A 125335-nucleotide genomic window follows, 5' to 3' on the forward strand; every position below is an offset into this window, starting at 1 on the left:
AAAAGGAAAATAAAGGAAAGTAAGGACAAAAATGGTTTTGGTTTGGTTTGGTTTAATTAGGATAGGATAGGATAGGATAGGATAGGATAGGATAGGATAGGATAGGATAGGATAGGAAGAAAATGGAAGGTTTGGAAGAGAAGAAGAAAAGTAGGGACAAAAATGGTTTGGTTTGGTTTGGTTTGGTTGGGAAGGGAAGGGAAGGGAAAAAACAGACCATTTCTGAGGGTAAAGTAAACCAGTGTATCAGACTAAATGCTATATTCTAATGAATTAAAATATCTCTTGATACATTGTCATCTGAGAAAACAAATGTAATCCACTTCACTCCGGTGAACTCTATCCCATTATGACTGAGACAGTGGTACTAAAACAGACTGACGGGCCGCGTTAAGGGTGTATCCAGAGCGGGATGTGTTTTATTTATTTCCTGAACTCAGGGGCAGGTGAGGGAGGGTGTTTGTCAGGTGAATGAGAAGAGAGGTATTGAAGTGTATGAAATATTCAGCAAAACAGTAATGATTCCCCTGGACAAAGCAAAGGAATGTGGAGGAGCAAAAACAGAGGCTGGAAAAAAGAGAGGGGAAATACAAAGAGATCCTTTTCTCTCTCTCTCTCTCTCTCTCTCTCTCTCTCTCTCTCCCTTTCTTAAGGAAAAGACTGACAAAAGAGCTGAAGTACCATACATATTCCTTTTAAATCCATCTATGGCTTTCTGCAGTGGAATCAAAGTACACCGCTGCTCATGATTCAGGACTGTTTGAAAGCGCTCAACAGAGGGTAATAAAAATGAGAAGATGGTATTGTAAAAATCATCTCTCAGGGACGGTCAGAAATGTGTCAAAGAAGCATGGCCATCTCCAGCCACATTCATATTTATGAATATTATTATTATTATTATAAAAAACAAATGGAGTTTGGCAGACTGTAAAGATTGCACAAATAACTGGTTCACAAGAGAGCAAGTGTCACTTGGAACTTCTTTAAATAAAGTCTATCTATCCCATCATGCACTTCTTAAAGCAACAACAAATCTTTATTAATTTGAAAACCCTTATTCATAGTCCTAGGAAATAGTTTAATCAAATATCAATAAATAAAAAGGTCTCCCATGTCACAGTGGGACCAGATGTTATTTGTACCTCATGTTTAATTGACTGTATGATATTAGCCTACTGTTTGGATCTGACAGTTAAAAAGCACTGACTGATTTCTTTTATTGTGGCCCCTACAACAATATCAACTACTGATGTATTAATATTTACATTTGATTATTATTACATTTTAAATAGGGTAACCTGTAATCTAACCTATTACATTTCCAAAGTAACCTTCCCAATGCTGAATATTATCAGTCTTTACCCTTTGTTTTATTACGACATCCACATTTACTGTAAAGCTATAATATAAAATATATCATTTTATATTTATAAAGTGACATAAAAAAAGAAAAATATATTTATGAAAAAAAGATGCTTAACTGTTTTATACTTTTATAAAATTGCACAGAAAGTGAGTACTGTTTGAATTTGAAGAAGGAGAAAAAAGATATACAGTATATACATAAAAAGTGGAAAATCATCCCAGTACAAATGATCTGTTTTCATTAATGGCCTAGTCAGACCAATATCAAGAAATATAAGATACAAAATACCTATTATATCTGCTTTCTCTATCAGCCTAAGCAGATAGATGACGATAATCTTACCAATATTGCTTAAAATAATGGCATAATCAAATAGATACCAATAATCATTCATATTTGCTGATAGTTCAGTTTTGCAGTGTTATTATTACTATCGGTATCATCCATTTATCCATTTATGTATGTTTTTGTTTGAACAGTAACAAAGCATCTAAGCTTACAAGTTACTAGTTAGTTATTCTGACATTTGGAAAGGCATTGAAAGTCACTGATTTTCCATCAAACTGAAGCAAACATATGCCTGAACAGGTAGAGTCATGGGTAATCTTTGAGACAAGCAAAAATGTGCCATGACTATTAAACGCCAACCTTGCTGAGTGTCTGCCCGCTCGAAAATATTGACAGCTGAAATAACTGAGAACTCACTGAACCTTTAAAACCAGGTAGTGGACCATTGACTTTTACAACAAGCCAAATCACACTAAACTACAGCTTTGTCAGGCGAAAGCAGTGGGAATGTCTCTGGATCTTAGCCTGGCTGAATTCTGACCTGACATGGCTTCAGTCACCTGCCAATAAGACAGACCGCTGGAGTTCAGATTACAGGCGCTGATGTGTGGACACATTAATCTGTTTTTAACAGACATAAGACTGAACATACCCTGAGGCACACTGCCAGAGGAAGAGAGGGTGATGAACCGAATCAAGAAGGGTCAACAAAGTCTGAGCCATTACCCACTGAGCGGACACAAATGTGTTGAGGTTGTAGATGCGTGATCTGGAGATGAAATTCCACAAAATCTTTAGAAACAAACATGTTAGTGAATATATAGTGAACTACAAATAAGTTGACAAGTATGAATAGCAGAAGGTATATAATACATAAAAGATAAATTACTGCAATATAAACTATAAATAAATTACTATGTTACTGTAATGAATTAAATAATATGCACTTTTGTCATGATTCTTTTTATTGCAGTCTTTGAATTTATTTATAATATATATATATATATATATATATATATATATATATATATATATATATATATATATATATATATATATATATTGTTTGTTTGTTTGTTTGTTTTTTACATTATGGAAGCTAAAGTATATCAAATGTTGGTTGTATGGTTTATAAAGACAGAATGATTTATTGCATCCACTTAATATGCATATACTCAACACTTTGAGAACATAGTTTTTTACCATGGCAGCAAAGATCTAAAACCCATCTGTGTGTCCCACTAGCTGACCTAAGCCGAATGTGGCACAGACGACAAGGAAGGGAACTCACAGGACACAAAAGAAAGCGACAGGAAATCATTACAGATGTTGGTGGTGTGAATATTTGATGAGACGGGATTTGACACGCTCAGAGTGGATGAATGAGCAGAAACAACCACACATATTAGGAGAAAATATGGTCTTAAAAGACCTTGTCCAACCACTGTGGGGTCTCTGACTGCACATCAATAACAACAGCAAAGCACCTACACTGTTTTAAAACTGATAGAACTTTTAGATACGCTGTTTAAGAAAACATTCAAATTTAATCAAATAAGTAATGACTTCAGCCATTTTACAATAAAGCACTTAAAGTTAAACTAAACAACAATGAGAAATTGGCAACTATAGCTGAAATAAAATCAAAGTTTTTGTATTTTATAAAATTTATAAAAATTGTGTGTGTGTGTGTGTGTGTGTGTATATATATATATATATATATATATATATATATATATATATATATATATATATATATATATATATATTGTTTTAAGTAACACATTATTATTATTTATTGTACGTTTTTATTTTATTTTTCATTTTACTTAACAATAATAGCCAAAGTTCGCCAAAATTTGAGCAAACATTTTTTTTTAAATACTACATGAAAATGTACACGAGCTAGTACACTTTATGCATGAATACCAATAAATATTAACGAGACTGATATGCACTGAATATTAACATTGTAACAATACAGTATATTGAGATTTTGTGTCTTTTATCTCAAATGTCGACCAATCAGAATCAAGGACCGAAACTATCCTTTGTATCTTTTGTGAAACTATTGTTAGAACATGTTTATGCGTGTGTCAGATTGATTGTCTGAATATAGGTAGTATAATTCTCCATTTATCATTTGCTTATTAGAACTCAGTGTGTAATATTGCATTTGCTGAGGCCTCAACAGTCTGTCCTGAAGCCGGTTCCTCTGACATCCTCTAATAGGACAACAACAGCCCGAGAGCTCGCAGCTCCTTAATGACTTCAAAACTCTGCGAAGACAAAAACATCTTAAACAGAGGAGAAAAATATGACAGCACAAGACAGGACGCAGCGCCTGGCAGTCATCTCCGGGTCTGCCGGTGAGTGATGCTCTGTCACTCACACAAACGACTGCCATCATCGCCCAAGTCCCAGTGAGCCGCATTTCCTTCTTTATCTAATAGAAAGTAATGACACGTACAGCCTGCCAGGCCTCTTTGGCAGCCGCCGGGCCCTCTGGGGAGACATTTTGCATCTCTCGTCGCAATAAGAATAAACGCATAGGGGAGTCTATTTGGCTGAGCGTGATGGCTAGCTCTTCACTTATCGCGGCTCAATAAATCTCCATGCCACAGCCAAGAGATGCGAGGGGTTATCGCATCACGGCAGGGCCAACGCCACGCTAGCCCACATGACTGACGGCTCCGCGCATCGCCGCAAATTATTTACCAGCGTGGAAGGAGGGGAGGGGTGATGTGATTTAGCCAGACAAGAAATAAAGGAAATCGAAAAATAAAAGAATTACGGATATGGGGAAATGAAAGGCGGGAGAACAGGGCAAAGCAAATGAACATCGATGAAGTCTTTCGACTGGCATAAGACCCAGAAAATAAGAAGGACAAATTAAAACTTGTCGAGTTCAGATAAGCCTTTGAGTAGCACAGTTGGTGCTTTCTGTAAACATAACTTTCAGAGACTAAAATGAGGTTAATATCATTACATTTCTTCGCTAAAAATCAGTAGAATGACTTATATAATGGTTATACAGGAACCGTGGCATTTAGGCTAATTGGCAGAAGAAGTAATTTCAACTGCATTTCCAAGCTCTGCCAACAGCCCTGGTTATGGAAAATGAATAGCCTATTTCTTTTCATTTCTTATTAAATATTTTGTAAAATGTGACAAATGTCTGTTCAAATTCAGCATTTCTTTTATTATTATTTTATAATAGATTAATCTAACTGTAGATTATGATCTGTAAACAGCACACAGTTAGGCTAATGAACTATATTTCTTGCTGGAAATAATGTTTATTAACTTTAACAGATACATCTAAATCTATATGTATCTGTATCTACATCTATCTTTGTATTTATTTATTTAGATAGTTCTGGCGGTAAATTGTGAGCTGTACATAGCCCACAGTTAGGCTAATTAACTATATTTCCTGGTGGAAATATTCTTTATTCTTTAAGATTTTTGCAGACTGTGATGGGGAATTCCCCGAATCATTAAAAAGTCTATCTAAAAATGTTAGCAAATTTGATGGAAATTTTGAGTTCTTTATCTCTTCTGACCAATCAATCAACTCAATATATTTTTTCCTCTTTTGGAAAGTCATAGAAATGCTACTGTGATGGGAACACAATAATTGTTTTGTAGTTTCCATTCACCAATATAGAAGTTCCCCCAGTTAAGATGACTTCAGCCTCTGAGGACCATGGAAATATAGAATGGGTCCATTGATGACTTTTGTCACACTGATATTGCTGCTCTTTTATGAAACCAATTAACCACAGGAGGCTGTGATTTTACTTTAGTGGACTCAACCTTTACCCTTGCAAGCTAGTTAGTTGATGTTAATTAAATTAAATTTTGTTACCTGTAGAGAGTTTTCTTCTATAGACATTCTTCTGGTTTCAACGTTTCTTTTGGAATATGTCATCATTTGAGGCAATCACACTACAAATACGTACTTAACAAACCCACACGAAGCTAGGCTCTCTCATTACGCTAGCACTGCTGTCACCTCATGAACCAACACCTCAACACCAGCGCTAGCAGGACCGCAGCGCGACTATATTTAGGGAAGAGCAGTGTAAATATAATCAGCACTGTCATACACCTTACTTCATTCCAGCTCTTCAAGACGCATTGAACATTATCCCCCGTCAAATACGGCGCGCCGCTTAACGTTAGCACAGAGAAAGATAATAAGGCTAACAAAGATGAATAATTGATGTATTTGCTGTAACACGCATGGCGCAAGTTGCTTTCTTATCATTACTGTTGACTCTTAAGAAGTGAGCCTGATAGTACTCCAAAAACAAAAACACTGGATTGGTTCATTATATGCATAGTGGGCTTCAGTCTGAGCTCCTAGGAAGTAAGAAGCTGTCACTTTGCGCTAATGAAATTTTTCCGTTTGTTTGTTTTTCTCTGACGACACGCCTCAAATGTCATGTCCACCCAAGCAGCAGTCCTTCATTAAGAGTGGTAATTAACTCAACAGCTGACAGGACCACCGATGCTAACCGAACTTAAGCTAGCGGCACGGCGCTAGGAGATTCTAATAAATCAACGTCTGACAGACACAAAGGGAAACGGATGAAAAAAAGGAACAAGAGATGTGAAATGCAGTTATCTGTGAATATGGTAGGGGGCAGGGGGAAATGATACGGAGATCTCATCTTAATGCACTCTTATTGGCTGAGATGAGCGGGCGTTTCGCGTGCCGTGTGTCCACGGTTTGAGCGAGAGAGAGAAGAGGGAGAGGAAATTACCTGGTACCATGACCTTTTTCTAGTTCCCAATCTAATGATGAATACTAGACTGGTGCATCATGGCAGATTATCCCAGTGGGGGCCCGTAAGCCTTTGGCTTGATTTATGACATATTCATCCTCCTCTATCTAAGGGATGTGTCAGTCCGATGGAGAGGAAGGGGGCTGTCGTGCACAACTGACAGGAGGAGAATTATGTGGCCATAATTGTCAATCATCACTGAATATGAGCCACGACCCCTTCCGCTTTCATAAAGTTGTCGTAGAAACGATGTGGGCTTCTAATGCCACTCAGAGAGGAATAATATTCACATCATTCTTTCTAGGGCGGGAAAAGCCCAGAGGCGACATAAGGCCTGGAACGCTGACATTAGGACTTTGTATATACCTGCAAATGTCTCATTTCTCATACTTTTAAACGAGCTGATGAGATTAGATCGGTCATCATTTGTGCTGGTGGTCTGAAAGCTAATAAAAGCATTAGTCAGTCTGCTTGCTTCTGCTGGCCCACAGGAGGTACAGTAAAAACAGAATCAGTCCTGGATGGGTCAGGAAAAGTACAGTGTGCTGTATTGAGACAGATGCAAAATATGCAACCTTCACACATGACCTTAGAAATCATGTTATAAGCACTTACATTTTGTTTATCCACTTGAGCTTAATCATTATGACAGAACAGAATTAAAGGGCCAATCACATACTGTATAAAGATGTCCAGGATGATGAAAATATTAAATATGTTAAGTGGAACTGTATTCTTTATATTAACATAGGTTTAATGTGTTGTTAAAAAACACTTATGTAGATAGAACAATAGACATAATGACAGAACAACAGAAGGATGGACAGACATAGATATAGATGGACAGATGGACACATAAATATATATAAACGGATAGATGGCTTCAACATTAGAGGACAAGAGAGTGTTAAGCAATGCCATTTCCCTAGATGACCACGACTTTCCCGCAATTAACGCCTTTTATCTGGGAATGTCTGCTGAATACAGTTGGGGACTGACAAAGGTTAAGCTTCCTACTCGAATTCGCAATGACCAATCTGTGCCCAGACCTGGTTCTCTGGTCAAACATGTGCCTTCATTGTGGAGCACACAGTCTCTTGGGAGGATGGTATCGAGAAGGCTTATGAAAGAAAGACGCTGATTTGGCAGATGATGCAGGAAATCAAGAGTGGAAGGTGAAGGTGCGTCCAGTGGAGGTGGGATGCAGGGGCTTTGTAGCCAATTCCACAATAAGGCTGCTTAAGAATTGGGTACCAGAGGTTAGGCCCAGCGGAAAACAACTGAGGAACTTACAAGCAACAACAAATCAATCCACCTAAGATTTCTGCAACATAGTCAAGGCTAGTGCTGTGCTGAATTGTTATGGATTGAAGCAGATAGTCCTATCAAGTATATATTTAAAACAAAACTGCTTTACTACTTTTGAGATATATTTCATCCAGCTCTTTAATGGATTTGGAATGGATTATCTTATCATAAACATCTGTTACCAGGCTATAAATATAAAAATACATCTAATACAGAAATATAAAACATGTCTGCCAGAGTAACGATTATTCTACTTACTGTCTCTACGAATTACATTTTTAATTAAATTAATAGATCAGAGGGAAAGTATGACCAAATGTATGGTTGATTGATGCCGAATTTTACTATTTGGTAGTTAAGTACTGTTTGATAGAGATGACATTGATTGTGTGACGTATGTTTGAAATGTTCGATCCTATCAACTGAAGAGAGTAAAAGACAGTGAGTGGATTCCTCATCTCTCAGAGCTCTCAAGCAGAAAACTCATTAAACTATAAAATCTCCTTAATCAAATCAATATGAAAAAAAAAATGATAGTCCTTATCAAAATAGGCCTAAAGTATCAATGTTTATTTAAAAAATGGGGGCTTTTCAACTTCTTGCAGATGTTCCCTTAATGATTCAAACAAAGACCAGGAGAAAGAAATCAAAAGTAAATTTGGAAGTAATAAATTCATACTGTGAATTTGCTTTATGCACATTTAAGTGGTCTAATTTATAAGATTTGAAGTATGCTGCTAGTGCACTTCTTTTTTTCACATTGTAATCCATCTTGTCTGTATGATTTCTTTCACCCATTTTACCATCTGTCTGACAAAATTGTAATAAAGACAACTTAGAAATGTAATGGCACTCCTCTCCACAACAAGCTGCTTCATATCCAAGCACAAATGGTGCAGCATGAGTGACATGCCATGTTTTAATACTAAAGGTCAGAGGTTTGAGCAATATCTATACTTGCTTTACCACTAATTAAGTATCTGAGGTGTGTGTTTGTTGTGTGTTGGAGGGGTTTAAACTGACACATGGTGCTAAAACACAAAAAAAAAAACAGATGACTAGCGCCTCCAAGAGCCTCACTACCACACATCTCCATTTTTTACATATCACACAGCCCTTCAGTGTCAGTTGGAAGAGACAGAGAGAGAAAGCTGTGTGTGCTTTCCCTTAATTGAAGAGAGATTACATGGTCTTTCAACCATGTAGTTGGTCATCACAACCCATTAACCATTTATATTAGATGCTGCTCTATGGTGTCAACAGTCGTTTAGCATACAGCTGAGGTTCAAGAAGAAAAAAAATTACAACATGGATGATTCAGAGAATTTTTTACCATAATGTTTTTATTCAAGTTGCCCTTAGGCAACATGCAAAATAATAGAGGTCAAATCACAATGTCTAATTATTTCAAGATACGGTCAACTATGTTTTTGTCATTTGCTGGGAAAGGGGTTTAATATTCTGGATATTTGATTGAAGTGAAATGATTTCGCAATGCTGACACACTTTATCCCAAAGCCACCATTTTATATTTTTTCAACTCATATGTTTCTAAAAATATGGTCATATGACAATCATTGTGTGCAGTTTATTATATTTAGGAAGTGAGACAGCTTACCCAATGGCACATCTCTCCTCAATTTCAGAGCTCAAACTGAATTCTAAAACCTATAACAAGACGTGAGGTTTAACAACTATGCTAACCTTAATGTTTACAAAACATTTACCTTCAGGAAAAAATCAGCTATATTTTAAAGTACCTAGTGTAGATTCAGCAGTAGACGTACTTGACTAGAGTCTATAACACTCAATTGAAATACCTAAAGAATCTAATCGAATCCTTTACCCAAGTCATTAATAATATTACCTGTCATCATCTCCAAGCACAGTAATTTAGACTGCACTTTCATATAATTTAAACACATCAAGTGTGTGGTGCCATACGGCTCATGAAACATGCGCAACAAGAATCAATGTAAATCAGTCGCCCCAAGTCATTATTAATACTATCAGTAAGTGCTTTTTAAGTTACTCTACTCTAATGCTAAAAACCAAGAGGCCAAAGTACTGTAATCATGTTTCAGGCAAAGCAGTGTTCACCTCTCCATGGCTTATTTTCTCAGTCTGAGTTAATCGATTAGAGATGTTAGCTAAATTCAAGATGGGCAGCTTCTTCGTTTCCCAAACACAGTGATCCTGAGTCAGTTTGCTAATGAGCTCATATTACAGAGTGATCAATGCCATTGGATTCTCATTGGGGAAGAATCAAACCTCATTCAATAACGGTGAGTGTCTGACTTCAGTTGAATGGATGTAATAGCCATCATTTCAATAAAAGAGTAAAGGCTTATGCTTTGTAAACTCCTGACATGTGTGATATCAAAAGGTCTAAAGACTTATCCAGTTAAAGTGGAATATAGAGAATTCTGACAGTAACATAGCGCACCAATATCGTTGCTGAAGTAAAAAGTTAGTTTAGTTTCTCCTGTGAGAAATTTATTTTTAGCTATAAACTATAAACCTACCGTGAGTTCCCAGACTGACGTGATGATATATGCTTCTGTGTGTCAGTGTCATGTTTATTATACTACTGTATGTCATTCATAATATTTCATGATGTAAGTCATCTTATGTTCTGATTGGTTTGATTCATGAGTTATTTTGAATATAAAAAAACTGAGCACATCAACCATTGTCATAAGGCTGAAATGACAGATGGAAGTGACTATCATCTACATGAATAAGAGAAAGCATATGCCTATTGGGCCCAGTGAAGTTGGGTTTATTAGGAAAAGGAAGGGGCCAAGCACCAAACCCTGAGGCACGCCAGTGATTAGTGGATGTCTTAGATACTTTTCTCCTCCAAAAAACTTTGAATGCTATGAAAAGTAAACCAAAAATAACATTAGTCAGAGTTTTGGCCTAGTGGTTAATGCTCTGACACACTAATCCATAATAATTTGCTCATTATGCTACTGAAATGACTTTGCTGTTTGTTTGTCCTGTTGGTGTACAACAGAATTTAGAGTTTCTTGGGTTTAGGTTCATTTCATTAAAATGTTTCATTAGCAGAACTGCCTTATTTCATGATTCAGATCATATATGCTTACTGTGCTGTTGCTAGATTTAATTACACTGTGCAGATGTGTATGAAGGCTCAAAATCATCAGGTAATGTAATGGGGATCCATTTTATTTCTCTATTAAGTCCCTCTCCAGTGGGGATCCTTAACGTTTGCTAATTAACTCACTAACTTCACTATAATTACAGTGTTTTTAGCCCCAGCTGCACTTCTGTATTAACACATTAAGCAATGTTAGAAAAGCTGCTTTGTCATATCTTTGTTTCTTTTATTCCAATTTTATTCCAATAAGTCTTACCGCAGGAGTGTTATGTATGATTTTGTGTTCCACAGAACAGGTTTGGAACTATATTAGGGTGACTAAATAATGACAAAATATTAAATTCTTGGTTAACCATTCTAACCAATCAACTACAAAGAAAAAAAAATCAAAAGGTATCAAAATCACTATATGGAGCATTTAACAGCAAAATGTATATACATTTTTTTGACAACCCAACTTTTTCTTTGAATGTCTCAGATATAAGAGGATTCAGAGAGTTTAAATGCCTCCATCATGAAATCTCTCACTGTTAACACCCTTTAATATCTGCCTTCATTTTATCCAGGGAAACAGCTGTCACATTATCTTTAAACATGAAGATGGGGCAGATGTATGACAGCAGTTCAGGCACATCAGTTTGAGTGTTTCATATCAAACGTGGGACATAGAGAAATGTAAATGGCGATAAGTTGGCTTCTGTGACATGAAAGACTCACATGAAGAATGAAATCTGTCAAGACCGATTAAAGAAATTAACTTTGTATGACAATACAGTCTGATCTATATTTAGTGCAGTGATTTTCTGCGTTAATGACTGTGATGTCTATTGTGTTAGAAAGAAGCATGGCATAATGTGACTTTGTCATTTTTTTTACATGTAGTCAAGCACCATGACAAAATATTTTTGTAAAACCCTTTAAAAACATAAATGTAAAAAGACAAATTGCTGATTTTTATGGCTTATTTTTCTGCCACACTAAATATGATGAATTAATCTTTCATCTGTTTACATGAGAAATGTTCTGAAGATGGGAGATCTTTAACTTGATATGCATAAAAGCATCTGTGATTGTCAATGGTAGGAGAACTTACATCCCTGTAAATTATATTTTCACCACCAAAAGATTACCCAATACACTGCAATTGTTAAACTGCTTTGTATTGCTTTTGACTCTAAGCCAGCTCTATTATGGAAGCAATGTAACTGCATTAATGGTAAACTATGAGTTTGTTATGCCCATGACAAATAGAACAGCCATGGCTATTTTAACAGTAATGTTAGGGCTATATTCTACTTGAATTAAACTCAATTATAATTATCTGTGACCAACATTATTTAAATCTGATTCACAACAATTAGGATCCAGAAGTGAATTCTGAGCTATGCTGAAATATTTTCATTTAGAACTCACTTAAAAATCAAATGTACAGTTGTATTAAGCTACTTTATTATTAATATTACTGAATAATTTATTAATAGTATATTTATTTATTTATTTCAGCTAAGATTGTTGGTTAACCAAGATTTAACCGACTGATAACTACCAACATTTTACCATGATCATATATATATATATATATATATATATATATATATATATATATGAGCATGTGTGAATAAGTCTTGTGAATCACTTGTGATTGAAGAAATGTAGTGTGTTATAATTGCCCCCAAACTGTGCCTCCAAACATTAGATATTCATGCTATGCAAACATGCCATATTTCCCTAAAATCATATGCTCATTTGGAACTGTTAAAGTGTGTGTTAATGACTTTGGCATGCGTGTGCGGGCAGATTAAGGAAGCTCACAGGAAGTGTCTTTGACCCTGTATTTAAAATTTGTTGCAGCACTGTGTCCCGACAGCATCAAAACGCACCGAGCCCAGCGAGAGGACAGTCTGTTCACTGACTCCTAATTACAGTCCATCTGACACCCTTCTCCTCTGCCAATGCAAACACAACCAGCGCTGTGCTGCAATACACACATTTCATTCACATTTATATGACTCTTAATAGAGAACAACTGGAAGCTTCTTGTAGGTAAAACACCTTTGATTAGTAAATAAAAGACTTGTATAATGCTAGCAAGGAAATCAGCATTAGCAAGACAAATGAGGCTGTGATTTCCATTGAATAGAACGTCAACACAAGTTGTAGACAAGATCAGAAAAAAGACAAAATCGAGAGAATTCTCCAGTGATCTATTCATATTTACAGCAAGTAGACAAACAAAGCAAGTGAATGTGTGATTTTCTTCGTCTACAGGACCAAAAGCAGCCATTAGTTAAACACCCCAGTTCACACAGCTCCTTAATCGCATTATTGTTTCCGATCCAAATTGAATTCCGCCAACACTTGTAGTCTAAAGCTCTGGATAAAATCTGCCTGCGAGGGGCTACGATTACACGGCTGTGAAACTCCACACTGAACCATCATTCTGTGTCAAATCCTGGTTGATTAAAAGCCGTTAGCGGAGACTGTTCACAGCTAAGACCTCAGTAATTAAAGAATAACAGCGTGCTGCATTCTGTGACAGCTAATGAGATCATGTGCTGGGCAGGTCAGTGGCCCGAGCAAAAACCATTTAAACATTTGATGCTGACCGACTCAAGAGCTCATTACACCGGCGGAGATGCTTTACTGTAATCTGGCAAAGCAGACTGAAGATGAATACTACAACTGCACCACAACACCAGCTTAAGTCCATTTAAATAAGGTTGTTCCGTCATGTATATTTAGGCCTGCATTATTACATTTCAACAGCTGACTATTCAGTTTGTGATGTACAGTGCTCCCCCCAAAATATATTTGTACTCTTTAGTCACTATGAATATATGTATATATAATTTATATCTGTCTATCTATTCGTTACTACAGGTGAAGTTCAATTCATCAACTATTTGTTAATGAAGTTCCCAATACTTGATTTTGAACAATATCAATTGTTTCATCATTTAAAACCTAAACTCTTTTTGTGAACTAAATGTGACCCACTTAAAAGCACATCTTTACATGTCATTTCAGAGTTTTGTTTTCTTTGAAATACAGTTAAAGTGCTACTTCCAAATGTATGACAAGCATTTATAGAAATAAACAAGCTACAGGTCGTCCAAAATGCAGCAGCTAGAGTCCTTACGAGGTCAAGAAAATATGATCATATTACTCCAATTTTACAGTCTCTGCACTGGCTACCTATTAAGTTCCGTATCAGTTACAAATTATCATTACTTACCTAAAAGGCCCTAAATGGTTTAGCTCCTGCGTACCTAACTATTCCTCTACCACGCTACAACCCATCACGCACCCTAAGGTCACAAAACGCTGGACTTTTGGTAGTTCCTAGGATAGCAAAGTCCACTAAAGAAGGTAGAGCTTTTTCACATTTGGCTCCCAAACTCTGGAATAGCCTTCCTGATAATGTTCGGGGTTCAGACACACTCTCTCTGTTTAAATCTAGATTAAAAACACATCTCTTTTGCCAAGCATTTTAATATGCATCTCATAATATGTGACTGCATTTGTATCTGATCAAATGTGCATTCTTACTCTTTAGCTTGGGTTAAACTAATTAATTTTACTTTGTTGGAACAGCAGCTATGCTAATGATGTCTCTATTTGTTTCTCTGTTTTGCCACGGGATGTAACTAGGATTTACACAAGCTCCAGTCTGGATCCAGAACACCTGAGAAGAGATGATGCTGACCCTCAGAGGACCTCAGATGATGCTAACCTTGAATCAACAACAGAACTAACAAATATTGCTACTTACTATGCAATCACATTATAATTGCTGTTAATAGTGTTCATCGCCTGGTTGACTATGTCTTGTATAAATATTTCTGAAAATTCCTGTCATTTGCACATAAACTGATCACCACTTATAAGCTTCTACTAAATATTGTAGAAACTTAATTTTCTGTAAAGTTGCTTTGCAATGATTTGTATCATAAAAAGCCTTATACAAATAAACTTAAATTGAATTGAAAATATACTGTAATTTCTATTGAAACTTGTATGTCAAATATAATTGTAAATGCACATTTATAATGACAGGTTGCCATTTAGTACATTCAAAATATATTAACTTTAAAAGTAATGCTGCATAACACGCTAATGTTAAAATTAAGATCAAGTACAGTACTTTCCATGTGCCTCAGCATGTTAGAATAGAAATGTACTTTAAAATTCACTTTAATATTACATCTTTTAATTTGATATTAGTGTACTCTAAATACAGAGAAGTTGTGTATTTCTTCATTAATATGATATTATTTGTATTTTAATACTTGTAAAATTTGAAGTACACTACAAGTGGACATTCGGTAAAATAAAATAAAACAATTATTTTTAACAAGGGCATAGTTATAAAAGTTGAAAAAAATTAATTATATATATATATATATATATATTTTTTTTTTTTTTTGCCAGGTATAAAATGGATTTTTTTATACTAAATAAATCCAATTGGCTCAAAATTCTGAGAGACATCACTTGTGACACATGGTGTTTTTCCCCACTGAATGATTGTTTGTCCAGATGAAGGTTGAAGGTCTTCATTTTCCAATGTATAATGACGTCTTGAAGATTAGAGACACTGTTTGGAATCTATTTGAACTTAACCCTGATTTCAAAACGCAATAGTTTTTCAATATTTTCAAAATGACTTGCAAATTTGAGCAGTGGCCTTAGAGGAAAGAAAAACGCAAAGAGGAACATCGCCACAGAGAACAGTTTGACTGATTATAATCATGAAACGCTGGGTAATTACTTCACCGTGTCTGATCCCACCCTGAATTGAAGAGCCCTCAGAGAGCCAGCATTCATCTCCAGATGACATGTATTGGTGTAAAATTAACGATGTTCGAAGCAGTGTCCTGGCAGGAGTGAAAGTGCTGCCACAATTAGCCTTAACGCTAGGATAACAGCGCGCCAAATGGTGCCGTCAGCCCGCCGTTTAATTGCCTTGGCACTGCTGCCACATATAGTCACCTGTCATTACTAACAGAGACTGCATCTGTTTCTGCGTCTGTCCGAGGTGCCAAAACGTGCCAGTCTTTTGGAGGAGACGGCTTTCGCTAAGACCCAGACGGAGCCCCGAACACAGAAGGTCATTCGCCAAATCTCACATCACACATGCGTATCTTATAGACAGCTTTTACTGAGACACACTTCAACATCTTAGAGAATGACAAACAGGAAGTGTGAAATGAGAGAGCAGGTTACGTACTATTCACTACCCTAAACATGTTTTATTCTAAAACCTTCAAGAACTTTCAAAAAAATCCCTCACAAAAGAGGAAGACAAGTAAAAAATAGCCTTGTCAGCTCTGTTCCGCCCCGTTCTCTTGTGTGACGGGCCGTTCTGCCCACTATCAAAGGCCCACACTCCCTCTCCTCTGATCTGCAGCCGCACTAATTGACAGATTGAAGGATGGAAGACGGTGTTCACACCTGACGAGACGAGCCGCTCGCACACCTCAGTGTCCGTCTGTGACTGCGGCGAGAGGACGAGCACGAGTGCTGATGTATGACTGCGGATGGGTGCCACAGATGTTGGCAGGGAGGGGGGCAGAGGGGGGAGAAAGAAAGAAAGAAAGAAAGAAAGAAAGAAAGCTAACACATGAAAGTAAGAATGCACAAACAAACAGAAGATAGAATGATCGAAAAAACTAAAGAATAAAATAATGAATGAATAAAAGAACAAATGAAAGGAAAAATTTAAAAACAAACAAAAGAAAAAAGAACAAACATGCAAGAAAGAAATAACAAATTTAAGATAAACAAAAATACAAACAAATGAAACAACAAACAAATTAGGAAAGAAATAATGCACTTTAACACTTTACAATAAGGATAACATTATTGAGTAAAAAAAAATTGTTACAGTATTTATTAATGATAGTAAATGTTCTCTCAAGTCCATTAAGTAATATTATTATATGCAATTTTGATTTAAAATGTTTTAGCAAATATTGAAATTAGGATTAATATTAAAATCTAAGATAAAGAAATGGGTAACACTTTACAATAAGGTTCATTAGTTAAAGGGTTAGTTCACCCAAAAATTTAAATTAGACTGTGTTTTACTCACCATCAAGGCATCCTAGGTGTATACGACTTTCTGCTTTCAGATAAATCCAGTCGGAGTTATATTAAAAATTGTCCCGGCTATTTAAAACTTTATCATTTCAGTCAGTGGGTGTTTGCAGTTGAACAGTCCAAAAAGTCGTCAAATAAAGTGCGTGCATCCAAAATAAAACATACCACACATGACTTCAGGGGTGAATAACGGCCCCCTGTAGCGAATTTGTTTTGTAATGTTTTCGTAAGAAAACTATTCATAATTCAAATGTAATAAACACCTTTCTCTCACTTCTGCTATCTGTCATATGCGTAAGCCGTTCAGACGCAGCACATTTGCACAGCGCGCGCACCTCTGAGATATGCTAGTCTCGCGAGTTTGTTTATAGAGGCAAAGGAAACACACTTTGCTTACGATAGCAAAGGAAAACCAGTCTCCTCTTGGTTTATATCAAAATCCTCCAACAATTTTCTTTGCAAATACTTAGTTTGTACTTCCAATTCATGATTGGCGTTTTTTTCTCTCTCTGCATCACTTAATCACTTAGCCTCGGAATCTATGGCAGCTTTCATTGGCCAACACCCACCCATGAGGCCATTTGACCGACATGTCAAACAACCAATCACAGTTAGTTTCATTCATCATGACGTTCCGAGGTGTGGAAATGTTGCCACAAGAACAGACATAAAAGTAAAACTCTCTGACATATTTTAAAGATTCTATGCCGCAAACTTAAAATATTTCACATACTTTTGAAAATCCCGCGTTTAGTTGATCCTGATAAGTGCTTGTCGTCACAGTTGTTAACACTACGGCTTTCTTCTTTCGTGAGGGGGTTTGGTGCCAAAGTATCTGTGTTGACCTTTAAAGAACGCGACACACACGTCTCCCAGAAATCCTGTAGAATTCAACCTATCCGATGATGACTTCGACACTTCTGAAGTGTTTCCACATTTGTGTCCCATATGCATCAGACATTTAGCCAGCGGTTCGTGGGCGTGAGACTACTTATCACCCAACTCCGACATCTTATGTCATCCGGTATACAATGTCAGCAGAACTGAGAGAAAAGTGTTCATTAAGTTTGAAACATGGATATTTTTCTTACAAAAATGCATGGATTCACTACAGGAGGCATTTATTCAGTGTAGTTTTCATGTGGGCAATGCAAGTTTGAGCCTGGCTTGCAACTTTCCTCAATCCTATACTCCATGTTTTCCTTTTTTTTACCATCATTAAAAAGTGTCAAAAAGCAATATGATGTCCAGCTGACATTAGCTCGTCGTAGTGTCTATCGCAGTTTGTTAGCTGATCTCAGAGCAGTCAGGAGATTTATTTATTTAAAGATCTCCTACACACACACACACACACACACACACACGTTCACTCAAGCTGATGAAAGGAATAGGTCCCGACCACAGAGCACACTTTAAGTAAATTAATAGAGTGAGACAGGCTGAAGATTGCCCGTGTGGCTCTCTGCCCAGTGCTACAATAATAGCCAGTGTGTGAGTTCGCTCTGTGACAGAGAGCAGTAGCAGGATGTGACAGGCCCCCCTCGGCCCTCGTCGATCCCCAGCTTTGACCCTCCGCCCAGCACTGCTCCTCCACAATGTGGCCGCTGACAGGACCAGCTGTGGTGTGCGGACGAGATTGATGAAATTTTCATAACTGTTTCCCTCGAGCTCTCCTTCACCTTCAGGATAATTTATGACCCGCTCACCAGCCTCCAAGAGACAATATGCTTGCCTTGAAATTAACTGTAACAGTCTTGTAGGTTGTAATTAACAGCGGTTCATGGAGCGAAGACGCCAGCCGTAGCGCCAACTGCATCAGCATGAATAATTGATGGCGTTTCCAGGGGAAATTAAGAGCTGCTAACATCACTGTTTCCACACACATGTCCACTTTGGTTAAAGTCAAATCATGCTCACTGAAACCGATAAAATTCCATCTGCAGTCCCATGACATAGTGTGCCTGGTTATGACACTCGGCTTGCTGATGTGGCTCACACATGTTGCACATGGGATGTGGGATTGGCTGAACACGAACTGTGCGGGACGTCGGTCCAGAGTAGATGGATCATCATGATGGGTCATTTTTTTCTGTTTAGACATATTTAGATTCATTTTTCTACTTTTTTCAAGCTATTACTATGAACATATTTGCAGACAGGTTTGCTGGATGTGTGGCATAGTGGCAAGCATGTAACAGCTGTGGCACTCAAAGCCTATGACAAGTCCTGGTTCCATTTTTTTTTTTTTTGGCCAAAGAATCCTAAAGTTGATACTTAATTAAAGTCTGTGCGAACCAGAAGTTGCTGCCTGATGTATTTCCAACTGTAATTGAATATGGAAAAGTGGGCGGGTTTTATTTTAGCTCTCCTCTTCCCCATCTCTCGCTTGCAGCAAACTATTGGCTGGGGTGGTGTGGTTAAAGATATTCGGTCCAAGCCGTCAAACTGACATCATCAGAGAAGGAATGCCATTCCACAGCGAAGCAAATAATTTTGATTATTGTACTTTTTTCAGTACATTACATTTTTTTTCTTTTTTCTTTTTCTTTTTTCTTTTTTCTACTCTTTTCACTACAAGACTAGCAATGTACACAAAGCAAATAGTGTACATTTAGATTTAATGTAGAATTTAAAATTTGTAAAATTGCATAAAAGAATTGGTTGCATCAGTATTTTTAATCATGAAAACTCTCAAAAACTGTCAGATCAAGACAGGTGGTGCTGGGGAGGAGGAGGGCTCAGACAATTGTCATTGTATGCAGTGCTGAGGTTTACCAGATGAGATGGATGTAAATAAGATAAGAGACAGGAAAGAGTTTTCAACCTGTCTTTTTGAGGCTATAACTGTTTAAAAAATACTGTACCACAACGTTTATTTAAATATATTATTTTGCACCTCTAGTGATGTTTCTAGAAAATTTATAGAACATATATATATAATTTGATTAAATAAATTATATATAATATAGCACTTTTACGATAAAATTGACCTGCACCTAAAATTACTGATATGTTGTCATATATATATCTAGAGAGAGAGAGAGAGAGAGAGAGAGAGAGATGGTGCAGGAAATATAAAAAGCAAATGTGCAAAGCGTGATGCACTAGAGAAGGAGGAGCAGATGGGTGTTGATTCCCCCTTCATTTATCAAATGTGGCCCACCAGTAACTCTCTGCCTCAGCTCTCATCATCCTGCCCCCTGCTTGCCCTAAAGCCCCTCATCGTTTAGTTCAAATTCCCATTATCATGTAATAGCCTATCTTAAATAAGCCCACGTAGCCCCCTGCTGCTGGCTCCTCCAGATCGCTCGTCCGCCCGGGCAGATGACGACCACCTTTAACTCGGGTAATTCAGAGCTTTATGCTGGCGGGTCAGTGTAAGGTCATTTCCTGGGTGGGTGTGGAGGTGTCAACCAGGGTCAGGGGTCACAGGTCACACACACACACACAGGACTCCATGGTGCGAGTGGGCCATAGTGAAAGGTGCTGTCACTAGACCAAACAAAGACACAAAGTCAAAGGTCTGTCGCAAGGGACGAGATCTGTATCTCAGATTTCCGCCACTTTCATGTGTAAAAGATAAATCGGATGCTGATGTGATTTTCAATAGTAAGTTATAGAACTTATAATTGCACACTTGAACAAACAGAAGTTCTTTAAATTTCATATAATAACAATATATGATTGATAAGATACAATTTATTATTGCAAACTAAAGGGGGGAAAACAATAGAAGTGATACATTTTAAACTTGATAAACCTGTTTAAAGGAGGATTTGTCAAAAGGTGTTTTAAACCTCAGCTTTTAATGTTTTGTAGTGGTATGTGACCCTTCTTTGAACCACACGTCCCATCCAAGCATGTTTGAACCATCGCAATAAGGCCGTTGACAGGCTTTGAGTAACGCATGCTCATGCTCACACAAAACAGACACTGAATTGGTCTTAAGATATCCTCTGTCAGCACCAGCCTCTTTAGACACTGTGTTTATGGACAGATGACAATACCTGTCTTCTAGTGTAGACAGAAATGCAACTTTGTGACTCAGGATTAGGTTCAGGGAACGGCCATTCAAATAAACCATGTCTTTATGGAAACACTATTTTACCTTGAATATTTGTGAACATAAATCTACAATGTATGTATTTGCAAAATCCCATTTGCAGAATGCAATTAAATAAAATTATTTTATAGTTTGAATTTATATCAAATGCACCTATCTGAAATTTAGAGTGCTTTTATATTTACATAGTTTATATTCAATTTCATAATATACTATCATTGTCATGGAATATGGTTAAAGTATACTGCCAAATGTAATAAAAATTATTTATGTTAAACTATGTAATTACATGTTAATTATGAAGGTGCAATTTAGTTACAATCACATGTGCATGTGATATGTTAGTGAACACATCAAATTAAGTGTACTTCTTTAAAGCATGAGAAAAGATTATTAAAACAATGATCAAAACTGGACGTTCAGTGGGGGGGGGGGGGGTTAATTTGACCTTATAATGCGCTTTTAAAAAAGTGTACCACAGTGCAAGTGTATTAAGAAACAAGAATCTATAGCAATATACTTTTTAAGATTTGAAGTACACTACAAGTGCCGATTCAGTGCAATTAAGCACACTTTTTTTATAAATCACATGGGTGAACTTGAAAGAACAACTTTAATGTATTTTCTAAATTAACATTAACCAAGATTAAAAAAATAAATAAATAACTCATTTCATAATACACTTTGACTAATGTTAACAAATGTGAACCTTATCAAATGTTACCTGACTAAACCTTAAGAAATTAACAGGCCTAATCAACAATACATATTTATAAAAAAAAAAAAAAAAAAAAGCATGCAAATAAATTCCCACACAATGTATGCCTGCTTACTAGTTAGTCAAAAGGAAATCAAAATTGATCTGTAATTCTTAATATACAACATATTGTGCAAAATTGTAAATTCAAATTACTCCAAAGTTCCAAAATCTCTATGTGTTCGTCAGCTTCAACCTGTAATTCAAATGTTATGATTCGCTTTCGTGTTGTGACTTTAATAGTAAAGAGGTAACAGCAGACGCTGTAAACTCAGCAGCGCTCCATCAGTGTCCAAGTGTGCCGGACACATTCAAAGCATTATATGAGGTGTAAAACATTTAGAAACATGCTTCTGAATGCTGAAAGAGGCACAGACAAAAGTGTCTCTCAGTGGTCGATCATCAACAGACTGGCGCAGTTAAACATCTTGTTCCTGCCCCCTGTTTGAGATGCCAGTGAGCAGTGGACTTCTCTTTGTCCACTTCTGTAGATCTTTACTGAACCAACTGTTGGCCTCACGCTTTGCCATATGCTGCCTAAAGAAGAGCTCTCTTCTTCTCCTTTTGTGCTTAGGAAAGAAAACCTGTTCAGGTTTCAGTCCAACAAGCGTTATTGATGTTGAGTGAATGAGCCTTTTCTGAAGAATCACAAAGAAGGACAATGTGAGATTCCAGGTTTGTTGTCATTAGACACGGAAACCAATAGTAACCTCTAAAAGCAACTAGATATGGTCTATCAATAACAAATATGAATTTATATGACATATTCTGACTTGGTGTGAGCTCCATCCCAAAAAATAAAAAATACAAAAACTGTTTAATGTAGTACTGTAGTGTGATTATGCTGTGAATAAATTATAATTTTACAACAAATAACAAAAAACATCATGTCCATGTCCAAACATGTCCATAAATAATTTCTTGAATATGTAGGCAACGTACAGTAATGCTGTTTTACTTTAAATATTTGTGAATATAGTATATATGAACTGTCAATAACAAATATGTATTTATGAGCTGTGTCCAAACAAAAAAGAAAGAAAAAGAAAACACTATGAGATGCTGATAGACATACACCTTGATTGTTTAATGTGTTAATGCGGTGCAATTGAAAATAATCGATTAAATATAGTGCAATTAAGGTATAATTTTAATTATAATTTAAATTAATTATAACAACTCAGTTCATCTACAGTACATTCCGCACTTCCAGGATTTACTTTATATCTTGATTGAATAGATACACTTAAATTGTTAATGTAAGCCTATTGGTATTTTTTATTATCTTTAATTTTAATAACCTAAACAATACACTCATTTTTGAATACTATATAGCAAAGATTTTTACTACAATAATGTATAAATGTGCCTAAGGACAGTCCTTAACCATGGAAAAATCACTGTAATGCTTCATTTGCGTCTCCACAATGCAAATGACATGTAGACTGCTATTCAGGAAACCATTAACAAAACACGAGTCACAGAATATCAATCTCCATCAGCGACAAAAGCCTGTTAAACACATTCGATTAAACTAGTTGTGCTGATAACTCGATACGTAGAGTTTTTAAGCAGAGGACCAGGCATCAACGATACAATGGACATCACTGATGCTTACTTTAGACAGATCTCTGAGACATCTAGAAAATACTGACATTTAGGGCAACGTGAAAGTTAACCGGAAACTGATATCCCGACTTCGTCTTCCATAATGCTGTGCTTATGCCATGTTGTGATGTCGTAATTATGAGATGACTTCCTTTGGCGTTCAGCTCAGAGTTGAATGAATCTGAATCTAAAGTCCTGTGGTGCAAAGCCGGAGCGCTCAGAAAATTCATAGTTTACAAGTTTGACAAATTCTATGAATATGTGTAACAATTTATGAATTTGAATTTTGTATTCTAGGTAATTTCGAACAAAGTGTGAACACAGCTCTACAGCACAGCGCCCCCTATCTAGGGTAATTCTACAGGGTTGTTTCAAACAGGCTCTCAGATAAACTTTTATTGTGCTGGGCATATCTAATTCTCTCTCTCTCTCTGCTGAGGCATCAGTCCATTATAAACAGCCTTATTATTGTTGACAACTCAAATTGACTATACTTGTTTCTCTGCACACACCAATTAAAAAGAATATCATCACATGAGCTTGTTTGTATTTGTGGAGTGCCAATCATGTCGCAATATTAGTTTGAAATCCTTGGCATCAACATCTCGGCAGGAGAACTGTCAAAACTGTCAAAGTGACGAGACAAGCTGGCGCAGGGACACCGCATCAATCCCTGCGACGTGCACTTCCAGCGGATGAGAGACCGGGGTCGTCTGAAACAAACGCTCACTCTCAATTAACACATGTGCCTGTCAGACAACTGGCTGAAACAAATGAACAAAAACCAACAAATCTGACTTTGCACACAAATGGAGCTCAAAACAGATCTGCATAGTCTGAAGAGTAAGAATGTATTTCGTTTCTGTCTATTCACAAAACTGTCCACATTTCCAGGCTTGTGTAAAAAAAACATAGCCCTTTCTACAAGTTTGCAAAATTCAATGTACCTACACATAAAATTCACTGCAGTTCCCAGCTAGCATGAACATCAGCGGTCGTAAAAGCAACAACAAAATGTACAACCCGAATTCCGGAAAAGTTGGGACGTTTTTTAAATTTTAATAAAATGAAAACTAAAGGAATTTCAAATCACATGAGCCAATATTTTATTCACAATAGAACATAGGTAACGTAGCAAATGTTTAAACTGAGAAATTTTACACTTTTATCCACTTAATTAGCTCATTTAAAATTTAATGCCTGCTACAGGTCTCAAAAAAGTTGGCACGGGGGCAACAAATGGCTAAAAAAGCAAGCAGTTTTGAAAAGATTCAGCTGGGAGAACATCTAGTGATTAATTAAGTTAATTGATATCAGGTCTGTAACATGATTAGCTATAAAAGCTTTGTCTTAGAGAAGCAGAGTCTCTCAGAAGTAAAGATGGGCAAAGGCTCTCCAATCTGTGAAAGACTGCATAAAAAAATTGTGGAAAACTTTAAAAACAATGTTCCTCAACGTCAAATTGCAAAGGCTTTGCAAATCTCATCATCTACAGTGCATAACATCATCAAAAGATTCAGAGAAACTGGAGAAATCTCTGTGCGTAAGGGACAAGGCCGGAGACCTTTATTGGATGCCCGTGGTCTTCGGTCTCTCAGACGACACTGCATCACTCATCGGCATGATTGTGTCAATGACATTACTAAATGGGCCCAGGAATACTTTCAGAAACCACTGTCGGTAAACACAATCCGCCGTGCCATCAGCAGATGCCAACTAAAGCTCTATCATGCAAAAAGGAAGCCATATGTGAACATGGTCCAGAAGCACCGTCGTGTCCTGTGGGCCAAGGCTCATTTAAAATGGACTATTTCAAAGTGGAATAGTGTTTTATGGTCAGACGAGTCCAAATTTGACATTCTTGTTGGAAATCACGGACGCCGTGTCCTCCGGGCTAAAGAGGAGGGAGACCTTCCAGCATGTTATCAGCGTTCAGTTCAAAAGCCAGCATCTCTGATGGTATGGGGGTGCATAAGTGCATACGGTATGGGCAGCTTGCATGTTTTGGAAGGCTCTGTGAATGCTGAAAGGTATATAAAGGTTTTAGAGCAACATATGCTTCCCTCCAAACAACGTCTATTTCAGGGAAGGCCTTGTTTATTTCAGCAGGACAATGCAAAACCACATACTGCAGCTATAACAACAGCATGGCTTCGTCGTAGAAGAGTCCGGGTGCTAACCTGGCCAGCCTGCAGTCCAGATCTTTCACCTATAGAGAACATTTGGCGCATCATTAAACGAAAAATACGTCAAAGACGACCACGAACTCTTCAGCAGCTGGAAATCTATATAAGGCAAGAATGGGACCAAATTCCAACAGCAAAACTCCAGCAACTCATAGCCTCAATGCCCAGACGTCTTCAAACTGTTTTGAAAAGAAAAGGAGATGCTACACCATGGTAAACATGCCCCGTCCCAACTATTTTGAGACCTGTAGCAGAAATCAAAATTGAAATGAGCTCATTTTGTGCATAAAATTGTAAACTTTCTCAGTTTAAACATTTGCTATGTTATCTATGTTCTATTGTGAATAAAATATTGGCTCATGTGATTTGAAAGTCTTTTAGTTTTCATTTTATTAAAATTTAAAAAACGTCCCAACTTTTCCGGAATTCGGGTTGTACTCCTTTTCACAAAAATTACAATTACAGAGGCAGATTACTGATTAATAATAACGTACTTTCACAAGCTTTCTCGCACAATACTATGTTATGACCTCAGAACACTTGGACCATAGTGTTTGTTTTGTTAAAATAATACTGTCTACGTTTGCATCACATAACCAGTTCCATATGTATGGCCTCCCTGATGTGGTAAACTTGCTCGGTAGCGCACCTGGTACAGTTTAACACTCGCGATGAGGAGCATTCGAGTACGAGTCTGTGAAACACAAAACAAAACAAACAAACAAACAAAAAAGCTTGAAGACTTGAAGCAATCCGAAATTGCCTGGTTGCTTTCAAATGCATTTTTATCTCACGTCTGCTTTTCTTAACATTGTCGGTTTGATTTCGTGTAGGTGCTATGTTATTTTCAAACGTGATAAAGCATTAAGAATTTACTCCTCTCACCAGACATGTCATTTCTTTTCAAAGTGCCACAATACGTATAATATAAAACTGAATGTGTTTTGGGTGCCACTCACCATATTCCATTCCTACGTCTAAGATTATATACAGTGTGATTGCTTTAAAAAAGTAACAGCACAAACAGAGAAATGGTTCTGTTCTACTTTGCAGTCATTTACCATCATTAATTTCAATGATTACAATCTCCTAGATTGTTAAGTAAAAAAAAAAAATCCCACCCATGTAGTTCTGTAGGTGAGGAGTGGAGTCAACCCCTGACCAGGTTACATTTGATTGATTCTGCTGCTATATTTTCTCTCTGTTGTAACATTCTCTCAGTGGAGGTTTATGTCATAAAGGCAGGAAGAACACAAGGGCCAAGCGGGCGGCCCACCACACTAAGACAGCCATAAATAATGGATATACTGACTCTCTGCCCTCAAGGGTAAATGGAAACAAAAGGTTCAATCAATCATTCTAGCCAAGGATATAGTCTGCCAAGCTACTTTAGCTGCCGCGGCTAACCAAAACAAACACTTATCTACAGCACAGTACTATCTGATATGCATCTAATGAGACCCGTAGATTTATTAAATAAAGAAAGAGAAGTATTGTGATTTGTTATTAACATTGATTAGTTAAATGCTATTTCATTAAAATATTTTCGCAAATACTTCTTCATGCTTTATAAATCCATACTGTATGAGCTACTATATGTTTTTATTGCAGCAACTAAAAATACATTCTTATAGACTCTTATAGACAATTTCTGATTAAGATTTTTTTGCAGTAGGATCCGAATAGTTCAACTTCATTTACTCTTAATGTAAACGAACATTTGATTACCATCATTCTAACTGGAGGTTATTACAAATCAAAAAGGACAAGATGCGCTATTTATTTTATTCTTTTAATAGTATTCAAGAAAGTGTTTTATCCCCAGTGACAAATTGTCATTAAATTGTTTTTTTAGCATCAAAACATAACATTGCAAAACACGCATTACAAAACTGATCACACTAATTTGAATACATTATACCATTAAATAATTTACTCATTTAAATAATTGAAGGGAAGCTAGTTCAGTCATACACAGTAACATAGATATAACTACAATATTTCAAGCGTAATGTGACTTTGTTACCAACACAACTGTCATCACACACAAAGCTGGGTTAATAACACAAGTCTGCTAGCATGCTTCACATGTAGCTACTTCTGTACAAACAGGAAGGAAACAGAACCTGTAAGACACGATAGAACACATTCAAACAGTTTGTTAAAGAGAGAGTTTCTGTCCGTGAAGGCATACAGACTTCTGAGAAATATTTCAGCACTGCAGCTCAATGCTCCATCACCCGGCGCAGTGGGTGCCAGTAGATTTCGAGTGTGTTTGGCAGCTGGCAGACAGATCACTGTATTTACTCAGTTAAGCTGTCATATACACTACCTACCTGACACCCGTCCCAGAATCGCCCTGATCACATAAAGCTGTCAGTGGAGACAAACTGAAGGCTGAACCTACAGCACTTCCATCAAACCTGAAGCACATTTGCCTCCTAGTTACTAAAAATGTGAGGCTGGTGCTACTGGAGACCACACACACACACACACACACACACAGATGCTCGCTGGGGTCTCAGGGGTCAGAGGTCATCAAACAATGTGAGACTGTGCAAGGTGTCAGTCAGATGACAGTGCTGATTTTATCTGTGTTCACAAGACATTTGGAAAATCAAAAAAATGTAATATTACATGGGCAATTCTCAGGAAATTGTTTCAACAACAGTATGATGTAGCTTTCCCCATTTAAAAAAAATAATGGTTTTATCTTCCAGACATGATGTTTTAGGAAAGCTTTCAATCAAACATTTTCACTGCATGCTTCAAAATGTCGTAACTCTCTCTCACAGTCTTTATTGCCATTTCTTTATGTTTTCACTTATCTCAACCACGTGAATCTCAATAGTTCAGCTCTGTTATAGTGGGGAAAAAATGTGTTTATAGATTAAATATTGTGCTTGAAAAAGAAAAACGAACACTGACTGTAATCTGTAATAATTTTGCCAGCTAAGGTTGTTACTACCGTGTTTTCCGGACTATAAGTCGCACTTTTTTTCATAGTTTGGCTGGTCCTGCGACTTATAGTCAGGTGCGACTTATCTAAATTAATTTGACATGAACCGAGAGAAATGAACCAAGAGAAAACATTACCGTCTCCAGCCGCGAGAGGGCGCTCTATGCTGCTCAGTGCTCCTGTAGTCTACACTGAAGACATAGAGCGCCCTCTCGTGGCTGTAGATGGTAATGTTTTCTCTTGGTACTTGGTTCTAAATAAATGCGACTTCTAGTCCAGTGCGACTTATATATGTTTTTTCCCTCATCATGACGTATGTAACGATATCAACCTTCATATTCATCCGGAAGAAGGAGGCGGGAACCGGCGGACAATCAAAAACATTTTAATAACAAAATAAACACAAAACAGCGCACCAGCCCCTCACGGACGACTGGTGCGCATAAAATAAAACCAAAACACAACTAAAATCCCAGGCCTGGTCCTCTCTCGTCCTTCACTGTCGTCGCTCCAGTTTTATATCCTTCCATCTCCTCCATGGGCCTCGAGACCGGTGGGACGAACAGGTGTAGTTCATCTCCAATCACTCCCCCGGCCTCGCTCCCATGTCCCTCGGCCCCGCCCCACTCGTCACAACGTATTTTTGGACTGATGCGACTTATACTCAGGTGTGACTTATAGTACGAAAAATACGGTAGTTGTTTTTGCACTGATATTCAACCCCAAAACACTCAATGCCAACAAACAAAACAAAAGTTTGTGTACAACCCTCTAATTTATATTTATATATTGACAGGAAGTAGAATTAATAGTAATAGAATTAAAATAGTAATAGTAGAATTTTAAAATAATATTGACTTTCCATATAAAAATTTTGACAAATTGTAGTGTTGACTGTATTTGTCAAGTTTAACTATTTAACCCGGTTAGTTTAAGAAAATGTGCATAACATATTACGTACATCAATGTATATTACCTCAAACCAACATTTAGTTCTAGATTAGCTCACTTATGGCAAGTGAGGTAATAGTTTAAGAATCAACAGTTTAAACCCCATATTTGTTGACTACTAATCCCAAAATATGTGGACGATGTGTTACAACCCTGATACTTTGGTCCTGAGGTGAGAACATATGATTTCTCAAAAGTTCAGCTGTATTCAGCTGTAATTTCTCAAAGTCTTGTATCCTAAAGAAGGTTCTAGTTTAAATGGATGGACCATTAAACAAAGCAAGCCAAACACATTCATGTCCACATTCAGTTGAAATTAATAACTAACACTTAGTACCCTCTTGTCCGAAGCAAATATATCTAATGTCTAACCCAGAAGGCAATAGACTACTTAATTTATTCTTCTTATTCTCTTAAGGTGTGAAAAGGCATATTTATTCATGCACGTAACCATCACGAGCGCTATAATAACACTAACTATCAGTCATTCATTCACAGAACTAGTGATACAGTTGAGAACCGTTTTGGCCCTTCAGTGCAAGAACACCTTTTGAATGTTATGATCAAATGATTCAGTGTAAGCAAGTATGGTTTGTTTTGATTGTGAAATGAGAATAACGTAAGTGTCACTTCCTGTTGCAGGCGTTAACAATTAACCACTGGATTGAAAATATGTCATTAAATTCAAACTGTGAGTTTGCACATAAAGTCATATTTCTGGTGATGAATCAAGTCTCATACTAAATAACCATCAATGCAAAGGGGGAAAAAGCCATTTATACTGTATATATATATATATGTTCTAGAGTAAAAAAAAATTGAAACTATGCATGGTCTTTTCTATAATATTTTGTATTTTATGAAAATATATAATTCACCTTTACACATTCATAAACGCACATCTTTTAGCAAAACCTCCAGTTTATATATCACACACACACATTCAGCCACTTGAAGTGTTAATCTCAGGTTAAACCAACCCAGGTGGCGTTTGAGAAATGATTGCCAGGGGCGGCGGCGGCCAGCAGACAATGGGAGGGTATTTAAATGTGGATGGGGCAGAGTTCATCTGTCTCTGTAGAGATCATTAATATAAAGATTGATCTGTCTCTCCTTCTGAGTGTGTGTGTGTGTGTGCTGTACCTGTGGGGACTCCAGAGCTTTAACACAGCTGTAACATCCATCCCAATGAAAGCTGCACAGATCCATGGATCACTGAAGAATGCACCACTCAAACATGATCTATCAACACAGATGCTAGAGAATCACACACGTGCATGTAGATTTGCATGTGTGGGTAAAATTGCACTAACCCTACATCTTCAAATTCTGATGTATTTCTGCAGTGGAAAATAACAGGATTCTGATTATAAAATATGACTGTGGACCCGTCTCAGTGGTCTTGTCATTTCTCAATTGTATTAAAATCATTCAATATTATTATCATTTTGAATTTCGTTCTATTTAATCCCCCAAAAAGTCATTTTTAGCTGTCCCACATTTTCTGTTCAACCCTGTTACTGCATGATTTTCCTGTATTAAAAATGATACATTTATGAAATTATGGCCAAAAAAAAAGTGATAATTGGACCCTCTAGTAATAATAAAGTAATAATCGCTTTAAACTCTGTCAATTTTATGCAAATTGTAGTGTTAATATATTAATCAAATTTAACTATTCAAACCTGTTATTGTAAGAAAAATCACGAAACACATATTTTTTGTTTATTAACTTGAAACCAATATTTGCTTCCAAATTAGCTAGCGCATAATCATTGATAGCTTAATTTAAGTTAAATCTAAAACCCTGTTAATCACAACTCTGTTTCCTCTGTTCTTAATTTTAGACATGTTTTTCTTTTAATGTATACATTAATCATTCTATATGCTTTATGATTATTTAACATTTAGTGCTTGAAAATCACACACAGATCACTCCAACTCCAATTTTTCCAACTTTTAGTGACAAGAGTAAAAAAAATACACATCTTATTTAAATAAACATAGAAGTTCAAATATAATTTAATGTTTAGTTTATAATATAATGCAAGGAATTTAAATTTAGTGCCACAATATGGACACTCACATTGGTGTAAAGTAATATTATTATTATTAATAATAATAGTAATAATCACTTTTCATTTTCAGTTGTTCATTTTCACTTTGTCAGTTTCACAGAAATTGTAATGTAAACTGTATTCATAGTTTAACCATTCGACCCTGTTATCATAAGAAAAATTACAAAAATATTTGTGTGATTAATTCATAATGTCTATTAACTATAAACCAATGTTTGGTTAAAAATGAGCAAGTCTGTAATGAGTGATCACTTAATTTATGCTAAATCAAACCTGTTACTCATTCTTAATTTTATAAATGTTATACACTAAACGTTTTATTTTAATTTAATGTTTAGCATTAGAAAATAATGTGAAATCACACACGCAGGGCATTTATATGAAAATGACAAGCCTGTTTAAATTAAACTTACATTAAACTCAGTTTAATGGCTTATTTTGTCCCTAAAGTGTCATGTATACATTTTGTTCAATTAATATTTTAATAACAATAATGAAATCACACATCACACAAATTTTAGTAACAGGGTTGCATAAATTGCAAATGGAAGTGAAAAATGCTCATTTAATTTGTTTTTAATTTAGTAAATGCAGTTTGGATACCATATAGGTGAACTGAGCTGTTAATGATAGTATGACATCAATTACTGTTTTATTGTTGTTGTTGGGTTACACAAAGGCAGTCTATAAAAAATGTCATTTACAAAGCAATGCTTTTATTCTGATTCAGACTTTCTTTGCCAATGGTCTCTAGGGACTGCTTTTCTTTTCTGGCTGTTAAGTGAATAATTGGCCTTGAACAGTATCACAGCCTGTGGTGTTAGCTAAGCATTGAGTGCAAAACAGATTAGGAACACAGTCCAACGAATTGAATGACTCTGATGGTGCAAGTGCAGTAAATAACATGCTAATGCTTTTACAGTGCTCTTGATAAGAGTCTTTATACGTCTGTGTTTAAATCAATAAGCTTAAATGTAAGCAGTGAATGGCTTTGTAACAGTGTGTGTGTGTGTGTGTGTATGGGTGGCATTGGGGTCGGGGGGGGGGGGGGTATAGATCACGTGTCTCAACACAAATATCATACAAACAGCAGAGTGAGTTAGTGCTGAGAGCTGTACAGTTGCGGTGAACGATTAACAGTGAGATGAAGCACGACAGGGCTGATTTGAAAAGGTAATTTTGGAGGTGACATGCCACGCATACATTAAAGAGTTGTTAATAGAGAGCCAATGAAAACACAAGGTCAGGAACACATGGCCTGAGAGTGCGTCACAGTTCTGATGTAAGACTCGACCAAACGACGCTCCTCGAGCTGCTAATTATTAGAGAAAACCAGGGCTCACTCTGGGCAAGAGGTGACCACATTACAATGTGTCTTGTGATAAAAATGCCATTGAAAAGCATTCAGTGTAAAAGACTAAGAGGATGACAGGATCTCTATGGAAAGACTGATGCTATAACGCCACCTAGAGGTGTTTCTGCACCTTCCATGAATCTCCTTCAGTTCAGAGCACATCCTACAGTAACACCCCGTCTCCTGCCATGACTGTACCATACCTTTAACACTATAGTTGTTGAATGCTTATCAATATAATACATTGTGCAACACAGTACAGTATACTTCTATTAATATAGTATCATTTTAGTAGTATAGTACCATTTTATATTTCTTGGCAAAAAACCATCATGCGTTTTAGAGTTTTTAATTATATTTTTCCATATTAATACATTTTCATATAAAAATTTGGGGCATGCACCATGTAATACAATGATTTATTTTGGGTATGTATCATGGCATAACATAATTTATAAGCATTATTGTTAAACCATGTTTTCGTTTGTTATTTTGGCCATGTACCACAGCAATATATATGTTTTTTTTTTTTTTTTTAACACTCAAAATGGTAATATCATAGTTTTAGGAATGTATTATGAAATACCATGTGTTTGTTAAGTTTTACTGGGATAATACTTACGGATAAATACCATATTTTGGAAAGTTTTTTTTTTTTTTCATGATTAGCAGTATCACAAAACAGGTTTACAAGTGTATTATGGAATATGTAAACTTTTTTGTGCAATTACTATGGTAATAGTTATGGGTGTATACTATATTTTGGTGAATGCTATTTAATTATTCATTCAGTCACTGAATCCTTTTCTTTATCTTAAATTTTGGTGCATTTCACCAACGACTAAGACCATATTTTACTTTGAGATGCATGTACTTTTTATGTATGTACTATTGCAAAAGATTAACCGTGATAATACTGTGTTTTTGGAAGTATACCACAGCAATACTGTTTGATTTGTTTTTTTGGACAGTAACTCCATTAAATTTGGACCATGGATGCTAGTTATTCCCAAAATAATTTGTAATGATAGTGTTATAACTGTGTTATCACCATCTAATATCGCACTGAGCCGTGGTAAAGCATCTGCCCTTTTTAAATGTTGTTTTATACTGTTCAAGTGATTATATTAGATTATTTCTGTTCCCACTTTCAAAACAAACAAAAGAACCTAGTTTTAATTGAAATATATAAATGACCAGGAAGAGCTTAATAATGATGACCAGTCTGATCAGGGGTGTTTCGGACACTCTCACTCTGGTTTTGGCTGGTCATGCACCATGGCACATTGCTCAGCGTGGCATGCTTGCAGCACTAACCAACCTGTGCCAGCAACAGACCAGCACTGCCCATCAAAAACCAGTTAGAAACTGGACCAAACAACATCCTGTTTCTCCATAACCCTCTTCTTTGGCTCATCTAAATACACTTCCTCTACAGCATGAGCCATTTTAGGATAAATCTGCCTATATTAGAAAAGAGGAAGTGTGATGTAGGCTCGTGTGGACACGTGTGTTTGAGCTATAAATGACACCACAAGCAATTCACGAAAGGTTTAAGAAAAGTCCTGACCAGAAAAGCGACTGCCAGTCAAACCACAATTAACACCAGCAACAAGTAATTTATCTGTCATTATTGTAAAGAAAATTGTAAAATAATCACAGCCAGTTAAAACAAACTTGTATTAGCATGTGAATTAGCATGGGTTTCAAATTTATGTGTAAATAAGGTCTGTGGTTAACACTTTCATAGACTGATAATACCTCAGAACTGCTTTACAATACTGCTTTAAAACTGCTATTACATAAGCACTACAACTTTAATAGCACTTAAAGCAAAGTACACTATATACTGTTTGGTAATAATGTAGCCACCTATGTAGCTATGTGCTAGCAGCTAACAGTTAGCAGGTTGTGGTTACAAAAGTGCTTTCTTGATCCACTTAACTACTTTATATACTTTCATAATTCCATTGTCTTTAAAATATCTTTAAAGTGTGCTGCTGGATGTACTGTCAAGAATTTATAGGAAACTACAGGTTACACTTTATTTGACAGTAAATGCACTTACCTGTACTTAAGAGTGGCTTAAGAAAGTACTGGATAATAGAAGACACGGACATGGATTATACTGTATTTAGTTGTAAGTTGCATTGTAATTACTAAAGTAAACCGTATGTTCACATACTTTACAATATACTTATAAAAATGCAATGTATTTAAATATACATATCTGCAATGAAGATGCAATTTACAGTAGTACATTTAAAATAGATTAACTTAAATAATACTGAATAACCCACTACAGTCAAAACTAGTCAAAAAATCTAAATAAGTGTACTTCTTTAAACAAAATATTATTAAAACAATTTAAAATGTACTTACTACAAATTTGACATTATAATAAAGAGCACTTTTTTCAAGTGTACTTAAGTGTGTTAAGAAACAGTCATGAAAGAGTTGTCACTTAAGTGGTCTTTTATTTAATTAATACTATATAAGCTTCACAAAGAGTTTAAAAAAAATCTGATTAAAGATTTGATGTTCAGTGACAGATGCAAATTGTGAACTTTAAAATTCTTAATCTAACCTAAACGTTATCGCTTTTGTCACATTTTCACCTATAAAGCTTTGGGTTTCACAAAATGTAAGTGCAAGGTGTCTTCATCCGAGAGATGATTAAGTTGATATTTATGTGACTCGCTCTACTCAAGATTCATTAGTATCTGATGGCAGTAAGTGGCCTTTGTGGGCTCAAGTTATCCATGTCACCAAAATGACACTTTCCTCTTGTCCTAACACGTCTAATTGAGGAGCGGCCCTGTATATCATTTCCCAGAGTGCTTAGCGGTGATTTGACAGATGGGCCAAAAGTGGGCAGGGGGGCTGGGGGCCACCCACCCGCCTGTCACAGCTGTCAAAGGGCTGCGCTCCAATCATCTTCACATGACAAAACAACCCACTCCACATCTTAACTCTGAATGGCTAATGAGACCCCGTGGGACACCTTTTCTTGTCTTTTTTTCAGGTGGAAGGGTCATTTGCATGATAGCGGCGAGAGGGAACACACAAAAGACAGAGAAAGCTGACAGAACTGGGCGGCAGTGCTCGTATCGACCGATGATATTGATCAAGTCATGTGCTCGGCTAAAGATGATGCTTGGCTGAACATATGAACCCCGTTAGAGAGATCATTAGCCATCCAAGACCCAATACTGAGGTACAGTAGTACAGCCTCACTGAAAGCTCTGTCAAACCCACTAAAACATCTGCCAATATGTTTCTGGAAAAAGACTAATTATTTTCCATGGTTAGCATGTGTTAGCTTGTTAGTTATGGTCTTTATTGACTTTTTTTAGTATGTTCCTTCTTATTGTACATGACTGATCAGAGCATGTGATATACATACCAAAAAAAAAAAAAAGTTTGTCTGCATTCATCAAACCTTGAGACCTTGTTCCACCACTGAATCTATTTTGTTTTGGCTGATATCAGCTAGCCCTTGCTATGAGACTTAATAATGCTAAGCAAATAGCTATCAGTGGTCAAAGTTTGAATAGTTAAAGTTGTTAGCATCACGCTCGGGTAATTGGATCAAAATAACGCAGATTACATACTGCCCTGGACTATATATACAAATGTGCCAGAAAAAGCAGCTACCATTGAAATAAATGCGACTGGCTACATAGCATCTGCAGATATTATTGATTCCCTTGGTTTTAGCAAACTCTCTAGTGATCTTCTTTTGTGTTCAGTAGAAGAAAGTAATACAAGTTTATAATAATGTGAAGGTTTCATTTTTTAAACAATACCTTTAATGAACTCAATTCTGGTATGGAACACCACTTTTCACCATCCAATCAATTTCCAATGGTTTTTTCTTGTTACGTTTCCTTACTTGGATGTAAGATACATGAAATTCCAGTTTTTTTTCTTAACTTTTAAGTGTATATATATATATATATATATATATATATATATATATATAAACACAGTTTTAAGAAAATCAGAGAACCAAATTAAATAACACTAAAACTCTTTAATACATTACTCTGAAATGTTCAAAAATATAAAACATTTACAAATATCTGTTTATAAGGCTGTCTACAAATGTACATTCAAAATAAAGCATTTGCATCTCTACAAAATATACTAAATAATCTGAATTGTACTCTCATATGCAGACCTATAAAGAAAATATCAAATGATCTGCAATGCAGATAACATTTCACACTCGATCGCACACACCAAAACAGAAGAAGTGTCTACGTGAGCGCCACAGCTCGACATGCGTGAAAATCTGCATTAGCAATTTAAAGAGCTTGATTTAATCCCATTAAATCCAGCTAGATTTCATTTCGCACCTTCAATAAAATATCGCCGCCTGCCACAGCGCTGTCTAACGAGGCTTAACAGCCTTTTCATTAAGCAAAGTTATTAAAGGTCTAAACATCAGCACTCCATCAAACGCAACACTGGAGGCCATAAAGAGAAACATTAGGATTTGATTTCACACCGTAAGGGTTCAAAGTTGCGTGATGGTGCTTACATTAAGGACTGTTTGTTCCCATATGTTATACTGCCTGAAGTGTTTAAAACCAAACGGACCGCCCCATGCATTACATTTAACCTCGTTTTGGTGAATCTAATTAAAAACTTAAATGATTCAAGGAACATTTTACATTCCACAGTTGTAAAAAGTAAATCGATGGATTTGGTCAATTAAGCAAGTGTAGTTAGAGTTTGATCTCGCTCTGGATCTTTCATGATGGATGTTAGAGCCTCCAGAGCTTCAACGGTCACAACTAGATGGCCAACAACTTCACTGCTGTCCTGAACGTCCACAACTACAGTGAGGGACAGAAAAAAAGAAAAATTCACAGAAAGTTTTTATAGTCAGCAGATGGCAATTTCCATGAATAGGATACAAATTGTCCTTTGCATAAAAAAGGCATGAATAGCATGTTCTTTAGAGAAGGAACTATTACATTTGATAAACATGTTTAAGAAATGTAAAAATTAAAGCACATTAAATATCTGTGCCCCCTCAACATTTTCAGAGGTTAAACATCTATTTTCAATGATACTTTGTTGAAAACAGAGTGTTCCAGGTCCTATTTAACATCCTACTTGTTGAAATGAGCAAGTATCCCAAGATTTGAGATCACATAAATAATCGCCACTGTAATATTCACACTAAACTGAAAGCGTTTGTTGTGACTGGAATTTTGTCATGCCAAGTAAAACACACTTACTGTTGAGGCTGACGCCCTTCATGTCTCGGTGTTTCTCCATGATATCGAGAATACGCAGGTAGGCCACGCCCACATCCTCACACTCCTCGTCCTGCTCCTCTTCTTCAGGAGGGTCACTCACCACCGTGAACTTTATGCTGTCACAGCCAATGAAAGAGTCAGCTGCTTACTTGAGCTGGACATCACAGTGTAGTATATGCTACAACTATATACTTTACATGACAAATTAATAAGCAAATGATTATAGATGAGAAAGACTCTCACTGCTCTAGTTGTCTGTTCCGACCCTCCAGCACTGTCCTCAGAGTTTGCCGTCTGAGCTGGTTACCCTCCTTATCCACATGGATCACTGTCACAACAATGTATGTTGTTTAGGTCTCTTTCTTTATTTTGATGAATTACTAATGAAGATTTTGTTTATTTGGCATTGTTTAGTAAAATATTACAGGGACAAAAACCAATTATGAGGCCAAGGAAAGTATTAAACAGTATAAAATTCAAAATGGTGGGCATTCAACATGGCTGATAAACATACTTTGGATTACCCCAGTGTTTCTCAACCCTGTTCCTGCAGCCCCCCCCCCCCCAACAATATCTGACCCATTCATTTCAGAGTCGCTACTAATGATCTGGTGAGTTGATTCAGATACGTTTGATTAGGAAAAGTTCAAAAATGTGCAATGTTGAGGTGCCTCAAAGAACAGGGTTGGAAAACACTGGATTACCCAAGTAATCTAAATGGAGCAGAGTCATGACTTTAAATCAGGGTCTCCAACCCTGCTCCTGGAGACTCCAATCCCAAACAAACACACCTGAACAGCTAATCAAGGTGTTCGGGGCTACTTGATAATTGTAGGCAAGTGTCTCGGAGCAGATTCCTTCTTTAGATCAAGCTATCCAAGTAATCTAGTTGGCCAGAAACTGAAACCACTAAGTTTATTGAGCTTGGCTATAAACCCGAGGAAAACCCTGCTCCTGGAGGGCCAACATCCTGCAGAGTTGGAAGCTTCAAGAAGACTTTGATTAGCTAGTTCAAGTGTGTTTGATTGGGATTGGAGCTAAACTCTGCAGGACAGTGGCTCTATAGGAGCAGGACTGAAAACCCCTGTTGTAGACCAGTGGTTCCCAGTCCTGGTCCTGGGGAACCCCCAACATGGCACATTTTACGTCTCCCTAATCAAGACTCCAAGGCCTCAAATATTTGTATCAGATAACAGACACATCCAGGGTCTCCAGGACCAGGAACCACTGTTGTAGACCAAAGCAGAAAAGTGTAACTTTGAGTCTATGGTCTAATGCAACAATTCTCACAACTTTTACCATTAGGCTCAATACACTGCCATATACTATACCTGAAAAAGTAAAACAATTGCAATGGTTTCTTTGGCATGCAAATTAGTTTGAATGTTGTTCACCATTGCTGAAGTTGTAGGAGACGCTGTGTCCAGGCAGAGGTTTCTTTAGAGACAGTGGAGTCTCGACTGATGGCAGGCCCAGGAAAGAGTACTCCACAAACAATTTGACAATTGCACCGTCTTCCGCCACTCTTGATCCTGGCTTCAGACTCATTGAAACAATCTCCACACGAATGCACTCGGACGGCTGGTGAAGCAAAGCATTACATGACCTGATCACAACTGACATTCAACCTCACACCAGCTGACATGGTGAGACTCGCTGTGAATCTTCATGGACTCTCTACAAAAAAATAGTCCACCATTTTAAAACTATCTCTCTTTCCTGATGAAGACATGTAACCTACAGGGTTATAATGATGTGGGTTGGAGATGCTTTGTTGATGCTTTGCTTTGTTGGGTTGAAGATGCCTTTAATCCATTTAACATATCCTTCCTTGCTGAATTAAAGTATTACATTCTTGAAAACAAATGCAGACCCAAACTTTTGAATGGTAGTGTGAATATATATAATTCCCAAAATAATCATTGATAATAAATAGGCATATTAGAACGATTTCTGAAAGATCGTGTGTCACTGAAGACTGGAGTAATGATCACAGCAATGAACTGCAATTTAAAGTGTATTAAAAGTATAAGAAAGAAAGAAAAAAAGATCTTTCTGATCTCAGATTTGATTTTTTCTTATTATTTTTAAATGAGTAGACATGTTAAAAAGAAAAGTTACGCTAAAAACCTATTTCTGTTTATCTGTAGTGTCTTGCATATATATACAGCACAACACAAATATAAGAAAATATATTTCATATATTGGTCAAGCACAGAAAAACACTGTTCATTTGTCAAACACACTCAGATGCAAAGTGATACAACACACCTGTTTTTTATGCTGTGAGCTCTGAGCAGGAACAATGCAGTCATCGCTATCATCATCCTCACCCTGTATGTCTGCAGAGACAACAGAGCATTCTTTATTATGCTCACTTGACAGTACAGAATGTAAAGCACTAGAGGATCATTAGTAGTGGTTGACCGATATATCGCCATGACCGATAATGGGTAAACCATATGCTCACATTTTTCAAGCCAACTTGTCTAGATACTCCAACTTCTCTTTTATTAATCTACTTAATCATTAATTTATTTGTTTATTCACAAAGTTAATTAATATTTACTCAATGTTATTACCACGGGAAATGTGAATTATTGTCCATCATTTTGCAATTTACTGACAAAGACAAACACTTTTTTTTTTGAAGATATCTCTGGCTATTGTTCATACACGGTGTCAACTTTTGTACAACCCAACTATTTTACACATATAGTGTGAACACATAAATCATGCTCGACAAGCAGAATGTATAGTGAGTCTCTAGAACCACTGCTGGCAATCAAATCAGTCATTAATTATTCAAGATTATCTAAACCTACTTTTGCAAACTAGTCCTAGGTTTTTTGCTCAATCTCAACCAAACCACTGCAGTACAATTCTCTGGACTCTTTAGGTAAAAAATGATCAAAAATAGAATTTTTTTTTTTTTTTTTATACAACCCGAATTCCGGAAAAGTTGGGACGTTTTTTAAATTTTAATAAAATGAAAACTAAAAGACTTTCAAATCACATGAGCCAATATTTTATTCACAATAGAACATAGATAACATAGCAAATGTTTAAACTGAGAAAGTTTACAATTTTATGCACAAAATGAGCTCCTTTCAATTTTGATTTCTGCTGCAGGTCTCAAAATAGTTGGGACGGGGCATGTTTACCATGGTGTAGCATCTCCTTTTCTTTTCAAAACAGTTTGAAGACGTCTGGGCATTGAGGCTATGAGTTGCTGGAGTTTTGCTGTTGGAATTTGGTCCCATTCTTGCCTTATATAGATTTCCAGCTGCTGAAGAGTTTGTGGTCGTCTTTGACGTATTTTTCGTTTAATGATGCACCAAATGTTCTCTATAGGTGAAGGATCTGGACTGCAGGCAGGCCAGGTTAGCACCCGGACTCTTCTACGACGAAGCCATGCTGTTGTTATAGCTGCAGTATGTGGTTTTGCATTGTCCTGCTGAAATAAACAAGGCCTTCCCTGAAATAGACGTTGTTTGGAGGGAAGCATATGTTGCTCTAAAACCTTTATTTACCTTTCAGCATTCACAGAGCCTTCCAAAACATGCAAGCTGCCCATACCGTATGCACTTATGCACCCCCATACCATCAGAGATGCTGGCTTTTGAACTGAACGCTGATAACATGCTGGAAGGTCTCCCTCCTCTTTAGCCCGGAGGACACGGCGTCCGTGATTTCCAACAAGAATGTCAAATTTGGACTCGTCTGACCATAAAACACTATTCCACTTTGAAATAGTCCATAGGACACGACGGCGCTTCTGGACCATGTTCACATATGGCTTCCTTTTTGCATGATAGAGCTTTAGTTGGCATCTGCTGATGGCACGGGGGATTGTGTTTACCGACAGTGGTTTCTGAAAGTATTCCTGGGCCCATTTAGTAATGTCATTGACACAATCATGCCGATGAGTGATGCAGTGTCGTCTGAGAGCCCGAAGACCACGGGCATCCAATAAAGGTCTCCGGCCTTGTCCCTTACGCACAGAGATTTCTCCAGTTTCTCTGAATCTTTTGATGATGTTATCACTGTAGATGATGAGATTTGCAAAGCCTTTGCAATTTGACGTTGAGGAACATTGTTTTTAAAGTTTTCCACAATTTTTTTACGCAGTCTTTCACAGATTGGAGAGCCTTTGCCCATCTTTACTTCTGAGAGACTCTGCTTCTCTAAGACAAAGCTTTTATAGCTAATCATGTTACAGACCTGATATCAATTAACTTAATTAATCACTAGATGTTCTCCCAGCTGAATCTTTTCAAAACTGCTTGCTTTTTTAGCCATTTGTTGCCCCCGTGCCAACTTTTTTGAGACCTGTAGCAGGCATTAAATTTTAAATGAGCTAATTAAGTGGATAAAAGTGTAAAATTTCTCAGTTTAAACATTTGCTACGTTATCTATATTCTATTGTGAATAAAATATTGGCTCATGTGATTTGAAATTCCTTTAGTTTTCATTTTATTAAAATTTAAAAAACGTCCCAACTTTTCCGGAATTTGGGATGTAGAACTCTTGCATTTGAACAACTGTAACATTTATAATATTGGTCTGGGCAAATATACCTTAAGGCCATACATCCTAAACAAAAAAGTGGAACTTAATGAAACAGCTCATGTGACAGATGATTCTATACAAATATGCAAAGTTATATGCAGATGGGTGGCGCTATAACCACCATAGATGTTAATAAACATCATATTTCTTTGGTAAATTACCTGGAATTGCCCAAAATGCTCTTTTTAATCACTAATTAAGCTAGTTACAGGCTTGCTAAATAATATGTTTTTTATACATGCTCAAATGTCTTAAAGTGCTTGAACCCCGCTAATAGCTATATATATTTGTTTTATTTATATGTGAAGAAAACTTTCATAGGATTACAGAATCAAGAAGCTGTCATCTAAAGTGTAAGTAAGTATGTTTATTTGACACATTTCTAATCCATTTTAAAATTATTTCAAATGTCTTTAATATATATATATATATATATATATGTATATATATATTAAATTAACGGAATAAAAAAAAAACAATATCATTTGACCACTAATAATTAGATGGATATCTCCTAGCCTGGTTTCATATGGAAGGTGTTTGTGAAGGGTTTGTTTATTTTTTTGTCATCCATCTCTCGCTTTGGTCTCAAGTGGCCCGCAGCAGGTAAGAGAGAGACATTAGACATGAAAACTTTAAAGACTGCCTCTTGGCTAAGGTCGACACACATTAACATCTATGTTGTGGGATGTCAACAGGAAACACATCAGATTATTGGCAGCAGCAAATTAAATATTAATGACAATAGCACAACTGCTTCCTAATATGAAACTGAATACTAACGCACAGCACTAAGTATTGGTTCACCAAAACATTCATATGTGGCTCTACTGAATACAAGTTCTAAGGGCCGAAGCACAGGGGCCTTCCTGCCCACAATAACACAAACAAAACATAAACTTTATTTTTTTATATACTAGCAGCACTTTAAGCTTGTGGTAACACGGATTTTAATTAGAGTTTAAATTAAACACTGAACTTAAAGCCTTCATAAAAATGAAGTTCTGTCTTTATTTAGTCAACTTCATGTTGTTCCGAACATATGTGACTTCTGTGCTTCGGTAAAACACAAAATGAGATGTTTTGAATTAGGGCTAGGGCTGTGCGATATGGACAAAAAAAAACCTATCACGATTTTTTGATCAATTTTGCGATTTCGATTTTAATCACGATTTTGACACACACTCATTCAATTATCAAATGCATTCAGTATAAATTTTAAACATATTTCCAAAAGAAAACCAATGAGAGCTTTATCAAATGTCTCTAGAACAGACATAAGTCAAAATAATCACCAAGTAAAGATGTCAAACAAAATGTCTAGACATTTTCATCAAAAAAAAAAAAAAGTGTTCAGGGATTAATTTATTTTTGTCATGCATTGATCATAGAGCTCACTGTAGCGGTGCCTGAGGTGTTATATGTTTTGCCCAATATATTTATTGCCCAAGGGTCACACGTACTCCATCTGTAGTGCGTATACAGTAAGCAGCAACTAGAGCGCATTATTGTAGCGCGAAAGCACATTAAACTAATGCGCGAGCACGAATCTATCCAGATGCGTGGGTCAATGTATTAATAACCCGCACCCAACCGCGTTTTCAACTAACCTGCCCTCAACTCGGACCGCAAAAAAAAAACAATATTATATATTATACCTGACCCGCTTCCTGACCCGCATTTTTTTAAAAGCAGTAAATGCTCATCGTAGCGTCATTGAGCCATAGGAACGCAGGCAAAACTAACTAGGTAAAAAAAAAAAAAAAAAAAAAAAATTATAATAACCTTAATATTTTATTTTTGTAAACATTTATTATAACATTTTATTGTTTAGTAATAAACTGGTGTTTTCTGTGTCGCTGCAAAGATGAAGTTGACAATGCAGACTCGCCATAAACGCCAGAGAGAAATGCACATTTCATATGGATTACATCATCAGAGAGTAGCCCATTTATTTTGGTTTGAACATTTTCGTTCAAAAGAAGACATTTCAAGCTTTCTGTAATATATAGCCTATATTTCTCAAATCTGAGGCACACGCTGAGTTTAGCTCACATGCAATGCAAGGGATCGTGCCGGCGCCTTATTACATTGTCTGCTAGGCTATATATTTGCTTCTTATTTATTAAATACGGGCAACTGATTGATAAAACGTTGATCAAAATTAAGATACAATTTATACAAAACGAAAATCTTTTAAAAATAGTTTTCTATAAAACAAAACTTAATGAAGTCATCAAAATCACATTTTACCAAAAACAGCGCCGTTGCTCCCCATGCAGTCTTCTTTGCCGCCTCCATCTCTACGTGCAGACTGAGCTCGTGCATCATCTTCATGCCAGTTATTCAGACAATAAAGTGTAGGCCTATGTATTTCAAAAATGTGTCTAGTACTATACAAATGACAAAGGTTAAATTGGCATTTTTATTTCAAAGGACCCGACCAACTGCGACCCGAATATCATGAAAAATATTTTTGGATGACTCGTAACCGCAGGCACCCGCTCATTTTGGATCAACCCGCGCATCACTGACTCGCACGCAAATATCCTTTGCTCTGTTAACAAAACCAGATGCGCATGCTCAGATCATAGACTGTATAAGGCTCAGATATATGCTGCCTTACAACGTGTCTCCTCTCGCTCAACCTGTGTCCTGTGCACTCACAACTCTCTCTGTGCTCACGTGCAAGATATTAAATCTTGTCGCACCTTTCTATTTATAACCTTTTCTGTTCTCATCTTTTTACCGCGTGCAGTGTGAACGTTCTGATCTGTTAACATGGGCTCGAAAAAAAAAAGCTACGCATCACAGACCCAGCCCAGTCTGCTCTGCTCTGCTCTGTTCTCGCGCTCCACTTAGGCGCGCCGCATCCTGATTGGTTTAGATAACATACGGCGGGAGGTCAGGGCCGTGGAAAATCGTGCTTTAAAGCGATTTAGAAATCGCGCACACTCAAATCGCGATTTTATTTCGATTTCGATTAATCGCATAGCCCTAATTAGGGCTGGTGATATATCACATCTGATTGTCGCATTTCATCAGTAAAGTCGGTTCCCTGATTAGCGGTAAATCGCCATCACCGGCTTTCAAATGGAGCGGCATTTAATAGACAGAACCGTAGTTCACTGACAAGCTATGCAATATCACGTTCATTATCGAAGGCGATTCATCTGGGATAATGAACACAATATTGCGTAGCTTGTCAGTGATCTACGACTCGGTCTATTAAGTGCCGCCTCATTTGAAAGCAGGTGATGGCGATTTAGCGCTAATCACAGAACCAGATTTACTGACGAAATGCGCATGATCATATCGTTAGATATATCTTCCAGCCCTTTTTTGAGTTATAGTCAAACTGCTCTTTTCCATACAATGAAACTGAATTGTGGCAAAATGCTGCAGAGCTTGAAATATGATATAATATGCAAACGCAAATGAGCTTTTATAATGAAAGAGTGCAAGATATTTTGCAAATAAGCCAATTTTGTCCATCTGCATTGACTTTTTTTCTTTTTTTAAGAAAAGAGCAGTATGAATATTGTCTAAGAAAAAAAAAATATTATGCGTTTTACACAAAAAGTGTGGTTTGGAATTATGTAAAGCTGATAAACAATTATAAAACAAAAAAATATATATAAAATAAATAAATGAATAAATAACATATTTTAGCACAAAACTTGTTTAAATATCATAGCCTGTCATGCTTAGACAAAACAAATACTAATGGATAAAATGAAAACATTATTTCTAACTTTATTATTTTATATTATTTTCATTATTTTCTATGGAAATGTAAAAAAAAAATGTATAGCCTGAATGCACTGTAAGGCGCTTTGGATAAAAGCGTCTGCTAAATGCATAAATGTAAATGCAAAATGTATAACATTACCAATATTAAATGATGTTTTTAGCTTTAAAAGGGTTTTAATTTCCGTAACTCTAAACAGACACACCTGTTAGTGGCTCCTGCAGCTCCTCGGAGATCTCCGACTCGTCAGACTGAGAGCTGGCGGTGATCACCTGACCCTCGGAGAAATGAGACTCTTCCTCATCCTCTTCCTCACTGATCGCAGTGGCCTCTCCTGCTTCCATCACTATGACGCTCTGAGGAACACAGCGTCACATATTGTTCATTCATGAATATTATTGCCTATTATATTCCTTTTAAACTGTAAATTTCACAGTATAACGAGTGTACCTTTGGTGCAGGGGTCACAGATGATTTCGGATCATCATCATCACCTTCATCAGAGGCTGTAGTCTGGTCCATCTTGTAATTATTAATATAAACATGCAAAATACATCACCAAAACACCACATACAGAAGTGCACACATGGTACAGGAGAATTCTCAGGGTTAATTAATGCCTTAATTTGAGCAACAGTATTAGCAATGCTTGACTTAGCAAACACCATTAATTAAACCAGAGCAGACTTTTCTTTTACCTTTCTTTCAAGCTCTGTAACATCCACAAAAGAAACTCTTTTAGCAGTTGATTTTGGTAGCGTTCGCTGCCTGGGTTTGGGCGTTGGAGCCTATAGCATGAAGAACAAGAACAAATATATATATATATATATTCTACATTGACAAAACAGCAAAACGCATTCAGTATTGATTTATGTATGGACTGGGACGTTTTTGGGACACATTACTGTACCTCAGACACAGTGGGCTGAGGTATTAGTGGAGGGTCTCTGGTCATCAGTTGTGTCTCTGTGTGTGTCTTCTCCTTGTTTTGGGATGTCTGTCTCTCCGGTGTCGTGGTCTGTAGTGTGGTGATAGCCGAGGATGTTGGAGGAAGGTACGTGAACTTCCATTTCAAAGTCACACTGATTTGGCCGCTCGGACGTCCCTCAGGGTCTGTGAGCTCAAACATACCTAAAAAAAAGATACAAATCACAATACAAAAAAATCTTGAAATTTTAAGATTTTAAAAGGTGTCAAAATTTTAAAAGGTGTCTTCATGTCGAAATAAATAAAACTAATCTAAATCAGCAGTCTTGTCGTATTTTCCAGCAAGGTTATCTAAACATCTCTATTACAAGATAAATTTGCCTAAATGCCTGTTCACACCAAGGATAACTATAAAGATTTAGAAAAAGAAAGGTTCTAAAATTCCACACCACAACTATAACGATAAAGGCACAGAGAAACTATATGGTTGGAATCATTTTCAGAATGATTTTTTTTCTAGCTGATGAACGATATAAACACTGACGGCCAATCAGATGCAGTAACGAGCTCGAGTATTTAAAGCGGCAGAAGTGCGTGGGCCCAGAATAAACAGATGATATCGTTCGCTGGTGTGGATGCTAATATCGTTATCGTTCTTGGTGTGAACTGGCCTTAAGAAGCAATTGCATAGGCTAGTTTTTTTTTTTTTTTTGAAAATCATCTTGCATTTATTTATTTATTTTTATTGTTCCATTTGGACAATTTTTCCCCAACCTGTTTTAAATACAGGTCCTTCTCAAAAAATTTGCATATTGTGATAAAGTTCATTATTTTCCATAATGTAATGATAAAAATTAAACTTTCATATATTTTAGATTAATTGCACACCAACTGAAATATTTCAGGTCTTTTATTGTTTTAATACTGATGATTTTGGCATACAGCTCATGAAAACCCAAAATGCCTGTCTCAAAAAATTAGCATATTTAATCCGACCAATAAAAGAAAAGTGTTTTTAATACAAAAAAAGTCTACCTTCAAATAATTATGTTCAGTTATGCACTCAATACTTGGTCGGGAATCATTTTGCATGACTGCTTCAATGCGGCGTGGCATGGAGGCAATCAGCCTGTGGCACTGCTGAGGTGTTATGGAGGCCCAGGATGCTTCGATAGCGGCCTTAAGCTCATCCAGAGTGTTGGGTCTTGCGTCTCTCAACTTTCTCTTCACAATATCCCACAGATTCTCTATGGGGTTCAGGTCAGGAGAGTTGGCAGGCCAATTGAGCACAGTAATACCATGGTCAGTAAACCATTTACCAGTGGTTTTGGCACTGTGAGCAGGTGCCAGGTCGTGCTGAAAAACGAAATCTTCATCTCCATAAAGCTTTTCAGCATATGGAAGCATGAAGTGCTCCAAAATCTCCTGATAGCTAGCTGCATCGACCCTGCCCTTGATAATACACAGTGGACCAACACCAGCAGCTGACATGGCACCCCAGACCATCACTGACTGTGGGTACTTGACACTGGACTCCAGGCATTTTGGCATTTCCTTCTCCCCAGTCTTCCTCCAGACTCTGGCACCTTGATTTCCGAATGACATGCAAAATTTGCTTTCATCCGAAAAAAGTACTTTGGACCACAGAGCAACAGTCCAGTGCTGCTTCTCTGTAGCCCATTTCCTGCACACGCCTGTGCACGGTGGCTCTGGATGTTTCTACTCCAGACTCAGTCCACTGCTTCCGCAGGTCCCCCAAGGTCTGGAATCGGTCCTTCTCCACAATCTTCCTCAGGGTCCAGTCACCTCTTCTCGTTGTGCAGCGTTTTTTGCCACACTTTTTCCTTCCCACAGACTTCCCACTGAGGTGCCTTGATACAGCACTCTGGGAACAGCCTATTCGTTCAGAAATTTCTTTCTGTGTCTTACCCTCTCGCTTGAGGGTGTCAATGATGGCCTTCTGGTCAGCAGTCTTACCCATGATTGCGGTTTTGAGTAATGAACCAGGCTGGGAGTTTTTAAAAGCCTCAGGAATCTTTTGCAGGTGTTTAGAGTTAATTAGTTGATTCAGATGGTTAGGTTAATAGCTCGTTTAGAGAACCTTTTCATGATATGCTAATTTTTTGAGATAGGAATTTTGGGTTTTCATGAGCTGTATGCCAAAATCATCAGTATTAAAACAATTAAAGACCTGGAATATTTCAGTTGGTGTGCAATGAATCTAAAATATATGAAAGTTTAAATTTTATCATTACATTATGGAAAATAATGAACTTTACACAATATGCTAATTTTTTGAGAAGGACCTGTATAAACCTCAATAAATATATTATTCTTCTACTGCATATTTTTATATTTTTTGCAGTGTTCCTAAACAAACACTTAATATATTTTTGCTTTTTTTTGACACAATCTCTATTGTAAAAAACACAAATGAAATAAAGGTGACTTGACTTGAAATAAAAATGAAATTAATAAAATAAATAAATAAAAATTGCACAAAATATAAAATATTTTATGTATTTATTCATTCAGAACATTTAGCTCAAAATATTACCTTAATATTAATGTTATCCTTGTTTTACAAATTCTAAAAATTATTTATAAAATTAAATTGACTCCATGAAATAGATTAATAAATTTTTTTATATAAATAAATACTAGTGCTGTACAATTAATGGCGTTTAATCACATCCAAAATAAAAGTTTTTGTTTACATAATATATGTGTGTGTACGGTGTATATATATATATGCATGCATGCATACACATGCATGTATATATTTTGAAAATATTTACATGTATAGATTTATTTATAATCATATAATTTATATTATATATAAATATGTAATATCTAAACATTATATATTTTTCTTAAATATATATATATATATATATATATATATATATACATATACATATACATATACATGCATGTGTGTATTTCTATATAAATAATAAATATACACAGTATACACATATATTATGTTAAAAAATTTGTTTTTATTTTGGATGCTATTAATCGTTGCCCAGCACTTAATTTTCCATTTCATTAGGTCTTTAACATTTGAAAAAATCAATCAAATTCAGTCTGTAAAATTTTTGCGAGTGTTTGTCCTCACCAGTGATGGTTTTATCGTGAGCCAGCGAGATGAGCGGTACTCTGGCCTTCCCCAGATACAGCTCGTTCTCAACATCCAAATCATCAAACACATAAAACACCAGAGCCTCTGACCTCAGGAGCGCATCGAGATCAGAGTTCATGGCCACCGGGAAGACCATGTGATCTTCGAACTGCGGCTCATTGGTGGAGGATATGATTGGAGTATCATGGTCAGGGAAGTGGTAGAGTTTGTAGATGATGTAGGGGCTGGGTTGGGTGTGAGGACCTCTGGATCTGAGATCACAGCAGGAGTGTATGGTGATGTTTAGTTCATTTAGATCCCCATCCATCAATGATGGGGAACTAGGGATCAAAGCCTGAAGAATAAAACAAAAAGATCAAGTAATTCTAGCATGTTTCAAACAGGAAATGGTGCCCTAGATGGGGTTGTAAACAGTACCTGGCTGTCTCTCATGCTTGTGTTGAGGTAACCAAGTGCTTTGACTCTCTCCTTATAAAGGCGAATGGCTTGTTCCATAGGAACCCTGAGTTTGAGCCAGTACTCTAGAGCACCAAACACCTGGATCTCATCTGTAACACCTACAAACAGATGGAAACCACTTTACTGAAAGCTTTAGGGTCTGTTTTGTCCTTTAGGACAGTTTAAATCACTTTCTACTTTCATTAACTCTTCAAAAAAATAAAGGTTTCAAAAGATCAGACTCACCAACTAACTGAATGGTGCCAAACACCTTCCCATCTCGTTCCAGCAGCTGATTTAACCTGAGCTGACCAGCAGCCACCGTGCGGAAGCTCAAACCCTCAGCGAGCTGAACCTCCACCGTAACTGAGCTGCTGTGGAGATAGTTCAAGAAGAGGTCGTCCACCCTCACGAGATACTGAGACGTGAGGCTGTACGCTGGATGGGTACCTCGAACCACAGCTGTGGACTGCAGCTCAAAGTCGTAGAAGGCGTATGTGCAGAAGGTGGACGGATCTTTGTCCTTAAGATTTTCTACAGCTTCGGGAGAGAATTGCGCTTTCCCCAAGTGAATTTCCAGAAGGTTCTCGCCTCGAGCCAAGCGGAGGCTTTCATCAAACTCATCTGTAACATCATCGCTGGTCACATCCGGTCTGAATACATGTGTCTTGGTTCCATATGCAATGTCCTTCAGCTGGGCTGGAAGGACACAGGTAGAATTAGTTTTACTAAACATAACTGCAACACAGGAAATCTGAAGATAATGTGTTGGATGCAGCTAAACCTTCAAGTTTCTTTATCTTGGCAGCTCTCATGTCCAGAAGCTGAGCCATCTTCTCAGCCTTCAATTCATGTTCAAGTTTCAGATCATCCATCGCTCGAGTGACAGCTTCAACCTCAGCCTACAACAATACAGACTTTTAAAGACATTAGCCATGGTCAAGTTTACCCTCAAGTGCCAAAAATAGGGTTTCTTTCAAATCTACTGATATTTTCTTATATTTCTGAGTGTTATTACATCAAAATGACCAACATTAAATCACTGCGGTACCTATTAAGATTTTAGAAATACTGACCAGGAATATGTTTTAATGATTGAAGTAAAGAGAGTAAATTGATTATACATTGAGTTCTTGATAACAGATAGTGATGATTTTCTAAGGTCTGTTAGTCTATCAGTGCGAACCTGATAGTCTTTATTGATCTTGTGTTGGATGATGAGCATGTTCCTGGTCTTCTCCAGCTCTTGGATGGTCTCAGCATGAGAGGCCTGTAGTTCCCTCAAAGATCGCTCCACATCCACTTTCACATCTTCCTCCACCTTCTCCAGAAATCCAAGCTCTCCACTCTTCTGACTCCTACGAACCTAAACATCATTTATAACAAATTACTGACCCACTGACCCAAATTATTTGACCAGTAGTGTATGTTAGTCATCTAGTCATTTGTAAAACAGATGTTCAGAGTTTACCTTTATAAGCATGAGGGCTTCACTGAGTTCAGTTGCATCTATTTCACTTTCCTTTAAAACACAGTATAAGATTTAGGAAACAATGGGAAACAAATAAAATCCTCTGTATAGTAAAAGTTGTTTCATGGTCATTTTCTTTTTGGGTGATCTATTTCTTCAAAGTGCTATGTTTCCTCTCTACTGCTACAAATATTGCACTTTACCTTGGTAAAGGACTTCATACGCTCTTTAATTTCATCCAGTTGTTGTTTCTGCTCGAGATAACGCAGCTGAAGTTCCCGGTTTTCTTGCATCAGTTTTTCATTTAAATCTTCAGTTAAAATAAAAAAAAAAAAAACAGTGAGTCTAAGGTGCTGTTTACAAGACAATGTTTTAACCGAAAACTGGAAACCTTTTATGCATTTTGACTGTTTGTTTACACAACAACAGCATTTTGGGGACTGAAAATGCATATTTTTGAAAACGGTTTTCAAAGTGCAAGTTTTTGAAAACATTACTGTTATTGTGTCCGTGTAAAATTGTGACGTCATGCGCGTGCATAATACGTATTAGGTATGTAGACATGTGCAGTACATGTCGATTTTAAAGGCAAGCACGAACAAACATACACAACACTGTCGGAGTATATGGTACTGTTGTTGCTGCTCGAGAGTTTGATAACGCTTCTTCAGCAAAATGTGGATTTACTTCATCAATATTACAATCAACAGCGGAAACGCATCCTATCATATGATCATCAGTTCCCTACAGGTACTGTTTACTAACAAGGTGACAGCGCCAACTACTGGCCTGGCATACGTAATACAGCGTGATGTTTGCGGATATGTGTAAACGCAAATCATTTTGAAAACGTTGTTGTGTATACATGAAAATTTAAAAAACGCAAGGAAAAAACGTTTCCGTTTTTGACTACATCGTTTTCGTGTAAACATAGTATAACACACCAGCAGTTTTAAAGAACCTGCGGTCATGTGTGTGGTTACCTCTCTCTGTCTTGATCTTATCCAGGATCTGGTTTTTATCAACAAGGTCAGATTTTAATGCCATCTCTAGCTGGGCGACCTGTAGTTTGAGCTGCTGTTCTCTCGTCTTCCATTTCTGCTCCTGACTCACATCAAACGCACTATTACAACAGACAAAAAGAAATTCAGTGAAGTGCTCCCCCACAATGCTAGGGATTTGTTTAAACCCTTAATACTAAGCATGAGCAATAACAATAGTGCTTTAGTTAGCAAACACCACTAGTAAGTAGTCTACTATACTTGTTTTGATTTCTGAACAGTAATTTCGATTTGTATTTTATCTTCTCACCTTTTCACTAATTTATCACAGTTTTCCTTGAGCAAGTCTCTCTCCTTCTCCAAATCTTGGATTCTCTCTTGTAACTGAAAAAAAGTTAGAAAATCAACTGGTGAGAGAGAGAGAGAGAGAGAGAGAGAGAGAGAGAGAGAGAGAGAGAGTAAGAGAGAGAGAGACAGAGAGAGAGAGTCAGAGAGAGAGAGAGAGACAGAGAGATAGATCGATCGACAGACAGACAGACAGACAGATAGAACCCCCAACTGCTCCCCGGGCGCCGCAGCATAAATGGCTGCCCACTGCTCCGGGTGTGTGTTCACAGTGTGTGTGTGTGTGTGTGTTATCACTGCTCTGTTTGTGTGCACTTCGGATGGGTTAAATGCAGAGCACAAATTCTGAGTATGGGTCACCATACTTGGCTGAATGTCACGCCACTTTAAATGTGTATAATGTGTATGATGGCAGCTGTACCTCTTGTGTGCGTCTCTGGTCCAGAGCTCTGGTCTGAATCTGTGTCTCCAGCTGTAAACTCTTTAATCTCTCCTCCTTCAGCTGTCGGCTCACTTCATCCACCTTCACCAGCGCTGCATCATGACTGGCCTTCAGAGTCTTCATACTCTACAAAAACACATACACTCTACAAAAACTGCAGTTGCTCTTGACATGATCACCAGCAGAGGGCACAATAAATGAGACACAGACGTTGATGCCAATGAATTGCGTTTAAAGGTAGAGACGTAAAAATTTCGATTTTTATGATATTTAGATATTTTAAGATACTGTTTTATTTAGGTGATTGTATCAAGGTAGGAAAGATTTAATTATGTTTTTAAAGGGGTCATATGATGTTGCCAAAAAGAACATTATTTGGTGTAATGAAATGTGTTTATGCGGTTTAAGGTTCAAAAAATACATTGGCCAGCTATCCAGTGCGTTGTGATTGGCCGAAAACCTCAAGCGTGTGACGGAAATGTTACACCCCTCACCATACCGTGACAAGACAAAAGCAATAAAACCCATTACAAACGAGCCATATGTTGCATCCAGTGGGGACAGAATTATGGATTATAATGACTTATACTGTATTCTTACGAGTTGCGTTGTATCGCATCACGTAAACATAAAACTATATCTGCATTTGTGATCAAAGAAATTACAAACAACAAGCGCTACTCTCTCAGCGGTTCTCAATTCCAGTCCTCGCGCACCCCAGCTCTGCATATTTTGTATGTCTCTCTTTGTTAACACACCCGATTCAGATAATCATCTTGTCAGAAGTCAGCTCTGTGCATGAACTGTGTTCCCATTGACATGGTCCCTACACAGTGTTCATTACTCCCTACTCCCTGAGCAGAGGAAATCTTTTGAAGTTTACCTCACTTCAGAACATTCATTCACGGATATGTGCTGTGCAACATCTTCACACAAGAGTGACATTATATACCTTGGTAAATAAATATAATTTAAAATCACGTCTCGTACACTCCAATGCACCTTGAATGGAACATATAAATTCACTTCGAACTGGAATCATGGCAGAATATCCTGTGATGTCCACTTCGCAGGGCACTTTCGTCCGAATAGAACAAACGTCTGAAGCCATTAGAGAAACAAACAAATTGTGCAGAGCAGGGGGAGCGAGGACTGGAATTGAGAACCGCTACTCTACACTGCTCAGAACTCGAGCTTGAATTGTCATTGGAAAAGCCTTTACATACGTAAACGTACTTACAGACTGTGAGTCAGAACAGGTGGCATTGTAATCTACTCCCAGGATCAGGAAACAGTAGGGTGTGGATGATGAACTGCCTTTTTGCATTATTGACACTATTATTGACACACTAGTTTCCAATTTAAAGCTGTCCCACAGCCAGCATTGTTAACAAAAATTTATTTGAAATAGATTTTTTTTAATAATGTAAAGGTATTTAGTGTCAAAATTAAAGGGGTCATGTGATGCGATTTCAAGTTTTACTTTCTCTTTGGAGTGTTAAAAGCTGTTCATGAACAGATAAGATCCCTAAAGTTGTAAAGACTAAAGTCTCAAACCCAAGATATTCTTTCTAAAAGTTAAAACTCATCCATGCCCTCCTAAAACACCTCATTTAAACACAGCCCCACGTCTTTACATCACTGTATGGCAAGATTTGCATAACACTGCAGAAATGTTTACGCAATGAAAGAAGGAATAACTTTAATTCTCGCTGTAATATTGTTGATGCCGCCACCATGTTGGGAAGACACTGTGTTTCATTGTGAAAGCAAAACTACTTTCTTTGTTCTTCCAGAAGAGGACACAACTAGAAATCAGTGGTTAATAACCCGTTTAATCCCACCGGTCACAATAGTGACCGTAAAAAAGGTTCCTCTTCAGGAATCAGGAATCGTGTGTAATCAGTCCAATGGATGGACGAGACTCCAAAAGCAGGTGACGTCAGAGACCAGGAGGCTAAAAGCGCGTGCGGTGAAGCCGGCATTTAACCTTCTGTCATTCAGCAAGCACTCTGAATGTGTGTGTCAGTTGCTATTCGTTTGCGCCGCTTCAGGGCACCGAGCCAACTGCTCTGATGACAACAGAGATCAGTCTCTAGAGGCTGATTCCCTTAGTAGACTATTTGGCAGCATGAAAACTACTGCAAAACGTGTCTCAATGGGTCCTGCACACTGTAATTGAGTCCTCCTCAATTCAATAGGACCTTTCCCACCCTGTTGGGCCCCGAGCAGGCTCTGGTAATGGAACAGAAGTAAACACTCTCTGTGGATGGAGGCCATCAAGGTGGTCCCTCCTCGCGTTGCAGAGTCCTAGTCCTACAGCCGGTACTTCACCATTCCTCATCATAGGAAGTTCCTGAGGTTTCTATGGCCTTGCACTCTCACCCCACACTTTCACGACTCAACCACATTGATGATTGGTTGATATTAGCTCAATCAGAGAGCGGATGGCGGTTCGGCATTAAGGTGTCGTTCTTGCTCACATGAAAGAGCTGGGGCTAAGACTTTACGCCAAGAAAAGTGTGCTTTCTCCAGTACAGAGAACCACTTATCTGGGCGTGCTGTGGGACAGCACAGCGGTGGTTTCTTATATCAACCACCAAGGGGGTCTGCGCTCACGCCGTTTGTACAAACTAGCGTAGCAGATCCTTGTGTGGTCCCAGGGCAAACTCCTCTACCTGAGGTGGTGAAGCAGATTGGAGAATATTTGGCTCAGGTGGACCAGTTTGCGACTCAAGAGACATTGCACTGTCCCCTCTGGTTCTCTCTCTGACTTATCCAGCTCCATTGGGGCTGGATGCCATGGTACAGACGTGGCAGAGGCTTCATCTGTATGCCTTTCCCCTGATTGCTCTGCTCTGTGGTGGATCAGGATGCTATCCTGAAGCCTTGAGTCCTCTGATCTCCCCTCTCTTGGGGGTCAAGACTCACTCCTTCTGAAGTATGGCCATTGTGTGGTATGTCCCCGATTACTTGTCAGGCTCCTGGCTCCTTCTCTCACTTTAGCTGTGCTCTTCCACACTAGGCTGAAATTTGAAAGTCTGGCGTCGTGGGCATAGTCGTTTCCAAAGTGTCCTCCGACGCAGATCGAGTTCCTGAAGAGGAACATCTCAGGTTATGCATGTAACCATTGTTCCTTGAGGGAACGAGATGCTGCGTCTCAGGGCCATTCTTCCGGCATCCCTGCTGGAGCTTGCTTCATTCCTAAAGGCTAAATGCTGGCATCACCGCTTCTCAGCCGCACATGCTTTTAAGCTTCCTGGTGACGCCTATGACCTCTTGCCCTTCCATTGGACTGATTACACATGTCGTTCAGAGCCGGTCAAGCTGAAGGGCATTCCCAAAGTGTCCTCGGATGCAGCGTCTCGTTCCCTCGAGGATCCATGGTTACATGCGTAACCTGAGACGTATTCATTTATAAAGCTCTAAAAACCTTACTGATGTTGTACTTGTGTACTTCCTGCAAATATGGAAAAAATAAAGGGTCTCAATTAAATATGTGCAGTTTCACATGATTAGTGCAAACTGTCACATGACCATTGCAGCTTATTTCCTGTTTGCACCTTGAGAAGATGATGGCTGCATCAAAGCTCCAAAACTAAAGTATAGTAAAGTGTCTTAACAGTAATATATGACAAAGAAATTTGTACACATGATCTTTAGAGTGTCTAGTATTAATATATGCATGCACATATATTTCGTTTTGTTGAGTGTGGTCAATTAAACAGGTTAAGTTGTATTTACAACACTGTTCCAGAACAGTTCAAACCAAATACTGGACGAGGACTGTTTCCTGGGAGAGTAGTCCATAATGCTTGTGCTCTGACAAATAATGCTGACTCACAGCCTGTAAACACGCTTTCTTATATAAAGAATTTGCCAATGACTATTCAAACGTGAGTTTTGAGCAGTGTAGAGTAGCACTTGTTGTTTGTACCACATAAACACATTTCATTATACAGAATACACAAAATAATGTTCTTTTTTAGCAACTTCATATGACGGCTTTAAATTAAATCTTACTGATCACTTCTGAACAGTAGTATACATACACATGCAAGTGCGCTGGATGAAATAGAGGTAAAGAGAAAAAGCAAAGAGAGCAAAGAATCCAGGAAAAAGCAAAGAATATACCCACAATTCTAATTACAGATCAATTATAATTGGCTGAAAAGCAATAATTTGGTCACTGGGGTACTGACGGTCAGTCGTACCTCCTGTTGCTGTAGAAATCTGCCCTCCAGCACTGTGAGTGTGTTTGCTTTCTCAGACAACAGCTTCTGTAGTTTGATCATCTCCACATTATCCTTTATAGTTAACCTGCAAAACACACATTTCTCATGAGTACAAGAGGGTTTACAGTTCAAACTATGCTGTAGTCATATCTATTTATATACAGCACCTCTGTCCACTGGCCTGATGCTCTCTCATCTGGAGGAGTGATTCCTCAAAATCTCTCTCTTTCCTCTTCAGTTGATCTCTCAGCATCTCTGCTGATCTCTCTAACTCCTCCATCTGAGCTTGCTGGCTTTCAATCATATTCTCTCTGTTATCAGATAAAACAAACCAAAAAATTGAATGTTTTCCAGTTCTGTTTGCAGGTCTGTCAGTACAGATTATGCAACATCTATTGGGCACTCACAGGTTGCGGATTTCAGCACGGGCCTCATCGAGCAGACTATGTCCATAGCGGGGCAACAAACCCTGAGGTGGTTTTGCACTTAAGTCCCCTTCAACAGGCCCAATATCTTTGAAAAAAAATTTTTTTAACATAATTTAAATCTCTTCATAATTTTCTCCAGTACCAGTATTTGTTTTTACATATTCTAGTAAACACTAAATGGACACTTATATATCTAGAATTTATTAAAACATTCTCACCACCACCAAAGTTCAAGCGATTACTAAATTGGACTAGAATTAATTAATAACACAGAACATAACATAATTTAGATTAAAGAATAGAACAGAACAGAATAGAACATAATATAAATTGCAAAATATAATAGTTTGTATGATAGGACTAGGTGTTATGATCCCAAAATTCAGCACCATTTTGCAACACCGAAGAACATTTTCTCCTTTGCTGTGAGCAGAACACAGCGAGACGCAGTAATTGTTACACTATGATTTTGGTTCAGCAAGAATCCAGGATCATGGCCTAATCCATGTCCATGGTTCTTTTCCTCAATACCCAATAATCAGTCATGAAATAACAATTGCTTTATTCGTGACTGGTGAACAATAAGAAAAAAGGGCTAATATGATAAGATGGATAAATGATGATGCTAAAATTCTTCAATGCCGCCATCGGGTGGGGATCGTTGACATTTAGATGATATGTTATGATGTACATGATGTGTACTTCTCTTTCATTGATGTTGCCAGTGAGACACCTTATTCAATGTCCATCAGATCCCAATTTCTGTGCAAACTGTAGCCTGGGTGAAAGATGCCTTTTGTTGAGGTGATGTTGCCAATGACCTTTGTATGTTGTTTCCACCAATGCAACACATCATCAGTTGTGTACCCCAGCCTCATTGGGTGTTTCGGCCCTTTATCACAAGACACCCTCAGTCAAGGCAGGCCCACCATGGTGTGTGTCACTTTGTTACATGGTCATTTGGCAGCCCACACTATGTCCATTCACTTCAGCCACAGCCAGTGGCTGCTACTTTTAGTGACAGTGGCCAGTTTACTGACTATCCTCCACTGGACCTGTCCTCTGATGCCCAACACCTTCTGCAGGCTTATAGTGGCGCTAGCCACAAAGCCCCTGCAGCCCACTTCCACCGGGTATACTCACTGTCTATCCCTGCCCCTCTACCTCAGCTTCCATGTTGGCATATCGCAGCTTCTTCTTGTTAATGGCCTCTTCCCAAGGGACTGTAAGTTGGACTATTATGACGATCCTACTGGAGGTGGATCAGAGAACCAGGTCTGGATGCAAATTGGTGACTGCAATTTAAAATGGTAAAGTGAGTCTGTGGATTAAGTCAACTCGTATTTCCCAGTCCCTGGTTATATTCAGCTGGCCTGCGTCAGGGGACAGGCACCTAGCCCGCTTTTCCTCCCCTTCCCTAACAAAGGACTGCCTTTTTGGTAAGGTATTCATGGCATTTTGGGGGATGGCCTTTGCTGGCACTCTTGGTGTCTCTATTGCTGCCACCAAGCACTTCAGTACTTGATTGTGGCACCAGTGTACCTTCCCTGTGTCAGGCTGGTTTTACAACCCACCAGGTTATGTCTGAGGTTTGCCGGGGCTGCACACAGGTGGCAGGCTGGGTCTTGTTCACACCATACCTTCAAGTTTGTTGGAGAGGGCAGCACATCATATGTGGCTCTCCCGATAAAACTTAGCTTGTTGTGGTCCTTTTCCATTACCAGTACCAGCTCAACTCGACTCGATTTGACTCGCCTCGGCTCGCTTTTCGCTCCGTTTTCCATTGCAGATAGTACCTCCACAAAAGTACCTGGTCGTCATAGCGACGCCGCAGGAAATTGCCGTGACGTAATCTTCTACCCACACACACAGGATAATGGAGGAAATAGAGTGTATGCTGTTTTTGATCCTTGGGATGTGGCTGTTTCTCATAGCAAGAAGACAAACATTGTTTCTGGAGAGACTGAGGGCAGCAAAACGAAACACTGCTGGCGGGTTTATTCAGGATACTCCGTCTGCCGCGTGCAATGATGATGCAGTGAATAGTGATGATTCTCTCTGACCAAACAGCAGTCTGACGTGTTTTCACGTCACATTATAGAATCGCCTCAGCTCGCACAGAACCTTGCTGGAGGTGATACGAAAAAAAGTTACTGGAAGCAGGTACAGGTACAACTTTTACACAGTGGAAAATAAAACAAAGGCAAGTCGTGGCGAGTCGAGGCGAGCTGGTACTGCGTAGTGGAAAAGCGCCATTGGTTTCCATGCTCCACAGCTCACTCCAAGAAATTTTATGCCATTCTTTACCTTCCCACCTCATCCAGCAGCCTCGTTGGGCTTGGGAGACTGTTCGAGCACATCTAGTTGCTTCCTCCGGGTGGTGTACCTCCTCTACCACCAGGTGTCACTGTTCGTTTACTGTTGTCTTTTGCCATTTAGGTGTTTTTATTCCCAACCCAAGTCCCCCTCTACCATATTTGACTTGCCCCACAATATCTTGGGGTGTCTGAGGGCTGCCTTTGCATCAGCGACTGCTGTAACTGGATTCAATTTCCTCCCTGTCACCAATGTTGGAGCTGCATCTCTTAAGCAGAGATCGCAGGATTCTTTAAACATTATCTTCAGCCTTTTTTGGCACATTTGTACTCCTCCACAAGGCTTGAAATAGGAAGATAGAGAGCTCCATTACCATACAGTCTTATGCTGCGGAGGTATTTTGGTAGCCCAATCAATTTCCTCAACTGTGAACTCACCAAGCTTTCCAGGTGCTTGGCGTGAGATAAAGTGAGCTTGCATATGGAAATTGGCCGTATAATGAAGCACCACAGCTTCAACTTCCCCGGAAGAGCTGTACCATTGTTTCTCTTGAGTCCACTGACTGTCTCTTGACTGAGTTGTTCCATCTGTTTTGAGTGTTTAAGGTCTGCGGTGTACCAGCGTCCAAGGTTTATGATGGGCTTTACCATGACCATTGGTATGCGCTCTCCCACTATAAATCACCTGTCATTAGTAAGTTGGTCTTTGAAAATGGAGATTCTGCATGATTTTATGGGTTTAATCTCCATTGGTGCCCATCTGATGTTTTCCTGGAGCTCATCCAGTAGCCGCTTAGTACATGCTTTAGTCCTTTTGATGGTAGTCAATCCATCTATGCCCAGATTGGAGGGAGCTGCAAACCCATTTTTTAAATGTTCCTCTCCAACCACCCAACGGGATGCCAGAATTATGATCTCCACTGTCATAGTGAATACCAGTGGAGAGATAGTACAACCTGACATTATGCCAAGCTCCAGCTGCGGCCAGTATGGTAATATATGGTAATATTATTGATTATTGTATGATAATAATGCCCATTCTTTATATGGTAAAGAATTACAGTAGAACACAGAATTGTTTTCAGAATCGAAAAGTAAATAGAACATAACTGATAAATCACAGACAAAAATTGATAGATTAGAATTGAAATAGAACAGAATATAGATATATAATGCATAACATGGCAGAAATAGATGACAGAATAAAGAATAGAATAGAATAAACAGCTCATAATATAATATAAACTGCAATATAATAGAGTAGAATTACTATAGAGCACATTTTTGCAGAATAGAAAATAAAACAGAACATAACAGATAAATTACAGATGAGAATACAGTAGAATTAAAATAGAACAAAATATAGATATACAGCAGAATTAAATACAATACAATATTGGCAGAAATAGGTGACAGAAAAGAATATAGAATAGAATAGAAATAATAAATAAGAATATAGTGAAGAATAGAAAAGAACTGCAGAATACAATATACATTATAAATCATAGTACAGAATGGAATATGATATAATAACATACAGTAATAGAACAGAATGTGGAATAGGACACATTAAGAATAGAATATACAGTAGATTACAGAACAGAACAGAACAGAACAGAACAGAATAGAATAGAATAGAAATGAATGATACCTGCTTTGGGAGTGTGTGGTCGTGATGACGCCATAGGCATGACGTCTCTGAGTCTGCGGAGGCCAGAGTTGATGCGTGGTTGGATGTGGCTGTAGGGAGTGTGCCTGCGGCTCTGCACCTGCAGCTGCTGTTTGGTTGCTAACAGACGCCGTTTGAGCCCTTCGTTCTGCTTCTCCAGATCCTGAACCTTCTCCTGCAGCTCCTCCATCATCTCCTCCATCTCAACATCTCGACTGCCCACTACACGACCCCCCTCACTCTGCTTACGGTCTTTCACCAGACGAATCAACTTGGTGGCCATCCTGAAACACCAAAAACATTTGCAAACGTACTACTTTGTTGTTGTTATTGATCCATTCTTGAGAAGAATTGGTAATCTACTTGTTTAAAATTGAATGATTGATCAAACCTGCGGATCTTGTCTTCTTGTTTGCATGTATGTTGTTTAAGTGTGAGGTTTTCATCCTGCAGCCGTAGAAATTTGTCCTCCAGCTCCTCCCTGCTGAATTTAGACACGTTCTGTCTCTCTCTGACATTCTGAGACTGTAGGGCCTCTAAAACAGTTTCAAATAGGATTGTTCATTTACCTGCCCTTAACTTAAGCAATTGCTGTCAATTATAACAATACTTTTGTTTTAATACTGACCAGGTAATGTAGCTGCTCCAGTTGGGCTGACAGTGATGTCTTTCACAGGAATATCGCCAGCTGTCTCATCAGCACGAGCAAACATCATTCAGACTGAAATCAAACAAATACACACGTGAAGAACATTGAAAATATGAATTATAGTAAATTAGTTTACTAAAACTTAACTTTAAACACAAAAGAATACAACGTATCACCATGTTTATTTTAGACATGTATTATGGTATTAATTTCATAAGTAAATATTAACATATAAATATGGAAAAACATTTAGCACCATGTTATGTATCAATGTAGCATGGAATTACCATCTGATACTTGTGTAACGTTACTTGATACCTTCATTGATACTGATACCAGAATTACGTTCTCAAGTCATTTGTATCGGAAATGCAGTAACGTTATCTTGGAAATACAAACTCAAGTTAGAATTAAACCCAAAAACAACGTTAAAGTAGACGAACTTATAAGCACTCAGCCTACTTTAAACCTTTCACAAGACAAAAATATTTCAATCCAAACACGATCTCACCGATTCAAAAGCATCACACAGACCACAGCGACTGTTGCTAACAAACAACTCACTCACTTCCGCTTCAACTGACTCCACTTCCGGCAACTGGCTTATGGGAAATTGAGTTTTTACGGCGTGACGTATTCGCGTGCCTAGAACTGCGCTCAAAAACATCTGTTGCGTCTACTTTTAAATGCTAGTGTAAAGTAACCATTCATTCCCTTCACGACGAATATGTCCCCATTCGTCTGAATGCCAGAACAAATCTTGCAGGGAATAGCGGCGTAATGTGCTTAGACAGTAGAGAAAACAGAGTATTGAACAAAACACAGCAACGGTCTGATTTACTCTTTGGCCTGTATTAAAATTGTATCGAAAAGCTGAAATGCAGGCTGTCAGGTTTAGACTCTTAAAACAGTAATTTATGAGTTAAGTCAAGGGGAAATGGCATATTGAAGTCAGAAAGTGGGCGGGACCTCCACTTCCGTGTGACAGGCTCTACGCACAGATCGGCATTCGCTTTTATACTTACGTCAAAAACTCGTCGTAAGTTCTCATTCCGTCGGCATCGACACGCGCTCGGCGTAACTCAAATAAGGCAGAAGCGAGCTGTCAGTCAAAGGACATTTAAATGGCTACACCGTGCAAGAACTGTACAGTCGCTCGCGCTGTCATGGAATAAATAACTTCATTCTTATTTCACCCCCGTTAATTTAATAGCGGTTTGCTTTTCTTGTATCGCAAACAAAGAAACAAATCACTCGTATATTTCTACATCTACGCGCTCACGAAAAGCCCCAAAAATGAGCGAGGAAGAAGATACGTTGGTAAAAACTAGACATGCATTTGAAGAACTGTGTCGAGCTCTGAATATGGATGAGGAGTCGAGTAACGAGGCATGGAGGAGTTATGAAAATATCAGCAAAAATTACACCCTGGAGGTAAAGCGAGCTCATAATATAGGCTACAGGCCCAGTGCACGCATCTATAAACGCAAATATGCATGCATTCAGTAGTATTCATTTCGAATGGACGTTAACATCTTATTTCTATGATTTGTGTACAAATTATGCGCTTTAACGTGTCAAAGAATGTTTAAATATGTGTATGTGCACATTACGCATTCGACCTGAGTGCATAATGCGCGTGAGAGGCTGAGTTACGTGTGACATCATCAGCGGCTTTATCTGAATGAACACCTTTAAAGCCAAACGATCATAATAATGTACAGTGAGGTCAAGCTCTGCTTGTAGGTTGTTTTAAGGCTAATACGTAAAAATACATCTGCACCGCTTATAGGACATAAGTATGTCACCTTATTGTGCTTGTGCAGAAATGTAAAATATATATATATATATAAACATTACAGCATTGATACTGTATGGTGCAGTTACAGTAAATGGTAAAAGCACGATTTCTGTCAAATACCATGTTACAGAATTATTATTATCCATGCTACTTTTAAGAATCCAGTTCTATTTCCATGGTACATATCCAACATGGTCAACCAACCCAGGTAGCACACATACATCTGCAAGATACGTCTGTCTATTAAAGATTGCTTCATCTGGAAAGCATTTTATAGATGTCTGTAAGATGTTTTACATGCATTCTAAATCATAAAGACATCTAATAAACGTCTGTTTGACATCTGATAAGATGTCCTATAGACGTACTATATTGCAGGTGAGCAAATACTCTAAAAAAATATGTCTTGCAGAGGTAAATGCAGACATCAAATAGACGTTTCCATGATGTACGTCTGCTAGCAGGGAAGAAAGATATTTTGGTTGTCTCAGAAACCTTCATGCAACTTTCTGAGAATATTATTTTATGTTTGGGCCTTAAAAGAACACTCTTGTAACCAAATAAGAACTAAATGCTGTTGTTAGAGGAACCATCTGTGTTTACCGGGTATCTGTTTTAGCATGGTAATATGAGGGTAATACTGTTTGGTTAGCGTAGGCTAATTGTAGCTAAAGCTGTTTTATATGGTGTCTGTGTGTCTCAGGGCAGTGAACTGCACTGGTTGGCATGTGCTCTGTATGTGGCGTGCCGCTCATCGGTGCCCACTATAGGTAAAGGCACAGCCGAGGGCAACTATGTGTCCCTGACCCGGATACTGCGCTCTTCACAACAGAGGTCAGTGACAGATTGATTTATATTGTTATTAATATAGTTAGAGTTAAATAGGTATAAAAGACACAGTTCAGTGGTTGTTGCACATACACACACACACACACACACAGAGAGAGAGACATGTTTTGATGTTCCCAAGACAACTTAAAGATCAGCTGGGGATTTAAAGAGCTGCATTTCTGCTTGTAATGTGCTTGTAGCTTCTTGCTTGTAAGCCACAGAGAACAGATGGAGTGCATACGGTTGTGTAATGTTACTATTAAATAATCAACATAAGAGAATATAAGGTCATTTTTATATTATAGTCTTAAAAATAATATCCATACAGTACATGGCTAATGCCTAAATACCAGAAGTATATGATATGTTAAAACATGCATAGCTCTTATATCAACCCCAAATCAAAAGTAATAAATGAAGCATGCTGTGATGAATTTGTGGTCTTCCTAAAAAAAGGAATTCATCTTGTTTATGCTAAATATAATTTTAGTCACACTTAGTTTTTTAAGAGTCGTTGGTACAGTGTAATTACACATATACGTCCTCAGAAAAATAATTTAACATCATGTATAGGTTTGGGTTTAGGGTTAGGTTTTACTGTGAATTGCTGGCGATTATGCATCAAATATTGAAATTATGCACCGATTATGCACCTTAAATTTGAATATATATTTGAACTGAAATAGTAAAATATTGCTAACAGTCAGTTTATATGCTCCTTAACAATAGGTTATTGTAGATAAAATATTGAGTTGGGGGGGGTTGACAAGAATTTTATGTTGTGATAAATATTTTTTTAGTTGCAGTGTGTTTGGTTAGTAACACAGTTGATGTTTTGCAGACATTAGAAAAATAATATAATATTTTTTATATATAACTTTAATACATTCTTTTTATTATTTTGCACTAAAGACACACAAAAAATATACACTGCAAAAACTGTATTTCATTGATTATTTCTGTGATATTAATATGCTGAGAAATATGTTAAAATGTGATTTTTGTGAAGACAGTTGTTAGAAAGTAATATAATAACCATAAATGGACATGAAACTTGCCCTGAAATGTAGAATGACTCATGTGTAACAAGGACTCATTAACATGAAGTTTTCCAAAATTGCTTAGGGTTATTGTAATATACTGTGCTGTACTGAGGTTTAAATAACGTGATTTTACATTTCAGCCTGATTGAGTTTTTCAGTAAGATGAAGAAATGGCAGGACATGGCCAGCCTGCCCAAGGAGTTCCAGCAGAGCACTGAGAAACTAGAGAGGAACTTCACCGTCACCTCCGTCATCTTTAAGAAATACGTACCCTTGTTCAAAGACATCTTCAAGGCGCCCACAGATGAATTACCCAGAACGCACCGAGGCAGGAAACAGAGGTACTTCAACCTGACCTGTCCACTTCATGTTTTGTGAAGCACATGGTCATATGATAAATAATATCAGGACAGGTCACTGGAGATCCATATAGACCTGATTTGTATTTGACACCGTGACTGAGAATTAAAATGTGACACGTTGCATAAAAAATACTGGATGATGGAAACAAACGGCTCTACCCTGTATTGAGTGTTTCTGAGAAGCCTGTGCTGACAGATCTTTCCTCTGTCCTCAGACGACATCCCTGCACCGTCACTGAGGTCTTCAACTTCTGCTGGATCCTGTTCATACATGCTAAAGGTAAAGAGTTCTTTAACATGCCATACATTTACAGGCCATATTCCACATGTTCTTTGTTTCCTGAAGTCCTCGTACACTGTAACGTTAATAACAGCCTTCAGACTGGTAAAAAGCATGCATGTCTTTAAATACTGTAACTCAGAATTGCAATGTGGAAGTTCAGAATTGAATGAAAGCTTCAACTTCTCTCACTTGTTGTTATACCCAAACGTCTGGGGTCCATAGTGGTGGGCATAGATTAATTTTTTTTTATCTAGATTAATCTCACTGTAATCTTGGAATTAATATAGATTAATCTAGATTAAAATGGCTCATTTGAATTCTGCCGAAGGCATTCAGAATATGTGTGCTACCCAAATAAAATAATGACTAAAAGTAACGTTTAGTCTTTGAGAACAGGTTTCTCAAGCCAGGTGGTGCATAGACCAGGGGTTCATCTCCTGTTTCCAAAATGCATCAAAAACTGCTTGAGAAATCTGTAAACTAATTCCACATTGCACAAGGTGCAAACAACCTTACGCCTGTTTCACACATACTCCGTATGCGTTTCGTATTTTTTTACGCACCCATGTTAACGGATTCCAGCGTTCACACGGTTGCGGTCCGTCAGTGCGTTCCAGGAGCGTTGCGTCTGCAGCAGTGCAGCAATCGTTTACATACTGAGTAGCGAACTGCAAACACGTCCTGTGTGAAAGCTCAACATACATAACGCACACGGACTGTATACGCACTGACGACGGATATGTGTGAAACAGGCGTGCGTCTTGTCGAGGTTTCCATTGGGAAGCTTCTTAAAAAAAAAAAAAAATTCCCTGAAGCAAACCCGGCGGCATCTTAGCTGCATCCATGTTAGCACATCACGTTTGATGTGGTAATTTCACAGTAGGCATACAAACAGGTTCAAAGACTCGTTCTCGCCCCCTACAGTGCAATTCGGCTAGTAATACATCCGCGCTAAAATATCAAGGTGAAAGTCATCATAGCTCGCATAGTATAGATCCAGCTCCCAACCCAACTTTGAAAATAGATTAACGGCGATATTATTTATCGCCCGATAAGAGTCTCACGTTAACGCAGCACGTTAACGCCGATAACGGCCCACCGCTAATGTATATATATATACTGACCCCACACTTTTGAACAGTTGGCTACATACAACAAACTATAAAATAGCAGCAGTATTAGTACTGTTTCTTATTTCTGACTTAAAGGTAGAGATTGCTGCTGTACCTTTAAGAGTTCTATATGCAGATGACCTCCAGTGACTGGTAGCCCTCACATACTGACACAGTTTATACTGAACAAACAATGTTGATATGTAAACGGACATAGTAATGGCATCATCATAAAGCCTTTCAAGTGCTTTTTTTGTAATTTCAGTAAATATTTGGGGTGGATTGGCAAGGGACTTCTGATTGTTAGATCATGTTTGCATAGTACATCACATATATATTTCATAAGAACAAGAAAAAAATCAATTTTATTTCTACTTGATAGGTGCTTAACATGACGTAGTCCACAAAGCAGCTTTTTGCAGTTTCATAGTTTCAGCATTTATCTGCTGGACTTTTACGTTTTTATGGATCTTTACGCTAAATAACGTTGGACTGAGGGAAGAAAGGCTGGACAGAAGGTGACGTTAGAGAGGAGCTGCTGTAAGGAGAGAGGAGGAGGTGCAGTGTTTCATGGGATTGTTCCTCCTGAAGTGTCCCTCAAGAGTCTGACAGAAGGACAGGCCGTCATTGGCTGAGAGCGCAGAGAGCTTGATCATGTGACCTGTGCTCATTATGTGGGCCTGTGCAGGCATGTTTGATCCGGTCAGGGGCCAGCAGAGACAGAGCACTTCCTCACACACATCAACACAAGCCCATCACTTCGTTTAATGCTGTGGCTGAAGTTGGCTTGTTGAATGATTGAGCTGCAAGATCAGACATGCTGCAATAGGATCTCATTTATATTAAGAAATATAAAACTAGGGGATTCAGTTTCACTCATGTACTGTATACTGAACAGAAATGTAATGTAATTACATTGTATGTAATTATACATTATAAATTATTATTATTATTATTATCAGGAGATATAAGAAATGTTTTTTGATGATTAAATTCTATCATTAATGTATTATTATTTTTTAAATTGTTGTTATTATTATTATTTTCTTTTAATTATTGAAACAAAATGTATCACATCTTGAAACTTGACCTGAATATGGTCTTAAATGTTTTCCTGAGATTCACCTGATTTGTAATATTTACACTTATTTACTCCCTTCATCTTGAGAAACAAATAAACAATTTTATCTGGAAACATTTACTTAGTTCCTGTTCCTCGGCCACAGTTTTTTTTTCAAATAATCTTTTGAGCAATTCATGAATGATTCATTTGTAAATCTTTATGAACTGTGCTATTATTGATGCCATATAATAATAATGTTCCTGTGGCTCAGTGATAGAGCATTGCATTGACAGCGCAAGGTTGTGGGTTCGATTCCCAGGGAACGTGTGTTAGGTAAAAAATGTTAGCCTGAATACAATGTTAGTCGCTTTGGATAAAAGCGTCTGCTAAATGCATAAGTTTAATTTAATATGATTTTGCACGCAATTAGCAATGCATGAAGCTCAAACCTAAATTGAGCTTGCATTCCTTTTTATATGGGTATATTCTGAGAAAATATAAAAATATTTAAGAAGCAAATTGTGAAAGTCAAGCCTAAAAAGCAGAGAGCAGCAGAGCAAGAGGACACCGACTGAGTGCATTATTTCCTCGTGTGCTGCGTGCGTCACTTAACATAGCAACCAGCCCAGATGACAAGTCAGGACTTGTCTGTGTTTGAGCGGGCCACTGGGGCAGATCTGTGTCCCTCTATATCCCGTCCTGGAGGAAAATCCCTCATTCTGCAGAACTCAATGCAGGGAAAAGAGCCTGCTGCTGTTTAAAGATCAAAAGTCATGTTATTTGAGGAATGAAGTAAGAAACTGCATGTAAGTACCAAGTGCAGCAAACTTAATTCAGCTTAACTTGACATTGTGTTTTATTGTGCACTGGAAATCTGATGTATAGTATAATGTGAAAAGTGCATGTTTTCTGGCCTGCGTGTAGCATGCATTCAGGTGAGTGACAGTTAGATTCTTATCTTGGAAAGTAATCTAGAAAATAAAAACATATTTTTTATATTTGTTTGTAATATATAAGTCAAGTAGTTTCCAGTTAAGCTCAAAATCACTGTTGATTTCATTCTTCACACTTTAAATGGAAGGGATTTAATTGAATGCATTGCATTGTGGGATACAGTATTCAGTGCAATTTTCCACTGTAACCTAAATTTGTTATCTGGTTGAGATTGATTTGAGATTTGTTATTACTGTATATCGCTTTATCGGCTTGATGTTTTGCATTGTACAGGCTGGTACTGTAACTCTTGAAATTAATTAGACAGGAAATGATAAATCCAGGCATTGTGGCCTAACAGCACATGTTGATTTTTTTGCAGACTTTTCCTGTTGTTGCAGTAACGTTGGCCACCTGTCTGCTTGATATATGTTTTTAGAGTGATCGGCTGTGTTTTCCTGCTCAAGATTATTGCGCTCGGCTCTTTTCCGTAACACATTTGAAAGATTGTTTAGTTTAGTTTCACATTCATAGCAAAGTATAAAGGTTCCAACCATAACCAACAAGGTTTTTACAGTCAATTGTCATTAGAGACCCTGGTAGAACCACCACTAAACCCTCATTTATTATTATTATTTACATTTCTATCACATAATTTAATTTTTTTTCTCCTCTGGCCTGTAGGTAACTTCCCAATGATCAGTGATGATCTGGTGAACTCTTATCATCTGCTCCTGTGTGCTCTGGATCTGGTTTACTACAACGCTCTCCTTTGCTCTAGTCGTAAAGATCTGCTCAACCCATCTTTTAAAGGTCCCACACAGCATTTATTCTTCTTAAAAACCAAAATGAGACATTTCTTTTGGGATCAGACGTCCAGACAGAAGGAGATCACAGAAGGTCAAACAAACATTGGTTTGTCCTCGTTTTGTGTGCAGGGCTGCCTGAGGACTTCAACAGTAAAGATTATAAGCCCGGCCCGGGTTCATTATGTTTCATAGAGAAGCTGTGTGAGCTTCATGATGGGCTGGTGCTGGAGGCCAAAGGAGCAAAGGAGCATTTCTGGAAACCCTTCATCAAGAAACTCTTTGAGCGCAAGGTACTGGAAATACACTAGATATACAGTATGATTGACACTCTTGGGCTTTTTGCTCAACAAGGCTGCATTTGTCAAAATTACAATAAAAACAATATATAAAAGCAGTATAATATAGTTTCAATTTTAATATCTTTAAAATGTATTTTATTCATATCTTCAGTCTTCAGTGTCACATGATCCTTCAGAAATCATTATAATATGCTGATTTCTTAAATCAGTTCACCCAGATATAATGTTATTTGAGTGTATCCAAATACACTACCATTATATTAAATATAATGTTACAAAAGATTTCTGTTTAAAAAAAATGCTGTTCATTGAACTTTATATTCATCAAAGAATCCTGACAAAAAATGTTTCCACAACAAAAGGGAAGTTTTAACCACTGAACACGAATCATTTTTTACCATTTTTACTGTATTGTTGTATTGGTTGGCATAATAGACTTCTTTTAAAAACCTTAATCTTAATTATTTAGAAATTCAGAGTTTACTCTAAATATTCAGAATATTTAATGTTAAACATGTTAAATGTGTTGCAAATTATATTTCATGCTTTCTTTAAACTGGCTTTTATAATTGTAACATTTATTATTGTTATTATGTCTTTATTAAAATAGTTTGGCAAAGTATATGCAACATTTCCTACCTTTTCTCTCTCACAGGTTTTGAAAGGGAAAGAAGACACGCTGACAGGGTTTTTAGAGCCAGTGAATTTTGGTGACAGTCTGTGAGTGTCTCTTTTCAGTTCAACACTTACTTCACATGAGGCTGCTCAAACGTTTCTCCTGTAGTTCACGATACCCTCGATCTGGTTTCTTCAGTGCTTCTCTGAACCGTGTGTATGAGGAACACGTGTTATCGTCTGGTTCTCTGGATGAGAGGATATTTCTGGGAGAAGCGGCCAGAGAAGACATTGGCACCCCAGGACCTTGTTTGTGTGAAGGGACAGAGAACCAGGAACGACTGACCAACCTCCTCCAGAACTCAATGACGGTATGTATGCCCAACAAACATAAATACACATAAAAATAATTCTCAACAATGAGCAGTGATGTAATCAGTAAACATGTGTTTGTTTCACAGGCATCTGCTCTGAAAGTGTCCACTCCTTTGACTGGAAGGAGGTACGTGCCAGAGAGCAGCGTGGGTACCCCCGTTTCCACAGCGATCCAGAGTGTGGGCCGTTTGCACACTCTGCTGACAGGATTCAGATACAGACCCAGCATGAGACTCAGAGACATATTCAGGTGAGGGCATATTACCTTTTGTGTTAGTCACTATCTGCTACATATTTCATTAAACTGCCAGAGAGTCCAGTAAAACTGTGATTCCAGAGTCCAGTAATATTTTGATTCCAGAGAGTCCAGTAAAAATGTGATTCCAGAGTCCAGTAAAACTGTAATTCCAGAGAGTCCAGTAAAACTGTTCTTCCAGGGTCCAGTAATATTTTGATTCCAGAGAGTCCAGTAAAAATGTGATTCCAGAGTCCAGTAAAACTGTGATTCCAGAGAGTCCAGTAAAACTGTTCTTCCAGGGTCCAGTAATATTTTGATTCCAGAGAGTCCAGTAAAAATGTGATTCCAGAGTCCAGTAAAACTGTAATTCCAGAGTCCAGTAATATTTTGATTCCAGAGAGTCCAGTAAAACTGTGATTCCAGAGTCCAGTAAAACTGTAATTCCAGAGAGTCCAGTAAAACTGTAATTCCAGAAAGTCCAGTAAAACTGTAATTCCAGAGTCCAGTAATATTTTGATTCCAGAGAGTCCAGTAAAACTGTGATTCCAGAGTCCAGTAAAACTGTAATTCCAGAGAGTCCAGTAAAACTATTCTTCCAGAGTCCAGTAATATTTTGATTCCAGAGAGTCCAGTAAAACTGTGATTCCAGAGTCCAGTAAAACTGTAATTCCAGAGAGTCCTGAATCTTATGTGTAATCAGTCCAATGGAAGGGCGAGGCGTCATGGGCAGGAGGCATAGCGACCAGGAAACTATAAAAACATGTGAGGTGGAACCGGCGTCATCTTCTAGGAATGAAGCAAGTGCTCGCAGGGTTTCCGGAAGTATGGCCTTGAGATGCAGCGTCCCATTCCCTCTGGGAACCAGGGTTACATACATAACCTGGAGATGTTCCCCTTCAGGACCTTGAGCTGCATCTGAAGACACTTTGGGAATGAGAATGCCCACGCCTCCAGACTTGCAAATCCCTGCCTAGTGTGGAAGAGCACAACTAAGACGGGAGTAAAGGGAGCCAGAAGTGGCTAAAGTAAGCTGAATCAGCTGTCCCAAAGGCCAACTTCTGGAGGAGTGAGCCTTGACCCCCAAAGGAGAGGGGAGATCAGAGGACTCAAGGCTATGGACTAGCATTTTAAACCACCACTTATTATAAGCTTCTCTGGCTGGAGGCCTCGGCCTCAGCACACCGCGGAGGGAACGTGTAACTAGAGGGTGTCTTCCCACTGAATGGCCACAGAGAGGGGCGTGGTAGGGCACAATGACCAGCACATAGACCTTCAGGGGGAGTGGGTTAACCCTGTGGATAACCGGGCCTGCAAGGAACTTCAACCAGGCAGTTAACTGAGTCGAGCTGGCGGTCTTCGCACCAAGAATTGAAAAGTTTCCACTTCAAGTCGTACAGTGTCCTCATAGAGGGAGCTCTGGATAGGAGGATGGTCTCAATAACCTCTAAGAGACCGGAAGCTATGAGCTGTGCCCCCTCAGGTGACACAGCCATAACTTCCACAGCTCTGTAAGGGGGTGGAATATCATGCCCTCCACCTGTGAGAGGAGGAGATCCCTCCTGATGGAAATCTCCCATGGAGTGCCGTCGAGGAGAGAAATCAGGTCCAAGAATCATACTCAGCCCGGCCAGAGTGGGGCTACTAGCTGAAGATGGACCCCATCCCAGCGCATTCTCTCCAGAACTCCGTACAGACGAAGCCTCGGCCACGTCTGTATCATAGTCCAGCCCCAGAGTCAGAGAGAACCAAAAGGGACAGTGCTATGTAGGGCTGTCAATGAATATTCTAAATTCGAGCATATATTCGAATAGTTTACAAAAAATGAATTTCGAAGGTGAAAATTAATATTCGAATAAAAAAAAATGTGGAAAAAAACACCCGCGGTAGTAGAGGCATGGCTGTCTGTTTTGCGAGTGGGCTCGCTAGCGCCTGAGCGTTCAGGGACAGGTCACAGGAGTCACATTGTCTGGCACAGCGTCAATGTTGAAAGTTGACGCGTCTTGCATGGAAGATGGCAGAAAGTGCGGAGCACAACTCGACCACAGCAGAGAAAGCGATACTGACTGAATAGATATTGCATAAATAAAGGATAAATTCACTGCTTCCAATGGATTGATTATTTACTGTTTCATGTCAAGGGAAAGTTCCATGTTTACCACAGCACAGCTCGCTCGGAGCGTTCAATGTCAGTTCTTTATGCTGTAAAACATCAATTAATATTAATAATATTTGTTTCAATCACTGAATGAAGCCTGCTATATTTGGGACAAGAGTCGCGACCTTAAATTGCTTGCACAAAACTCTTGATCAGCACTCAAAATGTGTTTGTTCATTTAAACCGTAAGAGAGCGTGAGGGTGAGGGCTTGGCCATTAGTTGATTTACTTTTGTGTAAGTAATACGTTGTCAAATATGTTGAAACTTAAATAGACTACCTATACAAGTAGTTATGTCTCTTTGTATTCATTTGTCCTGTTATTGACATAATGCGTGTCATTGACAAATGCGTATCCATTCCCCAGGCCTCGACCCCTGCCTTGACAGGATGTCTGCTCCTATATTGACAGGAATATGTAATGCTTTCAGTAAAAGGAGTTTGCCCTGGGACCACACAAGGATCTGGTGTGCTAGTTTGTACAAACTGTGTGAGCACAGACCCCCTTGGTGGTTGATTTAAGAGACGACTGCTGTGTAGTCTGTGCGCACCAACACATAGCAATATCTTAGATCTGGGAGGAAATTGATTCAATGCTCGAAATATGACGCAGTGGTGCAGTACCAGCTGTAGGACCTGAACTCTGCTAAACAAGGAGGGACCACCTCAATGACCTCCGTCCTCAGAGAGTGTCTACTTCTGTTACATTACCAGAGCCTGCTCGGGACCCACCAGAGCGTATGCAAATGCATATGCAAAACCCATGAGCACAGCTGCCACTCTGCCTCGACGAAAGCGAAGCCGACACTGTGAGAAATGCTAGTGAAAGCTCCCTCATCAAAGAGAGCCCTCTGAGAGCGAAGCAGTAACAAAAACACTTGCAACTTTTGGGAGGGGGGGCAGTCAGCTCCCTCAAGTTCTGACTCTGTGTGCTTCTCTCCCAAACAGACAACACACAAACTGTGTGTGTGCCCACACGGAATATAGCACAGGCAGTCTGCTCACCCAAATGCTTCTTTTGACTGAAACTTTGACATAATGGAGCTTATAAGTGGACAAACAACACTAAATAAGACTCACAAACAGATAGTGACTGACACACACACACACACACACACACACAGAGAGAGCACTTGCTGAATGACAAAAAAGCTGATGCCGGTTCCACCTCACATGCTTTTATAGCTTCCTGGTTGTTACGTCACCCGCCTATGACATCTTGCCCTTCCATTGGACTGATTACACATACGATTCAGAGCGTGGTCATGCTGGGGGTGTTCCTCAAAGTGTCTTCAGATGCAGCTCGAGTTCCTAAAGGGGAACTGTGATCCGTAGATGCGGCAATATGACATCACACAGCCGAGGCAAGGCCTGACCAATGTGGCAATGCGGGTCTTACGCAATACTGCCCATATAACAGTCGGCAGCGCATAGCGCTCGTGAACTCAGAATTCCCCTCAGTGCCCTGATTTGACTATACCGACAACAGCCTTGCTTGCAAGGCGGGGACCTCCAGGTTGTAGAACCTGATAAATGTAGACGGCGAGGCCCAACCTGCCGCCATACATATATCCTGCAAGGAGATCCCAGTAGACCACGCCCACGACGAGGCGACGCCTCTTGTGAAGTGTGCTCTGATGCCCAACGGGCACTGAAGGCCCCTGGAAGCGTAAGCTAACGCTATGGCGTCAACTATCCATCTGGATAGAGTCTGTCTCGAAACAGCCATTCCCTTGGAACGTCCACCGAACGAGACAAACAGCTGCTCCGTCTGCCGAAAGGCAGCAGAGCGAGACACATAAGATCTTAAAACCCTGACAGGGCAAAGAAGACTCGAGTCTCCATCCTCCCCTGACACCGGCAGGGCAGACAGGGCAATAACCTGAGCCCGAAACGGTGTGTTGAGGGATTTCGGCACATAACCGTGCCTAGGTTTGAGTATGACCCTTGAGTCATTGGGCCCAAACTCCAAGCACGACTGGCTCACCGAGAGCGCGTGCAAATCACCCACACGCTTCACAGAAGCGAGAGCCAACAAGAATACTGTCTTGAACGACAGATGCTGAAGGCTAACCGATTGGATAGGCTCAAAAGGGGGACCCTTCATGGCCTCCAAAACCGCCGCGAGGTCCCACATAGGGACTGACGGAGGTCTGGGAGGATTCAGCCTCCTAGCTCCTCTGAGGAACCGGATGACTAAATCGTTCCTTCCTATTGACTGACCGGACGCCGTTTCAGAAAACGCCGCGATGGCCGCCACATAAACTTTGAGCGTGGATGGGGCTCTGCCCTTATCCAACAGCTCCTGTAGGAAGGAGAGGACCTCCGCCACCTCACAACTAAGGGGTGAATAACCTCGAGCTGTGCACCAGCTGGAGAACACCGACCACTTCGAGGCATACAGACGTCGTGTCGACGGAGCTCTAGCCTGAGTGATGGTATTTAGCACTCCCACTGCGAGATCAGTGGGTAACCGTTGAGCGCCCACACATGGAGGGACCACAACTCCGGTTGAGGGTGCCAAATCGAGCCCCTGGCCTGCGAGAGGAGGTCCCTCCTCAACGGTACCGGCCACGGGGCGACATCTGCTAACTGCATCAAATCTGGGAACCATGGTTGGTTCTTCCAAAGAGGTGCTACAAGCAGTATTGAACATCTCGTTTCTCTCAACCGTTCTATCACCTGCGGAAGGAGGGAGACGGGAGGGAACGCATAAAGTGGGCAGCACGGCCATCTCCGTGACAGCGCGCTTTCGTTCTTGGAAAAGAACGCGGGGCAGTGAGCGTTTTCGTGGGACGTAAAGAGGTCCACCTCCGCCATGCCAAATCTCTCCCACAACAGCCGGACTGTTTGCGGGTGTAGAGACCATTCGCCCGTAGGAACATTGCCTCTGGACAGCCTTTCTGGACCCAGATTCTGCAGTCCAGGCACATGCACTGCTCTCAGCGAGCGCACGTTGCGCTGAGCCCAAACCAGGAGGCGTTCCGTCAGCCTGCACAGGTTTCAGGACCCGAGACCGCCCTGGCGATTTATGTAGGACACCACGGACATGTTGTCCGCACGGACTACGACGTGGTGATCCTTGATTTGGGGACAAAAGCGCGTCAGCGCGTTCTCCACTGCCAGCATTTCCAGGCAGTTGATATGATGGAGCTTTTCCCGTTCTGACCATAGGCCAAAGGACGGTCTGCCTTCGAGCAGCGCTCCCCATCCCGAGGTGGAGGCGTCCGTCGACACCATTTTCACACTCGGGGAAGTCCCCAGGCTTACACCTGATCGGTACCAGCCGTTCGCTGTCCAAGGTGCTAGAGCCGCAACACAGCTCTGATCGACCTTGAAATGCAGCCGGCCAGACGCCCACGCTCTGCGCGGCACCCGAGCCTTCAGCCAGAACTGCAGGGGGCGCATGCGGAGCAGGCCCAGCCGCAGAACCGGAGATGATGAGGCTATGAGACCCAGCATCTTTTGACAGTGTTTGAGCGACACGGTTGCGCCGCAGCGGAAAGAACTCGCTGCGCGCTGAATGCCCATCGCGCGCTGTGGTGACAGCCGCGCCGTCATGGAACACGAGTTCAGAACTATACCCAGAAACAGGATCGTCTAACTGGGGTTCAGCGAACTCTTCGCCCAATTGACACTGAGGCCGAGCTTCTCGAGGTGATCGAGTAAAACGGCCCTGTGGTCCACGAGCTCCGCTCGTGATCGGGCCAGAACCAGCCAGTCGTCCAAATAATTCAGCACTCGTATGCCTCTGAGTTTGAGAGGAGGGAGCACTGCATCAATGCACCTCGTAAATGTACGAGGAGCCACGGAGGACTGTAAACTGGTAAAGCTCAGGAAGAAATGAGGCGGGCTTTGAGAAGTACGCTCATCCGAAAGGGAAATACCATCCAGCCGGGAACGAGAGGGGGGGCGCTGGTGCAAACCACTCGCTGCCGAGACTCATCGCGGCCAACACGAGCATTCGGCCCGGCTCCTTCTCGATGTCAGCTCGTCTGCTGGGCTTCTGAGCAGAAGGCGCGAGATCCTCGGAGCTCGCCCAGCCCTCACTGCCCGAAGCTAGCAGAGAGCGCGTGTCCTATTCCCCCGATGCGGCCCTGAGATCGACTTCCTCGGACGTCGCGCCGGGCAAACAGCGGGCGCTGCCCACCGGGAAGCGATGCAGGGGGGGCCGGTGAAGCAGGGCGAACCGGCGAGCTCGGTTGAGCTGAAGACGGTTCCGGAATCCACTGGAAGCAATGCTTTTACGGCGCCTCAGCGCAGCGGAGAATGCAGGCTCAGAGAAAAAGGCCAGGCAAGTCCTCAGAGTCACCATGGCAACAGCTCGCAGTGGGGGCATCCCCCGTCAGCGAGCGCGAGCGCTGCATGATCTTCACCCAGGCAGGAGACACAGATGACGTACCGGTCTCCCTCGCTGAGTGGGGCTCTGACGAGCCGCAGGAAGACATCTTAAAAAAGACGCGAGCTCTTTTACGAGTGTGTGTCGCAGGGTGAACACACACACACACATAAAGAACAGCTTGAATATAACAGAATTGAAAGGAAATAGGCGCCGGATAGCACAGCAGGAACGGCAGTGGAAGGCGGCGATGCCAGCAGCTTCAGAATGGCTCATCCTGCTGATGTGCTTTCTCAGACGGCGCTTGCTTCCTCTGTGATCCAGCGATGCGTGAGCTTCGCTGAAGAGATGAAAAATCAGGTGAGTCAGCCTTTTCGAGCTCCTTTTATAGGTTGGGCCACACCCGTTTCGGCGGGAAGTGGCAGGAAGGGCGCAAAGCGCCCTTATTGGTCTGATGTTGCATCAGCCCGTGCTCGATAGGCTGTGCAGTTGCCGCAGAACAAGCCAATGAGCGAACGAGCCGTCTCGCCTATGGCTGTGTACTGCTGCAAATGCGCTTTACAAAAATACAAAATTAAGGATAATTTTTTGCTTCAGTATTTCGTGAAAAGAGACTTTTCCCGTAGCGTCTTAGCTAAGACGCAGTACGAGAGAGCTCTCGTAAGAGAACTGTGATTCCAGAGTCTAGTAATATTGTGTTTCCAGAGAGTGTAGTAATAAATGTGTTATTATCCAGTAAAACTGTGATCCAGAGAGTCCAGTAAATCTGTGATTCCAGAGAGTCCAGCAAAACGGTGATTCCAATACATTGTTTGTCCAATAAATTGACATAATTCCAGATATTTCCATGAGAGCCCAGTAAATCTGACTCCAGAGAGTCCAGTAAAATGTTGATTCCAGAAAGTTGTTTGTCCAGTGATTCCAATGAATTGTGATTTCATTATACTTCACTACTCCATTTAGCTCCCATTCCATTGTTTCCAGTGAACTGTGATCTCACTAAAATGTGTTACCAGTGATTATTCAACTCTGTAATTCAGTGTTCCACTTATAATGCCAGTCAAATGTGAAACCAGATGATCAAGGAAACTGATTCCAGTGATTCCAAGGAATTGTGAACTCAGTAAAAAGTGATAATAGTGTTTAATTGAATCGTGATACAAATAAAATGTGATACCACTGTTTCCAGTAAAATGTGACACAAGTTATTCCTGTGAAATCTGATACTAAAAGTTGCAGTGAACTAGGATTCTAGTGATTGTGATTGCAGTGATTACAGTGATCACTGGTATTTTCTGTTTAAAAAACACAGATCATGTGTAAGAGACCCCAGCGAGTCCATAGCAGCCAGACTGAAGGAGATGTCAGAGATTTTTCTTAAGAATTATGAGGGAACAGGAGAGGAAAACAAGAGTCTGGCAAGAGGTGTGCATCTTCATGCTTCCTTATGTCATATTTTTCTCATTTTCTTTAATTTGTAGTTCATTTGTAGTTTCCCACAATACAGACACTGATCATTTGTTGATTTATCAAATAATTTGGGCCATCCTTTTCCACAGATGTTGCAGTGAAGTATTTTTGCTTGGCTGAAGCACTTTATTACAAATCACTGGAAGTGATCATCAACCAGGAGAAGAAACGGCTTGGAGACATGGACCTGTCTGTAGGTGTCATCTTCCTACAAATCTCACTATTTGTCTTAAATAAGCCATGAATAGAATGTATACCCTACAGCAAAACTACTGAATATAAGCAGCACACTTTAGATAATTCTGTCTGCTGAATGTTTTATCATGCGTCTCAGGGCATTCTAGAGCAGGATTTACTTCACCGATCACTGATCGTCTGCTGCCTGGAGATCGTCATCTTCTCATATCGACCACCGGGAGAGTTTCCCAGAGTCCTGCAAATCTTTGACCTTCCTGCTTATCATTTTTATAAGGTAACTGAATATCGAGAAAGAAAATAACCTTGATAATTGTATGCATTCATTCACAAGAGCCTCTCTATCTCACTCACAGGTGATTGAGTTGTTGGTACGGGCGGAGGAAGGTCTTTTCCGGGAGGTGGTCAAACATCTGAACCATGTTGAGGAGCAGGTATTAGAATCTTTGGCGTGGAAAGGAAATTCCCCACTTTGGGAGAGCATCCGAGAGGCCAAGAACTGCGTTCCTGCCTGCCAGGAGGTCAGAACAATATAACTGCTTATAACCACATAAACAAGATCAATGATGTTTGCTGTCCCTTGTGAAAAAAGATATTTTTTTAAATAGTAAATGGATAATGCACTTTTAAAGAATATACTTATGTGCAAAATGAATTACAGGTAATGCCTCCTCAACATCTGGAAAACAGTTCAGGAAACAACACACACACTCCCAGCAAGAGTGGGTTCAGCAGTAATATCTCAGTAAAAGGTATTTTACTTTGAATTAAACAAGCACTGTGATTGAATACAATATTTTTTTCCCATTGATTTATTTAAACAAACTAAATGTGCATATTTTAATATGTTGTTTCTTTTCTTCCTATGGGAGTTTCTCCATCACCTACATCTCTCCATGACCGTTACAACTCGACTCCTACTGGTACGGCCTGTCGCCGCCTCTTCGTTGACGGAGATTCAACCTCTGAGCCTGCTCAACCTGTTAAAGTGGCACAGCCATCTCTGGTCAGCCCCATCCCAGCTGGACAGACTGTGGTCACCATGGCAACAGCAACAGTCACAGCAAACAATGGCCAGACGGTCACCATACCGGTCCAAGGTGCAAAATAATCTGTTATCATCATTTATCATCAGTACCTTTATGTGTCTGTTATTAAGTTTAAAAAATGCTACTCTGAGCAATCTAAACAAATTCTTCGACTTAAAAAGAAAAGGACTGCTACTGTGAGCACGTAAGATATGCTGCTGCTCCATGAATAGACATACATAAATCCCTAAGCACATCTAGGCAGGTGGTGCTGGGGGAGGTGGAGGGTTTCAGGGCTTAAAGCAAACACTGAATCAGAATAAAAGTTGAGCAAGCATTCTCATTGGTTGCAGAATGAACAGAGGCCAATCAGCTGGTGCCAGTGTAGAGTTCCTGACTGAGCTAGATATATACTAGAGTACTAAGTTATTAACCCAACAATAGCGGGGTCAGTTAATTTTTTCGAAGTGGGCCGCGCAAACATATGTGTTTGGTTGTGTGGGCCGCGAGTTGAAAAAGGTTGGGAACCACTGTACTAGATAAATAAAATATTAAAATTAAGTCATATAATATACATTTTCTTAAATTACACAAAAAAAGTTAATTTCCACAGACAGAATATGGTATCTTACAATTATAATTTTGATTCTTAAAGTTTTTTAACTGTTTGCAGGGATAGCAAATGAAAGCGGTGGGATCACATTTATCCCGGTGCAAGTGAGCGTGACAGGTCAGAGTGGGGGGGCTCTGCCAACCCTCAGTGCCCAGGCTCTGACAGGTACCCTGACTGCCCAGCAGCTGACGGCAACACCCACAGGCACAGTCCAGAACAACCCCAGCCCTGCCAAACCAGACAGGAAGAGTCCTCAGCAGGGAACACCCACCAAACAAGCACAAAAGACTGGCTCCCTCTGCCTTTTCTTCCGCAAGGTACAGTGAGATCTGTTCTTCTGAATCCCTCCACCTCCCCCAGCACCACCTGTCTACATGTTAGAGGTGCCTATTTATGCAGTAGCAGCATATCTAACATGTTCCCAGTAGTGTGTCTATTGGCAGTAGCAAGCAGCAGCAATGTGTGTAGCAGATCTAGTCCACCAAAACCCCAAAATCAATAGATGTCATTCAACCCTAAATAATTTCCCCCATCAGGTATATCACCTTGCTAGTGTGCGTCTCAGAGACTTGTGTGCTAAATTGGACATTAGCACAGATTTGCGCAGGAAAATCTGGACATGTTTTGAGTATTCACTAGTGCACTGCACTGACCTCATGATGGACCGACATCTGGACCAGCTCCTCATGTGTGCCATCTATGTCATGACTAAGGTATTTAAACATAATTTATCAAACAAACGTTATAGCCATTTATATTGGTATTAAATATTGGTGTATCTATATGTAACTGGTCACATTCTAGATTTGTAATTAAAGTACAGATTAACGTATGTAAATCTTGGTTGCGTGTTACAGTATTTCAAAAGAGCAAGAAAAATGGCTGCTTTAATGTTTTTGTTAATTGTTCAGGTGACGAAAGAGGACAAGTCCTTTCAGAACATCATGAAGTGCTACAGATCTCAACCTCAGGCCAGCAGCAGTGTGAGTGTGACTTCAGCGCATGTGTAAAACAATCACAAAGATGATAAACATATTAATAAAGATGACAATGGTATCTCAGGTATACAGGAGCGTGCTGATCTCTGGAAGAAAGAGATGCCACTCAGGAAACAGTGAAAACACCCACAGACAGTGCTCACCCACAGAGGGAGGACAAGAACAAGGTAAGACACATGTTACAGAGCTTTTGTCACTGGACTGTCTGCTGTTTTGGTAGTTCTTTAATTTACACACCCACAGAATCGCATGATGCACCCACTAGAATCCAGTGAATAGTAAATCCAGTGATAAAACAATGCAGACATAGTGCAAACAAACACCACTAACAGCAGCCGTGCATTTTATTCTTAGTGAATGTTTTCCAGATGTTTTGTTCTGTGTTCGAGCCCTTGAACCCATATGATGCATTCTGGTCTGTTTTTGACCCAGAAGAGATAGGCTACAGTGGTATTGCTGTAGTTCATGTAAAATGAGAAATGTAAAAAAACATGTGAAACGTTTGCACATGCACTCATTATTGATCATATACAGCATGTTGTTAGTTGAAAAAAATATTTTTGTTATGACTGTATTATTTAATTCCACCAGGTCCAAACCGCCCCAGGAATGCAGAAATCATTTGAAGGTTGTTAATTCATTACAATAACTCCCTGTTATTCTGCTTTCCAGGCAGCGGTGAGAGCAGTCCCGTGTCCATGCGCTCCAGCAGCACTCTGCCCATTCCCCAGCCCAGCAGCACCCCATCCACCCCGACCCGGGCCTCTGGGGTCCCCCAAGAGCAGGAGGAGGAGAGGGGAGACCTCATCTGTTTCTACAACAACGTCTACATCAAACAGATCAAACAGTTCGCTCTGCGTTACTCCAGCAACTCGCCGAAAAATGGGGTAAATGTGTCCGGTTTTCTGTGTTACTGTGGTCTCAAGTCAAGTTACCTTTATTTCTATAACACTTTATAAAATACAAATTTTCAAAACAGCTTCACAGTAATAAACAGGAGACAAATTCAAATTCTGCTTTAAAGCAGCTGTCAAAAGATATTGTGAGTTCAGTGTTGATTCAGATTTAGAGCTGTAGATGTGTGTGTGTTTGCAGGCTGAAGCTCCGCCCCTCTGTCCGTATCCGTCTGTCCGCATCGGCTCTCCACGCCGGGTGCTCCTTTCCAACAATCACTCCATCTACATCTCTCCACACAAGACCGGCAGCCCAATTACTCCTCGAGACAAGATCTTCTACTACGTCAGCTCAAGCCCATCCAATGTAAAATAATTAAATATAATAAAAAAACTCCTTTTCAGATTCACTCTTCAGATTCATCAAAATTATCACTTTATCTCACAGCGGCTGCGAGAGATTAACAGCATGATCCGAACGGGCGAGACGCCCACCAAGAAGCGAAGTATCGCCCTGGAGGAAGAGCAGCAGTCTCCCGCCAAAAGGCTCTGCCAGGAGAATCAGACGGCTCTGCTCAGACGCCTGCAGGATGTGGCCAACGACCGAAGCTCCTCCCACTGATGAGTCCACAGCATCAACACCCGTAAAGATACAAGTCACCCACAATACCCACGCTATGCTCCTAGTGTCGGTGTTGTGGACTGACAACTGTATTTACTCACAGACGTGGGTCTCAAAATGTCCTGTCCACACAACAGCTTATGATAGAGGATTGAATACTGTCTGTTTGAGTCTGCAACTGAAGTCAAGCTTGTATTCTATAGAGCATGACCAGCGGTTCTGGAAGTAAAAATAATCTGTACAGAAAATTACATCAATTAAAGAGTCGCAGTGAAAAAATTGTGTCAAAGGAGCACTGGGCTCCACCCACTCCCATGAAGCACCGCAGATTTGTAATTGGGACAGTGCTATGAAAACACTTAAATATTCCGATATATACCGTATTTTGCAATAAACGTAAAATATATTGTTTCTAGGGGTTTAACGATTCACTCACGATTCGATCAGATTCGATTCAAGATAAAAAAAAAAAAGAGATTTAAGTAACACAAATAAAATAACTATCTTCATATAAACAAACCAAGGTTTTATCTGTGCTCTTTCCATTTAAATGAGAGGCAACCACTGCATTTTAATCATGATCCAAACAAAGATTTGATACATGCAACATGAGCAGTTTTTAATCTAAATTAGACTGTATAATTTCAAAATTTAAAGCAAAACCAGAATGATTTAACTTCAGTTTTATGAAACTATACATTAAAAGTATCTGCATGAAACAGAAACAGCAGACGAGCTGAACGAGACGCACATTCACTCTATGCCAGCAGGTGGCGCTTAATGCGTTTCCATGGTTACCGCTGTAAACAAAGCAGCGCTGCACTTATGAACTTTAATATGCATTATACAGAGGCAAGATTAAAATAAAAAATACCATCTAAACTTTTTTAAAGACAGTTAGTTACCCTTAGACATACATTCATATAAACTCTACCCCTAATTGAATTGCTATTGTTTAGCATCTAAACCGTCACATATTTTAAAGGATTTTTAACCGACTCGCTGGCAATCGTTACATCCCTAATAGTTTCTATATATTTAATCAACAACTTTAAACGAACAGTTTGTTTTCCCCGTCATTTTTTATTCAGTTCTTTTCATTCACAGTTCTCCTCATAGCTGGTTGATTTGATTCATGGCTCTTAATGCTTTAGTGAAGATATTTTTTTACTCGCTATTGCAAAAAATGAATGGAAAAAAATACTTCCAGAACCAGTGTTGCTGAAAAAGTGGGTGAGCCCTGTCAAACTGTCTTTGTGACCTGTAACCCCAGCGACAGTGACTAAAGTAAGTATCAGTGTGATTAATTGTGATTTAACTACCGCACTGTGTGAACGTAACCGTATTAAGGACTGGTAACCGTATTCTGCTGCTGTCTGAATGTGGCCATAGATTACTTTAAGAGATTCTTTTACCCCCAAAAAAACATGCATTTATATTTGAAGGAATCTGGAAAAAATACTCCAAATCCACTATTATGCTGTTGTTACTTACGTAAAACAAAAGAAATGTTTGTTTTTTCAATCAATTTTGGAATATGGCATGCCACCCTGCACATGACAGGAAAAATTAAGATACTGTGTCCACAAATTAAGACTGTTTTCCCACTTCTTATTTATTTGTGGCCAAGTGTACCAGTTTATTCCCTCAATTTTGGTATATCGTGGTCATGTTGCACTTATTTGTCTTCATGTCAGAAAATTCTGGGAAGGTTTGGAACGACACAAGTTTTTCCATTTAGTGGCCAAGTTATTTTAATGAATTCCTTTTAATTTAATTTAATTTTATGCCATGATTTAACCAAAAGGAGTAAACAAATTAATACACTCAGACAATTAACTGAAAACAAGGGATCAAACTTATAATTTGTGGGAAATCATTCTTAAATCCATGATATCTTGTGTTTCCCTGCATGTCATGTGCGGAGCAGCGTGAACATTTGTCAAAATATCTCATTAGTGTTTGAAAGACATGATCATGTTATTGTTGAGAGGAACATTGCTTTAAAGCCATTTTCAGTAAATAAAAGGTAATGGCTATAAAGAGATCACCATCTAATTAATCACAATCAAAATGATCAGCCACGATCAACCAATGATCTCAGCTCAGATATTTTTGAAGCTAAAAGAGTATTTTGCAGACACAGAAATGCTCAGATGTGTCATAAAACTGAAGAAGATTCGAAGCACTTGACGACAGATTTGTTTGCTCTGAGTTTACGGTGTGTGTTTTATAAAGAGTTATTTTTCATAAAGAGTTTTATAATGTATAGGGATGTATGTGAACTCGATGTGTCCGTGGATTTGCTGTCTTTTATGTGTGTAAGCCTGGCTTATATATTTATGCTGTTTTTCTAACTTTAGTTTGTTAGACGAATAACTTCAGGTAACAATAATGTTAGAAGCTGAGTGCTGTTTTGATGTATTTATTTGGCCATGTTGTTTCTCTGCATGTATTAGATGTGTTCAGTTCTGAAAGGAGTTTATTCACTAGTTTCTGCTTGTTGACATGAGATCATGCTTTCTTCCCTCACTTTTGAAGGATGATGTGTTTGTTGTAAGTGCCTTTTCTCCTGAACCCTTTGCCTTTCCTGATAATCTCATAATTATCATCCAACATTAATAAATTTGTTTGTAAAACAAACAAAAAAACATAAGTTGTGCTATTCTACTCTACTCTAGGCTGTTTTATGGCTATCAAATATGTTAAATGACTATAAACTTTATAAATTTGTTTTCACTACAATTTCTGCTATATGGGTCTTGAAATTGGGAAAAAAATAAAAGGTTGTGCCTTGGAGTCCTTTAGTATAACACATCTTTACCAGCAGATGGAGCACTAGAGTTCAGGATTTGTATTATATGTTCACACAAAGGCCTGTTGAGGCCTGTAAACATGACTTTTGCAGATGTTTCTAGTGTGATGCTGTAATTAATGGTTTATATAGTAGTGTTTTCTATTTCTTTTAATGTTTCTATAGAATGATGCTTTAAAAAAGCATGAATTTCTAGTTATTTTTCAACTCTAAATCTGTTTAGCAGCACAAGAGCAGGTGAACTTGAGACCGAAAAATACAAAAAATGACACAAATACTGTCAGAGTGTTACACATAGGTGCATTCAAAATGATTTAATTTAAAATACTGTATAAAAAGCTCCAAGCTTGCTATAAAAACAGACCTGGGCCGGAGCTGCTCTTGTATTTTAACCCGAACGGGACAGAAGTGTGGACTGAAGCCACATGTGTGTGTCACCAGCAAACTTCAAAGCGTGTGAAGCAGACACAGAGTCTTTCCTGCCTCTAGGCTCAGATATCGCGGGGTTATAGAGCACACTATTATAATACTAATCATACAATAAGCAGCAGCGAGCTGGAGCCAGACGACCTGAATCATCTTACATGATTCAGCATTACTCATAAAGCAACTGTATGAATTTAATATCGAGACCTCCCTCAGCTAGGGGAGAAACAAAGTCCACTCACATTGATGTTTATCTTCTGAGGGGAAATAGAAAATAAAAAAACTGTTAGAAACAGGAATCCTGTGTTTACATTTGTTCCGAGTGTTGCACTGTAATCCCGAGTGAGTGAAGTGTTTTAACTGCATGTCTAGGAAAATGTCACAATTTAAATCGATTACTAATAACGAAAATAGCGAAACCCTTCATAACTCCAGTTCCCTTTCATTTTTGGGCACGACATTGCTATGGAAATTACCTTTTTCTCCAAATACTACTGAAGCCTAATTGAATCACGCCTGTGAAACTGGCCAATGGCGTTCAAGCGCGCAAAATATGAGGGGCTCCCGCTCTCAGCCAAACTTCTGCGAGAAGCAAGAAGCCTATCAACAAGACTACACATCATGATCTACACGCTTTTAGCTTTTAGGGCTGGCTGTAGATGCAAAAGAGCCAGAGCCAGAACGTCTGATCAAAGGATGCTCGGCCAGATGGCTGGCGTCTCGACAGTGTGCAAACTAGGGCTCCTACATATGCAACCGCTTCAGCTTTGGCTAAAGGGCCGGGTGCCACAGAACACATTTCTCACGGGCACTTCACATGTGCTGCGTCTACTCTCAGTTATGATCTGAGCTGCTTGCTTCAGTGGTTTCTACTAGGTCGTATACACCCCTGTATTGATGTCCCTATCAGCTTATCGCATTGTTATGATATTATTCATGACTTCTTTTAAGACATGATCGTCATCATACTCTGGTTATTTGAGCTCGGGTACAGCCATTGCATCATAACACATCATTTCAATTAAATATAAGAATTAGTTTTAGTTTCAGGATTTTATACATTCCCATAGCAATGTAGAGTGACCGAATCTCAGGGAACCGAGGTTATGTGAGTAACCGAGAGCGTTCACATCTGCCACTGTTCGACACGTTTTAACATTTTCGGTTTACATTTCTGCCTTTGTACAAAGTTAATGAATATTCAATGAGGAAAGCATAAGGCCGTTTTTTGATTGGTTGTAGCTGAATCTATCACAATTCTGTACTGTATAGACGGCAAATGTTATCCTGCCGTTTTCTTGTTTATTTATTTTATTAGTATTATTTTTTAAATGAATGAATGGAAAAAAAACATACAGTACATACGTACAGTACAGACCAAAAGTTTGGAAACATTACTATTTGTAATGTTTTTGAAAGAAAAGAAGCTCATCAAGCCTGCATTTATTTGATCAAAAATAAAGAAAAAGTGTAATATTGTGAAATATTATTACAATTTAAAATAATTGTTTTTTAAATGTATTATACTTTAAATAATCATTTATTTCTGTGATGCAAAGCTGCATTTTTAGGATCATTATCACATGATCCTTTAGAAATGATTCTAATATGATGATTCATTATCAAAGTTGGAAACAGTTCTGCTGCTTAATATTTTTTCAGAACATGTGATACTTTTTTAGGATACTTTGATGAATAAAAAGTAAAAAAAAAAAAACGATGTTTTTAAAATATAAATATTTAGTTATAACAATATACACTACTGGTCAGTAATTTTTTTTTCTTTCTTTTTTTTTTATAAAATCAATACTTTTATTCAGCAAGGATGTGTTAAATTGATAAAAAGTGATAGTAAAGAAAATATATTATTAGAATTTCTTTTTTTTGAATAAATGCAGTTCTTTTGAACCTTTTATTGATCAAATATATTAGCCAGCAGAACCGTTTCCAACACTCATAATAAATCAGAATATTAGAATGATTTCTAAATGATCATGTGATAGACTGGATGTTACATGTGACACTGAAGGCTGGAGGAATGATGCTGAAAATTCAGCTTTGCATCACAGGAATAAATTATTTTCTTAAAGTATATTTAAATAGAAAACTATTATTTTAAGTTGCAATAATATTTCACAATATTACAGTTTTTTCTGTATTTTTGATCAAATAAATGCAGGTTTGATGAGCAGAAGAAACTTCTTGCAAAAACATTAAAAATAGTAATGTTTCCAAACTTTTGGTCTGTACTGTACATACATGTGAAACGTCACCCAGGGTCAAAAGTTAAAAAGTTTAATTAGAAAATAATATCTGTAAGGCATATGGGCAGCATGCACTCAAGTCTCTTCGACATCTGATGTTGTTCTTTTATGGAATTATTCACTTCACTGTCATGTTTACTCTATATGGACTTTTGCTGCAAAAATCAGTTCTTAGTCATGCAGGGCTCATTTATGGAGTCTATTATTAGTGATCAAACATCAAGACATTATCTAATGGCTGAATAGAAGGGCTGAGGGACACCTGTGTTGATTTGACCTCCATCATCATCATCATCATCATCATCATCATCACTGTGGAAATGACTCAGAGCTTCTGGGAACCGTGTTTGTGAGTCTGAATGAAAGCCGGCCATAGCTGAGGCTGTGAGTCAGTGTGTGATCTCAGCGTCTGAAAGATGACCACACGGCCGGGACGGTTATTATGTTGCATTTCATCTTTAAGTGGAATCTGGGTCTGAATCTCAGGGGATTAAATATAATAGCAAGTTGTATTTGTTTGTTTATTTATTACATTGAAGCAAAACATTTTACAAAAAGAAATAAAAGGAGTGATTTGAAGAGTGATTTTGTCATTTCCTCTTACTATCTGTGACACTCCCTCTCATTCAGTCGAAAATGTTATTTTCTGCATATTCTGTCACAAATTAAATGATTCAGCCATACACACAAAACCCACAATTTGCATGTAAAAAATGAAAGAAAAAAACAATAGTTCGAGCTTTTTATATTAAATTGCATTAATATCTTCACTGTCCCAAAGTTTCCTTTATGCATTATATTATTAATACATTCAGTATCATTGTCAAAATTGATTAAAATGTAAAATTACAATAGCAATACATTGTCAAATGTGATTTATTTCTGTGATTTACTCCAGTCTTCAGTGTCACATGATCTTCAGAAATCATTCTGATATGCTGATTTGTGAAAGAAACATTTATGGTTGTTATCAATGTTGAAAACAATTATGCGGCTGAATATTTTTGTGTAACCATTATACATTTTTTCAGGATTTTTTTTAACAAGATGGATGGATGGATAGAAGAACCTATGTACAGTATTAACAAAGCACTGGATGAACTATGAGATGTTTTGTGTTATTAATCGGTCTGAAAACATTCTATATTTCTTAAGATGTAAACTAACTCTCAATTCCTAACAAGGAATGGCTGACTTGGGCTCTTTATTACAATCCGAATAGAGATCCTGTTCATTTTCTTGCCTCTGTGTCGATGATAAAGTTTGACCCGATAAAGTCTATAGCATACAATTGTGTTCACACAAGCATATTTAGTTATTCTCTTCTCTTGAATATATAACCTCTAATTCTTTACAATCACAGCAGCGGACTGCGTGGAGTGGAAACATGGAGGCAGTAAAAACACAGGCTTGTTTTTAAGACCCAGACCTGTCAATCCTGAAGTCGCACCTCACCGCTGGCAGCTTTAGGGGCTGGATTTAGCGCGCCGTGAGGTCCGGCCTGACAAACACAGCTGACACATCATAAATATGTGCTACATTTATGCAGATGCCAGACAATACCCGTCAGTGCTGGAGAAACGGCGACATTTGCTCTCGTAAAAACAAAAATGAACAGAGAAAACCTTGCGAAAAACGGCCTTAAAAACATTTCCATGAGATATTTGCCCTGGATCAAACTTGAACCATTTACTGGTGGTGAACGATTGAGAGCAGTAAAACACAGCCGTCAGGAAGATGTTACAGCTTTCACATCTCAGGTCTTTTCATTTGGGATTTTCTCTTGTAGTAACATCACAAAAGTCCTGAAACAAGATAGTAGACAAAAATAAAGCAATATGCACTGTAACCTAAAAATGGTGAAATCCAAATTATCCGGTTTTAATCATCAAAATATTACTTAATATTGTAGAACCAGCCTAAATACATAAATGTATACCTCCAAAACTACTTTATAGGGAAGAGATATCACTTTAAAGCAATCATTTTACAGTGTGCAGTGTTCTTTATTCTTGTATTCATTGTCTTAAAAAGGCAGGGAATGAATGTATTTCTCTTTTAACACTTTGAAAATGAACCTATTATTCCATCTTTCATCTGACGCTTTGTGGACTGTCTAAGTAGCTCAATCTTCACAGGATATTGAAGAAGAGAGAAAAAAGTTTTTAAAAAAGCCAGAACCAAACCCCCAGACAACACCGCAGTGACAGGCATCACTCCACACACACAATCTCGTGTAGAATACACTACGAATAGAAAAATGAAAGGAACGCTTAAATGTGCACATTAATCCCACTGGATATAACAGTACATATTGTTAAATAATAAATAATGCCAGTTTACCAAGATAAATCACGGTTTAAAATGAGGGACAGAATTTGGAGAAGATACTTCCCATCAACCACATTTGAAAAATCAGATTAATAGTGACATTTTGATACTGTGAATACTGGAATGTAAATGCATGAACTTGACTGCCGAACACAAGTGAGACAATATGGTGAACGTGATTTCACCCCAACCAATCAGAATTGGGATATTACTTTTCAGGAAATATCAGTTTTATTCTGTTTTAGGCTTACAATCAGGGTTAGCTTCCACACTCTTGTCAATCAGCTATCTTTTCCAACTGATATCAATAATAAATTATGGGAACGGTTAGGTTTAGGGGTAGAGATTGGGCTAAGTCTAAATTTTTGGACAACAATGTTGATCAGGGATCATCAAAAGTAGGCAAAATCACGGCGACCAGACAATATCTCATTTCCTAGAAATATTGAAAGACTTTTGCTTTACACAACCATTCAAAGGTTTGGGGTCATTTTTATTGATTGAACATAAATTTATCAAAGGTGTAATAATCATGAAGCTTAAAGGAGGTTTTTACAATAAAAGTTTGATGTGTAAAAAAAAAAGGTGTGTAAAAGTGGCTGTAGCCTAGAGGAAAACAAAATATTCCCGAGCAGGGAAGTCCAGGCAGATAATTATGCACGTATAGTGTGAAAATATTAGTGTCAGACAGTGCTGGCATGCTGTGTTTGTGTTTTTAGGAAGTGGAGGTGTCATTTGTCCATATCAAGTCTGTTGCGAAGGACCTTAGGCCACAGATAATAGTGCTCCTGCACGGCCCTTGATATATAATGACTGTAAAACATGACTCATATGAGTGCAGTATGAGCACCTGGATGGTGTGCTCCTGTTCACACAAAACCAACATGACATATGTATTTATGTATTTGTGCGCCGCACGGAACAACCATGAATCAAAACATCAGGTGGACAGTAATAGTCATGTTCACGCGCCATCAAAGAGCAGAGGAAAATTCCTCATGTATAAGGTAACTGGCTCAGGTCAACACTTCATTGTTCACGGCAACACAAGCTGCAGGTAAAAAAATAACTTGTTTACATCACAGTGGCATTTAATACAATGCTTTTCTGAAAACAGACAACCATGCAAAATATATCATTAGGCTCTCTGAGGCCGCACGGCTCATCGTCTATTAATGCATTTGATTATAATGACTTGTACTGTCTGCAGAGGACACTGCAAACACACAGTAAACCTTTAAAGGGCTGTGTGTGTGTGTGTGTGTGTGTGTGTGTGTGTGTGTGTGTGTGTGTGTGTGTGTGTGTGTGTGTGTGTGTGTGTGTGTGTGTGTGTGTGTGTGTGTGTGTGTGAGTGGTTTTAGTGGTGAATGAGTTAATCAAAAGTGCGCTGGAAATAATGAATGTGTTTGTGTTGCCAACAAAAGGCACAACATGCTAAAAATTTTAAATTATTTTAAGGCAGACTGGCTAAGCAGTACTGAATTATGAATAATATAATTTCCCCCTATCTTTTATTATTTTGCATCCAGTTTATTTATTTATTTTGTTTACAGAAAAAGCTATTTCCATCGAACACCGTTTATCTGTAAACAGAACATCTACCTGAAGTGAACTAAAATGAAGAACTGAGCATAATTAAACTTTAAAAATGTATTCATTCATTAATTAATTAATTCATTAGTCAGTCTTTCTGGAATGGCAAGTTCACCAAAATAAAATAAAATAAGCTGCTGTCATTGTTTACTCATCCTTGTGTTATTCAAACCGTGTGACTTTCTTCAAATCTTCCTCTACTGTTTCAGTTTTGCAATTATAACGAGGGGGGAGTTTTGTGCGAGGAAAAGACCCCAGGGTTAGTTGTTATTCACTACAAACGAGTCGAAAATGATTCATTCACGAACCGAACTGATCCGATGCTCGAATTCAACTCACTGACTCAATGGTCGGTTCGCAGTGCTTAATGGCTCACTGGAGGGGAAGAGAATAATAACGACCTAAATGTCGGTCTGCTTCTAACAGAAAGTTGTCAAATATCTTCTGAAGACTTATTATATAGTGCATGACAACATTAAATACACGTTTTGTGTGATTTTGCGTCGTTTTTGACGTTTGAACGATTCCCTGTTCACTGTAACTGCGTGGAAAACGTCTCGAGATCTTCAGGAAGAAGGTCATAGGGGTTTGGATGACATGAGGGTGAGTAAATGATGACTGGGATATGATTAGACCTTTTATTACGTGCTGTAATTATAACCCATGAAAAACTTCGACAAAAGGTTTACAGTGAATTTCATATTTCAAGACAGAAATGACTGGAAATGAATTGACTATCCAAGTATTTCTTAAGCGCACCCACTATATAAACCAAAATTATAGGTAACACTTTATAATAAATTATATACGGCAAATGTTAACCGTCATATTTTCATCATAAAGCTTAATGCTGAACAGTTGATTAGTGTGATGCTGGTCCATTAACTATTTATATGTCTAGCATGATTATGTTTGTAAATGACTTATTAATGAACGATATATAAAGTATTACTAGGTTACATCACAGTGGTTTTGTGTTGCTGGTGTAAAACAATGATCCTTTACACATTACCATCCACTGATTCATGCCTGTTGTACTTGCTTTAATGAGCACAGTCAGTCTACGCCTATCTGAAACACACCGACCAATAGGAGCGTTGATGGGCGTGGTCGTGAAACGTGTTGACCAATAGGAATATCGCAGGGCGGGGCTGAACTCAGCGCTGTCAAAGAATTTCCGCATGGATTTGCGGTTCTCATGTTGTGAGTTGTGGGAATGTGTTTAATTTGGATATTGTGATCGACAGTGCGGTGACGTACGAACGACTTTTCCTTATAACTTTTTTAATTCGTCTTCGCTGACATCACCGGGGTTAGCACATTCCTGAGTGATCCTCTCAACTTCATTTCTGCTTATTATATTATAACTTTTTATTTCTCCGTTATGATGAATATCTAAACAGTCCCGCGGTAGATTTACCAAGACAAGGATGCTTTTGGTTGGACACTGATTCATTTAGATGAAAGTACACTTGTGGATCCTTCAGGGAGGTAAACGGGTTTTATTCCAGCATGTCCCGGAGGAAACAAGCGAAGCCACAGTATGTGCTCATCGGTAAGTTCTGTATCACTTTCTGAACTGGCATGGTGAGGGCGTTTTATTTAGTTAAATAATAATAATAAAAAATAAAACAAGGAGGAGGAAGAAGAAGTGGAAATAGAGGCAGAAGTTAGGATTGAGTACAATAATTTTTAAGCACGGTTTTTAATACAAAGCAACTACATTTGTCTCCTGCAGCTGTCAGTCATGAGATCTGTAGGCTATTATCTGTCATATATATAATACATAGTTTATCATTTCATCAACAGGTGTTGAATTCAAAGAGCATCATTGTTACAACTAATAACGCCTAATACCAGGGAAAGTTATGGTAGTACGAAAAGTTATAACAAAATGAAAAAACAAGCAAAATTATGTTTGCATTGTAACAGCTTTAATGTGAAATTGTAAAAAAAAAAAAATATATATATATATATATATATATAAAACACACAGGCTACTCTTTAAAAATTTTCAAGGCTAAAAATGGATTCAACAATTTTAACATTTTTAATATCATACTGATCCATCTATAGTTGTGTCCCAGATTTTAAACACAATCTTTTTACTGCATGAATTTCAGCATATTACAAAAATTTTTACATTCCATAAAAATTGTGACACCCAGAACATAATTTTAATTTTAACTGCATGGTGGAAAAGCATTTCTCATTCTGAAATTCCTACATTTTTTAAATATTGCTTGACTGACTTTCTCAAATGCAACCGTTTAACTCTATTTCCAAAGTTATTGAAAATGGTCGCATAATCTTTTATTTTTCTTGAATTAATGAAAAATAAGCATAACATTATAAACTAACATTTTGTCACAAACTTGCTAGGCCCTACAGTTTAATTTAGGCTTGTGTTATCTGCAATGCTGTTTCTAACAACCCTGTTATGCATTGATTTTCATAATAAAAAATCCATTGTTGTAAATAGTATAGAAAAAATATATCTTATTATTGTGCCCTGTTAATAAAGTTCCTGCCATTAAACTTTACATGTGTATAGTGATATATTTGACAAAATAACCCTTAAAATCAAAACTTATTTTATTGTATAAGCTTCTCAAAGTTTTTCCTAGGGCCTGCTTGTCTTTCATTTAATTTCATAAAAAAAAAAATAACATCTAAAACAAAACCTCTTAATCAATCCACATATATGCATTAAAATGTTAAGGCTATCATAAATTTGCTCTTGAAACAAAGCTGTTCTATTTAAATAATTTTAGATCAGTATGATAATGCAAAACATTTATTGTAAAATGTAACCAGAGTTAGCTAAATAATTATATGAAAATAAATATTGCGTGCTAACTAGGGGGTAATTTTATAATAAGACTTTTAATTCCCCACCATGTCATAAATTGTGTTACATCTGAGATACAGGCTACTGTGCTGTCTTTTGCTAAGCTTTAAGTTTACATTGAATTGTTATCAAATGATCTAATATAAAATTGTATATCTTTTTTTTTCTTGAAATTCAGATCATACAATGGAAAACGACCCCACTCCAACCTGTGATGTCTATATTTGTGAACAATGCTGTGCTGAATTTTCCAGTACAACAGACCTATACCAACATCAGAAAGACTGTTTGAGAGATCAGCTAGTTCTAATAGTCAGTGAAAACGAAAGCCAAGATTCTCCACCTTCTGACCTCACAATTATTTCACCATTCTTCAACACTGAGGAGCATTTGGATGGAGTGACAAGTAATGACACTACAGAGGAACTTTATGACTTTTCCATTGATGGAACCTCAGTGGAAGTTGATGAATCCTTACATACATTTGAAAACAGCAACCATTGCACTGCCAAAAACTCTCATTTACATCGTGATAATGAAAACAGTGATAATACTGATGGCTTTAGCTTAGCATACCCAACTGTACTACCTCAAGAGAAAACCTTACTTGAGTTATGTAAATTATCAGCCATTAATAGCAATGTCTTCATTGAGAACCTAGAAAACACCAAAGTTGCTGTTGCTCAGTTCTCACATGAAACTAGTTTAAATCCAAAGACAAGTTGCAGAAATGCTATCAAACGCAAAATGCCTGCTTCTGGCTTGATTGAGCAGCTGCTAGCATTGCAGCAACAACAGGTGCAGCAACTAAAACTAATTGAAGAAATCCAGCATCAAATAATGCTATTAGCAACCCAAAATCCGGATACACCTGTGGCCATAAACACCTATGGTGGTCTGTCTCAAGCCAGTTCACTGATAAAACTTAGCTCACACCTCTCTGAACAACTCACAGCCGCTGCGGGGCTTGTAGAAAACCTAACTTCTCCTGCTAAACAGTCTAAACATGAGATCTCGCAAAACACTCAAGATGGCTTAAAGGGTGAAAAAGGAAACTTCCAATTGACTGATGAAAACAGAGGCAACCCTTTGCCATCGAATGTTGGTAGTGACCTGTGTAGTAATCAGTCTTTGCATGGTAACACAGTCAGTGATACAGTTGATGGCACAGCTCATATAAAAATGCCTTCACAATCTCCTGCTTCAATTACAAATGCCATTCTAAACAAACTTCAATTACCCCATAAACCAAACAGCTGTAATATTTCTGCGAACTCCTTGCCTAGTATTGGGGCAATTGTGGAGGACCTGAATGCTTTGACTGCCCTAGCCCAACATAGGAAAGCCAAAACCCTCAATGTGAGTTTATATGAACACAAGAAACCAGCTGAAGATTGTACATTCAAGCACAAATGCAGGTTCTGTGCCAAAGTATTTGGAAGTGATAGTGCGTTGCAGATACACCTGCGTTCTCACACTGGAGAACGACCTTACAAATGTAACATATGTGGAAATCGGTTTTCGACCCGAGGAAATCTGAAGGTCCATTTCCAGCGTCACAAGGAGAAGTATCCTAACATACTAATGAATCCTTATCCGGTTCCAGAGCATTTAGATAAGGTCCCAACCTGCACAGGTATCCCATATGGCATGTCTCTGCCTCCTGAGAAGCCTGCTCTTACCTGGTTGGATAGTAAACCTTTAGTGGGTAACTCACTTGGACTTCCATCGTCTTTGCCAAGTCTTCCACCCATCTTTAAAAAAGAGGAGGAAGGGGTATCAGTAACTAAACCTTATAGTCCTGTTGTCAATGAGGTGTGTGAGAGAAGTAATGGGCATCAAGAGGGATTTGGTTGTAGCTCTTCTCTATTTTCAAATGATAAATTTCAAGAGATTACACAACCCTTGAGAGTTGCTAACTTACTAAGCTCCCCAGGGGAAGGTTCAAGAGACGACATTGCTATTAATACCTTGGTCAATACAAGCTTAATAACTGAGCTAAAATCAGAGCAGCTTGAAACCAAATTTCTTTTTGGAAGTCTTCCAAATCCTCCTGGAGCATCTGAGACTTTAAAGCTGGAGCAGTTAGTGGAGAACATTGACAAGAAGTCTACCGACCCCAATGAGTGTGGAATCTGCCACCGGGTTCTTAGCTGTCAAAGCGCCCTTAAAATGCATTACCGCACACATACCGGAGAAAGGCCATTCAAATGCAGAGTGTGTGGACGTGCTTTTACAACCAAGGGCAATCTCAAGACACACTATAGCATTCATTGTTCCATGCCAGCTCTTAGAATACAGCATTCATGCCCCATATGTCAAGAAAAGTTTACAAATGCAATGGTTCTACAGCAGCATATCCACATGCATATGGGTGTTCAGATTCCTAATGTCCCATTGCATGATAGCTGTGGAGAACCCATAGATCAGGATGCTGAATCTGTAGAAGGTAGGATCTTGGAAGAGGATACCTTGCCCCGTGAGAACATGGACATTATGGAAGGAGCATCTGATACAAAATACCCAGACTGTATACCAGACAGTCCTTGTTCTTCACCTGCTTCTTCTGAGTTCACCAGAGTAACTGGGTCGGAGAGTCAGATTGCAGTTTTGAATGTGGAAAATCTGTCAAACGTCTGTAAGTTGACTATGTGGAATGGATCAGTGGATGGAGATTGCTTAACCCAGAGACCATCTACACTAGATAGTGACCATGAGAGTTTAAGAAAAAGGATTCCGGCCAACACTGAGATGACACCCTCCTGGAACCCATCCTCCCCCAATGGCTCTAGTTATGAAAGGCAAGGAAACACTGTAACTGACAGAATCCTGAAATCTGCTGAATCAAACAGCTCAAGACTACACGCCAATCTTACAGTGTCTAGGTTACTAGATGAAGATATACCAAAAGATAGCTTGACCATGATTTTTCCATTTAATGAGCAGGGATCCCTAAAAAGCAATGTTTGTGATATCTGCAACAAGACATTTGCCTGTCAAAGTGCTTTGGATATTCATTATCGAAGTCACACCAAAGAGCGCCCATTCATCTGCACCGTATGCAACAGAGGGTTCTCAACCAAAGGTAACCTAAAACAGCACATGCTTACCCACCAGATGTGTGATTCACAGTTGTTTGAGCCAGCAAATCAGATCCTGATTTTTTCACCAAACCAGTTTCTACCCTCCATGGAACCAATCATTCCCTCGAAATCAATTGAACAAAATGGGCTCACCAAAAAAGATCCTAAAGATTCACACACAAGTATAGTTAGCTCAACAGCTTCCACATTACCTGTACTCTCTACAGCAACACCACTTCGGCGAACAGCTAAACAGCACTTCTGCCACACTTGTGGGAAGACCTTCTCTTCTTCAAGTGCACTGCAAATTCATGAAAGAACCCACACTGGTGAGAAACCATTCTCCTGCAACATATGTGGACGTGCATTTACCACTAAAGGAAATTTGAAGGTACACCAGTTAAAGTTTGTTAAAGGTGTTCCGTCACCCATTGCCAATTTGTATTTTGTTACTCAGAATAGAATCATTTGTAACATCCCAGAGACCTTATGACCAACTATCTACTTTATTTTTCATCCTGTTTTCCATCTAGGTTCATATGGGAACTCACATGTGGAGCAGTTCTCCAGCCAGACGAGGTCGCAGACATTCTGTTGATGGTCCATTCCTTAGATCCAATTCCGAACGATTCCAGGACTGTTCCCCAAAAGATGTTGTGGGTAAAGTGTGCAATGGAAATTCCTTAGGCCTCTGGAGCCAGTATACCAATTTCACTAATGGTTTGGGCGTGAGGATGAATGAAATACCTGTAATTCAAAATGGTGCCATACCTCACCTCTCGATTTCTGCTGGGCAACTGGAAAACATAGAAAAACTTCAATTTAACAGAGCTTTACCTTGGCTCGAGAGATTAAACGAAAATGGTGCAACTTTTAATTTCCAGAAGTTGGTTGAAGACAATAAAACCACAATGACAAATTGAATTTCGTCTTTTAAGATGCAAACCCATACATTCAAATGTGATGCAATTTCATATGTGTATTTTTTCATTAGGATTTTTGTACAAGCATACCTCTTGTAGTGACATTAAAAAAAATTCTGCTGTTGGTTAATTTTCCCTGGTTAGAGCAGATCTTCACAACTGAAGTAGTGTTGATTGTATTGTATAAATTTGATGTTTTTTGTTGTTTGGTGAGGAACATTTTAAAAGTATTGTTAATATGAAGCTATGACCGTTTATTTTACAATTATTACTTTTTTAAATAATTGAAGGTATTCTTCCAGCACATTTGCTAAACTCTTGGTTGTAATAGATTTTGTGATGAGGTATATTTGTATTATTTAATGGAGAATTGAATCCCTATTTCTAAATAGTTCCCAAATCTATTTATCAGTCAGTTTCACATTAATATAATTTGTGCTTGAATTATGTGTTTTCGTATAAGTACAGTATTTAGATCATAAATGTAAACACTAAACAATACTAAAACTATTTATTTTAGTTTTTTACAATTTTTACTGTTACATTGGAGGAACTTTTATGTATGACATTAATTCGTGCCTTTACTGTATATTATGGCAACTGCATACGTTTTCCATTCTTCCATTTTAACTCTCACTGCATTTGGCTTAATACAAAGTACACATTTCACTTCCCATTTGATTAAAAGGAGTGTTCTTTTGTAATGTTACTTAAAGTTATACCATATGAGTGTGTATACCTTCAAACACCTGTCTCCTCTTTCGTTGATTTACCTTTAACAAAGAATTGATTCTTTCCCCACTTCCACACAAGCAGAATTCATGCCCTTTCTCTACTGATAAAAATCTAGGTCACCTTGTCCTCTGCATTTACATTTCAATAAACTTACCAATAATAACACATTGTGTAAATACGCAATGAACTTTGCCAATGGAATATGATACTTCTACAACCAAATAGAATAATAGAGGCCATTCATCGAGCAGGTACGACTCATCAGCTCTACCTCATGTCTGTAAACCACACGGACAGATGGTCAGCAATGGTTTTAGCTTTTGTTGTCTGGACTCCTGCTATGTCTGTTTGATAGGTGATTAAAAATTGTGAATGCTGTGGTCATTATTATTATGATTATTGTCATAAGGCAAGTACTATGATATAGCCATACTTTTGTAATTGTATTTTCCATATCTGATGTAGCTTATCCCTACTGAATCTTGGTCTCTCCGAAGATTTGTTCCTCGTTTTATCCAATAATTGTAACAAGAAACAAAATAGGACATATAAACAGGTGGTCCATTGTGTGACCGGAGTATCCCAGCAAGTTCTATAACCTCATAGTGATACATCCTGCGGAGTTGTTTAGTATAACAAAAAAAAAAACATCTTCTGAGGTCTGCTGAGTAATATGTCCTTTGAGTGTCACCACAATAATATTACATACCAAATCCCTCTGTGAATAAGATGTGCCCTCTTATCTATCAAAGTCCATTAAACACACTTCCCAGAGCAGAGACCAGCTGACGGGAACCCAACACCATCCCGCCTGCCACCATTAGCATTATAAAATGAGCAATCAGCTAGAATGAAGCTCAAGGGAGTGCAGAGCTCTCCAGATACATATCTGATTCAAACAGATGGGAGGCACTGGAGGTGTGAGCAGGTGGATAAAGACCTGACGGATGATATAGGGTTCAGTTGATGTTTTACATCCCCAGATCTCCCAGATACACGGATGCTGCCAAAATAGTAGCTTGACTTTTTCCAAAAATAAAAAGAAACTGTCAATATGAAGTTATTTCATATAAAGTATGAACCAATTTTTGGCTGAAGTTCATTTCATCAGTAAATACTATTAGGGTGAAACTCACAAAACCTCTCCAAGGTAAAAAAAAAAAAAAAAAAATCTCTAAGTCATATTTCACTCCAAAAAATCTAAATAATAAGACATCTTATGTTGCATAAATAAAATATTTTTTTTGAATTTCTTAAAGAATTTCTGTGTTGTGTTATTTGAAAGAAAATAAAGAAATTGTCATTCTTATTACATTAATGCAAAATAATAATTTTGTCTATTATTTATACATCACATTAGTAGTTGTCATACTGCCTTATTTTGTAATATAGTTACAAAAATCCTATATAACAATAATAAATATCTAATGAAAGAAAATCAATATTATTGAGCATTATGAAAAATTTGAGAATGTTAAATAATATAATTTATTATTTCTTTTGAGGGGAAGTCGTGGCCTAGTGGTTAGAGAGTTTGACTCCTAACCCTAGGGTTGTGGTTTTGAGTCTTGGGCCAGTAATAACACGACTAAGGTGTCCTTGAGCAAGGCACTGAACCCCAAACTGCTCCCCGGGTGCTGCAACAGAAATGTCTGTTCACTGCTGTGTGTGTGCACTTTGGATGGGTTAAATGCAGAGCACGATTTCTGAGTATGGGTCACCATACTTGGCTGAATGTCACGTCAATTTCATTTAAAAAAAAGTAAATGTTGCATGTAAGCACTAAACGCATTTACATTAATATCTTTACTGAAACAGCATATCAAAGGGACTGTATTGTGTGTTGACAGCAATATTAAATATTACAAGAATTTCAGACAGGCATCAGATTTACAAATGTTAGTTCCAATTGAACCATTTAATTCTTAATTTAATTGAATCCTTGTGTATTAGAACTTATTTTGCTGAGATAAGATGCAAAATATGTGTAACCCTTTTCCATGTTTTAAAGGATGGACAGTGACATGAAAAACAGAATGACACCACTGTCCACAGGCTGGACAGCTTTTTTTAAGAACTCGTCACAGAGGAACAAAACAGTGCTTTTCCAATCATCACATATTTCTGTTCAAAACTGCTGACATCAACGACTGTTTACAATGCAAAGAAAGAATTTCCTGTGTAAGCATTTTGCCTGCGATCATCACACTTTTGTTGGCCGGACAATGGAAATATTCAATAACAGAGCAACGGCCAAATCTCCAGCAGGGCTTAAATGTATCCAGCCCAAACCCGACTATTGATAACACTGTGATTATGGCATTGTGTGAGGCATCTGTACGGCTCAGATCATATCTGATCATAAACGCTGTGTGGACTCTGATGACCTTGGGGTCAGTCAGCGATGCTGTATAACAGAATAACACACACAGGACAGCTGAGTTTGCAATTTTTTGATTGTGACACACAATGGTGATAGTGTCCCCAAATATGGTAGTACTATGGTATAATAGCTATGCTGACCGTTTGATTGATTTTAATTATCATTTAGCTCTTTTCAAAACCTACAGTTATTTTATTTTCATTAAACAATTTTATGTTAATGACATTTAGTTGGAGTGAATTATTTAGAAGCTTTTACAGCCCTTTCATAATTACTCACTGTTAAACATTTCCAAATTCAGCTTTAGTCTTTTAAAAACTTTTAGGGTCAAATATGAAATATTTGCCAGACCTTTACTTAGTGATCATGAGTGAGCTTTGCTAATCTTGGTTGTTCTGGTTGATCTCTTGGATGATGAATGTCTCTACAGGCTGCAATTCACGAACTTTTAGAATCGTAACAGATTGTAAAACACTAGGCATCATAAACTTCGTCAACTTTGTAAAGCATTACAGGGGAAAAACTGGGCATCACATACTACCAGACTTTCAATTCGTTCCTAACAAATCAAACTCACGCGGAAACATTTGCATTGTTCCTAAAAGACGTATGACAAATAAATGATGTGCTCTAAAATCAGTTCACAATATTAAATATGTCTAATATCCTCTGATTCTGTGTAATCAAAATTTGAAGCTAAAAATCATTTGTGACAGTCATACACTATGCGATTTTCAGCCTTAAAGGAATTAATTCACCCACAAATTTAAATGTTCTCACCCTGAGGCGCACCTCTCCATCAGATTTGGATAAATGTATCATCAAATCACTTGCTCACCAGTGGGTCCTCTGCAGTGAATGGGTGCTGTCAGAATGAGAGTCAAAACAGATGAGAAAAAAATCACAATAATCCACAAGTAATCCACACCACTCCAGTCCATCAGTTAACATCTGGAGAAGACAAAAGCTGTGTGTTTGTAAGAAATAAATCCATCATTAAACCATTAGCTTTCACAAGTAAAAAAAAGTCATCTTGTCTGAATCAGGAGAGAAATCTGCACAAACCAAGCACCGTTTAGAAACGGTTTAAAATGAAAACATCTTGATGGACATGTTTCTTACAAACTTGCAGCTTTTGATTTCACAAGACGTTAACTGGTGGACTGGAGTGGTGTGGGTTATTGTGATGTTTTTATCAGTGTCACGGTTGGTAAACCATGATCTCTGGGCTTTGCACTTTGTGGGTGAAGTCTGTGTGTTACGCGTCAGCACTTATTAGTTTGTGGGCGTCTCCGTTAATTGTCATCAGCAACAGCTGTCACTCATTACTCATCCCTATATATTGGCTTGTCTAGCGTCTTGTGTTCGTGAGAGCGTTGTTTCATGTTTATGACTTATGCTTTGCTTTCTTGTGTGTTTCTGCGTTGGATGTCCATCTCTCCCCGGAACCCCGTCCACTCTACGCAACCCACCACCAAGCAACACCACTTACCTTCGGCTCTTTCACGCAGTTCCTGTGTCACCCTCTCCTGCTGCCAACTCACCTCCGCCTTCCGGATTCGTCACTCATCACCACCATCTTGGACTGTGCATTCCTCCCAGCGTTGTTTGTGTCTCAAGTACTGTCTGTATCATTGTCTTCATTAAATATCATTAATCTCGCACTTGCTTCCTGCCACTCCTTCACCCAGTCGTTACAGAACGCTCTCACCAAACATGGAAGCAGCGAGCACCACTTCACTGTCTGAATTCATTCACCACAGCGTCAACTGCATGGATCAGCAGCAGGAGAGCATCGTGAACACCAGATGCGCGATCCAAGCGCTGGTGACACAGGTGTCCGAGCTCACCCAGCGGATTCATCAACTCACCTCTCCCACTGCGCCCACTGCACTGCCTGCGCCGCCCGTCCCCCCGGAGACCTCCCAGGACCACTTCCGGCCAGAGCCGCGACTTCCGGCGCCAGAGAGTTACTCCGGTGAGCCAAACTTTTGCAAGACTTTCCTTAACAAATGTTCCATGCATTTTGCATTGCAGCCCCGCACCATCGCGACAGAGGAGTCCAAGGTTGCGTTTGCTCTTACCCTACTCTCTGGCAGGGCCGCCTTATGGGGGACGGCGGTGTGGGAGAATCAACATCCGTGTTGCGCCTCGTTCCACGCCCTCTCCGAAGAGATGAAACGGGTGTTCGATCGAGCCGCAACCGGTAGGGAGGCCGCTCACTAGCTCTCAGACCTCAAACAAGGAGAATCATCGGTGGCGGACTATTCCATTCAGTTCCGCACTCTGGCGGCCGCGTGCCAGTGGAACGAGGCGGCGCAGTGGGATCGATTCCTGCATGGGCTGGCCGACCGTGTTCAGAAGGAAATCTACTTCCTCGAGCTGTCCCCAACATTCAATGGCTTAATCGACCTGGCACTCCAGGTGGATGCTCGGATTAAATGCCTGGGTAGACAAGTCAGTCCTACACGCAATTACGTCTCTCCAGAAAGGGGCCGCTCGAGTTGAGAGAACATGGTCGGTCCCGTCCACGATCACGAACCCATGCAGGTGGGTAGAGCTCGGCCTTCCCGGTGGGGGAGAGAGCGGCGGAGGTCCCAAGGACTATGCTTATATTGCGGTGGCTCAGAGCATTCCATCCATTCCTGTCTGGTAAAAAGAGCCAGCCGAGTCAGTAAGAGTCAGTAAGTTTGAGGCTACTATCGGGTGGGATCTCCGCCGGGAAGTCCTCAACCACATCATCGACTCTCCTTCCGGTGAAACTGCGGTGGGAGAACCTTACTCACGACTGTCACGCCCTTCTGGACTCTGGGGCCGAAGGTAATTTCATTGACTCTCTCCTTGCACGTCACTTGAACCTTCCAGTCCTTCCTGTGTCTCATCCCATCCATGTCACCGCACTCAATGGCCAGGAACTGCCACACGTCACCCACTACACTGAACCCATAACTCTGCTCACCAGAGGGGACGAAGATTCCAGTACTTGGTGGACTGGGAAGGTTACGGTCCGGAGGAGAGGAGTTGGGTACCTGCTAGGGACATACTGGATCACTCCCTTATTGATGATTACAATCAGCAGGTAGGCCCTTCTGGGAACTCCAGGAGGCGTTCTTAGGGGGTGGGGGTGGGGTACTGTCACGGTTGGTAAACCGTGATCTCTGGGTTTTGCACTTTGTGGGTGAAGTCTGTGTGTTACGCTTCAGCACTGATTAGTTTGTGGGCGTCTCCATTAATTGTCATCAGCAACAGCTGTCACTCATTACTCATCCCTATATATTGGCTTGTCTAGCGTCTTGTGTTCGTGAGAGTGTTGTTTCATGTTTATGACTTATGCTTTGCTTTCTTGTGTGTTTCTGCGTTGGATGTCCATCTCTCCCCGGAACCCCGTCCACTCTACGCAACCCACCACCAAGCAACACCACTTACCTTCGGCTCTTCCACGCAGTTCCTGTGTCACCCTCTCCTGCTGCCAACTCACCTCCGCCTTCCGGATTCGTCACTCATCACCACCATCTTGGACTGTGCATTCCTCCCAGCGTTGTTTGTGTTTTAAGTACTGTCTGTATCATTGTCTTCATTAAATATCATTAATCTCAGAGTCGTTACAATCAGCTGTTTGGACTCTCATTCTGATGGCACCCATTCACTGCAGAGGATCCACTGGTATGGAGCAAATTATGTAATACTACATATCTCCAAATCTGATGAAGAAACAAACTCATCTACATTGTGGATGGCCTGAGGGTGAGGACATTTTTTGAGTGGACTGTTCCTTTAAAGCACTGGTAGGTGGCTGTTAATGTGTTCTGGATGCTTGCTTGGATGTTGTTAACTGGTTGGTAGGGTGTTGTGACTGTTTCTACTCTATGATGTAACCAAAATGGTGCTACCATTTTGTTTATTTAAATGGGGAGTCATCTCATTTATCACCAGTAAAATATGGAGTGCCACAAGGATCCGTCCTAGGTCCCCGTCTATTTTCAATATACATGTTGCCCCTTGGTAATATTATTAGAAAATACGGGATTAGTTTCCACTGTTATGCTGATGATACTCAAATATATATCTCTACGAGACCAGATGAAACTTCTAAATTATCTAAGGTAACAGAGTGTGTTAAAAATGTAAAAGATTGGATGACCAATATTTTTCTCCTATTAAATTTGGATAAGACAGTGATATTAATTATTGTACCAAAAAACAGTACACAGAATCTAGTAGACTACAGTTTGCAACTAGACGGATGTACTGTTACTTCCCCTACAGTCAAAAATCTGGGTATTATATTAGACAGCAACTTGTCTTTTGAAAACCATATTTCCCATGTTACAAAAACTGCATTCTTCCATCTTAGAAACATTGCCAAGCTACGAAACATGTTACCTTTTTTCTGATGCAGAAAGGCTAGTTCATGCATTTATGACCTCTAGACTGGACTATTGTAACACACTTCTAGGTGGTTGTCCAGCATCTTCAATAAACAAGCTACAGGTAGTCCAAAATGCACCTGCTAGAGTCCTTACCAGGTCAAGAAAATATGATCATATTACCCCAATTTTACAGTCTCTGCACTGGCTACCTATTAAGTTCCGTATCAGTTACAAATTATCATTACTTACCTATAAGGCCCTAAATGGTTTAGCTCCTAACTAGTCCTCTACCACGTTACAATCCATCATGCTCCCTAAGGTCACAAAACGCTGGACTTTTGGTAGTTCCTAAGATAGCAAAGTCTACTAAAGGAGGTAGAGCTTTTTCGCATTTGGCTTCCAAACTCTGGAATAGCCTTCCTGATAATGTTCGGGGGTTCAGACACACTCTCTCTGTTTAAATCTAGATTAAAAACACATCTCTTTTGCCAAGCGTTCAAATAATGCATCTCATAATTTATGACTGCAGTTGCATCCGATCAAATGCGCATTCTTACTCTTTATCTTTGGTTAAACTAATTAATTTTACTTTGTTGGAACAGCAGCTATGCTAATGATGTCTCTATGTCTGTTTTGCCACAAGATTTACATCACGTGGTAACTAGGATTTACACAAGCTCCAGTCTGGATCCAGAACACTTGAGAAGAGATGATGCTGACCCCTCAGAGGACCCCAGATGATGCTAACCCTGAATCAACAAACAGAACTAACAAATATTGCTACAAGTGTGATTGCATCATATAATAATTTCTGTTAATAATGTTCATCGTCTGGCTGACTACGTCTTGTATAAATTTTTCAGAAAAATTCCTGTCATATGCACATAAACTGACAGTTGGTCAAGTCAAGTCACCTTTATTTATATAGTGCTTTAAATAAAATACATTGCGTCAAAGCAACTGAACAACATTCATTAGGGAAATAATGCAAGATGACAGTTAAAGGCAGTTGACAGTTCCAAGACAAAGACAGTCACCACTTATGAGCTACTACTAAATACTGTAGAAACGTAATTTTCTCGTAAAGTTGCTTTGTAACGATTTGTATTGTAAAAAGCACTATACAAATGAACTTGAATTGAATTGAATTAGTGGTCTGAGTCAAAGGTCTGAGCCCACTCATGTCTACCATCATAGTCTTGTACCAAGAAATGGCTGGGTCACACTATGTGGTTTCTAGGATGTTCTAAGTGGTTGCCAGACTATTTTGGCTAGTTTTGTAGATTGTTACTTAAAGTAATTTACCTCAAGTCTCAATTTTATGATCAGTTAAGGCCCAATCCCAATTTTATTTTATACCCCTTCCCCTAAGGATTGGGACACCACTGCTATGCCGTCACACGTCATCATTCGTCGTCTAGCTCCTACAATACACACATATACTGGTGTGCATTAGAGCCTTTAATTATCGTTCTGTATTAATGAGCTGCTTACTGACACACACACATATCGGAAATCACGCAGCTCACACATCCAGGAGAAAATAAACTTGTCAACGCTACCCCACAACTTTTATTAAATACAGTTTAAATACTGAATCGCTACATTATATTTTCCAGCGACGAGAGGATACAATCGCTGTTTTTAACTAAACGCACTCTAAAAAGATAAACGGACACACCAATACATGCAACTTCCATTTCTCTCTCTCTCTCTCTCTCTCTCTCTCTCTTCTTCTTTCTCTCTCGAACAGGGCTTGGGCGTCGTGACATCATTACTTGGCTTGGCCGCCACGTTGATGGCCTCCTTTACTGCTACTCGGACTACTGCACAGTGTTTAGACATAATCCCTCTCATCCGTGTGTCTTAATTTGATTAATTAAAAATGTATTTTAACCATGGTAAACAGTTGCTGTATTGTGGGGTGTAATAGCGCAACACATAATCGCCATGGGGAAAATAAAATGAGAATGGATTTTTAGAATGGAACTTTACACCGCTTTCCTGCTTGGAGGCGCGACCACTGAGGCCATAACATCTGAATATTAATTTATATAGTTTAAGTCAATATTGAAAATAAGGGAAATTTCTCGGGCTACTCATCCAAAATACGGGAAATTTCAACATTCATCTCTTTGTTGCTATCCCAATGCTGACAGCAAAAATTTGTTACATTACGTTACGTAATTACTACAAAACTGCTGCGTTAACTAACGTTAAGCGATTTGTGAAGCTAGGTCTAATGTGACTTTAGTTACAGATTGGCTTGAAATCGTTCTCTCACAACAACCACGCTATCTTAAAAAGCCCAACAACTAAACTAGTAGCTAGGTAGAGCGCATCTTACCGGATTACTGTATACTGTTTGCCGCTGTTCCGGTTCTATGATTTGATGATCACGTCCCAGAATGCAACTCGGCGCCCAAGCCCTATAGGCAATATTTGAGAAAATGGTTTAGTGATTTCTAATTATTGGGAGGATTAGTCTACGGCAGTTATCGCCCTGATCAGACATGCTGTGGCACTATCATGCAGTCTGTAATGATGTGACGTTAGCAAATAGTAGCGATTTTTTGCTAACATTTCTTTGAGTAACATGACCATTAATATGCACTCACAATTGAATGTAACATAAAACAAATTATTACTTTTCGTTTAAATCTTTATTTATGCCAAAAAAAGCTTACATTTATGTGTCTTTTTGTTCGCTGTAGCAGCCATGTTGCCGAGATAATTCATACCCCTTCGTCTGAAGTGTGATCCCGAAAAATCACCTTACCCTTACCCCTCCAACCAAAAGAGAATCGAGAAAGGGGAAAGGCTAAGGGGTAGAATTGGGATTTGGCCTTAAATGTTTTGTCTTGGAAATATAAAAAAGTATGAGAAGTATTAATATGCTTTGCTGCGAAGAACCCCAAAATATGATTTTAACAATGAAAAAGGAATTTATTGATTGATTGATGAATCAGATAATTTAGGAAACATTTGCAATTGATTTCAGGGGTAGACCACCCAACATCTGTACAATGTAAGTCAATGTGGTCCAAATTTTGGACAATTTTCAAAATATCTTTTCTATTGGAACTGTAACCTTGAACAATTTGTTTAAAATAGTTCAAACATGGTCTAAATATGTTTTCATACTGCGGCTTCCCCCAAGATCTATGATCTGTTTTCATAGCTACATGTCAAAGAGCAGTGTAGTGAATAAAATAGTGCTTATCTGACCAATCTCCATGGAAACGACAGCTATACCCTTACGAAAATTAACCATGGTTTTAGTACAAATAAAACCAAAAAAACATGGTTATTTTTCGTAAGGGATGGAGAGCGGGTCTCCAACTGAATCAAACTCCAGAAATGTATGCAGAAATACAGGCAAATGTGCTGTTTTCCATAGGCAGCAGTCATTTGTAAACGTCCGTGCATCCGTGGACTTATAAAGTGTGATATGAGAGAGAGAGTGGATGGATCATGATGATGAATGGCCTCAGGCCTCTTTGTGTCTGTATTCATGTAATTAGCTGCCCTCATCCGAGTGTCATTGCTATGAGGTCATGTAGGTGCTCTCATAGATGGTCTGGTTTATGCTATTTTGTCTGTCAAAGTACAAACAAATCACGTTTGTTTACATTTGAATATGCTATAAACACTCCATTAACACTGCTAAAGCAGTTGCACTTGTAAAATTAAAATGTTTCCATGTACGCCTGGTTAGGCGTGATGCAGATGTTTTCAGCACATTTGTCCACACTTGAAAGCAGAAATGCAGTGTGTTGGGACACGATTATAGTAACACGTTTGTTATCAAAAGATACTTGGTATGCAGAATGAAACACTGGACCAATGAGATTTTGCTGTGGGCGGGGTTACCCAACTAAAGAAAAAATCTGAGGCCATATTTTTTAGTTTTGTTGTTGTTGTTTAAACATGTCTATACTGTTTTTATTGATTATATTTCAATTTTGATTTTAGTTATTTAAATAAGGTTAACAAAATTAGTTTAGTATATTTTGGTGAATACAGTATTTTAGTAAGTTAAACAGAATCAAAATGAGAAATGTTGCTTTGAGAACTAGCTTTATAAAGTAGTTTTATTTCAACTAACATTTCTTTTATTAAGTAGTATTAAGTAATTATAAGGTTGTTACCCTGATTCGAATCAATAAAATAGCTTAGTTTAAATAGTTTTTATACAGCTCTTTAGTCCCTTTTTATTAGGTTTTGATATTCCATTTACAGAGTTTAAGTATTTAAAGCAGTAGAAGCTTTTAATAAACATAACATTAGTGTGTATTATTGAGGATGCTAATACAGTTTTCTAATATAGTTTAGTGTGTGCATGTATATATATATATATATATATACCATTCTGTGATGCTCTTAAGAGTTCTTGTATGCATTCATATGTAAGCGGTGAGGACAGCTGAAATAGACATGAATCTGTCCGAACTCTTCTCTCCTGTGAGCGTCTATATCCACACACATCAGCGTCATAATCACCTCAGGTCAGCGCCTCTCCAGCACAGGCCACATTAGCATCACAAAACACCAAACAATCGCATTAAAGGAGGCGACATGAAGCCTGGGAGGGGTCAAACTGCGCCGGGGCAGATCTGTCAATGAAATGAGGATGTCCGAGCGCTTCTTGACAGGCATGACGTGGAGGAGGAGAGGATTTAAGGAGTGAGATGTTGATAGACGTGCACTATTGCCCATTTGATGGGATCTATGTGATAATAGATAGATAGATAGATAGATAGATAGATAGATAGATAGATAGATAGATAGATAGATAGATAGATAGATAGATAGATAGATAGATACTGTATTGAGTGTATGTCTATCACTCACAGACACCGTTTCATTCATGTCAAATTAAATATGTTGTCTACAGTTATGTTTTTGCCCTAGTCTGGGGTCAAGGACCAAGACAATGCTTCTCTATGCTTCCTCCAGACATATCCCAGAATTATGACCACATAGCTCCTAATAATAAAATTTTGCAGGCAATTTAAACATGACATCCCAACTTGTGAAAATGCATATTTTGTGCTGCCTCAGTCAACAGCACACATTGTTTTAGGCCATCAGCTGCATTCTGCAATACAATACAATAATACTTTTTTTGTTTTACCAGAAAAGTCTTTTGGAGTTCAAGAAAGTCTCCAAAAATTCTGCATGTTTTCTCAATAAGAACTGATCCTCATATCAACATGCCCAGGAGGGACAGTTCTGGTTTTTAAGTCTATCACAAAAGGTGCTTGTAGTTTTCAGGGTGTACCTGGCATTGACAGTAATATATGTGTGGATTATCCTCTCTGCAGGGGCTGATGGGACTCCTGCCTGTCTGAATGAGTATCAAGTCTTGTCATTGCGGGCTTATATCATACGCTGCACACCTGATCTCCTCGACTTCACAGAGATGATATTTGCCTCTATACATGTTAATAAAGCATTTTGAAGTGCCTGTGGCTACTGCTGCCCCGGCATGTGTGTGTTTGAGAAATCCTTACGTTTTTATACTGGTTCACACTAAACTGGTGTGACTGCCTTTCAGGTTCACTTAGCGAACGTGTGAGTCTTGCATTTCTGCCCAAAAATGTATTATGGTTATGAGGATTTCAAGTCAACTTGAAATCAAAATTTCCTATTTTCTATTTTACATCTCCCCAGCTTTTCTATATGTTTCTAATCTTATATTATTCAATACATGTCGAAACTTTGACAACATGTCCACAAACATTGTTTTTCACTGATTTGCAATAAATGAAAAAAAATAATAAAATGATGGATGAGACAATTGCGAGCACTTGATTTGCATTTGCCAGTAAGTTTACTGCTAGCATTTACACAGGAAGTTGCCCGCATCATCCTTGTTTTGGTCTATATACACATGAAACAGTAACATGTCTGGGTTTGCCAAATTACATTTCCCATTCAATTCAATTCAATTCAAGTTTATTTGTATAGCGCTTTTTACAATACAAATCGTTACAAAGCAACTTTACAGAAAATTATGTTTCTACAATATTTAGTAGTAGCTAGTAGTTTGTGCACGTTTGACAGGATTTTAGAAAAATAAAAATAATAATAATAATAATACAAGACGTAGTCAGCTAGATGATGAACTATCAATATTATTAATTAATAGTAATTATAGGATGCAGTCACACATGTAGCAATAATTGTTAGTTCTGTTTGTTGATTCAAGGTTAGGATCATCTGGGGTCCTCTGAGGGTCAGCATCATCTCTTCTCAGGTGTTCTGGATCCAGACTGGAGCTTGTGTAAATCCTAGTTACCACGGGATGTAAATCCCGTGGCAAAACATAGAAACAAAATAGAGACATCATTAGCATAGCTGCTGATCCAACAAAGTAAAATTAGTTTAACCCAAGCTAAAGAATAAAAATGCAGATGCAACTACACTCACAATTTAAGAGATACATTATTCGAATGCTTGGCGAAAGAGATGTGTTTTTAATCTAGATTTAAACAGAGAGAGTGTGTCTGAACCCCGAACATTATCAGGAAGGCTATTCCAGAGTTTGGGAGCCAAATGTGAAAAAGCTCTACCTCCTTTAGTGGACTTTGCTATCCTATGCGTTTTGTGACCTTAGGGTGCGTGATGGGTTGTAGCGTGGTAGAAGGCTAGTTAGGTACGCAGGAGCTAAACCATTTAGGGCCTTATAGGTAAGTAATGATAATTTGTAACTGATACGGAACTTAATAGGTAGCCAGTGCAGAGACTGTAAAATTGGGGTAATATGATCATATTTTCTTGACCTGGTAAGGACTCTAGCTGCAGCATTTTGGACGACCTGTAGCTTGTTTATTGACGAAGCAGGACAACCACCTATAAGTGCATTACAATAGTCCAGTCTAGAGGTCATGAAAGCATGAACTAGCTTTTCTGCATCAGAAACAGATAACATGTTTCGTAGCTTGGCAATGTTTCTAAGATGGAAGAATGCGGTTTTTGTAACATTGGAAATATGATTTTCAAAAGACAAATTGCTGTCCAATATAACACCCAGATTTCTGACTGTAGAGGAAGTAACAGTACATCCGTCTAGTTGCAGATTGTAATCTACAAGATTCTGTGTGGTGTTTTTTGGTCCAATAATTAATATCTCTGTCTTATCCGAATTTAATTGGAGAAAATTATTTGTCATCCAATCTTTTACATTTTTAACACACTCTGTTAGCTTAGATAATTGGGAAGTTTCATCTGGTCTCGTTGAAATATATAGCTGAGTATCATCAGCATAACAGTGGAAGCTAATTCTGTATTTTCTAATAATATTACCAGGGGGCAACATGTATATTGAAAATAGAAGGGGACCTAGGACGGATCCTTGTGGCACTCCATATTTTACTGATGATAAATGAGATGACACCCCATTTAAGTAAACAAAATGTTAGCGATCGGACAGGTAGGATCTAAACCATCTTAGAGCCTGCCCTTGAATACCTGTATAGTTTTGTAATCGATCCTTTAGTATGTCATGATCTATGGTGTCGAACGCAGCACTAAAGATAACGACGAGTTAATGATATTGAGAAGCGGTTCTTCGGCTACAGGTAACAGCTCTTTTAGTAATTTAGTGGGTACAGCATCTAATAAACATGTTGTTGGTTTAGATACAGTGATAAGTTTATTTAGCTCTTCCTGTCCTATATTTGTAAAGCACTGCAGTTTATCTTTGGGTGCGATGGATGAAACTGAAGTGTTAGACGCTGTAGAATCTACATTCGCTATTGTATTTCTAATGTTATCTATTTTATCAGTGAAGAAATTCATAAAGTCATTACTATTTAACGTTGGTGGAATATTTGAATCAGGTGGCGTCTGGTAATTTGTTAATTTAGCCACTGTGCTAAATAAAAACCTTGGATTGTTTTGGTTATTTTCAATGAGTTTGTGGATATGCTCTGCTCTAGCAGTTTTTAGAGCCTGTCTATACCTGGACATACTGTTTTTCCATGCAATTTTAAAAACTTCCAAGTTAGTTTTTCTCCATTTGCGTTCAATACTACGATTTTCTCTCTTGAGAGAGTGAGTATTACTGTTATACCATGGCACAGTACGTTTTTCTCTAACCTTTTTCAATTTAATGGGGGCAACAGCTTCTAATGTATTAGAGAAAATAGTGCCCATGTTGTCAGTAATTTCGTCTAATTCATGTGTATTTTTGGGTACAAATAGCAGTTGAGATAGATCAGGCAGGTTATTTGCGAATCTGTCTTTGGTGACTGGAACAATAGTTCTGCCCAGACGGTAACGCTGAGACATATAGTTAATATCAGTTATACGCAGCATGCACGATACAAGAAAATGGTCTGTAATATCATCACATTGGGGTACAATATCTATAGCAGTAAGATCGATTCCATGCGATATAATTAGATCTAGTGTATGATTAAAACGATGAGTGGGCCCGGTGACATTTTGCTTGACTCCAAAGGAGTTTATTAGGTCAGTAAACGCAAGTCCTAATGTATCATTTGCATTATCAACGTGAATATTAAAATCTCCCATGATTAGCGCCTTATCAACTGTAACTAGAAGGTCTGAGAGGAAATCTGCAAATTCTTTTAGGAATTCTGTATACGGCCCTGGTGGTCTATACACAGTAGCCAGAGCAAGAGATACATTAGATTTCTTTTGCATGTCTGACAGTGTAACATTTAGCAGAAGTATTTCAAAAGAGTTAAACCTGTATCCTGTTTTCTGGGTAACATTGAGAATATCACTATATATTGTTGCAACACCTCCTCCACGACCAGTCTGACGGGGCTCATGCTTATAACAGTAGTTTGGTGGAGTAGACTCATTTAGACCAAAATAATCATTTGGTTTTAGCCAGGTTTCAGTCAAGCAGAGTACATCAAAACTATTTTCTGTGATCATTTCATTTACAATAACTGCTTTGGGTGTGAGTGATCTAATATTTATGAGCCCAAACTTTAAAAATAGTTTTTGTTCATTTACTTTACATTTTTCTGGTTTAATTACGATAAGATTTTTTCTAGATCCTACATTATATTTTGACCTCACTATTCGGGGAACAGACACAATCTTAATAGTTTTTACAGCACAAGTACTTTTATCATTTAAGCGGGTGGAACAAAACTCATCATAATAGTTATTAGAGAATTGTCTTACTAGTCACATGGAGCGAAGTGTCCTGGAGATGTTATCAGAGAGCAGCTCCGCTCCGATTCTGCTGGGGTGTAATCCATCAGCGCGAAACAGCCTAGGACGCTCCCAGAAAAGATTCCAGTTATTAACAAATAGCAGTTTCTGTTCTTTACACCATGACAACAACCATTCATTTAAAGCAACAAGTCTACTGAACCTTTCATGTCCTCGTCGATACGTGGGCAGTGGTCCAGACACGACGATCGTCGCCGCGGGCGTCGTGCTGCGAACCGTCTCGATCAGGCTGCTGAAGTCCCTCTTCAGCGTCTCCGTCTGCCGCAGCGTGGTGTCGTTAACCCCGGCGTGAAGCACGGCCGCTCTGGGGCTCTCGTCGGCCTTCAGGATCGCCGGTATCTGCGCAGAAACATCGAGAACACGAGCACCAGGCAAACAATGAGTGTGCACTTTACCTTCGGCTAACGTAGCACTTACGTGTCGGACGATGGAGTCTCCGATGATCACAGCGTCGCGTCCTGTCTCGCGGAGGGGAGCGAAGCGGTTCCGGATGGAGATGTCGAAGGCAGGAGGGGGAGAAGTTCCCATGATTCTCTGTGGCAGCATGAGATAAACAGATAAAACAAAACACAGCTGTGTTGCCATTATTTGCAACATTATTATTTATTTATTGCTTTAACAACAAACAAAAAACCCTAAGGTTTTGTTAAATAAAAAATGTATAAATTAATAATAATAAAAAGTTTATTTTATTCTCTCACCCTCCCAGTTATCTGCAATGATTTCATCTTCACTTCCTTCCCCTAAACTGTTAGCATATTTTGATGCTAACAGTGCTACTGATACTTTCTGCTCCACTCTTACATCTTGTTTAGACACTGTTTGCCCCTTGTCTTCCAGGTCAGCCCGTAACACCCCTTCTGCCCCTTGGTTATCTGATGTTCTACGCGAACACCGTTCTAAGCTTAGAGCTGCTGAAAGGGTGTGGGGCATATCCAAATATACCACTGACCTTAATGTGCATCAGTCACTCCTATCTTCCTTCTCTGCTAATGTCTCCACTGCTAAAATGACATACTGCCATAACAAAATTAACAATTTGTCTTACTCTCGCATGCTTTTTAAAACATTTTCCTCACTACTTTGTCCTCCCCCTCCTGCTTCATCTCTAATAGCTGACGACTTTGCAACGTTTTTCATTAATAAAATTAAACCCATTAGTGCACAATTTTCCACACCACAATCAGTCAAGCTCATATCACCAGCAAATTTACAATCGTTCACATCCTTCTCTTCACTCTCTGAGGCAGAAGTCTCCAAACTCATCCTTTCTAATCACCCTACTACTTGCCTGCTTGATCCTATTCCATCTCATCTCCTTCAAGCCATTTCTCCTCCAGTTGTACCTGCACTCACTCACATCATCAACACATCCCTCCACACTGGTGTTTTTCCATCATCATTAAGACGGCTAGTATAACTCCACTACTTAAAAAACCCAACCTCAACCCATCTCTTTTAGAGAACTACAGACCAGTTTCCCTTCTTCCTTTCATTGCAAAAACACTTGAACGAGCTGTGTTCAACCAAGTCTCTACATTTCTCACACACAACAACCTCCTTGACAGCAACCAATCTGGCTTCAGAAGTGGAGATTCAACTGAGACTGCCTTGATTTTAGTTGTTGATTCCAGCAAACCCATCGTTTCATCACAATTTCACCATCAAGTTACCCTTATGAAACAAAAATATATTGCAGTATATTGGAAAATATCATGTAATATATTAGGCATATATTCTTATATATATTTATTTTTTCCAATATATTGCAATATATTGAAAGCGGCAATCATTTGTATATTTTGCAATATATTATATAATATATGTATCATCAATATATTATTAAATGTATTCAAATATATCATATATTAGAAAATAAGAAGGGGAAATAATATATTACAATATATAACAGTATATTTTAAGAAATATATTGGTAAATATATTTTCCTTTCGTAAGGGTAGGCACATCAACCATAACTCCTTCAAAAACAGCTAGAAGCCTTGGAGTTATGATTGATGATCAGCTGACTTTCTCAGATCACATCGCTAAAACTGTCCGATCCTGCAGATTTGCTTTATTCAACATCAAGAAGATCAAGCCCTTCCTTTCGGATCATGCTGCACAACTCCTTGTTCAAGCTCTTGTTCTGTCCAGGCTGGACTATTGCAATGCTCTCTTGGCAGGTCTTCCAGCCAATTCCATCAAACCTTTACAATTAATTCAGAACGCGGCAGCAAGATTAATTTTTAATGAGCCTAAAAGAATACACGTCACACCTCTGTTTATCAATTTGCACTGTCTTCCAATATCTGCTTGCATAAAATTCAAGGCATTGATGTTTGCCTACAAAACTACCACTGGCTCTGCACCCATTTACCTAAATGTATTACTTCAGATTTATGTGCCGTCTAGAAGCTTGCGTTTTGTAAGTGAACTTCGCTTGATTGCGTCATCCCAAAGAAGCAAAAAGTCACTTTTACGGACTTTAAAATTAAAGGTTCCCTCCATGCCCAAATCAATCCGAGCAGCTGAGTCCTTAGCCATCTTCAAGAAACGGCTTAAAACACATCTCTTCCATCTTTATTTGTTCCCCTAACTTTAACACTCACTATTATAATTCTATTCTTCATAAAAATATATCTAACTACCTTTCTAATCTTTTTGTATTCTATTTTATTTTCATTTATTATGCAGTTGTGTGTGTGTGTGTGTATATATATATATATATATATATATATATATATATATAAGACCTCTAACACTAGCTTTTATTTATTATATTATTTAAAATCCCATGCTACGTGTACTGCATTTAAGCTAACTGAGACTTGTTATAGCACTTATATATCATTGCTCTTTTTGTTGTTTTTGATTGCTTCCACTGTCTTCATCTGTAAGTCGCTTTGGATAAAAGCGTCTGCTAAATGAATAAATGTAATGTAAAAAGTGGACATTAAATGCAAAAATGTTAAATGGATAAAACTAGTTTAATTTAAGCCTGAGCAAGGCATGAGCAAATCATAGAAAAATGTAACAATAAGACACAACTTCATTCAAATTTTGTGAAACCCCATTTCCACCACTTATTAAAAAAAGTAACTGCTTATTTTATCTAATAATTCTGACTTTTTTTTTCTCAATTAATTTTTTGCCATCTCAGAATGTTGCAATTCTGAGATATAAACTCACAATTGTGATATTTTTTGTCAGAATTATGAGTTGATCTCATTTTCTTTTTTTTACGATACAAACTCAAAATTGTAAGAAAAGTCACTCTTTCCTACCCTTAGAATTGGACTTTATAACTCACAATTGCAAGTTTATATTTCACAGCTCTGAGAAAAGAAGGTAAAATTATGAGAGAAAAGTCATGAATTGGTCATTTTTATCCTACAATTCTGACTCTATAACCCACAACTGCAAGTTTATATCATGCAATTCTGAGAAAAAAAGCCAGAATTGTGGGTTTATGTTTTGCAATTCCAATATTATATCATGCAACTGCGACTTTATATCCAGTAAGTCTGACTGTATATTCAGAAATTGTGAGTATACATCCCAGTTACCTTTTTATATTTTTATTCAGTGCCGGAAACAGGCTTATTTTTAAAATATTCCAACTCAAAATACAAAATATAGTCATGAGACATAATCAAATCCTTAAAACAAATATGCAAACACACATGCACACACACATGCACAATACGACCACACACACTCAGTTACTCAAGTATTATCTGCTTAGATACACACAACACAGATCAAGCTCTGATCCCGGTTATTCTCTATATTAACCCAGATGTTGGTTCCAACATCCCACAATGCACTCTGTTTGATCCCAGAAAACCCCAACAACTAATAAAGCTGTGGAAGGAAACGTGACAGCACAGAGCACGAGCACTCTTTATAGTGTCTTGATGTGCAGATAAAGCTATTTATCATCCTCTTGTCATTTTTTGAAGCCAAATATTAATCAATGAACCATGTGACCCAAAACGGTCTAGCTATGATATTTTTGGTGCGATGTACACATACAGCCATTTATTTTCAGGGACACATATCTCCGTGCCAGAAGCAGACAGCACATGTACATGCAACAATGCATCAAAATGCATTAATGTTGTGAAGGAAATCTTATCACCGCGACACATTGGCATATACTCATGTATATCAGCTCAGAAGATCATAAATTAGCTGTTGTCTCACACTCATTTAACCTTGAATAGACTTTTGAGAGCTTTTGTTTGCCCATGAACACATGCAACACGTCTAATGTAATTTTTAGTAAACACCAGTGTTATTATCATTAACTAAAACTATATAAAAATAAATAAATGTTTCAGTTCTTGAAGATGGATAATGTACATTTCAGATGACACATTTTATAACCATCTCCAGTGAAGCTCTGAGCTCCACAATGAGGCGGTCTAAGACCTCGCAGCTGGTATGCACAGACCACCCCGGACGAACAAAACAGGACTTATGCTGCGAACAATAGAATATGTATGTATCAAAACTAATAAATAGATGCCAGGGCTCGGCCTGGCACGTCAGACACAATGGGGTGTATTAAAATAACTGGCTTGATGTCATTGTTCTCTGAGCAGTGTGGGGTTTATGTGTTTATGTCTGTATGAATGAGACGGGCCCGAGATCACAGAGCTGTCCTTGTCCCTTACAGTGATGGGCCTTTCAGACGCTCATTCAGCCGCACAATCTGCCCTGTATGGCCTACCCTCATCGAGAAACCACACTGATCTGACAGCTTAGAGGACTTTCAGAAACATCCATCAAGCAACCCAAAATGCAGTGACTCCCAAATGGCATATTTGGACTCTTTAAAATATCTGAATGTGGTTCCATTATAGCCAACACATATTAAACCATGTCACTTGTGCTTATATGCCATTAGAGGGTGTTTTAGAAATAACTTTAAATTTTTTGGAGACACTTTGGTGATGTAGTTTCACTTCTAAAGAAAGCTGCATGTGCACATTTAAGGCCCGTTCACACCCGAGAGTCTGCTCCGGTTGTGACTGTTGTCGTCTCGATGTACACTGAACGTGTCGAAGCAGAAGCTCCAAATCCATTTGTCCTGTTGTTGGAATAGAAACGGCATCATGTTCCTTTTACTCTTACCATCATTTATCAGGGTAAAAGATGCTTGAATTTTTTTTTTTTTTTACAATAACCACAATGCATACAGTGATTAATATGGCAAGAAAAAAAATCATCATATTTTCATCCTTTTTATATAAATTACATTACAATATATACATTACAATTACAATATATATATATATATATATATATATATATATGTCACGATCATTAGCTGGAATACCCATGAACTTCAGTAGAGGGCACTCCACTCAGGACCATTCCACCCATCAACCACCAGATGTCACCATATCATCACTTGGACACTAGCACCTCTCATACTGTTGCACCACACCTGAACTACATCTCCCATGAGTCACTTCATCAGCTAATATCCTTGCCACACCTGCACCTCATTTACACACACATATAAGCAGCACTCACACACAGACACTTTGCGAAGTCTTGTTTAGCCTGTCTGACATTTCCGAGCGTTTTTCTCCTGTTTGTGTTATTCCCGTGTTTGATCTTTGGACTCGTATTCGATTCTGATTTCTCTGCTGCCTGCCCCGATCTCCGCTTGTTTCTGGTTTCGATTCTGGTTATCCCTGACACACCTGACGCCATTCCTGATTTCTGCCTGTCTGACCATTCTCTAAATAAATACTGCATTTGGATCCGAACGCCTCTGACTCTCTTCATAACTATAGATATATATACTCATAAAACAGCCATTGTGAAACTGGAGTGGCAAGACTCTTTGATCATTTTTCCATATTTGGTTATTTCTGTGGAATTTATATGTTCAGCTAATTCTTATTTGATGAAAATACTGTTGAACACATTTGTATGCTGATATAAAATGTCTGCTGCTACTGAAGAAGTTCAAGTTTCCTGTCAATGCACAAAATGGAAATGCACATTACCCAAACCAAAACTTGTTCATTAGATTGAGAGAATTAACTTAATTGTGCTTTAAATTAAACCCTGGTTGCATAAAAGGTTTAGACTAGTCTTAAAAGTTAGTCATGTAATTTTTTCTTTAAGACTGGTCAATATTTTGAAAATGTGCTTACCTTAAAATTTTAATTAGTCTAAGTTAAATCCAAAATACAGGACTCATTACCTCTTGGTTAGCAGCTAGTGGGTAAAACTAGTTGCTAAGACACGGTCTTAACATAGAGGCTAGGTTTAGGCAACTGTGTTCTGGTTTCACAGACAAGGCTTAAGCATGTAGTCCTAAACTAAAATGCATGTCTAAGCTGCTCTGACTGAAAGAAACTTCCACTGATTTAATAAAATATGTCCGTGTCATTGTTTTGTCTTAAGATGCACATCAGTAGTGTCTTTATCTAAGTCACGTTTATAAAAGCTAATTAAATGTCCTAATTGAACTACGGTCTAATACTGGATTGATCTAAGTCCTGTCTGTTAAACCAGGCCTAAGTGTAAGTTTAACTGAGTCAAACTCACTTAATGCATATTCGTCTCTATAAAATAGCCTTTGACCCCAAATTAATACAGATACACAAACATTATATTTTTTAATAGTTTTGTTCATTTA

General features: G+C 38.6%; 3 protein-coding genes and 1 long non-coding RNA gene across 7 annotated transcripts; 3 read left to right on the forward strand and 1 right to left on the reverse strand.

The window, feature by feature from the left end:
• Positions 1-36958: 36958 nt before the first annotated feature.
• Positions 36959-64208, reverse strand: rpgrip1l (RPGRIP1 like). Of its 4 annotated transcripts, none has more exons than XM_059545852.1 (26): positions 64163-64208; positions 63578-63670; positions 63341-63485; positions 62932-63233; positions 58945-59050; positions 58705-58848; positions 58517-58622; positions 54282-54428; positions 53826-53899; positions 53498-53637; positions 52718-52824; positions 52515-52565; positions 52230-52409; positions 51828-51945; positions 51290-51742; positions 51023-51162; positions 50582-50939; positions 47444-47664; positions 47232-47321; positions 46984-47055; positions 46739-46889; positions 40482-40552; positions 39605-39791; positions 38454-38538; positions 38190-38326; positions 36959-37781 (listed from the first exon to the last, which is right to left on the reverse strand). In XM_059545852.1, the coding sequence occupies exons 2-26, from the start codon at positions 63663-63665 to the stop codon at positions 37657-37659; spliced, it is 3798 nt and encodes a 1265-aa protein (XP_059401835.1). In that variant the 5' UTR covers positions 63666-63670; positions 64163-64208; the 3' UTR covers positions 36959-37656. The 4 variants fall into 4 exon arrangements, with proteins under 4 accessions (XP_059401835.1, XP_059401834.1, XP_059401837.1 ...); XM_059545851.1 differs by having other exon boundaries at positions 64110-64172; XM_059545854.1 differs by lacking the exon at positions 64163-64208 and adding an exon at positions 63917-64056.
• A 495-nt stretch (positions 64209-64703) lies between these two features.
• rbl2 (retinoblastoma-like 2 (p130)) lies at positions 64704-85767 on the forward strand. The gene is made up of 22 exons (XM_059546240.1): positions 64704-65032; positions 66103-66233; positions 67414-67614; positions 67851-67915; positions 71711-71839; positions 71965-72125; positions 72790-72854; positions 72949-73120; positions 73211-73374; positions 81168-81280; positions 81415-81518; positions 81660-81797; positions 81877-82041; positions 82182-82266; positions 82375-82620; positions 83222-83478; positions 83698-83874; positions 84073-84144; positions 84224-84326; positions 84832-85046; positions 85255-85419; positions 85501-85767. Exons 1-22 carry the CDS (start codon positions 64895-64897, stop codon positions 85672-85674), a joined length of 3240 nt encoding a protein of 1079 aa, XP_059402223.1. The 5' UTR covers positions 64704-64894; the 3' UTR covers positions 85675-85767.
• Positions 85768-86760: 993 nt separating this feature from the next.
• On the forward strand, positions 86761-87717 carry LOC132133092 (uncharacterized). The gene is made up of 2 exons (XR_009429130.1): positions 86761-86907; positions 86948-87717. It is a non-coding gene; the product is annotated as an uncharacterized LOC132133092 (long non-coding RNA).
• Positions 87718-96301: 8584 nt separating this feature from the next.
• sall1b (spalt-like transcription factor 1b) lies at positions 96302-103080 on the forward strand. Its single transcript, XM_059546617.1, has 3 exons — positions 96302-96658; positions 98133-101428; positions 101571-103080. Exons 1-3 carry the CDS (start codon positions 96616-96618, stop codon positions 101958-101960), a joined length of 3729 nt encoding a protein of 1242 aa, XP_059402600.1. The 5' UTR covers positions 96302-96615; the 3' UTR covers positions 101961-103080.
• The last annotated feature ends 22255 nt before the right edge of the window (positions 103081-125335 follow it).

This window comes from Carassius carassius, chromosome 50, assembly GCF_963082965.1.
Source record: "Carassius carassius chromosome 50, fCarCar2.1, whole genome shotgun sequence".
Taxonomy (NCBI): Eukaryota; Metazoa; Chordata; class Actinopteri; order Cypriniformes; family Cyprinidae; genus Carassius; species Carassius carassius.

What these genes read in the sequence shown, in the direction of transcription:
- rpgrip1l (XM_059545852.1), bottom strand. Translation starts at nt 63,665, where the DNA reads ATGATGTTTGCTCGTGCTGATGAGACAGCTGGCGATATTCCTGTGAAA. An exon ending in CAAGAAGACAAGATCCGCAG is followed by an intron (nt 63,234 to 63,340) that starts GTTTGATCAATC and finishes TTGGTGTTTCAG; the next exon opens with GATGGCCACCAAGTTGATTC. An exon ending in CAAGCATGAGAGACAGCCAG is followed by an intron (nt 50,940 to 51,022) that starts GTACTGTTTACA and finishes TTTATTCTTCAG; the next exon opens with GCTTTGATCCCTAGTTCCCC.
- rbl2 (XM_059546240.1), top strand. Translation starts at nt 64,895, where the DNA reads ATGAGCGAGGAAGAAGATACGTTGGTAAAAACTAGACATGCATTTGAA. An exon ending in AGAAACTCTTTGAGCGCAAG is followed by an intron (nt 72,126 to 72,789) that starts GTACTGGAAATA and finishes TCTCTCTCACAG; the next exon opens with GTTTTGAAAGGGAAAGAAGA. An exon ending in TTGGAGACATGGACCTGTCT is followed by an intron (nt 81,519 to 81,659) that starts GTAGGTGTCATC and finishes CATGCGTCTCAG; the next exon opens with GGCATTCTAGAGCAGGATTT.
- sall1b (XM_059546617.1), top strand. Translation starts at nt 96,616, where the DNA reads ATGTCCCGGAGGAAACAAGCGAAGCCACAGTATGTGCTCATCG. An exon ending in GCCACAGTATGTGCTCATCG is followed by an intron (nt 96,659 to 98,132) that starts GTAAGTTCTGTA and finishes CTTGAAATTCAG; the next exon opens with ATCATACAATGGAAAACGAC. An exon ending in CCACTAAAGGAAATTTGAAG is followed by an intron (nt 101,429 to 101,570) that starts GTACACCAGTTA and finishes TTTTCCATCTAG; the next exon opens with GTTCATATGGGAACTCACAT.